Raw genomic sequence first — 138268 nt, 5'->3', positions numbered from 1 at the left:
CAGTCAGGACACTTGTACTCTGATCCCTGTGGAGCCTTGTGTGTGGCAGCACAGGATGGCTGAAGAGATCTCCCAGGGTTCAGGGAAGAACTGGAATATGGCGGTCAGAGCTCCATCGCACCAACAAGGTGTTTAACTCAGGGTGTTAGAAAGCAGAAGGCACCAAACAGCAGGTTTTGGCTCCTGGTGTGGGGTATGTCCCTGCCAATGCTGATGGAGCCCCAGGCAGGTCTTCCTGCAGTGAGAAAGGAGTTGGGCAATGGGGATACCTAGACTTGGACAGCAGATTGGACAGCCTTCTGGGTCGCTGTCCCAAGAGCATGGAGCAGGGAATGGCTTGTGTTGATGTGGAGGCTTCATTGCATGCAAAGCTCTGTTGATCTCCTGATGGAAGGAGGGGTCTTTGTAGGCTGGCTTGTGTACGGGGCTGTTGGATCTGCTCCACTCAGACCCTGCCTCATTTTCTGGTTTTGTGAATTTAAGAAGACAGTTTAAGAGGCCTGAAGCTGCATGTCTCCTTATCCAAGCCTTTCTGATGTGGGAATTCATCTCGTCACAGCAATCAAGCATTTTTCATGCTTTATTCTGCTGGGTGGGAGCTGGGGGAATGATGTCCTGCTGGATGCGTTCCATGTACCTCCTGCATCCTGACGTAGCACTGAAGAAATCCAGCTGCAAAGCTTCTCCTCTAGGGAGCCTGCTCTTTTCCATGGATGATCTCAGAGCAGAGCCTCAGGGCACCTGGATATAGAAATGATCCTGTCCTCGGTTGGTCCTCATCTTCCAGCAGTTCCTACGTGCTCCACCTCTTGCTCTTGATAAGGATTAGCCTGTCTGAGCTCTCAGGTTTCCAGGAGAAGACCAGGAGCAGCCACACCGGTGGGGTGATGGCACTAACCTGCCGCAGCATCTCAAATGGCTTTGGATTAGTGAGACCTGAGTCTGTGCCAGGAGAACTGGCTCCTAACGTGCTGCAGCCAGAGAGCAACACGTGAAAAAAGGTTTTCATTCCCTGGGGGAATAGTGCTCACGCCTGTAATTTAGCAACCCAGTAAATCCTCCGGATTACATAGAGGTAGGGTAGGGTGATGCGTGGGTGGAGTTCAATTCAAAGATCCTTATGGGTCCCTTCCAACTTGAGATCTCACTGCAGTGTGGAGGGATGGGAGTGGGATCAACCCCAAGTGGGGTCTTCCCACGGTGAAGGTGAGCACAGAGACCTTGAGAAAGTCCCATGCTGTTGCTCTTGGTCTGTATTGTCCATGTCCTTGGGTCACTGGTGATGCCCACTGAGGCTGGGGGTGCTTTCCCACGCCCTGGGGACAGGACTTCTGTGCCCACAGGTCCCCTCCCAGCTGTAGCTGAATCTCGGTCTCCTGGCAGCCAGGCTGTGAGGGAAGAGCCATGTTTGCCAGAGCTGGAAAAATCTCTCTCCCTGTTTGCTGGTGCATGAGGTCACCTCTGCTCTTGGCAGAGGCTGGGCTTAGTGCCTCTGTCTGGAATGTGGGTGCCGATGGGTGTGTGGGAGGGAGGGAGGGCGGCGCCCAGCTGTGAGCACAGGGCGCAGGAGCCTGTGCCTGGTGCTGGGAATCACAGATGCAGAGGGACAGGGACCTTGTATCCTGGGGCTGAGCTGTGCCAGAAGAGCACTGGGAAGGAGGAGCCTCTGTGTGTGTCGAGTACAGGATGCTGTCTGCATCCATGCTGCAGGTTTCTGCTTGCTTTTGGACTTCCTCCACCTCTCCGTGCTCTCAGAGGTGACCTGAGCGGGAGGTGGGCAGCTGGGGACCACCTTTCTTATCCCAAGGAGACCAGCAGTGAGCAGAGTTCCTCAGAGGGAGGTCGAGGCTCCCATGGCAGCATCAGGGTGGTTCAGAGCACCTTCTCAGCAGGTTCTGCATCCCTGAGGGGTCCCTGAGGCTTTTTCCCTTGGCATGTTTCATTCTCCTGCCTGTCTTTGCCAACCATCCTCTCAGCTGTGCTTGCTTTCCTCTGTGGCACTGAGAGATGCATCTGGAATAAAGGTCCTCAGGCTTAAACACTTGAGTACTGGCTGCTGAGGCCTTAGATGAGAGGTGCCTTCAAGGGAATACCTGGACAAGCAAGGGAGTGCTGGAGCAGGCATGTCTGGGGAGGTACCTGCCCGTCTGCTCTCCAGAGGGATCGCCTGTCCTGGCTCTAGTGGGAGGCAGAGTCTCATGCCTGTTCTTCCTGGCATCCATCATGCAGTGATGTGGGCAGCTGCAGCTTTTCTTCACAGGGAGGTTGAGGTAGGTGACCTGTGCCAAAACCTTTATTGCCGATCTCCCTCTTGGCTGGCATACTTCTGCCGAGTGCCTCGGATCACAGGCCACTCCCTGCATGGAAGAACTGGCTGGGGAGACCTGGTTGAAGTTGGTTGAGTTTTTCCTCCTGAACTCACGCCTGGTCAGAGGCTGGGTGAAACAAAACATAACCTCAGGGATCTTTCCCTTCTCCCTGAAGTTTCCAGTAAGGTTCCCCATGCTTTCCTCAGGACAAGATCTGGGGGGCTGTTTAATCATCTTTGGTTACTCAAAATCCTCATTGGAAGTCGCGTGAAAGACTGAAGGACATCCCTGGCCATGCCATGCTTGGCTTGAGGGGTTTGTCCGTCCTGAACCATGTTGGCAGTGAAATGGGACATCGCTCCACAGTGTGAGGATGCAGAGCACCCTGTGGGCACTGGTGGCACAGGGGTGGCTGATGGACACAGACACATGGGGACAAGAGCAGAGACATGGGGACAGAGCTTGTTATTAGCAGAGCGAGAAGGGGACATTTGCACCGCCTGGGCTTATTCCTTGGCCTTCAGGGTGGTACTTACAACTGGTACCCTCATCTCTAAGCATTGTTTGAGATGTCTCTCTGCTCTCTTCTCCCCAGTCTGCGACTGCAACGGGATGTCCAGGCAGTGTGCCTTCGACTGGCAGCTCCTGCGGGAGACGGGGAACGGGTACCGCTGCCTTGGCTGCCGGGGCAACACAGAGGGCGCGCGCTGCGAGCGCTGCAAGGAGGGGTTCTTCCGACGGCAAGAGCGGGAGTGCTGTCTGCCCTGCCACTGCCACCCCTGGGGTACGTGCACGACAGCCCCGAGGGCACAGGGTCTGCTCAGGGCTGTAGGGGAGCCTGAAGCACCTGCTGAGCACCTGGGCAGGTAAGGCTCTGGTCCCTACACACCGGACCAGAGGCTACAAGACCCACCTGCCCTCTGAAATAATCACAGACTCACAGACAGGTTTGGGTCAGAAGGGACCTTAAAGATCATCTCCTTCCATGGAGGAAGGACAACCTTCCACGGACACCTTCCACTATCCCAGGTTGTTCCAAGCCACGTCCAACCTGGCCTTGAACACTTGCAGGGATGGGGCAGCCACAGCTTCTCAGGGCAACCTGTGCCAGTGTCCAACCACTTTCATTATAAAACGTTTCTTCCTTATGTCCAATCTAAACCTCCTCTCTTTGAGTTTACAACCTTTGCACTTGAAATGCCTGTTGGTCTCTTGGTGCAGGAGGACCACTAGAAGTATTACCTGCACATCAAAAACAACTGGCAAGAGGACAGAGCAATAGGCTTTAAGGGGTTGGAATGGCACATATCCCCTTGGCTGCCCTGGCACAAGGATGGCCTGGCAGCAGGACAGCTGCCTGTAGGTTGGAAACCAAAGATCCTGCCATGGCCCTCAGCCCCATGGGTTCCTTGTAAAGGCACCAAAATCAAGTTCCAGTGATGTCTAACTAGCAGAGAGTCTGGCAAAGAAGAAAAAATTCCCTAGACTCCATCTTTTTCTTCTTGCTGACCTTTAGAGTAGGGAAGAGGATCCTTGTCCTGGGCATCTGGTCAATACCTGCTGGGATTTACCTCCTCCAAGTCTCACAGGGAGACTGGAACAACTTTTAACATCCAGACCTGGTGTCTCAGCCCTGTGTGGGGATCTCAGGTGGGGACCTGTCCCTGGGGCTGGATTGCTGATGCAGTGATGGTGTGGTGCTTTGCCCCCTGGCCCATTGGGCCCATCCCAACCTCTCCTTCCCCTCTCTCCGCAGGCTCCCTCAGCACACAGTGTGACAGCTACGGCCGGTGCAGCTGCAAGCCTGGCGTGATGGGGGACAAGTGTGACCGCTGCCAGCCGGGCTTTGAGCCCCTGTCCGAGGCCGGGTGCCGGAGGAGCGGGCAGTGAGTGCTGACCTCCCTCAGTGGCATGGGGACAGCAGGAGGGCCGGCCCCCAGAGCTCTCCCAGCACCCGAGCTGGCTGAAAACACCCTGTGCAAGGGCAGAGTTTGTTTTGTGGCAGCACAACGACGGCCTTGAGCCAACCTTGCTGGGAGAGAATGGGCTCCAGTGGGGCTGGACCTCCATGCAAGAGCTCACTGTCCTGCAACAGCACCAAAATCTGAGCTTAACCACACACTGAGGCCATTGTTTTATTACCCAGATAATGCCAAACAGGTGACAGCCAGGCTTGGCCATGTAAAACAGAACCTGCCCACTGTGGGCCTGCCTGGTGTCGGTGCCACTCACAAGGAGATGTGCCTGCAAAAATAAACCCCTTCCTTTGCACGATGCCCTGTTTAAATACCTTTAGTAGCATTTCTTCTCTGACTTCCTCAGTGCTGTGTCCTCTTCTTCCTGACCTCACCTCACTGTTGCTCCTCTGGGGCCGCAGGCAGGCAAAGGGTGTAGGTGAGGGGGACTGCCTGCAGCTGTGCTGCTGTGCCTGGCCTTCTGCAGCTTCCCTGGGGTGCTGCTGCCTGTTGGAGCTCAGCCGGGATCTGTTAAACTCAGCCAGGGTTTATTAAGCTCAGCAGAGCTTCATGTTGCTCTTGTGAGCGGGTCAGGTGCTCTGGGGTGTGCTGGGGTGGTAGCGCTGGGCAGTCTCAGCCTGGTACCCACAGCGCTGCAGGTTTTCCTTACAGAGATGGCTCTGCTGGTTATTTTTCCCCTTCCAGCATGGAAATGGTATCTGGGGGTGTTTCTCTGCTCTCTTCTATGATAGCAGGGGGCACTGAGCTCCCAGACTGAGCTGGAAATCCAGGTCGAGGTTGCTGCTGTCCCTGTTGCAGGAACCTGCAGTGCGAGTGTGACCCTGCCGGTAGCTCCGGGAACTGTCGCTCCGGCCGCTGCGTCTGCAAGGCGAGCGCTGCTGGGGAGCGCTGTGAGAGGTGGGTGTCAGGGGACTGCCGCACCACTGCATGGCATGACCTCCATCTCCCTGGCAGTGCACAGAATCGTAGAATCCTGGAATGGTTTGGGCTGGGAGGGACCTTGAAGATCACCCAATTCCAAGTCCCCTGCCATGGCCAGGGACACCTCCCACTAGCCCAGGTTGCTCCAAGCGCCGTCCAACCTGGCCTTGGACACTTCCAGGGACGGGGCAGCCACAGCTTCTCTGGGCAACCTGTGCCAGGTCCTCAGCACACTCAGAGGGAAGAAATCCTTCCCAGTATCCCTTCTAACCCTGCCCTCTGGCAGTGGGAAGCCATTTGCACATGCCTGTCTTGCCATCTCAGCCTGGCGATGACCTCGAACCCTGGCAATGGCTGTGTTGCACAGTTGTCATTAAAAGAATGCTTATGTTGACCAGTAAAAAGAGAAAATGAACTCTACCTTTGTCACCTTCTTGCATTTTCCCAGGTGCAAGCGACACTTCTACAACCTGGATGCCAGAAACCCCATGGGATGCTCCCCCTGCTTCTGCTATGGGCACTCGGCTACGTGTGTCAGCGCGGACAACCACAGCGTCCACAACATCACCTCCACCTTCCAGCAAGGTGAAGCCCAAGCGGGACATCCCCACGACTCCTGGGGGTGTTTGCCAGCCCTTCTTTTTGATGGGCTGGAGGAGCTCCCTTGTTCACAGCCCTGCTGGGAGTCAGCCCCAGGCTACGCATGCTCCTTGGGTCCTCATCCAACCTGCCCATGGCTGCAGCACCCCTGCTTTGATGGGTGGCATGAATTGATTGTAGGCAGAAGTAGGGTGTAAGGTTTGGGGGAGCATAGGCTTCATTCAGCATGTCTTCCCTGCCACTTGGAGGAAGCCTCTGTGCCCATCCGGGCAGTTGTACAGATGTGTGGGCACAGGGGTACCTGTGCTACCCCCTCAGAAGCTGGGGGTAGGAAGCTAGAGGGCTTTGATAATATACAGCTGAAGAAAGTTGCTGGAGTCCTGGAAACACTTTCCCTGTTGCCGCTGATGGCTCCTTGTTGGTGCTCCAGGTGCTGAGGGCTGGCGAGGTGTCCATGCAAGCAGCTCCCCAGCCCAGCTCCAGTGGTCCCCACGCCATTGGGATGCCTTCATAGCGGCGAGGAGATCGGAGCCCATATACTTCGTGGCACCTGGTAGGTGTGGCATCGCCGGGGGCAGAGGTGGCAATGAACCCTTTTCTTGGTCTGATCCCATGAACTGAGCCTTTAGGAGGAAGGCAAGATTTTAAGCCTTTAGTTTTCCTTTCCTTTGCTTTGCAGCGAAATTCCTTGGGAACCAGCAACTGAGCTATGGCCAGACGCTCTCCTTCGATTACCGCCTGGACCGAGGGGGACTCCAGCCATCTCCACATGATGTGATCCTGGAAGGAGATGGCCTGAGGGTCACTGCCCCCTTCTTACCCCAGGGGGAGGTCCTACCCTGCGGTGTCAGCCATACATACACGTTCAGGTAAAGGGCGAGGCTGGGGTGTTTGGGGTAGGGAGGAGCAAGAACGGCTCCTGGATTCAGCTGTGATCCCTTGGAGGTGGCAGATGGTGGCCTGGTTTGGGCTGGATCCACCTCAGGGGCATCTCTCCTGGATAAAGGGGTTACTTTGTGAGAGGGGCAGTAGAAAATCTGGCTTGAGATTGGGCTGGGTACTTGGCTTGGGGTCGCTTGCATGGGGTCAGTTCCTCAAAGCCCTGAGCTCAGGATGGGCGAGGGCTGCCACGTTTTTGTGGAGGCATCTTGTTTTCCTGAAACTGGTTCCACTTCTCCCCTCTCCCACGGCAGGTTGGATGAACACCCGAGCAGCAAGTGGAGCCCGAGGCTGAATCACTTGGAATTTCGCAGGCTGCTGGGAAACCTGACAGCCCTCTGGATTCGAGCCACATTTGGGGAGTACAGTAAGTGTGAGGAGAGCTTGCAAGCGCTAGGTTGGCATCTCCTCACTGCTGGAGACACCAGCTCTCCAGATAGAGACACCTTTGGTAGAAGGTATTGTAAAAGTAATAATAATGATATTAAGTGCCCTACAGTGGCAAAGTTAAATTATGAAGAGATTGAGCAAGGTGGCAACAGATTTGGCTGTTCCATTTGCCTTTGGACATTGCAATAGGATGTGTAACCTGAGCAGGTCCTGGGTGTGGGGGTCTTGCAGGTGGAGCTACTGTCCTCCACGGGTGACTGGCTGTACCTCTCTCCAGGCACTGGCTACATCGACAATGTCACCCTGGTGTCGGCACAGCCCATCCCTGGAGTCCCTGCTCCGTGGGTGGAGCGCTGCGAGTGCCCGGCAGCGTACGGGGGGCAGTTCTGTGAGAGATGTGCCCCTGGCTACCGCAGAGACAGCCCTGGCCAAGGGCCCTTCAGCATCTGCGTGCCCTGCAGTTGCCAGGGGGGAGGAATCTGTGACCCTGACACTGGTAAGAGGAGCCACCGCCACCACGCAGTGCTTGTAGGGTGTGTGGGAATGCAGGACAGCTGCCTGTGTCCCAAGAACTTAGCTGGGGGGGTCAGGAGCACTGACTTCGCAGAAATTTCTTCACAGAAAGAGTGGTCAGACATTGGAATGGGCTGCCCAGAGAGGTGGTGGAGGTCCTGGAGGCGTTTAAGGAAAGACTGTACATGGCACTTGGTGCTCTGGTCTAGTTGATGTCGTGGTGTTGGGTCACAGGTTGGACTCGATGATTTCAGAGGTCTTTTCCAACCTAATTGATTCTGTGATTCTGTGACTCAGGGGGCTGGAATGTGGGGGATCATCCTAGAAAAACTCCCCAGAGCCTAGAAGCACTGCACCCAAATGCATTTGGATCAAATTGGGTGTAGATGTTGCATACTGGAGAGAGAAAAAAAGCATCTCCTGCTGCCCTGATAGCAGTAAACTCTTCTGACTTTTTGTTTTAAAGTTAAGCCTGACAGTGCCTCAGGTTGGATGGGGCTCTGAGCAACCTGGTGTAGTTGAAAATGTCCCTGCTTATCGCAGGGGCAGTAGGACTGGGTGACCTTTAAAGGTCCCTTCCAACCCAAACCATTCCATGATTTTATGTGGTGCATGGTATGGGCAGGTGTGGGAATCTTAAGATATCTCGTGGAGGACGCTGGAGTGTGCTGCGGTGGGTGGAGTGGTGGAGGGTGTCCCACCAGGGCTGTGAGTAAACTTCCCTAAGCCCTTTCCTTCCTCCTCCAGGCGAATGCTACTCTGGAGATGAAAACGTGGGCAGCAGTGTCAGCTGCCCCTTCGGCTCCTACCACGACCCCCGGCAGCCACACGGTTGCAGGACTTGCCCCTGCGGCCACGGCCAGGGCTGCTCCATGGTGCCAGGCAGTGAGGAGGTCACCTGTGACCACTGCCCTCCTGGAGCTGCTGGTAATGCCCTTCTCCTTGCTTCCGCTCTGCCTTTTCCCAGAGCTTCTACCCTCTGTGCAGGGATGCTTGGAGCTGGGTGGATCCATCCCATCCTCTCTGCCCAGCTTGCCTGAGGCACTGCCACTCCTTCCTGTGACAGGGTGCTTCAGCCCCAAGGGCTGTGAAGACACATTGCCCCGCCCCAGGAGAGGTTCTCATCTAAACACAACATGGATGGAAAAAGGATGGGTGGGAGAGGGAGGGGAATAAAAAATAGGGAAAAAAAACAAATAGGAAATTACTTAGCCAATGTCAGCTGTTGCACCCAGCTTTTGAGAGCCTGCCTGTTGTGTTGGCTGTGGTGCTGTGGTAGTGATGAGGGCAGAGATGCTGTCGTGCCAACTCTGATGAGTTTCTGTGAGGCAGAAGCAGCGAGGCAGCCTCTGCCTTGCAGGCACGAGCATGAGTGTCTCATCTCTCCTTTCCCAGGGGACAACTGCGAGTACTGTGCTGATGGTTATTTTGGGGACCCAGTGGCTTCCCAGCCCTGCCAGCTGTGCCAGTGCAACGGCAACGTGGAGCCCAACGCTGTGGGGAACTGCGACCGCCAGACCGGGGAGTGCCTCAAGTGCATCCACAACACTGCCGGCTTCTACTGTGACCGCTGCAAGGACGGCTTCTTCGGGAACCCGCTGGCCCCCGACCCCGCCGACAAGTGCAGAGGTCAGAGCTGGGCACTGTTTGAGTAGGAAAATCCGTGCCTGAGTGCTTGGTGAGAAGGGGGATGCCACAAAAGCCAAGGCTAGAAAGTGGGAGTAGAGAGCAGGAACCAAAGCACAAGGCTAAATGGTGGGAGGAAAGCAGGGAGAGAGGGTTGATGAAAAGATGTGCTGAGGCTTGAGATGGGGACAGACTCCTTTGAACCTGTGTTGCTCCAACCTGCAGCCTGCACCTGCAACTCAGTTGGTGCTGAGCCCCTGAAATGCAGGAGTGATGGGAGCTGCATCTGCAAACCCGGCTTTGAGGGTCCCAACTGTGAAGAGAGTGAGTGCCCGGCTTGCTACAGCCAGGTGAAAGCCCAGGTGAGCATCCATGCCAGTCCCAGGGCCCCTGAGCAGCAAGGGGTGCAGCGATTCGTTCACCCTCAGTGTCTCCTCATGTCCTCCTCAAGTGAGGAGTGATTTTGAGCTTTGGCTTTGTACCCCACTGAAGTGATCCCTTGTGCCCCATCCAAAAACGGGCCCTCATGTTGCTCTTCGTTCTCTGACTGGACTGTGGACCTGGTTCCCACCCTGGTCTTTCCCTGTGGGTTTGGTGTGCTGCTCACTGATGGCCTGGTCTATGGTTGCAGGTGGATCTGTACCTGCAGCAGCTGGCGGAGCTGGAGCTGCTTTCCTCGGGGCTGCAAGCTGGTGGTGGGGCCCAGAGCCAGGAGCTGGAGAGGAGAATGCAGGTGGTTGAGGAGATGCTGCGGACCATCCTCAGGGAAGCCCTGAGCCTGCAAGGTACCACCCACCCACTGCCCTGGAATGGGGCCATCTGGGCTGTGTTGGGGAGAGTTTTGCTGCCTGTGCCCTTCTGCTCAGCAACGAGTTTCTCTTCAGCCTTCCTCTTTCTGTCTCACCAGCTTCTGACAGGTCTCTGGAAGGCCGTGTGACCAGGATGAATGGGCAGGGTCCCAGCTCCCAGAGCCGCTTGGGCGAGATCAAGGCAACGGTGGAGAGGCTGAGGTCTCTCGGGAGCCAGTACGAGAGGCAGGTGCAGGAGACCCGGCAGCTGCTGGAGAGAGCGAGGCTGGACCTGGAGAGCAGTGGAGCCGCCCTCCACCGGGTGGTGAGAGCATCTGCATGTGACACACTCCTAGTCTAGCTCAGGGCTGGAAAAAAAATGCATGGGGAGAGCAAGGATTTAAGGAATTCCAGATATTATGTTTGTTTTGTGAGTGTAGATGTTCTGGTGGCCCTTTCCATGCAGCCTGGACATGGAGAGCTGCTGGCAGGGGTCTTTGGGGCTGGTGGAGGTTTAACGCACTGCGGTTGCCTCTTTCACTGCTGAGCTGAATGGAGAGCAGAGAAAAGCACTCACAGCTCTTTGCCTCCCTCTCTCCTCAGAACATTCCTGTTTCAAGCCTTCCCGGGGGCTCAAATCAGTTCTTGATGCTGGCCCAGGAGGCTCTGAGACTGGCCAACAGGTGAGTTCCTCCCGCCATCAGCTGAGAAAGAGAGGGCAGTGGGACTGAGATCCCACTGGGTGCCCAGAAGGTAATATTTGGGGGGTCCTTGTGAACCCACTGGGCTGCAGCTGCCAAAACCTCTGTGCTGGCCCTGGAACAGAGGAAGATGCAGCTGCTGGGCTGACTTCGCTGCCCTATAGAGTTGTCCTCAGCTGCCTTTGAGGGTGGAGTTGGGTGTGATTTAGAAGCATCTTTGTGATAAGTGACCCATGTGTGTCCAGTTGGAACTGGCAGCATCTACCTCCCCTCTGGTGCTTCTCTACTCTTGAGAGACACAGGAGGGACAAGGAAAATACGGATCTCTTTTGCAAACACTCTGCATTTCCTGAGAGGGTGCAGTCCAGCATCCCTGGATACAACAGTAAAGGAAGTTGGTGGAGAAAACCTAGGTGGGAAATGTTTCTCACGAGCCCCGCTCTGTCCTTCGCAGCCATGCACAAGCAGCCAGCACCATCGAGCAAGCGGTGCGGGCCGGGCGGGAGGACGCGGGGCAGGCGCTGGAGCTGCTGCGCGCGGCGGCCGGCGGAGAGGTGGCTGCCTCCGGCTCCCTGCTCGGGCTGCTCGGGAGGTGAGTGGGGGCTGTGCTGGCCTGTGTGTCACGGGGGGATGTGGGAGGGAGGAGAGGGGTGGCCAAGCACCTGTGTCCCCTTCGCTGCCTCTCCATCTGAGCTGCAGAAATGTGTGTGTTCGGAGGCGGGACTTGCTGGAACTTCAGTCACTGGCACATCTGAGTGGTGGAGATGGAGATTTGACAGGTCTGTGGAGCGTCTGCTTCCCACTACACAGACCACGGTGCTCCCATGGAACTGCCAGCAGCTAAGGGAAGCTGGCATGTCTGTGAAGAGACTCCTGACGGGGGGAGTCTGTTCCACATGTGGTTGCAAATCTGGGCTGGGTTTAGCCCCAGGGTGGCTTTAGCCCCATGATTCCTGTGTAGTGGGCTGGTGCCACTCCAGAGCCCACCACGGTGGGGCTGGGATTTCGCACATCACTAGTGGGGTGCAAGCAACAGCCCTAAGGGAAGTTAAGAAGCTGAACTGGGATGTGCAGGAAGAAACATCCAGTTGTAGGGCAGAGATTAGCAGAGCCACTGTGGAGCCCATGAGGGTTCAGATGTGTTAAACACCTTTGGTTCCTGGAGCAGGAGTAAGGAGCCAGTGGATGCCCTGTTTGGCTGAGGGACTGGGATGCAGGGGGTGTTTGCAATTGGGTTTTCCTGCATGATAAATGGAGAGCGTGAACAAGTCCATGTAGAAGGCAGCATTAATGCTGGGGTGGGGAGTTGGCAGCCTGGCTGGTACCAGGCTCTCCAGTCCCGCATCCCTGCAGGTACGAGAAGCTGCAGTCGCTGGCTGGAGGCCTGAAGGCTGATGCCGACGGAATGGCCTCTGAGGCAGACAAGGCTTACCAGGGCAGCCTAGTGCTCCTCAGCTCCCTGTCCCGCCTGACAGAGACCGACATCGGCTCCTTTGAGGTGAGGGCTTTGTGTCTGTGGGACCTTTTGCTCTCCCTGCCAGCAGCTCAGCCCTTCCCAGTGCTCTGTCCCCATTGGAGAGCCATCGGATATGCATCTTCTCACCCTTTTGCCCGTGGTTCCCGGGGAGCACTGGGGAGATGCTGGGACCCCATCATGTCTCTGTTTCAGGGGGAGGCATCCCGGCTGAAGCAGGATGCCAGTGCTCTGCTGAGCCTGGTGGACACCTACATGGCCCAGTACAAGCAGCTGCAGAGCCGCACGGGGCACTGGGAGGAGGAAACCAAGGAGCTGCTGCGAAGGCAAGAGGGCGAGAGAGCGGTAAGAGATTGGCCGAGGGGCTGTGTTGTCCTCCAGGAGCTGGAGCTTTGGTGGGATGCCCTTGGCACCACCACTATCCCAGTCTGGTTGTCAAAGGTAGCTCTGCCTGCCTGGAGCAGGATTGTACCCTTTCTTGGAAACGCGGCCTTGGGGTTGGTCTTCTGAAGCCCGTGGGAGACCTCCCTGTGAGCATGGAACTGCTGATGCAGGGTCTTACCTGCACACCTTCTCCATGTGAGGCAGGTTGAAGACCTACTCCTGGAAAGATTAGAGCCAAGATGACTCAGGATGGCTGGAGCTGGTTGAGGAGCCCCAGCACAAGGCTGTGCCAGCAGGTTGTGGTAGCCTTGATTCAGGGGCAAGAGCAGGCATTTGGAAAAAGGCTGATGGGTCTTCTCCTCCAGCCCAACTCCTCCCAGACTGCTCTGGGTATGTCCAGTCCTCCCATACTCTGTCCTTCATCCACCTGTTGTGTCCCTTTGACCTGTTGCAGAAGCTGACACAGCTGCTGTCCCGAGCCAACCTCGCCAAGAGCACAGCCCTGCAAGCCATGAGCGCTGGCAATGCCACCTTCTACCAGGTGGAACAAATCCTGAAGAGCCTCAGGGGTAACATCCTAGAAACCCTTCCCTTGCGTTTCCACGTGGGATCTCACAAAGGTAGTGCAGCTTCATTCCCACATGTGTTTCTTCCAGAGTTCAACCTGCAAGCAGGTGACAAGAGGAGGGAAGCTGAAGATGCCATGAGGAGGCTGCCCATTATCAGCAGCATGGTCACCAGTGCCAGGGAGAAGACAGACCGAGCCGAAGCAATCCTGGGCAGCGCTGCTTCCGAATCCAAGGCAGCCAGCAGTGCTGCAGGGGAAGCGAAGGAGATCACCACAGGGATCCAGGAGGTGAGGGTAGGCTCCAGTACTAGTGCTGGCAGAAAAGAGTTTGGAAGGAAAAACAGTGGAAGAAGAGGAGATGGTTAGCACTTCATGGTGGGGCTGATGGGTTAACTTTTGGACCTGCTACATTGATTTCTGGGCTAAAGTTTCTCTACAGTGGGTCCTGCAGATACCCAAGTTTGGCTGTAGATCAGTGGGTGTGCAGATCAGATCTCTGCAGGCACGTTTCTTCCATGAGGATCTTTGTGGCATCTCACTGTAGCTGCCTTTCAGTGACCAAGGGGATTTTTCCCCTCCCACAGCCTGAGCCACTGGCAGGCTTGTGAGGTCCCAAAATTGCTGCTTGAGGGTTCATCTCCCAGATGTGTGTTGTAATTTCCCAGAGATTTGCTGATGTGTGCAGGAGGGGTTGAGCCATTGCCATGGGAACAGCTCTCTGAAACAACTGGTGGGAGAACATGAAGGATACAGGCCAATGTGTGGTCATTTTGGGTCCCCATAGAAGGAATTTCCATCAGCTCTGCATTCCAGTGCACCTTTTGGCCATGCTCTGCCCCTCTGAAAGTGCCTTTGTCTTCCCCAGGAGATTGCCCAGCTGAAGGTGGAAGCCAACCAGACGGCCGATGGTGTCCTCGCCCTGGAGAAGGCAGTGGCTGCCCTGCGGCGCGAGGCCAAGGAAGCAGATGATGAATTCGAGAGGAAGCTCTCGGAGGTTGAGGCGGATGCTGCTGTGATACAGGAGGTGGGTCCCTGTCTCCCTTGCCTTGTCCCCATCCCTGTTGCCTTTTGGGCTCAGTTGCACCTTACAGCTGCTGTCTTTCCTCCTTCAGACAGCTCAGGAGGCTCAGAGAGTCCATGACAAGGCTGGTCAGGCAGGGGTGGCCGTGCAGGAGACACTGAGTGCCCTGGAAGAGCTGCTGCGCCTGATGAGTAGGTTTTGTGATGCCACTGTGGGATGTGGATGGAGACAGGTCCCCACTGGGGTCTAGGGAGTTTAGTGGGAAGCTGGCCTCAGGTGATGCCTGTGGACAGGCATCAGGGTGGAGATGAAGTATCTAGAAAGATGTAGTCCTCAGCCTCCATCCATGCTTTCTTATTCCTTGTTTTCCTTCTGTTCCACAGACCAGCCTGGCGCTGTGGATGAGGATGGCCTGAAGCAGCTCGAGATGAATTTTAGCAAAGCCAAAACCAGAAGCAACCAGCTGAAGGCTGAGATGTCTGAGCTGGAGCAGACAGCCATGCTGCAGAAGGCCCGGGTGCGGACACTGGAGAGCAACATCGATGAGATCCTGGCCGATATAAAGAACCTGGAGGATATCCAGAGGAGTCTTCCTCCAGGCTGCTACAACACAAAAGCCATTGAATTGCCATGAGTAAGCTCTGGAAAGGCTGCAGCACCTGCCAGGCTGAAGGCAGGAGAGCCTCCCCAAATCTGGCAGGACTGGCTGTGTTTGATTGTCTTGAACTGATCCTTACCTTCAATTTCAGCATGGCAGATGAAGCTCAGTGTCATGCTGGCCCTGGAGAGTCCCTAATTTTTCAAAGTGCTCCGTCCCTCGCTCATGGGAGGAAGAAGATGCCTGGTTTGTGAAGGTGCTACTGGCTGAAGAACAGCCCATTCCTACAACATTTCTCTGAGGTGCAAGTCAGCGTTGCTTGGTGTCAGCCTTGGGAGTTGGCATGGTTAGGAGCCTGAAGTTCATGACTGAGAGGTTTTCCACCCTCTACCCTCTGTGGATCCCTTCTCCTGGTCTGGCACACACAGCCTCTGTCCTTACTTTGGACACTGCCACCACCACCACCTCCTCCTCATGTTCTCAGTGAGGTTTTCCTCACCATCAGTAGCTCAGCGAGCGGCATGAAGAGACAGATGGGAGAGATGAGTTTTGAGCTGTGGCACTGGTGATGCTTCCTGTGGCGTTCTCCTCCCAGCCTGCCCATTCCTCACCGTCCTGGGAGTGGTGCTGATGTGGTTTTGCTGTGGCTTAGAGCTCTGGCACTGATGACCATTTTCACACAGCTGCAGGTCTTCCACGGTGCTTCTCAGTGAGGTGGTTACTGTTCACTAAAGAGGAGGGAAAAAGAGCTTCCAGGTGCCTTTGAGCTCACAGTGACATGCTGGATGGAGGACAAGGAGATCCCAGGCTAGCAGGGGCTCCTGAGATGAAAAGTCTTTCCTGATTTACCTGCTCCCTTCAGCCAGGAGGAGTATCCCTATTCTTTCTCCCACACTTCGCAAGTCCCAAAGCCCCTGAGGGGTGGCTTTCCTGTCAAAGCTCCTCCTGGGCAAACGCAGGTCTCCTTACCACCTCCTTACATGCTCAAGCACAACCTTTCCTTACAAGACTGGTCCCTGTGGTACCAGGCAGCTTCCTGGGTGTCCCAGAGGCCAGGAGAAGGAGGGTGATGTCTCCAGGACTCTGCAGGAATGGGGGCTTTCTCTAGGGGTCTGCAGCCGTGAGCTCTTGTGTCTGAGAGCCCTGTCCCATCCCACTGCAGTGTCTGCACCCCGATTTGATTGGTGTAAAAATATTGAGGATGTCTTGAATGTGTTTCAGCCTCTGTTTTGGTGCTGCCTATCCCCCCCTCCTCCCTCCTGTGTTGGATGTGCTGGATGTTTCTCAGAGGCTCAGGTAGTTCTCCACAGGGGTTTCCCGTTGTACATCTGAGCAGAGCTCAGTGGGGCCAAAGACCCCAGTGCTCCCTTCACCACCCGTGGCTTTCCTGCGGGTCCAGATCCATTTTGACACCACTCCCATCTTCCTTTAGATGTCATGCAGGGGAAAAAAATTGCTGCCACATGCTGTAAGTCAGCTCTGCTGAAGCCCCTGGCCTGTGTGGTGGTAAAAGAGGAGGTCCTGAATGATGGAGGAGGACTCTATGGGGACTCAGCCCTCCTTATTTCTGATTCTCTGATAAAGCAGCATCTGTGCTTTTGCTTAATGATATACCAAGTATTATGTGTTCCTTACACTTTTATTTAAGTGAGATATACTCTAGCCCCTGGCATGTCTTCCTTCTTCTGTTGTACTGCATAGGGACAGGTATTATGGACCTGGCTATTTTTCCATGAGTTGGGTTTTTTGAAAGGGAGGAGGTCAATAAATGATGAATACTTTTGGCTGGATCTTGCCTCTTGGTTTATTTTCTCAGGCTTCCTGATTTAGGTGGGTTTGGCCATGGGTTATCCCAGCCATTTGCTCTCCTTGTCCTGATTGTCTTGGGGCTGTTTTAAAATTACACCAGTAACATCTTTGTTTTGTTTTGTTTATTACATAATTTAAACATTTTGCTGATAAATTTTTTTTTAATGACTGTTTTTTTTCATATAGCAACAGAAAAAAAAGAAAAAAAAGGCTCCAAAACTTTTGACAAAGGTGAAATCGGTGGCATGACAACTTCAACCCCTTTCCCTCCCCCCTTTATTTATTTTTTCCCCCAAAGGGTGTTTGAAGTTCATTTCTCTTTCAGCAAATTGCACTGTTTAAAAGTGGAGGTTCAAAGACCAAGACCCGCAAGCTTCTTCCCACCCCTCCCCTGCACTCTGCAAACCCCAATCCTCACCTCCCTGGCAGTCACATGGATCATCACAGATGATTATTTTTTTCCCATACCCACCCAAATACATTTTTCCAAATGGGTCCCAGAGCTGAAGGACCTGTTACAAACCCCCCATCCCACCCCCCATCAGTGAGTTTTGCTGAGCTGATACACGAAGGCGCAGGTAAGACTAGTCAGACAGAATATACTCATCATCTGTACCACAACACTACGTCTCTAAGCCATGCCATCCTAACCATGATGGGGTGGGAAGCACTGGCGTTCCCACGTCCCATCCCACGTACCTAGGGAGGGAGGGAGGATCAGAGGTGGCTCTCGGACATGACACCTTCCTTCCTTCTCCATCTCCTTTGTTTTACTTCCCCGTGTCTTTTCCTCAGTGGGAACCCACTGTCTTTCATACCCCTTCCAAGAGGCGCTGCCCCCCCAGGAGGTTCAGCCCCTCTGGGTGTGTTTTGGAGGCTGGTTGCCACCACTGCTGCTTCTCCTCCAGCTGGGAGCTGAGAAACACGGTGAGGTCTGGCAAGGAGGGGAGGCTGCTGTGTGGAATACCTTCTGTGTTGGGGTGGAGAGGGAGAGGAGACTGACAACCTGAATGTGTGACAACAATGGGTGGAGTCCAGCACCTGGTTACTCGTTACCTCATGGATGAGGTGTCCCACCACAGGCACCCGCCCAGCACGTCAGCTGAGGGAGCTCAGTGGGGTGGTGCTGACCAGCTCGAGCTGGCTGAAAACCTCCCTGGAAAAGAGGCATTCCTGTTCTCTGAGTCCCCCACACACTCGCCACCCTCTCTGCTTTGGCATCTCCAGTCTCCTCATCCCATGGAATACGTACGCAACCACCTGGAGACACCGGAGCTGCTGCTGAGGGACTCAGCTGCCGAATTTAGAACAGTTCCCGAACAAACCTCACCGTGCAGAGGGAAATCCCTGGTAAGGAAAGACCTCTTCTGGGGCCTTTGGGTGAGTCACATCACCTCTGTCCCTCATGATTTCCCTTCTGGGAAGGGCTATGTCGTCCTGAGAAGTTGTCAGCTACTGTTCCTAAAATGCTGCCTGCTGCAAGGACCCTGTGACCATGGCCTGCCTTGTTTTGTCCAAAGCTGTTTGCTGTTCCAGGGATGCCAGCAGCACCCAGCAGGCCAAATTTAGTGCCAAGTCTCACCAATTGAAGCTTCAATGAGAGCTACTTTGTGGACTTTTAAGGGATGAAGTAGAGGAAATTTCACGTCTTTCCTTGAAACACCGTGGAGGACTCTCAGCTACAGGCAACTGTACGGCTCCACCTAAAGCAATATAAGGTTAGATGGAGCAAAGGGAGAACAGAAGGTGAGGGGTAAACCTTCCTCCTTGTGGCTGTGACCTTCCCCAGGAGCTGTGCAGGGTCCTTGCACCCTAGAGATGCTCAGCAGGTCACGAGCCTGCTCCAGCAACCCTCCGCTCCACAAGGCTTCAGTAATTGCTCCCTGTTACCTGCCCTGGCACGTCTCCACCAGGCTCCATCCCCGGCATCTGGAGGCACCTCACAGGTGGGAGAGCAGGAGCCTGGCATGTCCCAAGGGATGTGCGAAGTAGCCACAGCTGGTTTGGGAGGGGGAAAGTATCATGCATTTAATGAACTCTTCAAGAAGAGGAAGAGAGTCGGAGAGGTGGGAGAAGGGGGAAGTTTACAGACAGAAATAGTGATCTGAAGGCCAGAGGATGGTGATGGACCCAACCAGCTTTGGGGAAAATTGTCAACAGAGGTTTTGGCTCACTACCTGCTTCTTTCTACCTCATTTCTCGGCTCCATAAGTGGCAGATCCCTTTCTAGGTGCTATGGGTTGGAGTAGAACATCACCCCAACTCAAGTCACCCAGGGAGTGACTTGAGTTCTTGCAGCCAAGGGAAGGTGAGACATGACATTTTCCCTGCAATGCTTTGGCAGCGATGATTGCCAAGGCCTCTGCTCCCTTCTCCATGATTTTTCAGGACCAGGAGGAGGATTTGGTTAGCTGGGCTGTCCTATTGCCAGTCTGGGAGGCTCACGTGCCATGAGGCACCAAGCCGGTGCCAACCAGGGTTTGGTTGGTCACTGGGTCGAGAGGCTCAAAGGGCTCGCACTAAAACTACTGAATAAAAAAAATGCACCTAGATTTATTGAGCTTAAGTTCTGTAAGATGATGCAGAAGAGGTAGCCCCTGCTCTGAGCATGCTGGGAGGACGGACCAGGGGGCCTTTTCCCAGGGACATGCTGGGAGGGGGTGCCGGGGCAGCCTCCCCTTGAGCACACCGAGCACATCGCTCTCGTACCGGTTCCTCCTCCCTCCCCACGTGTGCAGGGCAGGGCAGTACCCCCAAAAAGAGACCAAACTGTTCCCTGGACATTGCTGCACGATGGAGTGTTGGTGCCGGGGGTGAGAGGCAGACACAGGCAGGAGGCCATGGGATGGGGAGAGAGATGGAGACACGGACTGAGAGAGAGAAGAAAGAGTGATGGAGAGCTGCAGGTAGGCGGGACACGAGGGCTGTCTCGCTGCAAGGCCTCTGGCTCCTAGCCAGAGGCGTTGATGTACAGCTGGCTCTTGAGGATGTAGTCGATGACAGGCTGGCAGAGGTAATCCACAACGTGTCCATCCCCGTGCTGCAGGGCCAGTCTGGGGGCACGGGGGGAGAGAAAGGGATCAGAGCCCACTTGGATGGGTCAGGTGTCCATGTGAGGACAATGGAGGGGCTGGCTGGGGGCACCCTGCTCTTCCCCCAATCCCCCTGCATCACCCACCTGCTTTTGGTGGAGCTGACGACCGACATGGGGTGGTTTGAGTCATCCTTCACCACCAGGATGTTGTTCTGCAGGGGAAGGAGGGAAAGAGGAGTGAAGGGATGGCTTAAAAGCAGGTGTCTGCCCCACCAGCCTCCCCACCCTGCTGGCCTTGGGAGGTGGCTGCATGGTGGCTCATCCCACCCAGCCGCTGAGAGCATTTGACCCCGAGACATTTTGTGCCCTGTGGCAGAAGTGCTCTCCTGGGTAGAGAGAGGCTGTGGGTCCTCTCACAGCCTTCCCTGGCCATGTGTGCATCCACTCACTTTGTACTTGCGGAGGATGGAGGAGTGGTTCATGATCCGGTCGGGATCTGCTCCATCCCGGGGCACCACCACGATCCCGAACTCCCCGACGATCACCTCCATCTAGGAACAACCCAAAGTGTGGAGAGCTTTATAATCACCCCCCACAAAACCTGCCACTGTCTGCCAACCTCCCCTACTCTGTGAAAGCTGGGCCATGGTCTGGATGGAGATGGAAAGTGAGTTTGGGGATATGTCAGCAGCCTTTCGCAGAAAAACAGAATTATCAAGGCAAGTGGTCTGCAGTGGATGAAATAAAAGGCACGGGGTTAAATCCTATTACTGGGTGATGAATTCAGACTTTGAGGAGAACTCACGGTAGAAGGAGGTGGCAGCAGAAGAGGTTGCCTAAGGAGGACATTTTTGCATCCTTTGTGCTGGGCTTCAGGACTTGCCTCATCTCAGCTTTTTAAGCCTTTCAGAGGAGATGCCTGCCACCTAATTGCTTTACAAAACTTAGGACTGAAGATGTGGTAACTGAATTTAGAAATGGTTGAGAGGTTCAAGGAGGGAGGTTTGTGCTGACTGCCTGATCTCAGTGAAGAGCTGGGGGAGACCCCATAGCCAGCACTGCTCTGGAGCAGCATGTGGGTCATTAACCCATCCTCTCTCCAGGGCTGGTGTTCTCCCATGAAAATGTGGCTTCTTCAGGCAAGGACCAACAGTAAAAGCTGTTGATTTGGCTCTAATTGTGTTTAATTTCTAATGTCTGGGCAACTTCTGTAAAGATCTTACTTCCTACCTGTGCACCTCACTCTGCTGGGATTGGCATCTACTTGATTCTGCCTCCTTCTGAGGGACAAGGAGTGGAAGCACAGCCTTGGGATGGGCTCACCCTGCATCCCAGATTACATCCTCTGCATGGGCAGTGAGTGGGAGCAGGGCTTGAGTCTGTGGAAGCCCTGTGGAAGTGTGTAGGGGAGGTGAGGGTCAGGGTTGGGAAGGAGGAGGCAGTGGGGCCGGTGGGCACAGTTCCTGTCATCCCAAGAGACCTGAGTGGCTCCCAAGAGCATGGGGTGTGGGAAGCAGAGGAGGAGGAGGAAGGGAGCCTGGGGAAGAGGAGCATGGAGGGATGCCCAGCAGTGGTGACTCACATCCGCCTCGTTCCAGAGACCGGGGATGCAGAAGGACTCCAGCAGGTCGCTGCCACAGAGCAGTAAGATGCGAAGCTCTGAAGAAAAGGAGAGAAGCTCACAGGTGTGAGCACATGGGGCTGAACAGGCACCAGCCCCATAACTTCAGGGTTGGCTTCGCAGCTCAGCAAGAAAGTTGTGGCATGGGAAGGAGCTTTCTGCTCTGACAGGCCCCTAAAGATTTATTTATTTGCACAGCTGCCAGAGAAAAGCCATAAACCCACTCAGAGGAGTGGGAAGAGGTGGCTACATGGGAGGGTGCCTCCCTGTTCGGCATTTCCAGGTAGCCAAAGCCTCTGGGCTCTGTGTGGTGTAGGTGCTGGGATGGCTGTAGTGCCAGGCTGTGTGTGAGCTTGCCCATGAAAAGGGTGTCAGAGCCACCAGCACTCTCTCCACACAGACCTCTGGGTGATGTATGGTGGGGCCACATCTGGGGCAGCCTGGTGGGCCTGAAACCCTTACAGGGCTTTAGAGGAAAGGGCAGCTGAAATCCCTCCTGCTGCCGTTCAAGGCTTTGCAGGGCTGCAGGCATTGCCAGGATGGGATGACACCACCATGGGAGGGCACTTGGGGTGATTGTCAAGGCATGGTGCCATGGCAGGTCTGTGTCTGCACGGGGGACGTATCCCCACTGCTCACTCCCTTATTTCAGCTGCTGTCTGCCAACAGGGCCAGGCTCAGCACAGTTAAGCACTGCTCCTGTTTCACCCCTGAGCCCCAGTAGCTGGCACCGGGGTGAGATGATCCTATATCCTTCACTTGCCCCTGGATCTTTTTCCAGTAGCTCGCGAGCCACATGGCGCTGGCCCAGGGGAGCTGGGGGGCTGTGCACTCACCGATCTCCTCATATCGCATCACTGTCCCCAGGTTGGCATTTTCATCTGAGAAAGGGAAGAAAAAGAGAGGTGCTGGTGCCTGGCCTAGCACAGGGGGCTGGGAGGAGGGCTGGGGGCTGGACTGACACTGGACCTTTCCTCTACGTACCCACAAATGTGAAGCGTTCCATGGGTGGGCGAACACAGCAAATTCGGCTCAGACTTTCTCCCACCTTCCCCAGGATTTTTGCTAAAAGTGAAGGAAAATTAATGGGAGAGAGGTGGTGCAATTAACCCGTACAAGCTCTTCAGCCACCCTGGTCCTGCAAGATGCTCCTGTGCAGGAACTGCTCCCAGCACCTCCCTGCCACCTCCTTTCTTGGTCTTAACTCCCCAGAGTGCTACCCTGTGCCTTGAAGAGACCAGCTGGACAGCTAAAATCACTAAGAAAACCACAAGATGTCCATTTTTATGGGATTTAAGTAATGCTCCCACTTCTCCCTAGCTAATACTTTCATGTCCCGTATCCCACTGGTTCATAGGGGATCCAGCTCCATCATCTCTCCTGCCAGTTCTTCCCTTGCATGCACCCTGTGAGCATCAGGTACCTTTTCCTTTAGCTGCTCTCCCTGCCTGGACATCATCCAGCTGAAGCCCAGTGAGATTTTACAGCCATTTTATGCTGTTCTTGGCTCCCCTTGCTGTGCTGGATGGTAACTTCTCCACTGCACCCCCACCCCACCCTGGGCTTGGTGCATGAAGCCAGATGAGCCATCTGTCCAAAGACAAGGTGATGGAGCACTGTTCCTAATGCTTGGCAGCCCTGGCTGGGAGGTAAGGGGTCAGTAGTAATCCCCCTCTTCCCTACCCTGATGCCACCTACCTGCAGTGGGCTTGTTGGAGACATTGTTGTTGTTCTGGTAGATGTTCTGCGAGGACTCATTCTGGGGCTGGCCAATCACAGGGGTGATGGAGGGCGTGTTGACATTGGAGAGGATGCATCCAGTCACTCTCTGCAATGAGGGAGAAGTGTAGCTGGAAGAGCGTCTTCACCCCAGCAACCTCCCAAAACATTTTTGTCCCCATATCAAGCCTCCCCACCCTTGGCTCAAGGTCATCTTCAGTGACAAGTATGTCCAAGCTCACTTTAGGATCCCCAGTCCCATGAGCCTGAGGCCAGCAGGACCCTGTGGATAATGACTTGTGATTAAGGTAGTGCTAACTTTTTGTGTGGAGCCATGAGGCTGGCAAGGAGCAAACATGTTCTCTTCTCCCTCCCAGTCCCTGCAGGAGAAGTAAAGCATGGCCGGCGACTCCTCAGCTTCAGCATCATAGTCCTTGGATGCACCACACATTCTGCTGGGCTAGTTAATGCTGTGTCTCCTGTCTGGGCTGCCTGTAACTTTGTGTGATGCTCTTTCATCCATTTCCCATCTTTGGTTTTCTTGCTGTATCCAAGTGTGCCAGCACCCCTGCTTCCCTGCAGTCACCAGAGGGCAGCCACCTTTTCCCATGGCTCTCAGACCTGCCTGGGTTTTGGAGGGACTTTTCCTGCTGGGGTTTGTGCTCCCAGAGACTTCCCAGGTGCTGAATTTTCCCACTGAGTTTCTCCATCAAGTTCATACAGCAGTTTTGGCTCAGCTGGTGAGTGGGAAGGCCCATCCACCTCGCCTTCTCCTCTGGGAGGAACCAGTAGGCAGCAATAATGATTTGGCTTGTGCCCATCCCTGCCTTCTCTCTGCCTTCACCCCTGCTCCCCTCCTGGTGTTCCTGGGTCCAGGATGGCTGCTGGCTCCAGCTGGAGGGCCCAATTTCCTTCCAACATCAGAGCAAGGAGCTCAAAGTGGCTGTGACAAGGAATCTTGCGCCTCTTCCAGGTCAGGATCTCACAGATGTTCCTGCAAGTCTTCTCTCATCCTGTCTCAGACATGTTTTAGTTGTTCCCACACTGGGGGAAGAGCAACCCCATTCCTGCACCCTCCCCATGCCCTCACCTCTGGGTGCACCCCCGGTGCGGGGACTGCCTCACCTTCATCAGGTCACGGTGGTGCTCCAGCACACTGCAGGTGGTCTGCCAGGTGTCCTGGTAGCACTCCCAGGGGTCCACCCTGCAGGAACACAGCAAGGCAACAGCGTTGGCCGATGGCCACTGGACCTCCTGACCGTGCCACATCCTTCCCACCGGGCTGGCCAGCAGTGCCACAAGCAGCTACCATCACTCCACAAGTGTGCCATGGACCATGTCCTTCCTCCAGCCCTTCCACCCAGCCCTTCCTAACAGCTCTGGAGACCTGAACACATGCCAGGGTACCTTTCCGCTCTTGGTACCCAACTAACCAGCTTTCATTTGGATTGGATGTGACTACACATGTCACAACCCTGTTTCTGAGGGCAGCCCAAGGTGTTTCTGGTCCCACCTCAGCCACCAGATGCCATGTGGTGATGCTGGGAAGGTGAGAGTCTGTGGGCTGGTGCTGCAGGTGTGGAAAGGGAAGGTGCCACAGCACAAAGCTGGGGTGGGCTGAGTGACTTTGAGCCTTGCCCAGACACCACAGGCTGAGCAGGGGGCTTGCAAGACCTCCTGAATCCCCAGAGCTCCCTTGAAGGGTGATCTAACCATCTGCATCTGTTCTCTGCTGGACTGGGAGAGGAAGGTCTTTGGTTTTTAATCAAGCTTGGGCTTGGAGAGGAGAAAGTCTGTCCTGGAGCTCTACCAGCTGGTGGCATCTCTGCTTTGCACACAGGCCTTTGCCACCGCGGGGCGGGGAAGGGGCAGGGGCTGCCAGGCCGCTGATGCCACAACAGGGTGGGCTCTGCCACTCACCTGATCCAGTCAGAGGACTGGACAGCCAGCTGGCACATGGTCAGGCGGTGCCGGCTCGAGACCAGACCCTGCAAAAGAGGGTGAAGGAGGAATGGTTACATCATACCCTGGCCAGCCTGAGCTTGCAAACTTTCCTGGGGCAGAACATCAGGCTCACTCAGGTGAGACAGGCCAGAAGGATTCGTTCCTGCCCATAAACATTTATTTAAGCTCCTGTTTGCTGGAAGGGAGGAGTTCCTGCTGGGCGTCAGCCCTGACTACGCACCAGGAGGTGAGATTTGCTCAGCACCACCACTCCCAGCTCCGTGCTGCAGCAGAGCCAGAGCTGGGGTGGTGGTTTCTTGGTTAAATTTCTCCAGCTTTCAGGAGAGGAGGAAACTCTCCACTCCTAATTTGGAAAGTGCTTCTAAAGGCTACCGTTTTCATAGTTTCCATCCCCGCAAAAAAAAAAAAAAAAAAAAAAAAATTGACTTTGAAATAATTAAAACAAACCCAAAAAACTACCCAGCAAGATGGCCACCACTGTTTTGGGTGAGAACATTTCTCTTTGCTGTCTAGTACTTTGGTTGGTTATAGGGCCTTGCTGTGGCTTTTATCCAAAGAGTGAGTGGTTTCATCCTTTCCCTCCTCTCCGAGACTTTCCCATGGTCAGGAGCTGCCCCAGGCAGAAGATGAACAGGAAGGGACCATGGGTCAGGCAGTGCTGCCCAGTGCTCATCCCTGGTTTCAGAGATACCATTGCACACAGGAGGCAGAGAGGGAAAATGGGGACAACCCACCGTCTTCCCATAGGAGTCATGCACGGGCGAGACGATGCCACCGATGACGATGAAGCGTCCGGTCTTGTGCAGGTAATCCCGGGCTCGCTCTGTGGGGGGAGGACAAGGAAAAAGGTGCAGGGGGGTTTAGCTGGACCCACTGAGCGCTGCAACACCATGGCACCCACCAGCCATGGCCCAGTTGATCCCTCAGCAGCCTCACGGCTCTTACACCGCTCCTGGCCTGTGCCAACACCACGTGCTGCCCACGTCTGACAGACTTGCCAGAGTCCCTCCAGCCTGATGCCCATTCTCAGGCTGGTATTTCCAAATGGTGACATTTGAGGATAAAAATACTGGGGAAGGGTTGCTAAATTCACATGATCTCCTATGTGCCCACCCCAGCTATTGAGACGGTAGCAAGAAAAAAGAAGATAGGAAAGGTAAAAGCAAAAAGGGAGATAAGATTGATGAGTCATTAGAAAGTCATTACAAAGAGCTTTTTTTTTTTCCCCAAGCAAAGGAGCTGTAAATTATTTTGCATTTGCAACAAAAAAGAACATTTCTGAAACTGAGGTGTTTTTGGGATCTGTCAGCCATCCCAAGATGTCACTGTGCATCATATCCTTCAGCCACCCTGCTCAGGGGCTGGCACTTCCCCAGGGGATGCGGAGAAGTCCTGCCTGAAGGTGCAGCAACAGTGGGGACACAGTTTCAGGGAGCCTTCCTCCCCCTCTCCACTTGCACCCAGCCCCAGTGGTGCCTCTCTTCAGCTCCCATGCCCTCCCTTCTGCTCTGCTTCAGGGCAAAAATTCAGCTCTGAAATTATTTTAGAGCTCCCTTGCAACAGCTTGGGATGGATGAGGAGCACTCATACATGGAGGGAAGTGAGGGGGGCTAAGCAGGGCTGGAAGGTTGGGTTGTCTTGGGGACAAACTTTTTATTAGGGCCTGTAGCAATAGAGCAAGGAGAGATGGTTTTAAATCTAAAGAGAGTCAGTTTAGATTAGATACGCAGAAGTTTTTTACTCAGAGGGTGGTGAGGCCCTGGCACAGGTTGCCCAGAGAAGCTGTGGCTGCCCCTGGATCCCTGGAAGTGTCCAAGGCCAGGTTGGACGGGGCTTGGAGCAACCTGGGCTAGTGGAAGGTGTCCCTGCCCATGGCAGGAGGTGGAACGAGATGGGCTTTAAGATTCCTTTCAACCCAAACCTTTCCAGGATTCTATGTCACTTGGGCAAAATGATTATTTTTTTCTGAATTTTGACATTTCTACTAAGGAATATTGTTCAGCTATTGTGTCAGCTAAAAGTCAATTTAGGAAATATAATTGCCATGGACCTTTTTCCCCCCTCGAGGGCATTGAGTAGCCCCAGGCCTCTGTGACAGCCTGTGGATGATTTACCAGCCTCAATAAAACCTCTTCCTCAGACTCACCCGAAATCCTCACCCTGGCTGCCTTCCCAGCTCTTGTGCCCTGGGTGCACCAGCGTCCAGGGAGGGAAAGCAAGCTTAAATCATTTGATGGGTGCAGGGAGTAAAATTCGATTGCCTGAATTAGATGTACCGAAATTATCCCTCCCCGTCCTCAAAATCCTTGGGGAGTACATGCAGAAAAACACAACATTCAGGTTTTTTTCAGGGGCAGGGAGGACCCAAGATTGATAGATCAGCATTTACCTTTCTATCACAATGCAATTTAAAATGCAAATTAAAAGAAAAAGTAAATTCCCTAACAAAAAAGATGCCATTGAGTTTTAAATAAACACAAACACATCCTTTGATTTCTCCCTGCTTCACTCTGACTTGATTTTATTTCCAAAAGACAATTAAAAACACTGATCTGTTCATCTTCACGTATGGCATCTTTATAAAGTTCTCTCTTAAGACAAGCTGAACAACTTATGTGTGAGCTGTGCTTCATGTTCTCAGGGTTGGCTGATGGTATTAGTTTGCCTTGAGTTTTTGGTGGCTGTTCCTCAAAAACATATACAACTAAAACTTGGGATCTGCATTTTTAAGAGTTTGTTGTCTACCTCAGAAACAACAAACAGAATTTGAATAGGTATGGAAAATATATAAATGTATGGACCAGTAAATCCTTGCAAGGGAAGTATTTGGGCAGACATGGGCTATGAAGCAGCAGTCTCTTGTAGGGAATGAAGGGCTGAGCAGGAAAGGGAAGACCTGCTTTCTGGTCCTGCCTTGCAGAGCACGTTTTCACATCCCAGACTGGTCCATTCTCACTTGTTTTTGGGGCAGAGCATGTCCCTTTGCTTGCAGGGCTGTGTCCATCAGGCGACTGTGCTGTCTCGCCTGTTTGTGTAGCTGTCAGCTAAGTCAGACCTTCACAGCATCCACTTCAAAACTAAAGCCTTTAAAAAGATTGCATTTTCTTAAATGACATGTCAAATCTTGTTTGGAGAGGAGCTGTGCCACTAGTGGGGCTGGCATAGCGACGGGAGCAGCCACCCTCACTGCTGGGATGGTGGCAGAGGATTTGGGGCAGGTGGCACTGTGGCTTCAGCGTGGCACAAGTAAGACACTGAGGTGCTGCAGCATGTCCAGAGAAGGGAACGGAGCCAGGGAAGGGTCTGGAGCACAAGTCTGACAAGGAGCAGCTGGGGGAGATCAGTCTGGAGAAAAGGAGGGACCTTCTCACTCCCTACAGCTCCCTGGTGGGAGGGTGGAGTCAAGTGGGGGTCAGGCTCTGCTCCCAGGGAACAAGGGACAGGACGAGAGAAAGTGGGTTTAAATTGAATATTAGGAGAAATTTCTTCACAGAAAGGCTTGTCAAGCCCTGGCACAGCTGCCCAGGGCAGTGGTGGAGTCCCCATCCCTGGAGGGATTTAAAAGCTGTGCAGATGTGGTGCTTGGGGTCATGGGTTAGTGGTGGACTTGGCAGCGCTGGGGGAATGGCTGGACTGAATCTAAAGGGTACTTTCCAACCCAAATGATTCTGTGGTTCTATGATTCTAAAATTGCCGTGTTAGTTTGCAGCATCTAGGTGTGTCCTCACTGCAATCATGATGTTGTGCTTAAAGCTTATTTTTATTTCTTTTACAGTTTGAATCTTCTTAGGCTGATGTACTCTTCAGTGGCTAAATGGAGAGGACAACAGGCCTCCATAGCCAAGCCTGTCTAAACATGTTACCTCATCGATCCTTGAGCCCTACCCTCTGCACAATGCAAGACCAAACTGCTTTAGCTCTTGTAAGAGACCTCGGGGGTGTTGGTTCATTCCCCACCCTGGGAGGAGGTCACAGTGTCTCCTGGCACGGCATGTGCTCCTGGCAGTGCAGAAGGGGGTTTGGGTCTCAGCATCTTGAAATGGTGGGTGATCAGTGCTGTGGCTCCGTGTGAGGAGTAACTAGGGGTTGGGCAGCAAGGGCAGGGAGACGGGATGGAGGTCACTGCTGACACAGAAAGGGTAGAGTGGGTGAGTCTCCTGCTGTCCCTGGGTCTCTCATCCTGAAAGGGGGGTTGTGCATGGTGTGAGGCTGAGCTGAGGAGCTTCACACCCAAGCACAGCACTGGTCATTCTTCTGGGTTTCTGGAAACAGGACTCTGGGCTTGGTGGGTTATCGCTTTGAACCACCGTGGCTGCTTTGATTTTGCAGTGCTTTCTCCAAGCCCCCAGGTCCATGTTATCAGAAAAGACTTCTTTTCACAAAATTTGCTGTGTCTTTTACACAAAATATGCACATAACTGGTCTACTCTGGCCTCCAATCGGGAGGTCTGGAGACACACTACCTTTAACTCTGCTGCTTCTTTTGAGAACACACGCAGGATCACCCTTGAGGAGAAAAGACAATGCAGAAAGAATCATGTCTTGCAGAATATACCACCTAAGGAGTCCTTCTGCTGTGCCTTTTGCAACCGGACTTGTCTATCTCGCATTGGCCTTTTCAGCCACCACTGTGCTTGCAACAAACGTGGATAGAGCCCTCCCCAAATCTTCGCTCATGAAGCTCAGCCATGAAAAAAAAAAAAGGATATCAGGTTCGTGGTCTCCCTGCAGGCACTGAAGACACTGCAATAGCTTTGTATTCTGGCCTATTCATTGTTCTTGAGCTCAGCCTTCTGTCACGGCTTCCTAGCCCTTTCCCAGCCCATTTCTTGCCTGTCGAATGCTTATGATGTCCACAGACCATGCCAGACCCCAGAAACCCCCCTCCGGTATTTTCATTTTCTATGAGCACTTTATCTCCTGCCACACCAATGCAAGGATGTCGGCTTTGGAAGAGAAAAGCTCATTCCTCTTCCAGTGTAAATTGTCTGTAATGCTCCAGGCGCCCTTGATGGCTTTTAAACCTTGTTGACATAAATAAACTCCCGGTGATGGACCCTGCCAAGGCGTGCATTAGCCCACCAGCAGCATCACTTGTGTGATGGGAAGCTCTCAGCGCCCTGGCTCCACGCCTGGTGGCTGGTGGATGACCTTAGCCTGGCTTTGTTGGGGAAGGAAGGGACAGGGGTGACACCTGGACTCATCCCAAGCACTGGTGACACCTCCCCGCTGCCCCAGCCCAGCTTTGCTCGCCCGCCCTGCAAAGGCACTTCAAATATTTTTGGCTCTGCTGCTTTCCTGTGGGATGACGGTGGGGAAACACCAATCACTGGATGCACTCCAGGGCTACAAAAATGGTAAGTGGTGATGTTGTCCAGACTGAATGAAAAAATAGCATCCTGCTTCCCCAATAGGAAATCAGGCCTTATTTAGGAGATGTTTCTTTTGGAGGTTCTCACTGAGTATATTCAATCGCAACATCTCAACTCCTCTGGCGCTGCTCCATCACCTAAATTGACGTTAACGAAATCAAATATTCTTCATGTTCAATTTTTCAAGGTGTAATTTCAAATTTTATTTGCTTTGCCTTTACACCGGGGTCATCTGCACACCCAAGATTCCTTTTTTGCTTTTTTTTTGTTTGTTTGTTTGTTTTTACAGAATAAAGCCACCAGCCAGCTCTGATTTATGCCCCTTTCCCCATGAGGGTTGAAGCTGCAGCTCACTCACACTCTGTGCCAGCTCTCCAAAAACACACACAAGGGTGGCAGGGAGGCAAGTTTTGCACAGCCTTAATTGCTCTTCCCCAAGAGCTGGGGAAGAGAAGGTGCACAGCCATAGGTGATGGAGAAGGCAAAACCACTGGCCAGGTGTCTCATTTTTGTTTCAAGGAATTTGGCCTCTGACATCCTTGGAGGGGAGGTGGGATGTGGCCATGAGGTGCCGAGGGCAAGGCAGGCGCTTCCCCACTCTCCTGCAGGGGAGAGTGACCCAGATACGCCAGCACACTGTGTTTTATTCTCAACCTAGCAGCACTTGCAGGACCTAAATGGTGCTTCCAGAGCCCATCTTGGGCACAGAGCCAGCAGTTACTCTCAGACTAATTGAATGATGTCTCTGTGTATATATATATAGAGTATATATATATAGATGTCTCTGTGTATATATATATATATATATATACATATATATGTATGTATGCATGTCTATATAAATCCTCTGAATCAGGGATGTATTCATCAGAAGTGTCCACCTCTCAAAGCCCAGCTCTCCTGCCTGGCAGTTCTCTTCCCCAGTCAGTGTCTTCACACACCCATCACCCACAACCACACCTTGGTTAGAGCTGGGAAAACCATTGGTACCTCCCTTCCCTGAGCTTCCCAAAGGGACATTTCTACTAGAGCAAGCCCTGACTGCTCTTCAAGGGAGGTTTCTCCTGTAGGCAGAAGCAGGAGAGTGGTTCTTCACCTTGAGATTGACCCCTTCCAAGGCAAGCCTGGGGAGATCCCAGTGTCCCACTGACCCACATAGCTTGTCCTGCCTTGAGCTCAGTGTATCTTAGACAATCTCAGTCAGATTCCCAGGAGACTTTTGGTTGGTGGAAAAATCCCATTAAACCCCCTAATGCTTAATGATTTTTATCTCCAAGCTAATTACTCTGTTACACACTTTCCCCCAACCCCTTAATCCATAGCTGCATCCAAGCACTGTAGAAATAACAAATTTGGGAAGGATTTCCATGCTAAATGTCTTCAGCTGTTGGTGCACATTTGTTTTATTGGCTTTTCATAAGCACAAAATACCAAATACCTCGACTCATGGTGGAAGTGGAGGCTGGGAAAGGCCTCAGGAAATGACACTGCAGCATCTGACCCTTCCATCTCCCAGCCCACCCAGGTCCCCACCAGTGTCCAACTCAGAGCCACCTGAGTGATGACTAATGAGAGTCATGCTATCACCATCTGTTGACCACTCATGGCTTCACAGCAGAAGAGTGAAATTAGATGTTTAAACAAACTAAAAATAATAAAAGTAGGAGACTTGAGTCACAGTGAGCTGACCTAGAAATAGCAGAGCATTTGCTGGAGACCCAACTAGACGGGGCCTGGGCAGGGGACCTGGCTGGTCCCAGGTCATCTGGGTTTCTTAAATTAAGCCATAGAGGAACAGCCTATTTGATCTCATTGAAATTGAAACTGGAGGCATCCTATTTTTCCTCTCTTTTTTTCAGAACTGGGGTATTGCAAGGGCCATTGTGTGTGTGAGAAGTTACACAGGAGCCTGGTAAGAGATCCTGCAGGTCCCAGAACTTGAGAAGAAGCATCTGAGGAAGAGCCTGGCAAAACAACCTCCTGGAGCAGCCAACCCCGCTGCAGTGGAGCAGGTTAGAGCAGGCATTATCCATCAGGTGAGCAACATGAGGAGAGGTACAGGCGTGTTGAGATGAAGCTGCCGCCAGCTCCTCCAGGTAGGGACTGGACCTCCTTTTCTGTCAGGCAGGTAGGTGATCACCCCAGTGCTGTAACTCACACCACTTCTACAGAGAAGCAACATAACTTATTGCTCAGAGATCTCCATCCTGGCATCATGGGGAGAGCAGGAATATCCTCAGCACCTTGCTGGATCTCACCTGAAGGATAGGCAGCTCAGTCCTGACAAGGTGCCCTTGTTAAATACCTCCACATGGTATTTAATGCCCAGAGCTGCTTCCTGGGCATCTTGGAGGTTTTGGGGCTAACAAGGTGAGGGGAAGCATCTAATAAGGTAAAAGCAACTCTTGGTAGGTAAAAGGCTGGGCTGGATGGGGCTTGGAGCAAGCTGGTCTAGGGGGAGGCGTCTCTGCCCACAGCAGTGAGGTTGTAACAAGATGCTCTTTAAGGTCTCTTCCAAACTATTCTGTGATTCTAAAAATGGATGATGAAGGCGACTTCACCTGAAGAAGGAGTTTTTTTGAGCTCTCTGCTGCAGGGCAGCACCAAAGCACCTTGCTTAGAAACCCTCAGAGAAGGATTAAGCATCTCTAGGTAAGATGAGTGTATGGATGGTATTGAAGAGTGAAAGGCTGTGTACCTTTCTCTGTCTGGTGCAGTAGCTGCCACCCCACAAGTCAGCAAGGGCTGGGCATGCTGTAGTGTGGTGCAGGGCGGAATGAGTTTCCCTCTTCCAGTGTAGTATTTTCCTTGTTTTTTAGAGAGAAATGTGCTAAAATGTGGATTTGCCAGTGCTTGGTGTAAAACGCCACTCTGAGCACCAGGGTTTATTTAAGTACAAACCAGGGGAATGAACATCACTTGAGGCTGGGCTGGGAGAAAGCGGTCAGAGGGATTTTGGTTGAAGCCTGTCTCTTCTATGGGGTTTTTGAGGCTAACAGCTTCCAGCTGGTATAAAGAGACATAACATGCCACCCACAGTAAAGCAACATCAATTTGTGGCACAAATCTGGCCTAGAGCTGGTATTCTGTGGTTGTGTCTCAGCTTCAATAACAGTCTAAATATCAGGAGCAAAAATAAACTGTTTGGCAAGCAAAGGGGAGGGTATTCCAGATAGTCCTGAGTGCTCCATTTGAACCAATTTTTGTAACCCTGGGCCCATGGAGAGTCACACAGGACAAGGGTAGCAGCAAAAGGCAATATTTTCATTATCCTGCCATGGTTTTGTATTTCGCTTTCATCAGAATGTGGGTGGAACATCCAAAATAGGACAGGCACCTCAGTGTACATCCCTGGAGAGGTCCTGGTCCACATCTCAGCCAGGGAAATCGGTATCACTCAGTCCCTTAAAAAAAAAAAAAGGGAAATAAAACCCCAGCGGATTTCCACACTTGTTTTCCAGTGCCCTAATTTCCCTGTGGAAGCGCTCCGTTTGTTTTCATTTCCGAGCCGTTGTAGCACATCAAAGGCAGTGCTTCGTAACCCTGGCGTGTGTCGTGCTGCTCCTTCAGGCTGACGCACAGCAGGGTCACAACCCCACCAGGAGCAGGGGATTGATGGCTCTCAGTTCCCCGTGGAGCACAGATGGGTGGCATTTGCGCTGCAGCTCTTTGCTGGTCTTGGGCTGCCTCCACGAGGGCTGACCCCCGTGTGTGGGCCTGACCCTTGTTTTGTCTTTGCCGGCAAAGCATTCGGAGATGCTGACCTCGCCTGGGATCAGTGTTGGCTGAACGAGGCAGGCAGAAAATATCCCACCTACAGAGATGCAGAAAGGCCAGGGGATTGGTGGTGACAGTGTGGGGTGGCAGAGGCAGCCATGGTAGGACTTCAGCCTTTTGGTGACACCAGCGGGATGTCACATTCCCGTTTTGTACTAGTGAAACCCTCTCTCTTTGTAGATCTATTCCTAAGACCTCACTTACCCCAAGAGAAGCATCAACAATATCTTTGCACAAAGCACAAGTTCCAGAAGCAAAGCTACACCTTTCAGCACCCCAATTCAGCTTGTGCTGGGAAAACTGGATTTTCTTCTTCCCCTTGCCAATAAACCCTAGTGAAATGTCATCTCCTCAGGGAAGGCTTAAGCTCAATTAGGGGCTGTTGGGTTATCAATGAAAATAGAAACCTTTGTGGAGCAGAGGCTGAGCAAATCCTTCCTTGCCTGGCTCAGAGAAGGACTCTCCACCCATCCCATGGGGAGCTTCTCTGCCTTTGCTTCCTATTCCAGATCCAAAACAGACTTATCTCAGTTCATCATCTTCTCCTGGGGCAAGCCCTACAGCGGCTTTTGAAAATACATATTTCTATAGACTCTAGGTTTCTCTGTTCCCAAATATTAATTTAGCATTTTTCTGCTGGTATGACCAAGCTACATCCAGCAGCTCAGGCTTACTGAAGGAAACCACTTGATGCTGGAAAGGGACAGGCAAAAATGAGCTCCTGACCTGGGTTGTCTTCTCTGGACGTGACTGCACACTATCAACATGTGTAAGCAATGCTGCTTTGAGGGGATAAGACCTGTGTCCTGTCCCTGGTTTGTTTGCAGGGCTGTGATGGACACTATAGGCTTTGTCTGGCTTTCTCTATGCAGGGCACTCTGAAAATTGAGTCCTGCTTAGCTGGACACTGGCGGCACCATGGGACTGCTTAGATTGAGGGGTTATAAATGCCAGAGAGGGCATGCTCATCTCAAAATCCAGAGGTGACCTGACCCTGTCTCTATCTTGGGCTGATTTTTCTGTCTTAGAGGTTGTTGAGTCCTTCTGTGGCTGTCTTGGGTTCCCTGGTCCCAGGTGGAGATTGAGGTTAGGGTTAAGGTTAGGGTAAAGTTTGGGGTTACCTGTGCTGCACACTCAACACAGCTGAACTATTTCTGCTTGGCCTTCGACCGCAAGTGGTGGGATGTGGTCTTGACCCCAGCTCTGATGCCTCTCTGTGCCTCCTTCCTTGACTCGGGGGATCCCTTGCAGCCCCCCAGCCTTGCTGCCAGAAGGCATTTTGCAAGCCTGGAGGGTGCAGGGGTGAGGATGCCTATTTTGGGCCAGCTACTGCTCAGATGCACAAAGATCAGCCTGCTCACAACCCACTCCTACCCCAACCTACAGTGGTACCCGACTCACAGCAGCCTGGCAGGGAAAGGAGGGATGTGACTCCTCCTTGGTGCACCAGTCAGGAGAGGTTTAGTGAGGTCACACTGGAGATGTGGGCTGCCACTGGTGGGGTTTAGCATGCAGCTAATCAATATGGCATCGGACAGGCTGCTATTAAAAAACATCAGAGAAGATGGTAAGGGAGGTGAGAGAATTGTAGTGAGTGCAAATGGCTCTTAAATAGAAGCAGAGCCCCTGTTTCTCTCTTGAATGAGGTTGTAGCACTGGATTTCTCACTGCCAAGTTTGTTTATAGTCGATGGAAGTAAAAGATGGTACATGGCACATTTTGGGAGGTGGCATTGTCATAGAAACAATGTGATGTCTCACAGACCGTAATAAATACTGCTAAATATTTAAGAGCTTATAAATGTTTTAAAAGAATCCCTGAGTAGTTATTGATGGAGTTTAATCTCGTGCTTGGGAAAACTCCTCCTCACTTTGGGTCATAAAGAGGAGAGGAAACGCTTGAGATGCAGGAAGCCGGTGATAAAGGCCATGAAAAAAGGAGCCTGTATGGGGTACAGTGATGGGAATGGGACATTAACTGATCTATAATGGCACACAAAAGAGCCATGGGTGCTGCAGTCCTGCCTGTGCTGCTCTGTTCTCCCAGCACAGCACCCAAGAATCTGTAGTTTCAGCATGTTTTGGGCAAGTGCTGGGTGTGGAGTCATGTCAGCGACTCACCCACCGTGGCATAAGGCTGGGCTGAGGGGTTTCACTGTCTGCCATCACGTTGAGCCAGGAGCACCTGGGGATGGGCACAATCTGCCCTCCCAGACCCCTTTCACTGATGAAATGTTTCAGCTGTTTTCTGTGATTTCAGCTGCTTGGATGGCAGTGGAAGCTCCTTGCCTGCGTTGCAGAGAGGTGAGCACGGATGCTGCAGCTCCCCTGGGCCGACAAATCAACCTGAGTGTTGTGAGATCTGTCCTGGCTCTGTCTTGGTCAGGTCCTTGCTGGTGCTGCTGAGCCCCACCACTGCCATGCAGAGCCAAGCCAGGGCTCAGTCAGGCTCTCGCTGTCCATCCAGTCCTCTCAGAACCCCCTCACCCCTCCCGCTCCATCGATCGCTCCCGCTAATTACGCATTCTGACTCCAGCCCAGAGATGAAATGGAACCAGGAGGCAGCCTCGCAGGGGCCCAGACTTCTTACTCATGTTGCAGACAGCAGAGCAAAACCTCTCTTGAGCTCCTGATGAGCTTTTGTTGGATGTAGGCAGAGAATTTTGCTTCTGGACATTGGTAGATGTATTCCCATTTGAGCAAAAGGGGAAAGGGTGAGCTGTCATTCTGCTCAGGCATTTCTCCCAGCTCCATCCCAGGCAGCGACGCTCTCATTAAACTGCTCTGCAGTTCAGTCATCTCAATCAAATAGGAAAAAGTGATTTTTGAAATTCGGGATGTTAAACAACACATCTTAAACAAAAGCCTCAGCTCCTGCCTCTTCATCCCTCTTTACTTATGGAACTCTATCCCTTCATCTCAAACCAGCCTTTGTGGGATGCAGCAGCTCTCAGTGCTGCTCCTCTACAAGGACTGCAATGGATAATCAAGGAGCAGCCTGCTGGGGTTTTTAATTGCTCACATTTTCTTAAGAAGCCAAGTGGAGAGTTTTACTTCTGATCGCAGTCTTTCGTTTTTTTCTGTCAGAAATGGTTTTTACCCAGCTGTTGGTTGGGATATAAACTCTCCTCAACAACAGATGCACATAGGATCTAGGGAAAATTTAATTCTAAGTAGACAAAAAGGGAAGAATAGTGGTGATTTGCTGAGTTTCAGGATTCAGCTTATCTACAAGCAATGTTCTTCTGTGCAAGTCCAGGTCCTGGCACTGTTTGAAATGAAGTAGATGGGAAACTCTATGGCCAAACGTTTAAAAACAGCTGAGGTACCAAGACTCCCTACAAGAAGGTGACATCTGAACAACATCTCACAAACCCCTTCCTCCTACAGGAACATACCTGGAGCAACCCATCACCCCATGAACCAACACAAAGGAGATGAGAGTCAGGATACAGGCAGATGATACAGATATAATTAAATTGCCTATTTGCTATTGAATGTTTGATAGTGCCCAAAAAATAGCAGTAAAAAAATCCTCTGACGGAGTCAAACAGTAATATCCCAACCATTTTTTGGGGGGTGTTACCCAACCTGCTGCCTCTGAGTGCAGCTCTGAGCATCCCCATGGATCCCAGAGTCCACACGGCTGGACCTCATGGGCAGCTGGAGGGGGGAAGGACAGCTCAAACCTTCCCCTGCACGGGCAGGCATGTCCCCAGTGAAGTTCTGCTACTCAAAGGTTGATGAGAAAAGGTGGAAAAGGGGATGGAGAGGTGATCCAAACCCTGGAGATGAAGATGTGTCAGGCTGCTCTTACAACTGGGCAGAAATAAAACCCTGTTTGATGAGCAAGGCTGTTTGATTGAAGCCAGAAGTTCGCACATAAAAGGATGGATTGTGAGGAATTTCAGAACTCTAAAAAGGCAAGAAAAAAATGTTTAATGTGCTAAAAGGGGGAATGTGGGCAATTACAGAGAAGCCTTTTCTTCTATGGTTTAAGGAAAATGAATTTAAAAAAATATTGAGACGCTGCATCTTGATTGACCTGATAGCATCTCTCCCCACCAAATCCTTCATTTCAGTCTGCAGAAATCGTCAGAACAACCCTCTGATTCTCACATATCCATGGGACAGTACAAGCCTTTTCCCTTGCAGAACTACGAAGAAACTCATCTCGGCGTCTTCCTTCCAGCTCCAGCAGTTTATTGGCTCCCTCTCCAGTCCTGGAACACACAAACCCTGGAGCCTCTGACCTTGCCTGGTGATGCCTTTAATCCCAGTATTTTACCCAAGGCCACCTTCAAACCGAACCATGGGGTTGTTTTGATTGAAAAAACGTGCTTTCTACCTTGCTCTGCAGAGCTGCCCTTTGATTTTCAAGCTCTTGAACACACTTGTATTGGGGCTCCCTGAGCTGGGCCAAGGTGGGGAAATGATTTAATTGTCAAAGCAAGCACAGGCTCTTTGTCTGGCAGGGCGCCGGCACAGGCTTCAGTGCATTAGCAGGGCTGCACAGATTAGGTTTTGCTTTTGACGTTGGTCCCTTGGCTTTTGTCCTTTGGGTGGCATTGTTTGCACGGGAAGGAAGCAGGAGGCAAACTATGAGGAGGCCAAGATGGAGGGAGATGTCCTTTAGGCAGCAAATTCCACTCTGCGTGTCCCCAGCGGTTCGGCACCGAGATACCAAAGCCAGCGTGGGGATGTCTCAGAGAAGGATCCTCTCCTGAGCTGGCTGCAGGGGAGGAGGGCTGAGCTTCAACGCATGCTCAGAGTTCCTCTGAGTGTCAGCAGGAAATTAAGGTGAATTGGTTGGAGCTTGGTGTGTGCTGGCCGAGGTGAGCAGCAGTGGCGGGGTTTTCATGTGGCTTTAACACAGAGATTTTTCTGAATCTTATTTTTCTCCAATTTTTGCATGGGCTGCTCTGCTTTTTCTTCTCTGTATCTCTTTAGGGTATAAATGGAGTTTCATTTCAGGTGAAAGGCCATCAATGTTCATGTCAAGCTTTAGAAAGAACCTCTAGCCTCTCTATTCTCCTGCTTTATCTCCCTGCCACAGTGGCATCCCAAACTTTTTCTCATAGCCACCTAAAGCTAGGAAATACAACTCAAATTTGTGACTCAGAACATACATATATCTCAAAGCACAGCAGATACCACAAATAACTCTGAGAGTTTTCAGGACTGTGTGGGTGTTTCTGTCAACCCCTTGGTAAGGATGGCTGTACAGCACCGTATCTCACCTACTTTTTTTGTTATGTGTTATGTATCTTATGCTAAGTATTAATTGATATGTATGATATATATTTTATACACACAGATGTGGATCAACTTCATCTGGGGGGCCCCAGTGATCCAGAGTTGTTACTGGCAGAGGATGGAGGGAGCCCTGTTGTGGGAAGTTCAGTTCCACACACAAGGGTCAGTGGTGTGTTGCACTTGCAGATTTGGGGTTGTAAGAAGAATCCCAGCTTTCTGGAAACCCAAGGCTAATGATGAGTCTTAAATTCACATGACTGGTGGAAAGAATAGCCCTGTGGGAACCTTTCCCCCACTAGAAGAGAATTCCACATAATTAGCCCATCTCCTATTCAGACAAAAATCCTATGGGAAAAGGTTGGCTTTTGGCCTGAATAAAAAATGGTAAAATCCATACTGAGAAAAATGATGGTTGGCATATAATGGTATGTCTGCAGTGACATACCCATGCAAATACTGTTCTTTCTTCTGGTTTAATTAGTGCCATGTGTTAAAGAGATAAATTTTCTCTCTCTACGTTAAGCAAAAAGTTCTCCTATCAGGCTCTCAAAGCCCAGGTATTTGTCTGAATGATAAAGACCATATTTTTGCACAAATTCAGCTGTTTAAAATGCAACACTTACAGGATGGAGCACTGTTTTGGTTGAACTGTACAGCACAGAGCAGAATAACACAGATTTTGGTTGAGATTCCCATGGCTTCATGTAATTATTATTTTAGACTTGGGGGGAAGCATTCCTCAAATAAAAATGATCAGGGATCAGGTAAATTCTGTCTTTTCCCTGTGGAAGTCTCACTTGTCCTATCAGGTATCTCAAGACTTATATTCCAGGATTTCTACAGGATACATGCATAGAAAATTTCCACATCAAGCCATCCTCTGAGCTAAAACATGTCTTCCTGAAAGATGTCTGAGTGTTCATTTACAGCCTTCAGGTGATAGAGAATCCATCAGGTACCAGGTGCTTTCTCCTACTACATGATTACCTTCACTCAAACCCACACACCACATCTGTAGCTTGAAGTTGTGCAGGATCCAAAGCTGCTCTTGGCATGTCACCAGTCCTAATTCTACTGAATAAAGGAGCCCCCTTCCACCAGATATCACATATCCCTCCACCAAGCAGATCAAGTTGCCCCTTAACATCTTAAAGAATGGATCCAGACTGAGCCTCTCTAGTCTCTTGCCACAAAGCCCGGCTTCTGGAGCTAACATAATTCTTGTCACTGGTCCTCTGAGAAGGGCTTTGCTAATGCTGTACATGAAAATAATACAACCTTTCTTCTTCTGCTTGATATTCCCCCCCTTGTATCTGCAAGGATCACATTTGCTGCTGTATTTACAGCACCACACAGAGTTTGCATTCAGTGGGCTGTGTACAATCCCTCCTCAGTCCCCGACACCGTTACTGTTTGGCAGAAGACATTTGCCTGTTGTTTATATTGGATGTGCGTTCTTCCTCGCTGGACATATGACTTTGCATTTGACTTCACTGTTTGAACAAGCCCTTTTTACCAAACACCCCAAGTCATGCAGCACAACTGTCTCATTACCAGCATGAATTGCTATTCTGACCTCTTTGGGGTCATTGGCACTTTTTAGCGGCAGGGATTATATATTTTCTTTCACATCTTTGATAAACATACTCAACAGTACTGAGCAAAAAAAAAAAAAAATCTCATTTTGAGTCTATAAGAACACCCACTGCATACTAATATCTCACCAATCTTTATTTTCGAAAATATCTTCTTACTGGTTTTTAGTCCACTGAATATGGGCTGCGTTGATATTTGCAGTATTACTTAATCAAAATAGGGCTAAATGTGAATTATAGAAATCTGTTTCATCAGTGGTTGCTTCTATCAACCACATCCCTGTAGTTTCATGTAATTATTATTTTTATTTTGAAATAGTTCCTCTTGATCCTTGTTAGCAATTTCTTTTAGCTTAAGCAATAAGATTTTTTTGAAATTTCAGGTATGTTGTTGCCCAGGACCACATTTTTCTGGCACTTATGAAATGGAATAGCCATGTGATCATTTGCATCTAGAAAGCCATAATTTTCTAGCCTGCTGCCCAACTCGTTATGGTCTACAAAAACAAGGTCTGACATAGAAATAACCTAAGCTGATTTCAATTATTTTTGCACTTAAAAACTTCTGTACAGCTTTTAGAAACCCCAGGGATGCTTCTCCAGCAGTAGCACAAGACCTTCGGCATCTGCTCCCCAGCCTCAAATCTCCTATCAGACATAAAGGATGGATCCTGCCTCTGCACTCCAAGAAGGGATATTAGAGGAGCTGATCTTTCTATTCTCCTTTTTTCAGTGGTCTGCAGTGGACACTTCACCTTCACACGACTCCTCCCCACCCCAAGTGAGTTGCTGTTTTCATAAGGGATCTTCAGGCATTTCGAGCTTTACCCAAACCGTCAGTATTTATGGCATGTCAGACTGCCTTTGATGGAGATTGCCCTTCCTCCCTTTCTCTCTCCCTCCCTCCTTCCCTCTTGTCTTGCCTGAGCAGGCTGTAGCAGTGATTTTAGCATCCCCATCATCTGTATCATAGCATGGATGCTTGGTAATATCCATCATCTCACAGGAACATTTCCCATTCCTCAGACCTGGTATCAATCTAAACGTCGGGTACTCTAATATCTTGATTAACTGCCTGTATTTTTGTTGACTTCTGTGCCTGGCTGTGGCTGCCTGGCTGTCTCTCCTCCCTGGCCAGAGGAGATGGAAGCGCTGCAGCGGCCGCAGGCTCGCAGACCCCGGGGCTGAGCGGCAGCGGACAAACACGGCCAGGACCGACACCGGGGGACTGCGGGGCGGGAGCGTGACAAGGGAAGTCCAGAGGGGAGAACCCCGCTGTCCGAGGGGGACAGTCCCCAGGGATGAGGGCCAGGTCGGGGAGGCCCGGGCGGTCCCCTCCCGCGGCGCGTTCAGCACCACCGGCCGCGGACAGCGCCCGGCCCCGCCGCGGACTCCGGAGCGGGGCTGCACCCCGAGCACACCCCGAGCACACCCCGAGCACACCCCGAGCACACCCTGAGCACAGCCCGACCCCCCTTCAGCCCCCCCATCCCCAACGCGGGGTGCAGCCCCTCGCCTCCCCCCCCCGCCCCGCCGCCGTGGGCACTGACCGAACATCTGGATGTGGCCCTTGGTGATGGGGTTGAAGCTGCCGCAGGCCAGAAGGATAACGTGGGTCTTGGTGGTCTCGGTCATGGTGCGGCCCTGCTCGGCCCCGCCGCGGTCCGTGGCTCGGTGCGGCTGCGGGAAGGAGGAGGGAGGAGGGATGGAGCGGGGCCGGGCGGGAGCGGGGGCGGCGCCGCGGCTGCGGGAGCGGGGACGGGGCCGCCCCTCGCCACGCACGGCCCGGGGCGCGCCCCCCGCGGAGTCCTGAGCACACGGGTGGGCGTGTAAACACACGTATGTGCGTGTGCACACATGTGCGCACCCCCGCGGGCACACATCCAGCCCCGAGGGCGCAGACAGGGGCACCCGCCCTGGCACAGATGTGCCAACGCTCACATCCACATGTGGGCACACATCCACGTATGGGCACACATCCACGTATGGGCACACATCCACATCCCCTCTGTACGCACACGCGCACACATGTGCACACACACTCACACAGAGAGGCAGCAGTGACACACTGGCATCCCCAGGACTGAGACATAACCGGAGGCTTAACCTGGAGAAGAAGAGGCTCAGGAGTGACCTTGTTGCTCTCTACAGCTCCCTGAAAGGGTGGGGGCCGGGCTCTGCTCACAGGAAACCAGCAATAGGACAAGAGGACATCGTCTTAAGCTGCAACAGGGGAGGTTTAGGTTGGACATCAGGAAAAATTTCTTCACAGAAAAGTTGATTAGACATTGGAATGAGCTGCCCAGGGAGGTGGTGGAGTCATTGTCCCTGCAGGTGTTTAAGGAAAGAATTAATGTGGCACTCAGTGCTCTGTTCTAGTGACAAGGTGGTGATTGGTCACAAGTTGGACTCGATGATATCAGGATTCTTTTCCAACCTAAATGATTCTGCGATATGCAGGACTCAGCGTTCATGAGCAGCTGTGCTCTGTGTGTTCCCCCACTCCCGCTCAGGAGACCCCAATCCCAGCCCAGGATCCACACGGGCCTCCCAGCTGCCCCAGTGCAGCATTGCTGCAACACCCTTTTCTGAGGCCCCATGGGGAAACTGGCTTGGGGGGCTTTGGCTGCACCCAACACCTCCATTTCACTGTCTGAAGGAAGCCAATATGAAACAGGTGCAGTGTGTCTACCAAAAAACATTCTTTATGGTAAGGTAAAACCAGTACCAGACTGCCTGACTAATTCTCTTCATTTCTTACTTGTAGGACTGCAGCATTGCTGTTCTCTGCTGAAGAAGCTCCTCATCCCAAGCAAGGGCCAACAGAGCCCTCTCTGCTCACAGCCACTGAAGGAGAGCTGGTAGGCAGCTGCCTTCAACCCCTCCCAAAGGCTGTCCTGGCCAGTTGCTTCTCTGACTCCTACACATCACAGCCTTTCCTTCCAGCAAGTGAAACCACCAATAGGTTCCCTTTTCTTTTTTCATCTCTCTTCCTCCTTCTGTCCTGAAGAGGTACAGACTCCATAGGCACTGTTCCCTCATCTCTGCCTTCCCTTGGCAGTGTCTTAGCCCTGCCTGCAGGATCAGGCTGTATTTCTCCCTGTCCTGGTAAGATTAATTATTTCCAGTCCTTTGCTTGAAAACTTTTGCCCTGCCAACTCAGCCAGGTGTTGGGATGCTCGTTGGTCCTATCCTTGAGCGATCCATTACTTGCTCCCTGTCTTGCCCCCTCAGATCCATCCAGATCCCCAGGGAGGTGTAGGATATATTAACAGAGTGATCCTCTTTGGTATCAAGCTGGCTTGAAACCCACTGGTGTTTCATAAAATCCTAGAAGGGTTTGTAGTTCAAGGGACCTTAAAGATCATCTAGTTCCATCCCCTGCCATGGGCAAGAACACCTTCCACTGGACCAGGTTACTCCAAGCCCCATCCAACCTGGCCCTGAACATTGCCAGGGAGAGTTTGAGAGCTCATAGCCCCCTTTGAATAGGCTTTGCAAGTTGGGGATCAGGAGGGAAGGAGGCAGAGCTGCCAGAATTTAAACAAACCATTAAAAACTCCAAGCATACAGCCCTTTCAGTGTGAAAAGAAGAAAATAGTTTACATGCATTAGCCAGAGGTTCTTACATCCAGGGAAAAAAACAAACACAAACTAAAATTACCCGGAGAATATTCTAAAATAGGAGAAAAAAGGTGTTAAGTGTGTAAATGTCTGTCTACAGACAAAAGTCCTTCAAGGAATCTTGTTCTCTCACCAGCAGAAAACCAGGTGAAGAATTTGCTGCTGCAAACACAAAATTATTTGGGTTCTCAGAGGTTCACTCTCAGTGCTAGTCTCAAAGCCCATGACAACGGGCAGGTAGGTGACACAGATGAGGCAGATCAGCTGGAAGACAGGCTGGACTGGGGTGTGTGATGTCCTAAAAACATTAGTGTCACCTTTGCTTGCTGGGCTGAGCTGCGAGAAAGGCCGGGGTGGCAGATCCATCTCTTTCCATCAGTTGCATGGGGAAAGGGCAATAAATAAATGTATAAACAACACCAAGTCAGTAAAGGTACAGTACTCTACCTTCTTACTTGCTCTGTGCAGACATCTATTGATTCAGTTGGATTAGACTTTGGGATTGTGTTGATTTTCTTCCTGTGCTGCTTCTACAAGCTTACCCCGAAAGGGGTAAGGTAAGGGTAAGCCACTGCCTTAGTGGCTCTCTGCAGTTTATTATGAGTGCTCTGCCTTTTAAACACAGGTCTTCTCAGCAGGGAACACGGTGCTTCTCTTCTGCACTTTCCTACTCAAGCTGGTGTTCTACCCCCTTCCCTCGGGATGAAATGTGGGGGGTTGCCCTTTACAAGAAGACTCTTCACTGAGTCCTTTTATACAGAAGAGGCTGAAGTTCAGGTGAGAAAGTTGAATTTTTTGTTAGTCCCACCCCCACTCCTTGTTAATTTTGCATAGGAAATTTTGCAGGGTGGCATCTTTTCCCTTCAGCCTTCCCCAAGTTGCACCACTTGCAGCCATAGGAGCATTAGGTGCTGCAGGAAAAGGCACAAATGGAGAAAATTGCCCATGGCTGAGTTCTCCCACTGCCTGGTGATCTGAAGCACAACCCACCGGGCCCACCAGCTCCTGCCATGCAGCTGAATCTCTGCCTGCTCCGTTTCACGCTGGAGTTTGATCTTAAGCGCCAGTGAAAGGTCAGGGTGGCCTGTGCAGGTGTGGGATATGCGCTGCCCACGAGGTCTGGCCAGCACTGTCTGTACCTCTTCCTTGGCTTTCCTGCTGCTGCCGGATGGGTGAGTGATGTAGTAAATCAGCTGTCACTTAGCAACGTACCAGCTGGGGAGCCGCGGTGGGGTTTGGTGCGGGAGTGATGCCTGCAAGGCTGTGCAGTGGAGGTTATTTCACCTTTTTTCCCCTCAATATTTTCCAACCTGGCCTTTATTTTCTTTTCCTTGCTGCTTTCCCTGATACGTGGGTGCAAATTTCCTATGGGTGAAGGCAACTACCCCAGCTGCAGGATCCAGGTGTTCCCTGCCAGCCCTCCCTGGGATTGCTGTGCAGCATCAGAGCACCCCAAGAGCTCCAGCCAATCTGGGCTCCAACCCAGCCCATGGTGGCAAGCAGCCATCTGCCATCTGCAGAGCTGTTACAGCGGGACAGAGAGAGGGCAGAAGGATGATTAGCTTGGGTTTATTCTCTCAGGAAGAAAAATGGAGAAACACAGTGACTTGCTTACCCTGACACAGGGAGCTCACATCAGCACTGCAAAATCCTTGCCTGTAGGACTTGAGAAGTGAGGCTAGACCTGTTAAGCACACCTGAAACATCACCTGTGATTCACACCAATGGTATTTCTGCACATGGATCTGTCTGGTTCTTCCACCTCTGGACAGTTGGGCCCCACAAGCAGTGGGGCTGTCCAGCAGTGGGTCATGGCTGTGTTTGCTGGGGTGAGGAATGGAGATGACTCGGTTCTCCTGCCACTGCCCCTCACCTTGTCCATCCTCTTGGGCTTGGGAAGAGGAAGGGAAACGTTCCAGCTTAATGCTTTTTAAACTGGCAGTCTACAAACTCTTTAAAAGAACCCAAAGATGTTAGAGAAAAGGGCAATTAGAGGGGCTTAAATGATTTGTGAATCTGCCCTGGCACATTTCAGAGCCTTTTCTGTACAGGGCTAAGAAGTGGGTTCAGTTCTACTCCCCACATGCCAGTCACGTATCTCTAAGAAATATTTGTAATGCAACAATGCACTTAAAACAAACAAATAAACAACAAAAAAAAAAAAACCCAAAAAAACCCAACCCAAACCCAACAAAAAACCTCCATACCCAAAAAAACCAAAGGCCTTTCCTTGAGAACTAAGGAGCAAAAGATCTTGAATTAGGGAACTGCTCACTTGGTGGCCCAGTTGGAATAAAACCCCTGGTTCCCACAAAAGCAGATTTTTAATTTACACCCATTTTTGAGATGTAACCTGAATGTATCTAACCAAAACTCAGGGCTGTAAATTCAGCCCCTGGGAGGTAAAGGAAGTCAGCCTGAACTGGCAGATTGGGCCAGGCTGAACTGGCCCAGCTGAACCAGTTTGCTCATGGAGGAATGGCACAGGACAGTAACTGGAAGCACTGGAGGCAGCTGCTGTGGTGTGAGCCTGGTTGAGCTGGAGGGAGCTGCCAAACCCTGAGGCCACATGGGATGAGACAGCCTGTCCCAAAGGGAGAAATCTTCTATTTTTGATGACCCAAGGCAGGAGCAGACACTCAAACAAGGAAGAAGTAAGCAAGGCTGAGGAGCAGCTGAAAGAGGTGGCCTATAACCAGGGTCTGAAAATTCCTGATTAGCCTGGAGAGTTTTTCTCAGGGCTTCATCACATCCTGGAAGAAGATGCCAAAGGGTGCCATGGGATAAAGCTCCTGGAGATGTGTTGAGGTTGTGGACCCAACACCCTGGTGTTGTGGCCTCTGCAAACTGATCCCAAGTTCTGTGCAGTGCTTCTGGGATGCTGGACTGACATTTCAAGGTGCTTCCTGGGGAAGGGCAGCTTGGTAGCAGATTTCTCTCTTGCCCCTATTCAGCAGCTGAATGCTGGCCACAGACACAATTAGCTCTGCAGACCTTTTAGTGTCTGTGATCCTGAGGTTACAGCTCAGCCGTGCAGGACGGATCGATCTGCACAGTTGGGATCTGAGCTGGGCTGTGCACGATAAGGGTGTGAGGCAGAGGCACTTGGCGTGGATCCCCAGGAACAGCTCCTTGCTCTCTCCCTTCCGCAAGGGGTTTAGCTTACTTAGGGTGAAAGGGTACTTCTTTTCAGATTGTGCAGCACTTATTCTCACAGAATTAAAAGGAAATCCATTAGATACTTTATGAATTATAAGAATTAAAAGGGATTTCTTTAAGAAGTGAGGCCTATTTTATTATTTTTCTTTGTTCTGAGTGATATTTACAAGGGAATAATGAAACCTCTACACAGTTGAAATTCTGGAAGTTTTGCATATGGGCTATATTTGGGGAAAGGAGGTTATAATTAGGGTAAGATGAGGCTTTTGTCACTAACAATTAAAAATCTAAGTAGTATAATCTAGGATGACAACAAATACACTTTAATCATGATAACATAATTACTGATCAGGATAAATAGAGGGCAAAATTAAGATTGTTTAGGTATATTCATACTTTGTTTCTTTCTTCACATTCTTCAATTACTTTTGAGTGCTAATTTCCCACATTCACAACATTTGGATTGAAATAATCACCGAACCTGCAGAGAATCTTGTGTTTCATCATTCAGCTATCGTGCTGTTCTCTCTTCTTTCCTTGATCCCAGGTTTTCACCCTCAGCAGCAGGAAAATGGAATGCCTCAAAGACACAAAAGCCAGGGTTTGGCACAGAGACAGAGGGATGTCCAGTAGCCACATCTGTACGTGAAAACAAGGGGAGAATTTATGCACACAAAAAGGAGACCTCTGTGAGCTTCACAGGATATTCCTGGACAATTAAAGGTGTCAGTGTTAATGAAGAAAGATGGGAGCAGGCTCTGATGAGGTCCACCCCTCCATTCTTGTCTTAAACGACCTTGAGGAAATCTCTTCTGCTCCTCTGACTATCTGTTAGGAGGGAGTGGTCCTTGCTTTCCTCTCAGAGCAGGCTAAATCAGTGTTTTGAGGATAAACACATCCAAGGTCTGTGAAATGCTGAGTTTGTATGGTGACAGAGGCTATCAAATGATGTAAAAACAGATTTGGGATTATGAGGCTTTCCCTCTGGAGACCAGGGCAGCTTCACTCCTTGGAATTTTGGCTGCATTGCTGGCTGAGGGCTGGGGTTTATTTACTGGGTTAACAATGTCTCTGGTCTACCCACCTCCTCTGGGGACCAAATCCTTCCAGATGCTGTGTAATTAATAAAATGGTAGGTTGCAGTTCATAACCTATTAATGACAAAAAAGATACTATGAGCTGATCTCTATGAGAAATCTACTTCTTTGAAGAGAAGACTTATTACAAACAGGGGTTGGGAATGAGGGGTTGGTGAAGGGGAAGTGGCAATGGCTTAAGGTGCTTCTGCTTTCAAAACTTGGGTTATTCAAGTCCTCTGTAAGGAACGAATGGATTGAAAACTATAGGAAGAATAGAGATAAGTTTGAGGTGTATGTGCAGTTATATGCTGCTTGATGGGTCTCCTCAGAGATCATTGAATCATCATAGGATCCTGGAATGCTTGGAGTTGGAAGGGACTTTAAAGCTCATCTTGTTCCACCCCCTGCCATGGCAGGGACACCTTCCACTAGCCCAGGTTGCTCCAAGCCCCGTCCAACCTGGCCTTGGACACTTCCAGGGATCCAGGGACAGCCACAGCTTCTCTGGGCAACCTGTGCCAGGGCCTCCCCACCCTCATAGGGAAGAATTTCTTCTTAATATCCAATCTAGCTCTGCCCTGTGTCAGCAGGAAGCCATTCCCCCTTGTCCTATCACTCCAGGCCCTTGAAAATAATCTCCATCTTTCTTGTAGTACCTTTCCTTCAGATACTGGAAGGCCACAATTAAGTGCAGGGTGCCCTAAGCTATATCAGGAGCAGAAGGACAAGGCTCCCAGTCACACAGACAATGTGAAGGGCCTGGGGAGAGTCCTGGACAACATACCCTGAGAGATGCAGCTTCTAAGAGCTGCGTTTGTGCACTGATCCAGGAGACACAATCTTAGAGTGCAAACTCAGCCTGTTTTAACTCGGGACAGGCACCAGGCAGGCAGGAGCAGCCCTAGTTTGTCCACTTCTGAACCAGTTTGCTCTTGCTCTGCAGCTGAGAGCCTGGAGGGATGGAGCTGAGCTCTGGGCCCTGCTGCAGTGCCTGCCTGAGGTGCTGCACAGGATTCCACCAGAGGTTTGGCCATGGCTTCCTGCCCAGCTCTGATTGCACTGAAACCAGGAAATCCATTCTGCAGCCTTGAGAGGCTTCTGTTTGAACACGTGGGGCCCTGAAAATTGTTTCCTTGAACAGGTTCTCGTTTCAACCTGAGAAAATGCAGGGGATTTATTTATGAAACATGATCTTTCATTTTGTCCTCGGGGTCACTTTCAGACTCAAATGACACAACTTGCACTAGCCAGCCTCCTCTGCTTCATTCCTTCAGGCTGGCCCATGTGGTCAAATGGACACTGAACTCGGTCCAAAAGAGACAAGCTGAAGCAAAAAACAAGTCACCAAGTCGGCACGACAGGCAGCACCACATGGTGTAAATGATGGGAAAAGTATAAATATTGAGCAGTGATAGAATGATGTATTCAGATGCAAGGTTACTGCTCTGTCCCAGCTCCGTGCTGAGATGACCCCACCCAGAGCACTGTGTCCAGCTCCAGGTTCCCAACACAGGATAGACCTGTTGGAGCGAGCCCAAACAAGACCACCAAAATTATTTCCTCTGCTGTGAGGAAAGGCTATGGGAATTGGGACTGTTTAGCCTGGAAGAAAGAAGCTTCAGGGTGACTTAATTGTGGCCTTCCAGTACCTGAAAGGAGTTGACAAGAAAGATGGAGAGAGACTATTTACAAGGGCCAGGACAAGGGGGAATTGCTTCACACTGACAGAGAGTAGGTTCATGTATTTATTCCTTACTGACGTATTTTTTCCCACATTCTTTCCAGTGTTAATTTCAGCTTGCAGATTATGGAGAATAGAAGTCGGTGTGCGATAATGGCCTTATCAAAGATAAGTTTATTTTCTTTCCTTCCCCCCCTCATTTGTTGTGTGCTTCAGCAACACTGTTGACAGCTGGACTTGATGACCTTAAAGGTCTCTTCTAACACTGATGATTCTGTGAGTCTCTGTGGGAAGTTCAGGCCTACAAGTGTTGTTTCAGCTAAAACATTTTAGGTCAGAAGAGTGTGAGGCCACTGCTGCCCTTGTGCTGAGGGACTGAGCTGGCAGCATGCTCGGGGGCCAAGAAGGCCAACAGAACCCTGGGGTGCATCAGGAAGAGCACTGTCAGCAGGTCAGGAAGGGGATCCTGCCCCTCTGCTGCCATGGTGAGGCAGATCTGCATTGCTGGGGCCACCTCTGGGCTCCTCAGGACAGGAGGGACAAGAGCTCCTGGAGTGGGTCCAGCAGAGGCTGTGAGGATGCTGAAGGGATGGAGCATCTCTGGGTGCAGGAAAGGCTGAGGGAGCTGGGGCTGCTCAGCCTCGAAAAGAGACACTGAGAGGGGACCTCATCCACGTCTGTCGGGGTCTGCAGGGAGGGGCAGAGGATGGCCCAGGCCCTGCTCAGTGCGCCCAGCAATGGGACAAGAGGCAGTGGGCAGGAACTGATGCCCAGGAAGTTCCATCTGGACATGAGGAAGAACTTTGCTGTGCAGTGACCCAACACTGGAACAGAGACAGAGAGGGTGTGGAGTCTCCCTCACCGGAGATATTCCAGTACTGTCTGAACACAAGCCTGTGCCGTGTGCTCTGGGATGACCCTGCTGGAGCAGGGAGGTGGGACCAGATGAGCCTTTGCGGTCCCTTCCAGCCTGACCCATTCTGGGGTTCTGTGACTGGGGCTCCCCGCCATCCCCGTGGGCAGCCGCCTCTCGGCAAGGCGCCCTTCCGAGGGCCGTGACAGGGATGTGACAAAGCGGGGCGTCGCTGCGCGGGGCCCGGGGCGGGACGGGCTGCGGACGCAGGGATGCAGGCCTCGGGATGCGCCGCAATTGCCATGGCTACGCCGCACCGCCCCCTCGGTTGCCATGGCAGCGGGCGGGGGACGGGTTTGCCGGTGGCGCCGCCGGAAGTGCCGGCGGGGGTGGGGTCCGGCCCGGAAGCGCGGCCGGCGCGGCGGGAGGGCCGCGGCGCCTCAGCAGGGCGGGAGAGCGGCCGGCGGAGGCTGCTGGAGCCGCGGCGGAGCCGGAGCGGCGGGGCCGGGGCTGCCCGGGCCGCTGAGGGGCCGGAGCGGCGGGGCCGGCGCGGCGCGGGCCGTCCTGCCCGGCCGGAGCGCAGAGCGGGGACACCCCGCCCCTTCCTCCCCGCGGGCCCTGCACGGGAAGATGGCGGCGGCGGGAGGCGGCGGCGGCGGCGGCGCGGGGGCGGCGGGCCGGCCCGGGCTGTGAGAGCCGCGGCGGGACGGGCGGCGAGCGGCGGAGGATGAGCCTGCTGTGCGCGCAGTATCTCCGGTGAGTGTCTCCGCGGCGCGGCGGCGGCGAGGCCGCGACAGGGGGGCCCCGGGGGCGGCGGCGAGCGGACGGACGTGGAGTCCTGAGGCCTCGCAGCGGCGGCGGCGAGCGCGGGGCGAGCGGGACGTGTCCGGGGCGGGGAGCGGGGCCCGGCCGCCGCGTTCCCCAGCCCCGCGGGCGGGCGGACTCGGCTGCCGCATGGCCGAGGGCTCCCCAGCAAGGTCACGCCGGGGCCGCAGGGAGGGCAAGAGAGCCCCCCGGCTTCCCTGCCTGGATTCTCCAGCCCTTCCCCAGGAGGTGCCGGGATGAGCCGCCGCTGCGGAGCGACCGCGCGGTTTGACCCCGGCGGTGGAGCGGGACCGGCGCTCGCAGCCCCGGGAGTGCTGTGGGAGAGCGGGAGCAGCAGGAGCCGTGTCTGAGCCCTCGCCATCAACTGCGAACCCTCAGTCACGGCTGGCACAGTCTCCGATGCTGGGGACTGGCGGCTGAGGGCTTGGGAGAGGAGCGAGTCTGGCAGGGCTGTGCTTGGGAACAGAACCGTGCCCAAGTCCCCGAAGCTAGAGCACTGGGCACCTCACGTTGGTATGAGCAGGACTTTGATAGGCTTTGGCATGAACTTACCTTTTGGGTGCATTCGTATCCAAATGCTCTTCCTCTGGTGGTTTTGGAAAGCGGCATCATGAGCTACAAATGGCTTTTCAGCAGCTGTAAAATACCAAATATCCAAGTTGGTGGTGGTGTGTCAGCCCTGACCCTTCCGGAACACCTCATGGAAAAGGAGTAGGAATGCCAAAAGGGTGTGAGTGTTCCTTCTGAAGAGTTCAGGGCTTGGGAAGGATTTAGAAGGAGTGAATTCAAAGCAGTTTTTACATTTTGAAAGTGCTTTCTATCCAGAGTTCTGAAACACTTCAAATGTTTCTCCTCACTGGTTCTCCAGATCCTTCCCTTCCTCCTGGTCTTGTCTTGTATCTCTGTCTCCTTTGGCTAGTCCAGATCCTGCCTCAAGTATATCTTTTCAAAAAAGGGCAAAAAAGGTAATATTTTTCTCCAATAGCAAGTTTATGAGCTTTTTTCTGTTCCAGGTGAGTACACCTCTGCTGTCATAGAAGCTTCTTCATTCTCTCTTTCCCCTTATATTACAGAAAAAGCTTTTAAATGCCTCATTATTAGCAATCCTCTACCAGTAGAAGACTTGCTTCTATATTGTACTGTTTGTCTTAATAATATTGTAACATCTGGCTCCCCATGGCTGTGAGTCTTTGGCTGCTTTGAGTCATGGCAAGGCTGTACCTCTGAACTCACACATGTCCCTGCCCCTGTCACCTCCCTGCACCACCAGACTCTTTCTTAGTGTTCTATATTCCACTACACCAAGCTGGAGATCCTCCCTACCTGCAAACACGTGGGCAATAATCCCCTGTTTCTCCTTGCTTTGTGCTTCCAATACTTCAGCTTGTCCTGGGCCTTTCTTGCTTTTTCTTTACTCCTTTGCTTGTATTGTGCCAAACCAGCAGGATTGAAGCATGTGGCCACTAATGTATTACAATCAGTGACTCTTGCTCTTGTCACCAAGAATCTTACCTCCTAAAAAACCAGGACACACCCCCTCCCAAACTTTTCAAGCGCTTTGTAGTCCATCATTTTCACCTTCTGCCTATTAAAGACCATTTGGGCTTGTTGTTCCCTGTAGAAGGTAAGCATGGGGAAGGTTTCCTTAAAAGCTGCTTTTTATACCCACAGAGTGTAGATTTAAATTGTTTGATTTGCATAGGGCAGAAGTAGAACTGCAAATTTGCTGCAGCCCAAGCTCATAAAAGGAACTGGGAACAGAGCCTCAGAGCCAGTTCTGTTAGTCCTTTGCCTTAAGGAGGAGGACATCCTCCTTTTTAGTCTGGCATGACAAGCTGAATCTGAGTGTAATGAGGAAGGAATACACAGACAAAAGTACAACGATGGGACAGGGCAGTTTAACAAAACATTGTGCCAAACAGAGACATGGAGCAATTAGTCTCGGCTGTCTTTGTCCTCTTAAAACTAAGAAGGGACAGAAAAGTTTTTGTGAGAAATTTTTCTCCATGTATTTGAGGTTTAGGCAGGAGAGAGCTGGGTTTCTAAGGTGAGCATGTAATGGTTGAATAACTAGTGAAATAATGACTCTGCAAGAATCGAGCTGCTGAAAAATGAGCAGGGAAGAAGGGACTTTTAGCTGGACTGCCTTAACTCCTCCACTACCAGTCTCTTGCTTCCTGTATATATGTGTGTGAATCAACTGTTTTAAAATGCTGTCCTTAAAGGATTTTGGCCCTTCAATCAATGTGTGAGAACTGAGAAACACCTGAGACTCCTACAGAAGTCTTCCAGGAAGAACAAAGAAGATCAGGCTTCATGTAATGAGTCTTTGCAAAGTTGCAGGAGAGTCTGTTTTTAAGTCATTTTCTTATGTAATAAAGTGTTGGGATTTTTGCTTTCCCAGTCTTATTATCCTTTTCAAGGTGACCTGTCAAGAGTACTGGAGGGTATTCTCTCCCATCTAGTTTCCTAGATACTTCTCTCGAGTCATTGTTGAGTCAATGCTCAAAGATTTGCACTGCAGCTGGTCAGGTGAGTAGGCCTTTCAGAAGGTTCTTTCAAAGAGATTTTAGGAAAAAGAGGCACAGTTTAAGTCTCTCTGTTCAGGGGGATGTGCTCATCACAGTTGGCTAAAAATTTATATCCATGCCATTTGTGCTGGTTTGGGAATCTACAAGTACTCCCCATAAATCAAACTAATCTCGTGGGGCACTTGTCTTACAGTAAATGTGTCATGTATCCTGCTAGGTATAAAAGAAGTCATTTTTAGGCAAAATATCACTGATAGGATTTTTACCACAGTACCACAGAAATTTCCAAGCACATCCTTTTTATAAGACATTATTGAACTTTAGTCCATATTTGTTCACTTTAGGGAAATGGTCCTCATTGCAAATTTTATATGTTAATGTTCAAAGTGTAGCTAACTAGGATTCAAAAGTTTAGCAGTTTGAGATATGACTGTCTCAATTGCATTTCACAAAGATGTGAGCTCAGTTATCAGTTAAATGTGGCATTACCCTGGTAAATTGTGGCTTTTAGCACTCTGCAAACATAGAATAAAATGTGCTTGAATTAGAGGGCTTGAGCACCGCTTAGAAATCCTAGCGCTGACAAACCAGTAGGTAGTTTCCTGTAGCCTTATGATGAGGCTATAACCAACTTCATTAAAGGTTTGACTGCTTTAATAATTCAAATTGTGGCTCTCTTTTCAAAGACTCGTCAGTGGCTCCATTAACTTCTGCATCTGCCGTGTCTCTTCACGGTTGCTCCTTTGCTGTCTGCCAGTCTGTGACACACCTCTTGCGGTGTTTAGTGGAGGAGGGTAGAGCAGAGGTGATTTAGTGTTGCAGTCTGTGTGTGTGAGCATGTTCTGGTACTGATTCCTGGTCAGGATGTAGAGGTGATACTTGTCTGTGCTGGAAAGGCACAAATCTTTTTGAAACACAGAATGAGTCTCAGCAAGACTGAGTCAGTTATTTAATTAACTTGAGAGCATAGGAAGGAAAAAGTTAGTAAATGTAACCTCCTAATAGAGAACTTTATGTGACTGTAGCATGTTTCCTGGAGTTCACAGGATCACAAGGTAACTGAGGCTGGAGGGGAGGGACCTCAGGTCCCTGTCCAACCTCCTGCTCAAAGGGGCAGCTCAAAGGACCAGGTGCTCAGGGCTTGGTCCACTTGGGTCTTGAGAACCTCCAGGGGTGGAGGCAGCTCAGCCTTTTGGGGCAGCCTGTGCTACTCTTTGGCTGTCCTTGTGGTGGAATAGATTTTCTGTAGATCCAGTCTGAACTTCTCATATTTTAATGCCCGTAATTATGCCCATTGTCTGTTGTTCTCCTGCCACATGGAGAGCCTGGATCCATCTTCTCCATCCCCTCCCTGTGGGCATGTGGCAGCTGTGGGTGCCCTGGAGCCTTCCCTGCCCCAGGCTGACCAAGCCTGGCTCCCACGGCCTCTCTTCCAGTCCCAAATCCAAGTGCTCCAGCCCTGACTGCTCCGGAGGCCTCTGCTGGCCTGTCTCCAGTTGATCCACAGCTTTCTTGATTTGTCTTGATATCTGAACAAGTCTTGGAAAGTATTCCCTCCAGCTTTTTTATATTCTGAAATGATTAATGCTACTTTCATATGGTCTTCACTCTTGAATTTTAAACAGGGGAGGAGTAGTGGGCAAATCACATATAGCCTTGGCCTTCCGGGAGGCACCTCACAGTACTGTGTTTTCTTTGAGGGAACATAAAGGGAAAGTCTCCCTTCTAATTTTATCTCTTTTTCTTTTTTTTCTCTTTACAAGTTATTTCTAGCATTTGTTAACTAGAATTTCTGCCAATACTTAGTATGAGCAACACTTTGTATTCTTCTTTGAGGGCGAGGGTAATGATTTCAAAAGACAAATAAGATTGATGATGGCTACTACTTACTACTGATCAACAAGCTTTTTGTGGGGACCTGTGAAGTAAAAAGAATTAAAATAAAAAAGTGTTAAGCAATTCCCCTCTGAGCTTTCTGCTGAAGAAAATACATCTTGCTGAGAGCCCTAGGATACACACCATACTCCACAGGTCTCTGGGCAGCTACTACTTGCTCCCTTCTTCCTGTCATGGGGATTTGAATTATTAAGCATCCTGCTGCCATGCAGGGACAACTTGTTCTAAAGTCTAGGTGTACTATCAGAGCTCTGATACTTTCTGTTTTTCAACTCTAGATCCCTAAGGAAACAAGGCTTGTACATGTGCTGCTTATAATTTTTTTTCTTCTTTCTCAAGTGGCTTTAACAAATTTTAGTAGACTTCTACAGAGGGATAGATGTTTCAAAGTTGGTTGTTGCCATTATAACTTTATGGAAGTTAACTGGTTAAGGTGATCACATTTAGGTGAGCCAAATGAGTGTGCCTGTTGGGAGAAGCAGGCAGAGCCCAGCTGGGGTAAATCAGCACTTCCAGAGCTTCTCTTAGCTGCGATGCAGGGTTTGAGTGTGCTCTGCTGTACAGAGTTAACAGCAAGGGCTCGAGTGCCTGTGCAGTTTAGCAGGTGCTGGGCACATTTTCCTGCTGGAATGAACTGGCAGGAAGGTGACTCTGTGAATGTGTGCTAGAGGGAAGAGGGCTGCAGTAACCAGAGAACTTGACCCTACTTGTACTTGGCAAAAACTTGGCCATACAAACAAAGGGTGTATTTTAAACTTGAACAGCTCCCAACAGAAGTTTCTCACTCTCCCTTTTGCCCTCAGCCCTGATTTGATGGCGTAGATTTACGGCCAGTCTAAAGTGAACTGGACTGGGGAACCGCAGTAGGTTAGAACCGCTTTTGTTTTGTTTTGTACCCGCGGAGCTCAGTCTGAGCTGGTTTCCTGATCCCATCCATCACGTTACCACAGATGTGCTGACAAAAAGGGTGCGGCTGTGTGCAACAGGAATGAAGCTCTAATGGTGAGGGCAGGGTGGGACTGCTGCTTGGAGTGATAGTGCTCCTTATCATGGAAGTGCTCGCTGACCCGTAACACTAATAAATAATGCCCCCTTTCCTAGAATATGGCTGTAGCTATATATAGAGTTATATATACATAAAAAATTAGAATGTAGCTGGTATCACTGTCACCCTCTTTTCAATCTGGACTGAGAGTCTCCTCCTTTTTCCTTTGCTGCAGAACACAGTTTATTGTGGATGCTGTTACTTTGTGCTCTGCTATGAGGTTACTTGCACAACAGTGTTCCAGTGACCTAGAAGTGCAGGTTAGTGTAAGTAAAGTTACGGCTGTATTTATTTATTTATTTTTGATGGCAGGGATGATTCCTGTAGCAATTAACTCTTGTTCTAACCTGCATATCCCTATGTAGTTTGATCCTTACTGGAAAGGAGAAAATTCTGTTGTGGCAGTAAAACCAGGTGATGTTTATCTGAAGTTTTGGTGGGGGACTGAAGCTGCACTAAAGCATTTTGAGAAGGCTTTCCCCAGCCCTGAATAGAGGGGGTTGGAGGTTTTTTTTGCTAAGGTTCTTCATTTCGGTGCATAGTGAGAAGACACATTTGCTTGGTGAATTAGCTGTTTTATATCTCAGTATAAGGTATGCTGTGATGTTCACACTCCTTATAAAATCTTTTCTTTTGTCATAAGAAGTCATAACAAGTAAACCTAGCCTGTTCCAGTGAGATAATTTTTGTCTCTAAGTAAGATCTGGGCACTGAATTGTAGCACAAACCTTTATGTCAAGCATCTTAAAGCTCTATTTAAATCTATATGGAACCTGAAGCTGCCCTGCTTTTCAGTTTGCTGCACTGGCTATTGTGTGCATTTTCAGATGTCTTGGTGCTTCCCACTGGAGAAGGAAAGGCTAGGTTGTTGGGAGAAGACTGACTTGATTGATGCATAGATGCCTTGGCATCTCCCCTGCCCTGCTCAGCCAGCAAAAATGAGTATGGAAGAGGAGTAATTACGGTTCAAGTGTGTGGTGGCTGGTAGAGGGAGGAAAGGATAGTTTGCTGTAGGGTCTGATTTTATTGGATGAGTAGCTGCTGGCGGTTGTAGAATTTTAAGGATCCTTCATCACTGCTATTGGATCTTCACAACAGCAGAAGAGACTCACTAGGAGGAACAGACTGGTGGAAGAGCAGTTAAGGAATGCAGCTATAATTTGTAAGGAGTATATATGGGAGGACATTAGTTAGTGCTTTCCTTATTTTGAGGCTTGACCTCATCTCACTGGGAAACTGCACAGCTGCTGGGGAATAAACCCACAGATTTTTTTCTTAAAATCATGAGCAGAATTGCATGCACTGCTCCTGTACTTCTTAATGTATTATGAGGGAGGTCACAGATTTCAGTGGTGTTCGGTAGAACCTGGGGGTTTTCCTGTGCTGAGGGAGGAGTATGGCTTCTCCACTCCATCTTACTGCAGTGAGCAGAATAGAGGACTAACTTAATGTTTGTTGTGGAGTGACATGAGGACTCATGGGCCATAGTTGCTCCCTGTTTCATACAGGGTGGAGGACTGGTGGCTTTTTTCTATGTGCGTCTGGAGCACTGATGTTGTCACATTTAACAAGATGTTGCATGAAGCAGAACAGTTATACTGGTGTCATCACCAGCTTCCACTGGTGCAGCCCTGCTCCCAGTCCTGCCTTTAGGCCCTGTTTCTAGAATTGTCTGACCACTGCTGCTCCTCCCATTTGAATTTAAGAAGAACTTCTTTTCGTAAACTTGGGGACTTCCCAGATGACCAAATGAAGGGGAGGTGGCTTAAGCAGTGTTCTGATGCTGAGTATTTCAATTCCTCTGAGTTAAATCAGCAGGTACTTGTTTGATCAGTGTAATGCTGTAAGTTGGGGTGGAATAAGCTTTTTTGAGTAACATTAGGCCTGCTTTCTCCTTTTTCTGTGTTCCAGTAGGACTTTTCTCAGATTATTCACACTGGCTTCTGCACTCAAGGGATTATCATAAGGAATCAGAAGGCTGAGGAGTCTCTTGGGATTTTTACAGAGCCGTGGGTGACAGACTGAATTTCACTGATGGGACTCAAATCAGAGATACCCTTGAGGTACTTAGGAGTCCTGTTCTCTTCCACCTTTAGGGAAAATAAATGACATTTTTCTCAAAGAACTTATGATATCCCCGATACATCAGTCTGTTTCTCATATTTTAGTTTCATTGTCTGTGGTGTTGAAAGTGTCCTCTAGTGCTTGGCCTGATTGAACAGTTTTCCGCTTCATCTAATATTGGTATGTGTGAAGCTGATTTTTATTTTATTTCTTTCTCCCTTTCCCCCCACCCCCTGAAGCATTGTCTGTTTTGAGTCTGCAGGCCCCACTTGTCACACAGCTAAATTATCTCAGAGCTGCTCTCTAGCTGCTAGAAAATGAGAAATTAATTCTGAGTGGGAAACCTTTAAGACTGATTCAGCCAAACCAACATGGGAAAAATTTCTTCGATTACTTTAAGGAACCTCAGGCAGGGATTAGACTTTTTTGTTTGGAAGTGGTAAAACAGACCTTTTGGGCATCAAGAGACTTTATTCAATACTTTGGTGTTTCATGGTGCCTTGATTTAATGAGGCCTTGATAGTTGTTCCTATTTGATCAGGCCACAGCTGAGGGCATTTTGTTTGGAGCCAGCCTGTTCTGGGGCCCCCTGGACTCCTCAGTGGTCTGTACTGTGTTATTTACCACAGTTAACTTTCCCTACATGTGAGGAAGAAATGAATTTTTGATGAATCCGTTGGGAAGACCATTTTTTCCCCTTTGTTCTATGATAATCCCATAAATTGTGCTACTGTCTGTCGCAGTGAAATTCTCCTGGTATTTGTTTTGCCATGTCCTATTTTGGTCTCACCGTGATTTGAAGAAAGCACCTGGATATTACTGTGTGTCAAACAGCTGCAACTGTGTGATAATCTTTTTTTAAACCAGGGTTTCCTTATTTTAAACCAAGGAACCTTTGACAGGCTCCAGCTTCAGTTCCTTCTGCAAAGGCAGGGCCTTTGTGCATTCTTAGCTCTTAATTTGAAGTACACTTGAGCCATTGAGAGAGGACTTTAGGGTAGTTTTTCCAAATTAGCTTAATAATATCTGAAAATAGAAATGCTAATCATCTGTACCGATGGAGAAGGGGAGAAAGAAGGATGGGACAAGACTTTTGGCTGTTGAAGCTGTCTGTTTTGAGGTAGTGTAAATACTTGTTGATGACAATGCTATGACCAGGCTTCTGAGCATAGAGACTTGATGCAGCCAGATATTCCCTGGAAAAAATCTACCAGTTGGTCTGTTTTTTGTGAATGGCATTAAACCACATTTTCTGATATTAAAGAAAAACCCCAAGAGTGTATAAAAACCTGAAAACTGGAGCAGCTCTTAAAACTCCAACATGTGGCTTCAGTTACTAGTAAAATGGAAAAAATATTATTTCAGTTTGAAGAAAAAGGTGAGATTTCTATCTTGGTTAATGGATATAAATTAAATTATTAAAAGATGCAGAGTAAACTCGCAGTAAAAATCTAGAAGGTGTTCGGTTTGTCTTATACCATCAATGGCATAAAGTTCAGCATAGATGTGAAATCTTTAACTAGAAAGAATTGATAAACTGCCTAATAAGCATTGTCAACATTAATTTGAATTAATACAGAAGGCCTTAATTTAAGAGCATATCACATAGATTATGTTGGGGCATGAACGTCTGGCAGATTTTCCACCCAGTTTGAACATACCCTGACTGTTTAATTTAGAGATTTATTTTGTTTTGAGGTAAATGGTTGAAAACACAGGGCCTGGGGCAAAGACAGCTGTAGGGAATTGTGGCTTTCTAGGTGTCCGGCTTCAGCTTAAGTACTAGCCTTCTCCTGGTTTTGATATCAAAGACTAAAATAACCTCTAAAGCTTGAAACTATCCAGAAAGATATTTCCAGTGTCTTTCTTATGAAGATGTCAAGTGCTTGCTTGTGCAACTACAGACTATTTGGTAGCTTCCATCATAGACAACCAAGCAGAAGTCAGCACTAAAAAAGGTGGTGTGTCTGTCTGTGTAGTCAGAATTTGGGGATACTAATTTAAAACCAGGTAAAATTCTCAAGAGAGTCTTATCTTTAGGAATAACAGGTCTGAAACACATGAAAATCTTTTGGCCCTTAGCTGCAGGAAGTTTTATGTGTGTGGTTGAAAATGCTGTTGAACATACGGATTTCAGATTTTGGTGTTAGAGCAGCGTGATTCACCTGGTTTCCCTGCTTTATTGTTAAATGCTGAGGTACAGGGCCAAAATTACTCTCTTTTCAAACTTCTTTTGGACATGCTGGCATACTATACAAAAGAAGTTTGACAATGAGATCCAGCCTTTAGTGGTTGCAAAGTGAAATGCCAAGGTTGAGTTGGCTTGTGCAGGGTGAGTTAACAACTTGTAACTGTGTAGTCAACTGGTGAAATCTTTTGCCGGCGTTGTCCCTTCTTGCTTAATGTGCATGAAAGATTCAGAGAATATCTCCTCTGAGTGAGGACAGTCCCTGTCCCTTTCCTACCTTCCAAAGGTAGCAGTGGGTTGAGCAAGGCTGGTGATGTTTGCTGAGGAAATTGGTGGGAGGAAGGAGCCTGAGTGGGTGAACCCAAGCCATACAATGATTTTTGAAGGCAAGATCTGGAAATGGTTTGACAGAGTGGCCAGAATAGGCTGCTTTGGGGTATGGAAGTGACTCCGTAGGACTTCAAAACCAAGCAACAAAATGTTTGCAATGTTGTTTGCAACAACAAAATGTTTGTCAGGGATAACATAGGGAATGGGCTATGAAATCTTTTGAAGTCCTTTCCAGCCTTAAGATTTGATCTTTAGGTGGGATGTGTTAGTCCATTGCTCTGGAGCCTTTTCATCAGCCCTTGCAGAAGATAAAATGAGTGTAATGAACAGGTTTGGTCTGACTGTTGAAAGAGAGAGTGCGATCTGGGAAACCGCATTCAGTTTTGTTTTCTGCAGAGTTTATGTTCAGAAGAGATCTGCTAACCCCCAAATTTCTCTCTACGTCATCGTAAATGAGGTACCCATTTGTAGCTGGCTGAGCATCCTGTGACCTTTTCTAGACACAGAACTAGAAAAGACTCTACCTTAAGGTCTTGAGGTTCACATTTGAAATCAAATGGCTTTTATAAAAACACTTAGTCCTCACAAGCAGGTTTAACCTTGGAAGTTATAAATTTGCTCAGATGCCTGCTCCTAACCAATCCATTAGTTTTTGAAAGAGCGAAGGAGGTTACTGGTTAACTGGGAGTACCTGGGAGTGCTTGGTGGGGCAGTGGCAGCGGTGGCTCCATCGGAGGCGGTTTGGACCTGCTGGAGCAGAGCTGCACAGCTCAGATGGACTTGGCCCAGGGAGCTGTACCTCTTCAGCCAGGCTGGTTTTCCTCCAGACCTGTTTGTGTTTGACAGAGCTCAAAAGCCTCAGGCTGCACCTTTTCTGGGGAGGGACAGTTCTTTTAGTAGTGTCTCCATTTGCTTCCCTCCTCCCAGGCTAATAACATTCATTAGATATGAGCTGGTTGGATTGGTCATATGTTTCTCCTTCAGGTGAACACAGACCAGAGTAACTTTCCATATTGCAGGAGTACATGTGTTTTGGTGGTGGACTTGGGTATTGTACCTCACAGCCCTTCTAGATGAGCCATTCCTGAACTGAGGGAGAACCAACAGCAGAGGACTGTGGGAGAGTTGTGTGCTGCTAAACTAGAAATTAAATCTAAGGCTCAGTAAGAATCCCTCTTTTCCCTTAGCTCCATGTAGGAGCTCAGTGAGGTATCCATGGTACTTTGTGCCACATTTTGTTAACACAAATAGTAAATATTGCTGGTTGTATTGTTTGAGGTGGTATTTTATGATCATGCCTCTTCTAGTTTATTGTAAGTCATGGTATGTGATAGAACTGCATTAAACTTGTGATGGTAGAGGATTCCACCTCTTTTTCATTTCCATATTTAATTGGGGAAAATGATTATTCAGATATTCTCTGGTTAAAAAGTATTTATTTCAGAACAGCATTGCTTGTGTGTTTCTGGTAGAGAATGGGGAGCAGCTAATGAGACTCCTGTAAATGATTGACAGTGATATACTGAGTACCCATTTAATTACCAGAAATGGAGGATATAATTCTCCCTGACTGGTGTTCAGCCTTCTGCTGCTGTTGTGCTTTTCAGAGTGTGGTTTGCATTTAGTTTCAAGATGGAGAATTGAAAATAGTTTCTAAGATGCAGCTTGCAATTAGGATGATACTTGGATGTAACCTGAGTGTTATTTGTCAAGGCTTGTCTGAACCATGCAGTGTCCTTTCACACTGCAAAATCCCTTAATTATGAAAAATTGTTTAAAACTTTTAGGTATGTCACGTTTGTGCATAGATGTGTGTTTTGTGTCATGTTGACATGATTGGGAGTTAATAAAATGAATGGGATTGGGCAAAAACCAGTTTACAATTGCTGAATGACTGCAACTAGTAGTTTAGATATCAGTAATTTTGCTTTAGGCCTTATGTTTTTGGAGGCCGTGACTGTCTGGGCATAGATCTTGCAGTGTTAGTTGCTGGGAGAGCACGTGTTGAAAACACTGAACTCCACTGTATCTGGTGTAGGTAATGCTACAAACACAGTAAGAAGGATTACTTATGCTTTATTCCTGCCACCTCTGGTTGTCATATTTAATGCGTTTGCTTTTTGTCCATCTGCTCCTTAGCAAGGAAGACAATGTCTTGAACTCCCAGCAACTGCCTCCTCTTTACTGGTCATTGCCTCCCGTGGCGATGTGAGTCATTCCAACGTTACTGAGCATAAGGCTCAGCGTTTGCCACTGGGCAAGGAGCAATTTGAGGCAGGGATTGAGAGGCAGGGGGTCTATAAAAAACACCAAAAATCAGTAAGATATCTGGAGTTTGTATCCTGAGCTGTTAGTGGAGGCTGGAGGCAGCAGGAAGCTTGTAGAGCTGAAACCAGGACTGAAAGGGCTGCAGGTATTGCCCTCCTGATGCCGAGTGGGGCGGACTTTCCAGGGGAAATGCATGTCACTGCTCTGCAACTCCCTGCAGGAGAGAGGGCACGTTTTATCTTCATTGCAAATGTGGCACTAAACTGACTGTGTAATTTCCTTCCTTTGAGCTGGATTCTCTACACTTGTCTGGGAGATCCTGTGCAGTGTTTGGGGAGGGCTGGCATCTGCCACCCAACCGGAGCTGATCTGGCTTCTGCAAGGCTGGCTTCAAGGGCAGAACTTTCTGAAACTCATTTGGTGATACCCAGCTGAAGCTGATCTCAGTGATCAGGTTTCTGCATTTTCCATAATTCTGGACGTGGCTTTCATACTGCAAAAGCTGTTAAAAGAAGTTAAATAATACGTATTTTAATATCTGCTCTCTGCAGTTTCCAGCTCTTAACACAAGTGAAGGTTTTACCAAGTCAGAAACTGCAATATAACAAATTATTGCTGGTGTTACTTTATATTTGTCACAATTGAGACCTGGTATTGTCTGCACTCTAATCAGGGTGGATTTGAAAGAGAAAAAAATAGTGATATTACAAGGGTATAATTTTGTTTGTTTGTTTGTTTTGTTTGTGCAGTGTGTTTTTGGTTTTGGTGGGGGTTTTTTGTTTGTTTGTTGGGGTTTTTGTTGTTGTTCAGAAAGTAATTCTATTGCTTCTCCTTGCTCAATCACAAAACCTTGTGGGAATTACCATGGGAAGTAAGGTAGTTTAGATGCAAACCTCTTACATCCCTCTTAGCACCGGAGTCCTAAGAACTAATAACCCTCCTGAGTGCTTCCCAAAAGTTCCATATTGTGGCTAGTGAGGGAGCAGGGCTTTATGGGTTTTGGTCCCTTTTTTAAGGAAGAGGGCTGTTTATGGCTGAGTGGATTGGAAGGCAATCTTGAAGTTTTTGTGCCCTTTTTGTGTACCTTAAAGATTGCTTTAGTTTTGAAAAATGAGCTTGTCCAGTGGGTTGCGTAAAGATTAAGGAGATACAAACATGGATTATGTATTCCATTTTAAATGTTTTGCCTTTCACTTATTCTCAGGTCAGCTGCAAAGCTGACATGGTGTCAGCCAGTGCAGTAAATATGTTACTTTATGGATGCTGGTAAACAGAGTATTCCATAAAAATATTATTTGTTGACTGTTTGCTATTAGAAATTTTTGTTTGAAGGTATTCCTTAATATATGAAAAGGTATCCCTGTCTTGAAGCACCACACATATTAAGCATCCATTTTTTATTTATTGAGTGTCCTTTTTATGGTTATTAAATTGTTATTACTGTTATTAAATCTGAATTTTTCTATACTGAAAACACTGTCAGGGATACCTGTGGAGCTAAACCATCAGCTCCTGGAAGGTAAACGAGGTAAAGGTGAGTGGAGTTTTTGTGCTTTTCTTTCTTGGGCAACATCCATTCAGAGGTTATTTTTCTCCCTGTTGGCTTTACTAAAATTCCAGATAACTAGTGGTCAAGATGGAGAGTGAAAGAACAGCATAATCAGTATTTAAAAAATATCTTTACAAACCACTGACTGTGGAAAATGCAGCTGAGGAGAGGGAGAGCAGAGACTTAGGTGGAGGCAGTGGAATGCTCAAAGCCTGAGCAGAGCAGGAGACTTGTACTTCCCTTTGTACAGATTAAATTGGGGATTCAGCACATACGAACTTCCCTTAGGGGAGCTTTTACCTGTTGGGCACGTAGTCTTAAAATCTTGAGACAAAGGAACTGACTTCCCTGAGACTGGAGGAAAAAAATGAGTTTGAATGAAGCTGACTGTGAGGGCACTTTTACCCTTATCCAGGGAGGAGGATTGTCAGTTCTAATCAAACTTGGACAGAGTTGCTCTTGGTGATTGCATTTTGAGGATGATTATTATGACTTGCTTCTAATAGAGCCTGGACTAGGAGAAGGGCGGAAGATGGGATTAAGAAAAATCCTATTCTGTGTCCTCATTTCTCAACATCCTTCTCAGCGAAGGTGAAAACACAAAAGGAATAGCGCAGGATTCCCTGTGGAGGGGGGTTGTGTTCAGGTGGTAATTGCCTTGCTTTAGCATCTGCTTGCAGAAGTGTTGCTTTTTTTTTTTAACTCATTGTAAAATAATTGTTTCCGTGGCTTTGATCTTCTGCTATAATCTGATTAAGCTGCAGGTCAAAGAAATTAGCTGTACCCTGACTTCAGTTGCCTGTAACAGCAAAAATAATCTTTAAACTAGTTAGCGTGTAAAATTGACAATAAGGTGGTTCTGTTGAAGATGTTTTTCATTTCCATATGTGTGAGGAAGAGTTTCCTTTCAGTGTAAAAGGCACATGGAGCATTTAACTCTGTGACCCACAGCCTGAAGATCTCTTGCTACCTCAGTGAGAGCTGACATCACCCAAACCTGCCTGCTCCCAAAGCAAGTGATTCCAGCACTTCAGGAAAATTACGGTCATTTAAATTAGGTGACAACTCTTGCAAGTTGGGAATGTTAAGAACTTGTTCTATAAAGGTAAAGCTGTTAAAAAAGCTGTTAAGTAGTACATATGTGTTGCACAAGTGAGTAGGTAGAGTCTGTACACAAATAATTAAGTAAAATCTATATTGGACACCATATACCACTGCAAAATCCTCATTTCATCGAGTCACCTATTCAGGAAAAGATGTGTCAGGCTGTTAACTGGAGCTTCTGTCTGATGTCTGTTGTATTCAGGTGATGTTGAATTAGTAGGGGAAAGAAATATCAGAGATGAAGTTTATTTACGAGTTCCCTGCTACTGTTATTCAGGCATAACTGTCTAGGTTTGTACACAATCCTAAGATTGCTGTAAAAATATTTCCCTTTGATGGGTCCTAATTAGATACACAGTTGCTGTCAACAAAACAGTCCAGAGAAGTCAGAGTTCTTTGTCTTTCAGAACCCAATCTTTAGCAGTGTGCCAGCTGTAAAGGATTAGTGCCCAATGAGTCTCTAAAAACTGTAAATAAAGCTTTATATTTTAGCAAGTGTTAGTGGGAACTCTTAGGAATTGAAGGAAAAACGCTTATTTCCCATAAAACTGTCAACCACTTGTATCAGATAGCAAGTTTTCCTCAGTGCTGAACTCCAGATGTGAATGTGTCTTGGGTACAGTGTTTGGGGGCTTCTGATCAACCAAGTTCCCCTAAATGTGCTAGAATGATATGTAGAAAATGTGTGTAGAATATTCAGTACCCCTGCTGTTAGTGTTTCCTACTGCTTTCCCCTGCCCTGGATCAGCATGGGTATACTTAAATAAAGACAAATAAACAAAAAGCCCACTGAAGTATTATAAGTTTTTCTTGAAGTTAACTGTTTTGAGGAAAATCTACTGTAGTGGTTGCTGGATGTTGCTTTGAAGAAGTTCCTACTGGGTGTGAGCCTTGCCAAATATTGCAATTGCTAAAGTACAATTTTAAGTGTGTTTGACTTTTAGTATGCTAGCATAGGAAATTTACCTTTCCTACCCAAAATGAAAAGTTTTCTACATTTAATAACCCTAGTTTTCCCTCTGAAAGGGAATTTATTCTGGCAATGCCCTTGATGAGCCTTGGGATCAGTTACCTCCTGCTGAGGCAGGTTAAGGCTGCATGTGCTTTTCATTGTGGTACAATTTCTGCATACACCTCCTGGGAAGAGAAGTGCAGGGATATAAATTCCTGCTTGGAGTGAAGCTATCCTGACCATTTAGTATGATTTTTAGTTTGTAGAATCACAGAACAAGTGGTTGGATTCTGATTGCTTTCATAAGCCCAGCTGCCTGGATTCATTGCCCATTTTAGTCCTGTAAATCCTCAATTCCTTATCAGGGGAGCTGTGTTACTGAGATTTGCAGGGGGAACTGTTGCAGCTGCTGGTGCTTAGGGCTGCCAGGGGAAAACCGGGTGAAGTTCCCCTCCAGGCACGGTGGAAAGCAGAGTGTTGTGTTCAGAGCTAGCTTTATGAGGTCTGGGGTTTTCCACGTTTTTTTGGTGAACTTGTGCTGTTGTAAATCATGGCTGGCTCATGCTCACTGTGAAAATGAGAGAGGTGTGGTGCAAGTGAGGCTTGACTTTGACTTTCAGAAACAGAGTGTGTTAGCTGGGTAACACAAAACTGCTGCATTGGAAACTTGGGCTTAATTTTATTTGCTTATCTGGGCTTGATTATGAAGCTTATTAGCAAACCCCTGCTTCTGTAGAACAGATATTGGCCTGTTGGAGATGCAACGTGGTGTATGCAGAACTAACATTTTTTATTAGTTATTTAGTTATTAAAATATGCTAATTATAACAGAACTGAAGAACAGATATTGGAACAGAAACGAGCTGTTTTGGGGATGACAGTAAAATGGATCCATTTGTTTAGTGATACCCAAATGGAGGTTGAAGTGAGGTGCAACAAGAGGAAAACTTGAATAGAATAGTTAACCAGAGAGGTTGTATGATCTTTTCTTGTAGGATTTTAACATCAAATTAAGCAAACTTGTTCTGGCACTGAAGGCTGAGTGGGGCTGCATGATCTTTTGGTGTACCTTTCAGCCTCCCAATGTGATGGGTTAAACCACTTGAAAATGCGTATGGGACAAACATCCCGATATTTGTGGGATTTCCTTTCCTGCACTGTTTTGGGGAACGGCTTGTTTACTTTTTCTGCTTTGGGAAAACTTAATTGATCAAAAATGCTAAAAACTTGGAAATGGAAAGATGAAATGTGGTTTTCTTGTCTTCCTTGGCTAAATCTAGTGGTTCATTCAAGGCTAAAAGTAGTGTGTGAGTTCCAGCAAACCAGGAGTTTATATACTCCCAGGTTCTTAAGAAAAAAAAACTTGCCTTTGCCATCTGTGAGTACTTAAATTTTAATATATCTAATACCTTCAGAACTTCAAAAGAAAGTCCTGGCTACTGTGTTTTAAAGTTTTGAAGCTTTTCAAGTTCATGAATAAAATGAAAATTCCTTTAGGTGTCAGACTGTTTTACTGAGTTGAGCGGAAGGCTTTTGTATTTGAGTCTCAAGTTTGACTGAAGCACAGGACTGAGTTTATATTTGGTTAGGAAATTATAAAGAGTAGCTATCACAGTATACATGAAGATGGTATGTCATCTAATGGGAATGCTTGAAATACAATTTTTTTGAACTATGGTTTGTGCTTATTTGGCTTTGGACCAACAGACTTGGGGAAACTTGACTTGAAGACTGAACTTCTGATCCAGCTGGGCAAGGAGGTACTTGAGGATATTCTTGAAATGATGAAGTGTGTAAGCAAGCTGTACCATGTCTCCTGGCAGGCAGTGGTTTTTGACCCAGAATGAGTCATTTTAATGGAAATTCAGTATGCGGCGGTGTAAGAAAATACAAAAAAAGTTTGTTAAAATGCTTGACAATAGAAGGAACCATTGGCACTGTCAGAAACTCTTATCACTTTTCAGTGAATGCCAGTCTGTGCCTACAGGAGTCTCTGAGCACCAGCAAAGGCTCCTTGGTGCAGTCTGTTCCAGGAACAGGTAATACATCTTTTCTCTCAAGGTGCTACTGGTGCAGAACAAGTGTGGTACCCAGGCTGCCCCCTCTTATCCTGGCTTAGGATGTGTCTGTTTTAAATAAAGGTTGATTTGAGGTGGAAATGAGACACAGCATGCTAATGTTAGACCTACTTTACTAATTCTGTGGCCTCTAGGAAGTATTGAAATAATTTCCATGCATTTTATTAAAAATTACAGTAATAATGCCCTCAGTGTAGCTTGTTGCTAGCTTATAAAATATAAAAGATTGTTTGCATTATGGCTCCTGAAGAGATTGGTGCTAAAGGCTCTTGTTCTGTAAGCCCGTGAGTATTCTCCTCCAAAAAAGGAATTTTTAAAATAAGTCTTTTTGGTAGAAGTTCAGTTCCAGCATATTATTAGGGCTGTGCATTTAGAGAGCATCTGTTAGCAGTTGCAGTGATGGTTGAGGCTCTCTTTCATATGAATTTTCTAGGCAACAGTGAGGCAAAACTTTATGAAAAAAAAGCCTTTATAGTGGTGCTATTTGTATTTCCCCCTCTAAAAATTAGCACTTAACATAGTGGAAGGTAGTTCTGCACAAGTAATTTTCAGAGGAGCAGTTCTTGGCTTCTAAAGGGCAGAGTCTTAATGCCTGCAGGAGAATTTCGGGCTCGTGTTTGCTGGGGCAGTACTGTGTGTCCTTTTCGGGCTGAACCGCTCAGCAGGATCCGTGGCTTTGGCAACACAGCTCGTGTTCTCAGCTCAAAGCAGACGTTTGCACAACTGGCAGGTAGATGTTTAAAGTGTGAGCCAGACTGCAGGAACTTGGCTGGCTGTTCAAAAAAGAGTGTCCAGCACCTGAGCAAGTCAGCTTTTCCTTCTGAGCAGTGGCAGCGCAAACCTGGCTCAGCTTTGTGCTTGACTGGACTGGCAGGTCAGCGTTGGAGAGGCTCCCGAGACACCCAGAGGTGACTGCCGTCCTTCCTTGGCTCCTCTTAGCTCCCTGGGGGACAAGATCTGCTCTTTCTGGCTGCAGCGATGGGGAGACAGCTTTTGGACAAGGAAGAAATGTTTCTTGGGCTTTCTGTGTTCCCATGACACAATAGCTAAATTTTTGCTCGCTTGTCTCAATAATAGGTTATCTCTTCTTCCAGTGCTCCCTGCTGTTAGGAGTTAAAAAAGCATTAGCACCTTATTGAAATAAATAAAGAGAAGTTGTCTTAAAGATATTAAACTTGTGAAGCAGGTGATGAAGATACAGATTTCCTTCTGTCACCAGTTAACATATTCTTGACTTAATTAAATCTCTGGGAGCATCCCACTGCTTCTTGGATGATATGCAGTGGCCTTGGTGAGCTGCTATAGATATTTCTTGTATTTAATAAACAGATATTTTGTGAAGGGACTTTCTCCTAATGATGCGTATCCTATTCTGATATCTTTTTAATCCTCATGTGGATCTCAAAACCTTCCCAGTAATTTGTGGCCAGTAGGTAGAACCCAGAACAACCTGAAAAGCTGTTTTTACAGTCACCACATCATAATGGCAAGAGAAAGTACGTGCTGGTTTCTGAAGCCTCTTTAGGGATTAGGTGGTGCTTTCTCCTGGTTCCCTGTTCTTTCCCAAGCTGGCACCTGACATTGATGTTAGTCACAGGGCAGCTTTCATCTAGTTTTTTTGCTGAGGCGGGTGAAGCAAGCATTTAATGTGCCAGGAGGATTCCACATCTAGTGTGGGAAAATTGCACTCTGCACGTCTGTGCCACCATTTGAATGCAGCAAAAGCACAGGGATATGTTCCACCCAAACCCAGCCTTGTGTCCCCTCTACCAGCCCTGAGTTAATTCTGTGTCGCTCAAACAGGCCAGCAGTGCTGCTCCTTGAAATTTTATGTATTGCTGACACAGTGATTAATTGTAGCATCTCCATTGCCTGTTTCATCCAGACATTGACCATTCCTAAATACTTATTTATTGAGGATTGTATCCTAGTATTCCTTTGCTTGAGAAACTTTTTGCCAGCCTGCACCAGCAGTGGGGATTTGCAGAGGATGTTCAGTGCAGGAGTCACCTGTAGTTGCCTTTTTTTCCTGTATGTGCTGTATGTTTTTTTACTTGAAAACCTGATCAAAGCATGACTTTAGGGAAGCAGTTCAAGGAAGAGGTAACTGGGGAAGCCATAGTCTTTATCACTTCTCACTAAGGAAAACTAGTGCAGCACGGAGGCAGGAGGGCTCTACCAATGTGCTGACAGGCACTGATGGGAGTTTGCTTTACTCTCACTGTTGGCTACTGCATTTCACATTTGACAACTTAAAATTAATATCAAATTCCCAGGTCAGGTAAGTGGTATCACTGATGTTGGCAGGATGCTACTGCCACGTAAAGCTTGAAATATAAAGTATAATGTAACTGGTTTTTAGGTTGTAGTTTTTTGAAAAGAGGCTTAAGCAGGGAAAAGTGAACAGTGCTTTATGGGATGAGCTAGAAGCAGTCACACTGATGAGCAGCAGTAGCTCAAATCCATGGGATGAACCAGAGCAGTGTGGGTTGTAAAGCAGACCGCCATTGTGTGAATGTGCTTTAGCATAATTCAATTATTTTGATCAGTCAGTTTCTAATTTATTGTTTTATTGCTTTCTTACAGGCAGGCAGAAGTCCTGAAGGCTGACATGACAGGTAATTGCCTTGATTATATAATTGATCTATTTGATTCTATTTGATTCCTGGTTTTGTTTTCCTTTTGTGTTCCTTATGCTTTTCCTAAGAATTCTGTGGAAAGTGTGCGACTTTATATTAAAGACTTGTCCTCTCTATGTAAGTAAAGAGCATTTTACCAACTGTGCCCCTCTTGCCTGTGTCTAAAATGTATTTTTAAAGTTGACTTTGGATGTTCTAAACATTTGGAGATGGAGGTCATGCCTCTGCTCCTCTCTGAGATTCCTGCCTGGACTAGCACAGGGACTGCTGTACTTGGGATTAGCCAGGATCTGGGTGGTTTTGAGGAACCTTGGTGGTGGAAGTGCTGATCTGAGCATTACCCCACGTGTTGTGAAAGTGCAGCCCTACACACTACGAAATGCTACAAGCTATGATTTAAGTTGTTTATATTAAGGCATCAGCTTCACAGTACAAGCAGTTCCATTAATGAACCTCTGCTCAGGTGTGCTTTGCCATGTGTAGTGAATGTAGCAGGTTGATGTGTAGTTCCCACAGGAATATTAAAACTACCTAGATCCACCTAACACATCTGGATGGTTTCCCTGGGGTGAGGCCCATCCCTGTGCTCCTGCAGCCCCAGCCCAGGTGATTTGCCAAGGCACAGGAAATTGGACTCTGTAACTCCAGATAGCAGGGAGCAGTGTCTGCACTCACCCTCCCTGATGGAAAGCAGATGGCTACCAGAGAGTTAGGAAATGGCAGGCATGCAGGAATACTTGCCCACAGTGTTCTCCTAAATACCAACAGCATGTGTCCAGGGACTGTCCTGTTTTGCATCCCTCTATGGATTTATTTTCTGTGAATTTTTTCAGGCTATGCTGGAAGTTTTTCTAAATTCATCCAGTGGCAAGAAGTTCTGCAGCTTAATGACTCCTGTCTGTTTTGTTTTTTAACTTGCCAGCTGCTGACTTAGCTCACGTCTAGTTCTGGTGTCGTAGGAGACTGATCAGTAGTTAATCAGTGATCACTCAGCCCCCAACCCATCTGTAGTTCTTGTATTTCACTATTCTGATGAATCTCTGGTAAAAGCAGGTGTTTGGTTTTGTGTCTTACACTGAGCTCTGTTCTTGCATTTGGTAGGTGAGTGAAAAATCAGAGTAACAACATAAATTTGAGTGCTACAAAAACTGTTGTGTCTTTTTTTTTTTCTTTGTTGCTCAGATTCGAAGCTGGGTCCAGCAGAAGTCTGGACGTCCAGACAGGCTCTACAGGACTTATATCAAAAAATGCTAGTGACCGATTTGGAATATGCTTTAGATAAAAAAGTGGAGCAGGACCTGTAAGTACCTCAGTAAATTTTTGTGTATATATATGTAATCTGGGCTGATGAGCAGGAAGCCCTGAGACTTCCCAAAAAGTGAGTGTATCCTGTGAAATGGTTGTCTTATTTCCTTTAAAATGAGAGCTGTGTGAGAATGCACTGCAGAGCCAGTGAAGAGCATTCAGTAGGTTAGTATTTTACCTCTGGCAATTTAGTAGCAGCCAAGTCATGCAGAAGTGGGTTTTGAAGAGCCAGATGGAGGGGAGAGAGCTAAGGAACATCAGTCTGTGGTGCTGTCAGGGAAGGGCTGAAGGCTGCAGTTTCCAGAAAGAAGAAAGTTTGCCTGGTGTAATCACTTGAGCTTTGAGCAAGGTCTAACAGGAGTTGGGTAGCTGGTCAAGACTCTCATTTTAAGCCTTCTTAGGTATTGCTGAGCAGAGGGAGGAATATCAGGGGAAGACTTAGTGGGGTGCTCATGGCACCTTAAGAATCAGGAAAAGATCCTGCTGGGTTTCCTCCATGCCCTGAGTCCATTCCCTGTTATTTAAGATGCAGACATGGGTTGTAACAAGCTTAGTTAAGTGAAGCATGTGGTTTTTCCAGCACTGAGAGAAGTGAGATAAGTAGGCTGGCTGAGTTGTCCTGTCCATGCCTCCAGTTACTGAATGATTTTTTAATCCTCACCTCTACACCCCACATCTTGTTTTAGAGAGTAAGTTCTATGCTGCTTAAACCAGAACAATTACAAGCAAATATTATTGCTGTTACAGTGTTACTTGTATATATACACCTGTGTATATATGTTAGCGATATACACATATATCAGCATATAGATGTGAGAGGTGAGGAGAGGTGGTTATTCCATATTTAACATTGTATCTCATTTGAATGTTCCCTGAATTAGCATATTCTTCATGTCTGATGCTATGTAATTAAACACTTCTTTCCTGTTGCTTATGTCATCTACGTAAGACGCTTCCAAATTAAAAAGAAAAAATGTTTTTCTTGTTTTCAGTTGGAATCATGCCTTTAAAAATCAGATCACGACGCTACAGGGTCAGGCGAAAAACAGAGCAAATCCAAATCGGAGCGAAGTTCAGGCGAACCTTTCTCTGTTCCTAGAGGCAGCTAGTGGCTTCTACACACAGGTGAGTTGCAGTAAGTAGAGGAAGGATGGGAGGGTCAGTTTTAGGGGGGTAAGGTCTGTTCTTTTTCCTTAGCATAGAAAACTATTGCTGTACGGGATCAAGCAGTGCACCTCACTGAGCTGGTGCTCTCAGTAGGACATGGCTGCAAAGCTGGTCATGTACTTTCTTTTGATCAGCTGTAGTCTTGAACTGGAACTTCTGTGCATCTGCTAGGTGTTTTGGTACAATTCAAGTTCCCTTCTAAGAGAACCTTATTTAAAACCTAAACCCCACTGTTTTGGTAAGGTCGAAGGTCCATTTCTTACTGTACTGTGCTGTGACTGCTCAGAGTGAGCATAAAGCAGCAGGAAAGGGTAGAACAATCCTTCCTCTCTCTGGTCTCTGGCTTTCTGACTGTCCATCTATTGCCTTCTTGAGCTTCTTTATATGTGAATCCTCCAGCTATTAGGAGGTCTAGCTTTCCTTGGCTCTCCAGGCCTTCGTGAAGCCCTTTACTCTGGTCTCTGCAGTGAGTGCAGAATTTTGTCTTCTAATTGTAATGTCTGCGAGTAACAATGACACTAAAAAAAGCCCAAGCCCAACAAACATGTTAGCTGATGATTTCGTTGGTACTCTTAGTTTTTTTCTGCCACTTCTCTAAAACTTCCCATTCAGCTTCTCATTACTGTGTATGTATTTGTGGGACATTCCTTTCATTCCCTATATAGTGAAGGATAAGCAAAGGTAATCAGTTTGTTCTTGGACTGAGTTACTCAAGTACAGAACTAAGTGCAGAAAATGTAGATGCACAGGATGTGTGTGATGGCCTAATGTTTTTCTGTGTCCCTTCCTTGTAACTCCTAACACTGAGGATGAGCAGTTTTTTAAGAACGTGTCCATGCTACATACATATTTAAATTCAGCTTTATTTTCTCAATAATACCTGACTTAGTGCCCACCACAGTTGTACACTGAAGTAGGGTGGTTGTACCTAAGAGTATTATGTAGCATTTACAATACGTAATGTCTTGCTGTTTTTTTGATCAAGACTCCCAAGTTTACAAGCCTTCAGTCTTAATTCTATGTTTTTGTTAACATTTACTTAGAATTTTATACTTTGGCTCTAGAAACTTTTCTTCCCCTTAAGCAAAACGATTGTTGAGTGCTCTTGTGATAAGTATATTTTGTGAAAATTTCAGTTAATCGCAAAAGGGATACAATTCCTGTTCCTTACGTATTTTTGCCCACACTCTTTCCAGTGTTAGATTACAGCTTGTAGATTATGGAGAATAAGAGTCAGTGTGTGATAAGGGCCTTAATAAAGATAATTTGCCTTTCTTTCCCTTTCCCCCCTCATTTGGTGTGTGCTTCAGCAACATTGTGGTTGCTGAATCCTCTCTCTCAGGTAGTGGTCTGGCTAAACTTTCTGTCATGGCTGGTTTGCACTGCCTTCAGGTTACAGCACTCACAATAGGTCATTCTTACTGTACCAATTCCCAGTTTGATTCCAGACATCTGCAAGGCCACCCCACGTGTTTTTACAGAATCCTCGTGGTTACCCTTTTTCCCCTTCAGTATTGTTTCTTGAAAGCTGCTTATTTGACAGCCTGTGGCATGTTTGCTAAGGGTTTTCTACCATCTCCACCATTTGTCTTGCAAAAGCCTTATTCTTCCCAGCAGTGGATCAGGGAATTTTGCTCTTCTTAAGTTTGTCACCATAGACTGGCTTTTTTTTCTCTGTTTGCTGTGATGTTCATCATCCCATTTTTAGTCTGAAGACTCAGCTCAGCCGAGATACCTGCTCTCCAGCTGAGAGACCTGCGTAAACGACATCTTTGAAAGAGAGCATGAGTTCTCTTAATTCAGCATGTTGGAAGATGTCAAGTTTCTCTTTTTTATCCAGCTTTCATCTATGAGATCCCTCTTTGTCAGGGATTTTTGTCTACTGTGTAAAAGACAGAGCAAAAGAGGGAGGGAGGTGTAACACAAACCTCTCTCTGCAGCAAGCAAAAGCATCGCATAGTGTGTTTAGCTGTTGACAGAGTGTGCATCTCTGGGCTTTCTCTGTGCCTTTATCTGGAAGTGGAACCCTGCTGCAGGGCTGTTTTATTTGGAGACTGAGCATGTTCCCAGCTGGGAGAAAGTCTGTCACTTCTTACCTGCATTTTTAACCCTATAACTCAGCAGAACAAACACTTTTCATCACTCCCTCATTACTGTTTCTTTCCAGAGTATTTGCTGGAGTCCATTAAAAAAAAATTCAAAAGCACTGATTGGAAGGGCAGAGTTCAGGTTTTCATTCAGTCAGCTTTTGAGATACTTGATCAAGTAGCTGGTATCTTGTTCCTTGAAAGAGTCTCACTATTGACTTAGCACAAATATTTACTGACAGCTCAGCCACTGAACTGTTCCTATTGCCTCATTGCTTACAAATTTGGTATTGTTCTAGCTCCTCTCTAAAGTTTAAGTTGGGATAGTGCTGTTTCTTACATTGGAACAAGCTGATTTGGGGGTTGAGGGACATTCTTTTCTATTATTTTCAAAGAATAGTGTCACTTCGTCAAGGTATAAAGCCCACGGTGTTCCTCTTGAGTGCCCAACTTAAAAACAATCAAAACAAAAAAAATGATAAAACCACAAAACCCAACAAGATTTGTAGACCTCTCATAGCCCATCTCCATCCTTGGTGGTTTAAATATCACGAGGACTGAGTTGCTTACTGGTTTGGGATGGACAACTCTTTCTTCTCTTCCCAGTTCTGGGCAGACTACTGTACTATGGAGCTTGATGATTTCCATATGGAAAATGTAATTTGAAGTCTCACTTGTTTGCACTGTTTAGCTAATCTGTGCCTCCAAGTGATGCTCTGTTAGTTTTGTTACTTGCTTCTATGTTTTTCTGGTGACTGTCTCTAGTTGCTACTAAACTCGACCTGTTTTTGTAGTTATTACAGGAATTGTGCACAGTTTTTAATGTAGACTTGCCGTGTCGTGTAAAGTCTTCCCAGCTGGGAATCATTAGCAATAAACAGACGCACACCAGCGCCATAGTGAAGCCACAATCCAGCTCCTGCTCTTACATCTGCCAGCACTGCCTTGTTCACCTTGGAGATATTGGTGAGTTGGGGAGGGAAAAAGAGGTGGGATGTTGAGTTCTACCTGTGTTCAGTTCTCCTGAGAGGGATCTTCACATAGCATGGCCAACTGCTGGAGCAAGTGTGCTCCAAATTAGTAGCCACTTGATGATTGTGCTTTTGGTGGTTGCTGAAAGGGGAAAGAGCTGGAAAGAAATGCTGTTAGAGTTTTCTAATGTGTGTTAACACATTAACACATGGCCACAGTTAACCACTGGCTTTCTAGTGATCTGCTAGAATCTCTCTTGTAGTGTTCTAGTCATGTTCTGGCTGGTAGACACAGGGAAATGTTGAAAGCAGTAATTATTATAAAAACTTGTTGCAGCAGGCTAGCACACTTCTCCATTCCAGAACATCAACATCTTAGATACAAGGGCAACAGTTAGAAATCCAGACTCTCATAAACCAGGTTTCTTTTTTAGATTAAGTACAACAGGTTTATTTTTTTTCTTGATTTGAGTAGAACTGTGTGTTGCAGAAAGTTCTCTTTTCACAGGAATCCGCAGCTGCTTTTGGAACAACCTAAAAGCAGATCTAGTTGGTGATTGTGCAAATGGGGATGAAAAACATTTGTAGCTCTCTGGCTGTGGTGCTGTCACACCTTTGTAGTTAAGAACTGCTAAGCTGTAACACTGGGTCTGAGGCAAAACAACTACCTCAAAATTCAACAACCACCTCAAGATTCAAATCCTGGTGCTGTTTGGTGTCATTGTATGTTCCTCTGACATTTATTCCTAAAATAATAGTAAAATGCTCTTCAGGTGAACTGGGTTATATCAGAGTAAGTGCGGGAGAGTTTGATTTTATGCCTCAACTTGGTTTTTTTGCTGTTTTCTTAGCTCGCTATAGGAATCAGACCAGCCAGGCAGAGTCGTACTATAGACATGCAGCTCAGCTTGTCCCTTCCAATGGTGAGTCTGGGATACCTTTACAGTTCATAATTCCAAAGAAGGGTTTGGGGTATAGCTTTTCCTGTGTGGCAGTTGGAAACCCGGACTTTTATATAAATCTCCTTCCCCAAATTCTCCAAACAACCATGCAACAAAGCCTGACCCACCAGTAAATCATTTAGGTAATGGTTATTTGCATGGTCTGTGTCACTCGTCTCCTTTTTGGGAATATTTAGAAACAAAGAAGGTAATACACAGCTTTGCTGCTGCTGTTCTGTGTTACATGCATACATTATAAAGGACAATTAATGAAAACTTGCCTACCACCGTCATTGCTTTTTTTTTCTTTTATTGTTTATTCCCATGCCCATTTTATAAAGTTTAGTAGCTAAAATAGCATTTTTCAAGTTGCTCATGTAAGTTAATGAATTCTTTAGTTCAGGGATCTAGCTTTTCAGCTATTGGCTTAGTGACCCAAAATGTAGGGATGGTGAGAGAAGGATAAATCATTTTTGAGCCAGGCTGATGAAACCAATAATTGAATTTTTTAGCCAGTTGTGTTGTAACTGCAAAATTCTCTGTATTCTAACTATAGAAATCTTTTATTCTCTAGGCAACAAAGTGTGAACTGTTGACAGTTAGATTTGCCTCATGAGGTAAAACCGGGCAAGATTTTGTCCAAATAGATGGAGATGAATAAATAAGCTGGGTTTCAACAGTATTTTCTTATTTAGACAAAAACCCCAAACAAACTCAAATCACAAAAACAAACAAACAAACAAACAAAACCAAACAGAAACTTCCACAACCAATCTTTCTCCCTCCAAAAAAACCCAAACAAACCAGGAAAACCAAACAGCTACTGCACCACAAATTTAGAAGCTTTTTCATTTACGGATTTTTCATTGCAGATACAAGGCTGCAGTAGAAGCATCCTTAGATGGATCTGAGCCTTGTCTCTTGGAGAACTGAGGACTATGCTCCCTTTTCAAGTGGCCACACTTACTCTGACATCAAGCACGCTTCACTCCATGACAACTTGTCTCTTTCTCCCTCAGGTCAGCCTTATAATCAGTTGGCTATCCTAGCTTCCTCCAAAGGAGACCACTTGACCACAATTTTCTACTACTGCAGAAGCATTGCTGTGAAGTTTCCTTTCCCAGCTGCCTCCACTAACCTACAAAAAGCACTTTCTAAAGCACTGGAAAGGTGAGACTAAGGATGAATTCCTTCCACTCAGATAAGATGGAAGAGACTTTTTCCAGCTGTACCTCCCTTGCCAGAAGTTATTAACTTTTGGTAGTAGACACAGAAGTTCTCCATCCCTTGTCCAATCAGAGCATCCTCACACAAGTGTGGAACAAAGAATAGTTCGTGATGCTCCTGGCTGTGATTAGTGAATGCAGGAAATAAGCATATTGTGCCAGCACGACAAAGTAGCTTTTCATGGACTTTCCTCCTTTATTTTGAAATAATTCTGTAATGTTATGTGCAGCTGTGTGTAACTCCAAAGACTGAAGTTGGGTATTTATGTTCTAAATGTAGTCGTGATGAGGTGAAGACTCGATGGAGCGTGTCTGACTTCATCAAGGCATTTATTAAATTCCATGGCCATGTGTATCTGAGTAAGAGCTTGGAGAAGCTGAGCCCTCTTCGAGAAAAGCTGGAAGAACAGTTCAAGGTTAGTTTTAACAACATATTAATTAGTATATTGAGGAGAATATTTTTAGCAGCTGAGTTCTGAATTTACAGTCCAATAATAACTCTTTCACATGCTAAAATACAGGAAGCTCAAGTAGCCAGTTAGGGAAAGTTTGCATTGCAGCTACCACTGGGTAGTTCTGATAACTTATGCCAAGAGCAGGGATTTTTCCCATTTGATGTGTGGTCTTTTATTGGTGGAGATACAGGAGAAATCAGTGACCACTGTTGTTTCTCTGCTCTTTAACCTGGGTGATTCATGGATACCTGTGAAAGCACTTGATTCATCTGGGAAGTCTTGGCTCAGTCTTGGCCTGAGGAATTTCGAGAGCTTCGTTTTTTGGATGGCATTCATTCACTTCCCCTAGTTAATAGTGCTGCTTTTAATCTGTCTCAGGCAACTTGTCTCTCCTGTTTGCCTCTAAAAAGTGTCTCAGTGAGACCTTAATTTGTGTGTAGATGTGAACTATTCAGAACACGTTTCCTCTGGAAGCTCCATGAGTTCCAGCTCATTAGGTTGGACAATACAGCCAAGACTGAAACAACAAGTATTTTGTAAGGTATTTGTACAAGGTAATACATTTTCAAAGAGGGTGTTGTAGTGTTAGGTGCCTTTTGGAGACTGCTCTGCTTCAGCTTCTTAATTGGTGGAAAAGGAGCAGGGAGTGTGGATTTGTTCAACACAGCAGTGGCTGCTTTTCAAAATTAAGGAGAAGATGGTCTTAGCAATAGAAAAACTTACAAATGTTCTTTAGAGTGTCTTTTTACATTTTTTGCCTTGAATTGGGCTGCAACAGCTAGGTCCAAACTGTCTTTAAAATAAATTTAAAAAACCACAGAACTAGCTGTGAATTGTATTAGCTTTGAATGTGGGCTGTTAATGTTGTTTCAAAATTAAATAATTGTGTATTTCTGTGTGTGATGTTGGCTGTTGAACAAGTACTGCTTTTTCCACAGTGCTTATGATCAATAAATATGAGCATTGCTCAGGCATGTGGAACAGTCTTAGTTTTCTGGACTGAGTTAGGGTGTTAAAACAGAACTAATTGAGCCCTGGTTTGTGCTTAGATTACTTTTTTGTTTATATTATGCAATATAAGGCTTAATTTCCTAGAGGTTCAGTGGGTTGAATGTGGATGTGAAGTTGACTGTATGGTGAGAGATCAGTTTAACTTTGTGGCTGATTTTAACTCTGAGGAGAGCAGTTACAGATAAGTTGGTTGGGTTTTAGGATATCTCCGTTTTTTTCCCCAAAAAGCATTAAAGTTTCTTTTCCTGTCCTGAGAAAGGTGACTTTCCAGCACAGTTACAGAAAGGGATTTGTAAATAGCTCGTGCTGTTTTAGTCCGCCAAGGCATTCCATGACCCATGAAGTCAGATGTGGAATTAGTTTTTTAATACATAACCACCCAGTAGTTAAATTTTCCTGGGGTGTTTTTTTTAAATGTCATCTTCTCTGTGCTGTTTCTTTGAAAGGCTGACAAATCCAGTGGATCTGCTGCAGTGCTGTCACTGCATGTTCAAGTTGCACTTGCTCTGAAAGAGAACAGTAACCAAGGGGATGTTGATTTGTTGAGCATCTGAGCTGGTGTACAAGCAAAATCCTTGGGCTTAACAATAGGCACCTTCCCAAGTCCTGCTGGGAAGCCCAGTGCTGTGCCAGTAGGGAAGACCTGAAAATAAAATCCAGAATGAGTGTTGCCTTAAGGCAGAAGCATTAGTCAAGCAGTGAAGTAACAACTACTAATCCTTTCAAGTGTGTGTGCTTTGCCAGCTAAAAATACACCCCCTGTGTGTCTTTGCTGCAGAGGTTGTTGTTCCAGAAGGCCTTCAATTCTCAGCAGTTAGTCCACATCACTGTTATCAACCTGTTCCAACTGCATCACCTGCGAGACTTCAGCAACGAAACGGAGCAGCACAGCTACAGCCAGGATGAGCAGCTCTGCTGGACACAGCTCCTGGCTCTCTTCAGTGAGTGTGCAGGCTAATTGATTTTTGTAGTTCTCTTTGGTTTTTACATGGAATCCATTAGTAATTTCCTGTCAGTATCCAGCTTAATGGTTATGTGAGGTAAGTGCTGAGAATAAACATTAGGGAGAAAGTTTAGAGAGAAGATGGTTGCACGGGGTCATTTATGTCAGCAGTGCTGACTAGCACTGGATTTCTGAGCCCTAGATGTACTCTGAAGTTTTACAGAACTCTGCATCGTTTCCCTTGTTCTGAAAGAACATTTTAACTTGGGTGCAAAGCTGGATCCAGCTTGGCAGTGGATAGTACCACTCCTGGGGGGCTGCTCCCCAGTTGGCTGCAATGCAGTTGAAGTTGGAATGGAGCTGGTCCTGATTCCACAGGGCTGAACTAGAAGCTGAGTCAACTAAGACTTCAGCTGCTTTTGTGCCTATGATAATATTGACTAGGAGATAAGTGGGAGTGCGGAGCATTTTAGACTCTAAGAAAATAAGCATTATGTGGCTAATCTGATCCAATCCATGATCAGCTTGGCCTTGTTTGTCAACACCTAAATTTCTGAAGAGCTGGATTTCTTCAGATTCCAGCCTAGAGTTGATTCTGAAAACACCAGGGTCACACTGGTGTGGTTACTGTTTCTCAGCTCTTATGCCCTAAGGGGTCTGGGCTGGGTGCCTGCCTGCAGAGACTGCTCCAGTGCATTTGTGTGCCTGCTAACTTGGGAAAGTGGATAAAATGCAGGTAGATAGTTGAGTTGATAATTTCTAATAAATAGGTGAGTGAATAATTGTGCACTGGGCTCATCTCACCCTATTTTTTTAACTTAGCAAAATGGTTTGCCATGACACTTAAAGGGACAAAAACCACCAAGGTTCTGTTTCATGGTAGAAAAGTATTTAAAAAAATATCTTCTGATTTGTTGGTGAATTGTTTGAGATGAAGTAATTGAGGTTTTTTTGTTCTAAATAACTAGCTCTTAAAAACAGGGGGATATGTTTTATTAGATGATGTTCAACTTTAGCATGTCATTCCCACATTGTGGAATTTGTTTGTTCTGTTTTTTCCCTTTACTCTGTTTGTAGTGTCCTTTCTTGGAGTTCTGTGCAAGTGTCCTTTACAAAATGACTACCAGGAGGACTCTGGGGCTGCATATCCTCTTCCAGCTGTGAAGGTTTCCATGGACTGGCTGAAACTTAGGCCCAGTGTTTTCCAGGAGGCAGTGGTTGATGAAAGACGGTAGTGAGTGTTAATCTTTCTTTTGATACCTTTGATTGCATGAATTCATAATTACTGGTGATCCACAGATTAGTCACAGTAAAAGTGACCATATGACTCATTATTACAGACATTAAAATCATAGAAAGTATATGTGCTAAAGAGTTCATAAAGCAAAACATGAGACTTGTGGGTTAAAGGAGCAAATTCAGTGCTTTAATTTGCTTTAGGTTTGCACATAACTTTTGTCTTTTTTTTAAATCAGTCTAGCTTATAATGTCTGATTTGAGCATAACTACTGAGTGTTCCTGTAGTCTAATCTATTGTAATGGTTTCTCCGATTATTGAGGGAAGTGGCAGCAGAATACTTAGCTTAATTTCATGTACTAAGCCATCTCTTGGGCAGTGCTGGAATCCAGTTTTTCTGGTTCATCACCCAGAAATTAAATTGAATTTAGTAGAGAGGGTCCTTAAATGTCAGTGCAGGCATTTCTGTTCTGGACTGTTGCTCTGATTTTTCACTTCTGACACTAATCTCATAAATTTAGGCTTAAATAGTTCAAAACATCCTAAAATAGTTCTTTGTTGCCTCCATGGTGCCCATCACTAAAGCAGAAGGATGCTTGGGTTTTCGGGTGGCATCTTCTGAAAAACTGGAGCAAGCAGCCTGTTGGTGGCAGTTAAATGTTAACCACCTATGCAGTGATCAGTGTGATTTGAAAATTATTTGCTTCAGGGCCTTTGGGAAGAATTTCCAGTCATTTCTTGTACTGGTATTGCAGGACAAGGCAGGGGACTGCCAGTTCACCTCTAGGTTAATGGTCTTACTCAGTGCAACCCTTATCTAGAGTGTCTTGCCTTTGTGGTAACTGCTCCAGTGCTTCAGTATCACAGAGCACTTGGGAACTTAGATTGGCTTTTAAAAAATAGTAATTTTTTCAAGAAGGTGGTGTTTTTCCTGCCACTTGAGAGAAACTTTACCTTTTCTTGGGAATCAGAGGATTAATGGAAGCTGTGTCTGTGTAATGGAGTTCAGTGTTTCCTTGGTAAAGTGAACACATCCCATGTTTTACCATTTTCACTTATGGTTTGTCTGGTTTCTAATTTACAGCATATGGCCCTGGCTGATCTCTCTTCTAAACAGCTTCCAGCCTCATGAAGAAGATCTATCCAGTAATAATGGTAAGGACACTTCTAGTCTGTGCTGGAAAGAACTGAGAACGATGCAGGTTTTTCGTGATGGTGGGGAGAATTGCAGTTGAAGAGCAAATAAGGAAGGAAGTAGTCTTCTAGTATTAGTGCATGTGAATACTTTGCAAATGCTGCTTTCTTGTGCTGAGCAGACTTGCTCTGCTTTATCATTCCTGAGCTCCTCAGGTCACAGGGTGGACCAGTTAATAGAAGGCTTTAGGATGTGTAGTGACCATGCTGAGGTATCTGCTTATAATACTGTGCTCAGTGCTTTCATGCTTTCCTTACGTTATTTAATGTCTGTTTGCTAGCAACCCCCCTTCCAGAAGAATTTGAGTTGCAAGGATTCCTGGCTCTGAGGCCTTCATTCAGGTGGGTAACAGCTGAAGGATCCTGTACTCTTGCTGATGTCATGACTTTGACAGACATTGACCTGTTCCCTGCAATATCTTATTTATGAATATTTACTGCTGTATGGATTGATGTAGGTCTCTTCAAAATGAATGTAATGGACAATGTAGCAAAACTCTATGAAAATCTTGAGTTTATAGTAATGCTTATGACTTTTTTTTGGTTTTACTGTGTAGTCTTCAGACTTATAATTGGAAAGAGAAAAATTTAAGAAGTGAGAAAAGAAATGCTTTTGCATGAAACCTGCTTGATGTGATTTTCTTTTGCTGGTTTTTACTCTGTTTTTAACTGCATTCCTGTACTTAACATCATCCACAAATGCTGACTAAATATTAGATATATTCACTCAACTATTATTTTTCTGATTTTGATTATCACACAGATGAGCTTTTGGCCTTTTGTTATTTAAAAGATCCCAACAAACCTTCTTAATATGTAGATGGATCTTTCCAGAAGAAAATTACATCTGTAAATCAGACGTCTCTTAACAGTCATGTTTTGAATAACTCCTTATGAAAGTTTACAGCTTTTAATAGAGTAATGCTGGCATGTTGTATTTCTAAAGAAATACGATGTTGCAGAGGGTAATCGTGTAATTAATATTCCCTCTCCTGTGTCAATACTAGGAACTTGGATTTTTCCAAAGGCCACCAGGCAATTACAGGAGATAAAGAAGGGCAGCAACGTCGGATACGGCAGCAGCGCCTGATCTTCACAGGCAAATGGATCGCTGATAATCAGCCAAGGTAAGTGAAATACCTGCTGTATTTCCCTGCTGCCATGAGCTGAGGTAACACAGGTGCCAGAGCTCAATGTTATTTTTCTTTCTGTTCAACACAACAATTACCTGTACTGTGAGTACAAGATGCTGACAGCGCTAACAGCATGTTCTGTGGGTCTGCGTGCCATTGCTTCATAGACTGGTTGTGATAAGTTATGTAGTTAATTGTACTTGCTTTTCAATTGCATTCTTCTTCAGGTTGATTCAGTGTGAAAACGAGGTAGGAAAGCTGTTGTTCGTGACAGAAATCCCAGAGCTGTTACTGGAGGACCCTAGTGAAGCCAAAGAGAGTCTCGCCTTGCAGGAGACATCCATGGCAGAGACACTGTGTGCCGATGGGAGCCCTGGACTCAAGTCAGTTCTGGCCTCTGGCAGAAGCCTGAGCAACAACTGTGATGCAGGAGAAAAGCCAATGGTCACGTTCAAAGAGAACATCAAGCCCCGGGAGCTGAACAGGGAGCAAGGGCGCATCTATCCCCCGAAAGACGTAGCGAGGGAAAGGCGGGACTTTAGCAAAGGGATAGTGGCCACTAAGAACGATGGGAAGAAGGACAACAATAAAAGGAAGAATGAGACCAAGAAATGCGGCTTGGATAAGATGCAGGAAGCGGGAAAGCAGAACGTGGCAGTTCAGGTAAGCCTTTAGCTCAAAGGGATACTGTGTCTGAGGAGGTACCACGAGTGTGTCAGGGAAGGCACTGCTTGTGGTAGAGCTGTGCCTCTGTATGCTAGAGCTGAGATCTCACTGTGGGCACTGCTAATGAAGCTAATGCACAAAAATATAAAGCACTTCTACCTCAAAGACCAGGTGTTGGTGATCTTTGGGTCTCTGCCCTTTCCCTGTCTCAGTTTTGGGGGAGAAAAGGATAGGGAGCAATGTTGCTGTGTTAACTGTCTTAAAAGAAAAAACCAGACTTCTACCCATTCCACCAGTTATTCAGGCCACCAAGACTGTTCACATGGCCAGGCTGCAGTCATGCCTCACCCATGCTGTGGTCTGTTGAGAAGGAACTGGGTACTCCGCATTTTCAGTTCAGTTGACTTGTGCACTTCCAACAAACTGAACACGTCACAAAAGCACCGAATAGGATATGAGGAGTAAGATCCTCTGTACTGTGGGTGCAGTCAGGTGTCTCTGTGGAAGTAAGGAGAGCCATGCTGCTCTTAAATTGTAAATCTGTGCTCAAGAACTTGCTCAAAAATGTTGATTTTCACATCAGCTGTTCTTTTATCAGCTATATTTTTTTAGGGGCATGCTTTTTTCTCTATTTCTGTGAGCATTATGTGCAAAATCTGTCAAGTAAACAATGAATTTACTGATCTGACTTCCACTGAGTTGTAGTAAATAAGAGTGGAGAGTCTCAGGCTGATCTGATCTGTACCTGGACAATCTCAGTCATTCCCCCAGTGATGACTGGAACCATTTAATGATAGTAATGGAGACTCTAATATCTCCCTAGAGAAACTGTGTCAGTTCTTCAGTGTTCTTGCAAGTGGAAATTATTTCCTAATGCACTTTATCTCCCTTGCCTGTGTGTAAGCCCATTACTACTGCCCGGGACAGGTCTGCAGAATAACTCTTTGCAACTTCTCTGAAGTCCTGTGTAACTGAGGTCTTGTTTTCCCTAGGCTAGACAGACCATCTCTTTTAGTCTTTCTAGCTTGTGGTGTTAGGACTCTTGGATCATTCTTCTTGTTCTCCTCCTGATTATTTGCTGTTAAACATCATGGATATGAAATGGAAGGTCTGAACTGGCAGCATTATTCAGTTGGTTTTGCAGAGGGTCCTATCAGGGAGGGCAAAGTGTTACTGTAAAGGCTACAGAAACCGTGTGGGAATTGTTTGTGACTCGCTGAATGCGACTCTGGTATCTGAAAACCAACACAGGTGAGTTAGAGTAGCAGGTTTCTTATTTATTTGTCAAACATGTCTGTAATGTGGTTGCAGGCCTGAGCATAACTCCCAGTTTTAGTTTTTGTGTCCCTGTCTTGCTAAATAAGGACTTGAGGCTGATAAAAACCCACCAGATCTGAGAAATATATGTAGCTTTTTAGATAGGAAAGATAACTTATTTATCAGAAATTTGCTTGTCTTAGTCTTAAGAGACAACAAACCCAGGAAGAACTTATTTGAAACCCAGCAGTAGCAGAATCTGCTCTGATGTGGTTGGTCATCCTTCTCTTCTTCAGTTGAAATTAATTTTGACTTTTTAGTTCCATCAGCTGTATTTATGAAAACTAATCCAAGTAAGTGCCTTTTATTTTATGTAGCTTGTGGACTTATTTCTCCAGTCCTTCCCCCCACCCTGAGAAACAAGTGTAGGTTTTTGTACCAGTTAGTGGACTCTTAGTGCTCTGCTTTGGCCTTCCTGGAAATACCAGGCTTTATCTCCTCCCTAGTTCATTGCATTCAAAAGCTTAATTGCTGAAAATGCTGCAGCTCCTACTTAGCAAAAATGTGAAGAATGTTACACAGAACAAATCAGTTCTGCTTTGCAGATAAGTGGAAAACTTGCACGCTCAGGCGGGATGTGACATAGGTTGAATCTGTGCTCTGTAGGGAAAATGTTGGGTGCCAAGGAAGATTTAATGCAGGCTCACTTAGGATGTAACATACTCTTCAGAGGTCACTGTGATGAAATGGTACCTCTCAAGCACTGTGTAGGAACACTTAGGACCACTGTGGACTTAAATATTTGGTAGTATTGACACTTTTGAGGTGAGATCAAGTAGAAGCAAGGAAGCATCTGGAGTTTGTCTGTCTTGATTAATCAATTTTAGGTATTTAGATTTATGAAGTTAACTCTAAATCGGAGAGCCTTTTGGAAGCCATCCCTTGGAAATTTGTTATAGCACCTTTGAGTTTCTGATGGACTAAAACTCCCTGTTTTGAAATCCCGTGGCAGTAAGAGCATCTTTGAATTCTCCAATGTTCTGTAAAAGAATACAAAGCTCTTGGTGTGATTATAAAAATGTTTCACTTATTGTGGAGAAAAAAGGGGCAGCACAATGTAAGTTGAATGTACAGAATGTGATGGACAGTGAAGGTGTCAGAATGTGGCACGAGCAAGGGCTGCATTGTTTGTGATGTTTAGCATCAGCCAGAACCTTGACATGGAGTTCCCTCTGGACTTTTTCTAGTGGGAGATCAAAAATTCACCCAGACCTCCGAGTTTTACAAGCACAGAAAGAACCCTGCGCTCCCACAATTTCTAAAGGGGGAGATTCAATTTGAAAAAGAATTTAAGAAAACATTTGAATGCATCTACCCCTTTACTATTGTATTTTGGCAGAAAAAAAATACCCTGTAACTCCTCTCCATTCAGTAGCACTAAATGTTGAAATAAACCCTACAGTTTTGGTTTGTTTGGTTTGGATTTTTTTAATTTGGCCCCTGATACAGCCCTTTTTTTCACTCACCTTTGAGGCTTGGTATCAGGTCTGTTCCTGGGCCCTTTCTGTATTGCCCGGGTTCCTTGCTTGCTGTCTTTTTCCTGCCTGCTCCATCTTGCATTCCAGGCAGTTCTGCTGAGCTGAACAGAAAGGGAAAGTAGTCTTCCCCTCTGTCTTCCTCTCCAGGAAGACCCAGACTGCAGCAGACTCAGAATCAGGTAAACATTACATTACATTCTTCTCTCTGCCTTTAACTGGTGCAGCTCTTTCAACAGAACACCCAGCAGTTACGCAGTTAACTGAACACTTCTGCTGTTTGTCTTGTATGCTCTGGGTCAAAATAATTTCATTAGGCTGAGAGAATTCCCTAGGAAGAACGTGGCAGTGTTTGTTTTTTAAGGTGCTGCAGGTAAGTGGCATGAGTTAGGCTGAAGCAGTGCCCTAGGAGAAGCATAATATCTGCACTTTTGTTTTTAAACACTGCAGGTGAGCAGCATGGTAGGTTCTTTGGATGATTTGAGGATTATTATGTCTGCTTCCCGTTCTCTTGCTAGAGAAAGAACCTGTTGCATCTTCTGAGTAGATACCTTTAGAGTGCTTTTGTGAGGCAAGGAGTGCCTGAGGACACGCAGGGTAACCTGCCTGGGGTCAGTAAGGAGGGTTCCTGTGTTCCAAACCCCTCCCAGTTACTTAGGGAAAAGATGATCCCTCAGACAATCTGAGAGTTTATTTTTTGGCTTGACATAATATGGGTAATTACAGGAAAAGTGATCTAATTTCTTCATACTTTCTTTTGCATCAGGTAAAATCCCAGACGGAGATGAGGAAGACTCCGGTGTCCGAAGCCAGGAAAACACCTGTAACTCAGACTCCAAGTCAGGCCAGCAGTTCCCAGTTCATCCCCATTCATCACCCAGGAGCCTTCCCTCCCCTTCCTAGCCGGCCAGGTAATTTGCATTGTTCTTTTGGAGTGTGATTTATTGACTGCAAAGAAAATTCCTGCAATAGTGGTTGTTAGAGCCTCTGAAGGTAGGGGCTCTGTTAATGATGTGGATTTTTATGTTGGGAATCTTAACAAGTAGTAAGAAATGAGCATATCAGAATTGAAACAAGATAAATAAGATTGTTTATGCTTTGGAATCGAGGTCTGTCATGAAATCTGCCATGTCCTTTCTTGGTTAGTGGATGTGAGATCAAGAAAGTTCACAGAAGGCTTTTCCTGTCAAAACATGACAAAGGCTTCTGCTCAGGAGGAAGCATTCCCTGTGCTCAGGACTCCATTACAAAAGATCAATTACACAGCTTTCTTTATAGCTCAGTTTCTTTTGTACTGATGCTCATGTTTCAAGCTGTAATTTGTGTGGTCTTATTTGCTGCTGTTGCTGCAGTGCATGTTCCCATTTTGTTGTGGAGTGTTCCTGTCATACCTTGCTGTCCATGTTTGCTTGTGGAATAGCTGGAAACTGCATCTTCCCTGCAAGCTGTTGTGTGGAGTTCCTAAATATAAGATAGAGGGACATCTTCCCTGTCCCAAAGTCAGCATAAAGTCTGGCTTGTGAGACACAGAATTAAAGCTTGCCTTCCAAACCTGGCTTTTCAGTGTGAACTACAGGGAAGGAATTGATCTTGCGGATCTGAGGATTTGTTTGCTTACCATCTGTCTCTATCTAAATTAATCCAGAGACTGGTGATCCTCTGGGAGGAGGCAGTAGACTTATTTTATTGATTGCTTCTATTTATTCCTGCAGAAGTTTAGTCCCTGAAAATGTGTTTGATGGTGAGGGAACTTTATAGATAACGCATCAAAAACCCCAGACTGGTGAAGAAAAAGGTAGTGGGGGGAAAAGAAAGAGCTGGGAGATGGAGGCAAGGGAGGAGGGGAAACATGATTCTCTGAGGCACTTCCCTGGCTGACTGTTATCAGTGCCTGGAATATTGCAAGAAAACTCCAGAACTCTGAATCCCTGTGTGATCACAGCCATGTACATGCAAAAGTGAGGAAGGACATTACAGTGCATGTCTGCAGACTGGTGCCTCCTTTCCTCATAGTCTAAATGAACAGCACAGGAAGAAAAACCCCACTAAATGTTTTCTGGAGGGAGCTCTCTGCTCTGCCAAATTGCAATTAAAGGTGTATTTTCATCTCTTGCAGGATTTCCACCTCCAACCTATGTCGTCCCCCCTCCTGTGGCTTTCTCCATGAGCACGGGGTACACCTTCCCGGGTGGCGTTTCTGTCCCAGGAACCTTCCTCCAGCCCACAGCTCACTCACCTGCAGGAAACCAGGTGCAAGGTGGGAAACAGTCCCACATTCCTTACAGCCAGCAACGGCCCTCTGGACCAGGGCCAATGACCCAGGGACCTCAGCAAACACCACCTCCTTCCCAGCAACCCCTCTCATCTTTACCAGCTCAGGCAACAGCACAGTCCACAAGCCAGTTACAGGTCCAAGCTCTGGCCCAGCAGCAGCAGCAGCAACAGTCCCCCACAAAAGCTGTGCAGGGCCTGGGGAAGAGCCCACCTCACCACTCCGGATTCCAGCAGGTAAACTTGACCTGTGCTACGTGCTAAGCTTTGTTTAAAAACAAATGACAGCTTTCAAGACTTGTGTTCCTGGATTACCTTTCAAAATTGTGGTTAAAGAATTTTTTGATTGTGAACTTCTGGGGAAATTTGAAAAGGAGCGGAAGTTTGGTGGGTATGACTGTGTGATGCTGGAGCTGAGAGGAAGGTACGTACTGGAATGGGAATGTATTTTCTGTCACCCTTTTTCTGTGTGTTTATAGGCAAGGGATGAAGGTGATCTTTCTGATCAGGTATTTCTGTCCCAGGCCTTTCTAGTTTTCTCGTGTGTGAACTTTCACTCATACTCTTCTTTTGGCTAATGGTGCACTGCCAGTTCCCTCACAGCTGTTAGATTTATACTTACTTTGTGCTGGAGAAAAATCTCCCTTCTGGCGTGTCTGGACTCGATGGTGAGACCCTCCTGGTGTTCTGGGCAACTCATACCTCAATAAAGGTTTACTTTATAGGTTTTAGTTTATCAGGGACTGGATTGGAGTAAGGATGGTACTTGGCTGTTGGTTTAAAGCTGGACTAGAGAATATTAGATGCTGTCAAGACTGAGCCTTTTGTGCAGACATTGCACAATCATTCTGATTTGCTGTCACACATGAGCCAGGCTGACAGTTTGGATGGAGTTAGGCATTCAGGTAACATTAATTGTTCTTCCCTGCTGGTGAAATCCTGTGTCTCTGCCTCAGTATCCGCAGACAGACTCATCGAAGCAGCTCTGGAATCCCCCCCAAGTCCAAGGCTCCCTGGGGAAGATCATGCCTGTAAAGCAGCCCTATTACCTGCAGGCCCAGGACCCTCTCAAATTATTTGAACAGTCATTGCAGCCTCCTGTGATGCAACAGCAACCTCTGGAGAAAAAAATGAAGCCTTTCCCAATGGAGCCATATAACCAGAACCCCTCAGAAGTCAAGGTGCCAGAATATTACTGGGACTCTTCCTATGGCATGGCTGACAACAGGGTGGTGGCCCAGCAGTCAAACATGGACCGCAGGGGAAAGCGGCAAGGAGTCTTCCGCTCAGAGCAGGATGCTGTCTCCAGGATGACCTTTGAGGTAAGATCCAGGCTGCAAGTGGTGAAAACCAATGAGGCTCTGGGATTCCTGACAACTCTGGGCTTTCCCTGTTTCAGGAATGCCCAGTGGCCCCAAATAGGTCAATGTGAGCTTATTTAGAAGAGACCTGGGTATCATGGGGTACGTGGGGTTCCAGAAAATAGTGATGAATTTTCAATTTGAGTTGGCTATGTGTGGGATCAGTCTCTTGAAGATCTGGTTTCAAGTAGGTGTAAATCTTGTTCAGTGTGGATGTGACATTGATCTCTGCACTGTGTCTGACAGGTTTAGAAACATGGCAGCTGTTAGTTTTGGGGAAAATTCTTGTCTGGCAACTGATGAAAACTGTAAAAGCCACCCAGATAATTGCAGTTGAATTATTACTCTTTAGATGAACTCTTAACACCCCTCTAGTGAATTGAACAGCTGAGGCTGCAGCAGTCCAATTGAGGCCGGAAATCGAGGCTGGTAGCAGCAGTCTCATGTTAGATTTTTTGTTTGTTTGTTTTTCCTGAAAATCCCACCACTGAGAGCTGAATTACTTCCTTAGCTGTTAGTTGCACTAATGGAATACTTTGCTTCTGTTCATGCAGTTGTGCTTCATGTTGCTGTTTCTAAAACCAGTAGTGTCTGTTATTTATTATTGGAGTTATCTGTGAGTGCTCCTGGTGGTGTTTATAAGGAAACCTAAACAGAGGCCTCTTTAAACCTTTTGTCGTGGTGTGCCTCTGTAAATGCTCTCAGGACTTGGAGAAGGTCAGCTGGGATCACTTGGCTCATCCTTCCAAGAGAAAAGCCAGACAATATACAGGACTCTACCCCTACTCTGATACCACATTGTGGTTTTTAGATGGAAACAGGGTCAAAGCCTTATTCTTGTTCCTAAAAAGGAAATCTTGCCAGCATAGTGCAGTGTGGAGAGAAGCTGTGCCCGTGATGTTTGTGCTCTAAGCATCCTTCCCAAAAGCCAAGATGTCCAATTTGAGCAGCGCTTGGCAGGTTTTTTGGCCCAGTGGTCTGGTCAGCTGTATACTGGTGTAGCAGCCGTCACCAGTGGAAATAAGTCTTGTGGGATTTAAACTCCACTCATAGGGGAAAGAAGATGCAAACATAATTTTACTTGAAACCTAAATTACTCACAGGTCAGCTGTAGAATAATTGTAAGATTTCATGTTCCTTGTCCTGTGGACCCAGGTTCAGTGTGTGGCATGGATGCAGTGGGAAGCACATGCTGCACTAATTCGGACTTGCTGCCCATCACTTTGGTGACGTGACACTGCTCCCCATGCACATGAGGCCACATGTCTGGGGGTGTTTTCTGCTCAGACTTCTCTCTCTGTGTGCCTCAGTACACTTCTGCAATGCCACTCCCTCACTTCACTCTCTGCATGCTGCCTTCTGCCTTCCTCTTGCTGTTCTGTCTCCTGCTCTGGCTTAAGCTTCCCCTTGCTGTCTCTGGCTGTTCTTTCTGCCTTCTGTTGTCTCACTGTGCTCATTTCTGTCACTAGGACCCCAAGAGCTCCCCTCTGCTTCCTCCGGACCTGTTAAAGAGTCTGGCTGCCTTGGAGGAGGAGGAAGAGCTGATTTTCTCTAATCCTCCTGATCTTTACCCAGCTCTGCTGGGACCTCTCGCCTCTCTTCCTGGACGAAGCCTCTTTGTATGTATTTGATGTAATACTGCTGCTTCTCATTCTTAACTGGCATCTCTTTCTTCTGAGAAATGATAAGAAATGTGAAATTCCTTTCTCTCCCCCATCCCTCCTATCCAATTCCCTGCCTCAACCTTGAGCTAATTTTCCTGGAGGCCCATGATATGGCTCCTGGGCCAAATCCAGGCCTGCTGATTTCTTCAGAAATCAGAATAACTGGGGTTTTTTTAAGTACAATCCACAGGAGAGATGCTGATGCTTCATTTAATGCACTCACTCTTTTGCAGTTGTATGGGCTTAGTAATGAAGGGGAAGGGGGGGGCACAGGTTGAACTGTGGGGAGTCACCAAAACAAGGGTGTAGTGACAAGACAAGGGGGGGTGGTTTCAAACTGAAAGAGAGCAGGGTTAGATGAGATATTAGAAAGAAATTCTTGGCTGTGGGGGTGCTGAGGCCCTGGCACAGGTTGCCCAGAGAAGCTGTGGCTGCCCCATCCCTGGGAGTGTCCAAGGCCAGGTTGGACGGGGCTTGGAGCAACCTGGGCTAGTGGAAGGTGTCCCTGCCCATGGCAGGGATGGGCTTTAAGGTCCCTTCCAACACAGGCCATACTATGATTCTGTGATTATAATCTGCATATAATAATTCCATAGAGGCAGGGGATGCTGCCCCACTAAATACAGAAAAGATTTCTTCCAAAACAAGATAGCTTTGGAAGAAAATAGCAAGCAACAGGCTAAATAATCAGTAACTCTTATATAAATACAGTAATTTTTGACAGATTGAAAGGCTTTTTTTCCTACATTTCTGTGTTAAAACGTTCCTAGTTCACTAGCTGGAGGGTCTTACAGCTGCTGAATTTATAAATTGCCTCTGAAATTGCAGTGTGCCTTTCCAGTATGGCTACAAGCATGTTCATGAAATCCTACTAACTCAGATTAGTGGCAGTAACAAAGAATTACTTGTGACTCAAAATCTCTGATTAAGTCTATTCCTCAGTTATTTTACCTGCCATCCCAAGGAGCCAGTAGCAAAATAGACACTCATTTCTGTCTCATTAGGTAACTTCACTAGGAAACTAATGGCTGCTTCATCAGCAGCTTCCTTTGAAGCTCCTACTGTTGTGGCTGCTGACAAATGGAAGGAAATCCTTCACTGTGCAAGCCGTGTGGATATACAGAGTGGGAATTTTGTCTGCCTTTTAAAACGTGCTTTCAAAGTAATGAGTTGTCACGTTTAAAATCTTAACAAGCTGGGAGCTGCTTGCCAAGAAAATGAGGCTGTTTATCTTAAGTTTACGGGATAAAAGCAAAGATATTCCAGATATTGCGACTGTGTTAAGGACAGAGGGACGCTAGGTCAGGTTTCTGTGGTTTGAATAATAAATTTAAAAACATCTGACATGCTGAGCTGGAGCAAGTGCAAGAGGGCTTTTATTTGGAACGAGACTACAGCTCTTTATTTAGTTCACACACAGTTTTACTTATGGCTTTATTAATTCCATGGCTTGGTAATCCTAAATTTGGAGATGTTCATTGTCCACCAGCCAAGCTTGATAAGTTTTCATTGGTTTCTGTGTCAGTGATAACCGATTCCATTTCTTCCTTAAATACACTTGTTTCAGAGACATTGTTTTTCACTCCTTAATCATAGTTAAAACCAAACAGAAAGCTGAGAAATATGCTGGAAATGACAGCTGTATGAGGGGGGCTGGCATAGATAACGGAAAAGGTCATGGCCCATAATATCTTTACATGGAACCCCAGGGGAGTTTTGGAACCTCTCTTTTAAACGCCTGGGTTGCATTTTTTTTTTCTTCCTCTCTACAGTAATTTATAATGGAAATGAGACAGTGCTAAATGACACTTGGACTCTTAAACCTAATTAAAGAAATCACAGCACTTGGCAGGTCTCGCTGTCTAAGAATGTCTGTACAGCAGGGCTGCTCTCAGAACTGGAAAATACTCTGTCAGTAGCCACGTACAAGGGTCTGATCACGTCTGAAGGAGTCCTCTGATCGCTGGGAAGAATCCTGTCCTATTTGTGCAAGTTTTCACACAACCATAAGGGATTTTTGGCAGGAATCTCCCCTCCAGATGTATCAGGCAGAGTATTAGACTTGGGATTTGAAAAGTTCTGGCAGTGGGGTTTGCCCGAGACTCTCAGCTGTCTTGATTGTTGATTTTTAGGTATTAATTACAGTTAGGAGAAAAACTACTGACTCTCTGCACTTGGTAGTTTGCTTCCCCTGTCCTCCAAGGTGCTGGAGCCAAAGTGCATGGGAGGTTTTATATGTGACCAAACCCACTGTGGCAGTTTCTGACAACACACCTTGCTCCTGCTTAGTACACTGATCACTAACTGCTCTCTTCCCCTTTTTGGTTTCTGAAGAAGTCCCTGCTGGAAAAACCATCAGAATTGATGTCTCAGTCATCGTCTTTCCTGTCCCTCAGTGGCTTTTCTCTTAATCAGGTAAGTGAGAGTCAAAGTCTGCTGCCATTTACTGTTTGACCTTGCTGTCAAACTAGTGGAAAACCTGAAAGAAATCCTTATGGAGGCCTAATTTCAGTCTGTATCAACCTTAATCTTTGCCTTTATCGGTTGTCTTCCCAAATTCATTAGCTGTAATGGTGCAGATGTACTGTTGAATCTTGCTGAGTTCATGAGCCCCTTGCTTTTAGTAGAATCATGGAATAGACTGAAAAGGTGCATCTCAAGAGTTTTTATTTCCTGAGCAGAGAATGACTTGTTTTCTTCCAGAGAATTGAGCAGGGTCTCAATACAACGTCTCTGAGTACTGGGAATTTAAAGATTTTGTGAAGGCTTTGCAGCCCAGTCAGGAAAAATCAGTCTTGGTTCAGAGTGTGATGGATTTAATGTGATAGATTAAATAAAATAGAGAAGATGGGGCTGTGCAGTGAAAAAGGAGTTAGGAAATATTTTAATCTGGAATTGTTTCCTTTATACATTCTCAGTGTTTGAAATAAATCCAACACCTAAACATTTTGTTTGGGTTTTTTTCAGGAAAGATATCCAAACAATAGCATGTTCAATGAGGTGTATGGGAAAAACATGAATACCAGCACAAAAACAGAAGTTACCCCCTCAGTTGCCCACCAGGAGACTTCACTCTATTCTCTCTTTGAAGGGACTCCATGGTCTCCATCCCTTCCAGCCAGCTCAGGTAATACTGGTGTGGTATTTCTTGTCTAGTGATTTAAGAGGATTTGAGTTAATTCTAAACCGACTGCAAGTTATATGTAACTGGAAATTTAAAAAAAGCAACAAAACCCCAAACCTGCTTGACAAGGTCTCTGAAGGTTTCTGTTTTTCTTTATATATTCTCAGATATGAGGGGATTCTCTAATTAATATCATAGAAGAACCTGGATTTTAATTTAAGTAATTGAGCAGGATAAATGTTGTAGGAGGTGTTAAATCCTGAAATCTCTTAAACTTGGTTTCCTGACAGCCCTTTGGGAGTAGGGCTTTAACTCAGACATCCATATACTTTCAGCGTTGCTTTTTCTGGAAAAAGCAGGAAGAACTGGATTTCATAATATAGAGATTTAAAAGGGACAAAACTGTGTGACTGAAGAGTATGGAGGAAAATAAGACAGTTGTGGGTTTTGTTAGGTTTTTTTTTTACTGTTAAGCAGCCTACAAAGCACACCAGTTTCTTCATTATTAATTATCTTAAAGGCATAAACCATAACTTTTTTATTATGATTTTATTCTCACTAAAAATCCAGAAGAGTATGAGAGGAGGAATTAGTTGAATCTAAGACATGAGTAGATTTTAGATAACATCTGCATTGGATGAGATGTTTGATTGCACTGAAACTTTTGCAACCAACCAGGAAAAGCCACTGTAGGTGAAATGGAGGGAGCTGCATAGTGCTTTTATTCTAACAGGTTTTTGGCTCACGTGACTTCAGCTTTCTCTCCCTTCTCCTCTTCATTCATTCTGCTCTGCCTGCAGACAGGCTTCATGCTCACTCTCCTCTTTTGCTCAGTTTTGGGTTCTGGTCTTTTTAAGACTCACAGAAGTGTAAAACATTCTCAAACTTGGGAGTTTGAGTTGTAAACTTGTGAACTCCTCAAGGCCAGCTCTCAAGGCTTCCTGGGTTTTGTGTTCTTGTAAATTTTTCACTCAGAACTTCAGAATTTGCATTACACTCATGTAATGGAGGGAATAAAAACTGCCCTTCAGCATTGGAGCAAAGTGGATGATGGCAAAATTTGCAGCAGCACTAAGAAATTCAAAATTGGGAGGCTCCTGCTGTCTCTGCTGACTGTTTTCCTCTCGCCTTGTAATCACCAGATCATTCGACACCAGCCAGCCAATCTCCTCACTCCTCCAACCCCAGCAGCTTGCCAAGCTCCCCTCCTACCCATAACCACAATTCTGTTCCCTTCTCCAACTTCGGACCCATTGGGACTCCAGACAGCAGAGACCGGAGAGTCGCAGACCGGTGGAAAACAGATAAGCCAGGCAAGTGCTGGGTTCCAGGCTCCTGCAGAGCCATCAGACACCAGCAGCTGATGGTGTTTGCTTTGCAGTGTTTTTGCCATGTCCGTCTGAACTTGTATTTCTCCCATTTTAGCAATGGGAGGGTTTGGTCTGGACTATCTCCCAGCAACATCGTCCTCTTCGGAGAGCAGCTGGCACCAGTCCAGTGCTCCCGGTGGCACCTGGGCAGCCCAAGGCCCTCCCGCCATGGAGGACTCCTCAGCTGTGCTCATGGAGAGCCTGAAGGTAGGTTTGGCTGAAACTGTGCTCAGGAATGGGTCTGTGGGGCCTGAGGATCCAGTGATGGGCATTAGGCTGTTGCAAGTGTCAGAGTTCAGTGTCAGAAGCCGAGGGTTTTTCCTGTAGATTTGCTTATGCAGGCAGTGTGGGAGGTGTCGCCAGCGCTGGAAGACATCACAGTTTTGCAGTTCCTGCTGGTTTTGAGTGTTTTGTGGATCAAGCCCAGGCTGGCAGAACTGGAAGGAATTATAAGATTTACTTTGACTAGTCTAAAATTAGTAATAGTTAGCATGGGATGAATTTTTATGGTAATGAGGATTCTGTAGGAGTTGAAGGTTCTTCCAGGGAGCCTCTTTTTAGAAGGCCTACTTTGAAACCTGGATAACTTTCATGATAAGCCAGGTATGAGTGACAAAGAAGGAGAATATAGGACTCTGTCTCTGCTTTCCTATCTGTCAGAGGGGGGCTGTCTAATGCAGGAGGTGCTAGTGTTGGCTCTTTGTTTTTAGTCCATCTGGTCCAGTTCCATGATGCACCCTGGCCCCTCAGCCCTGGAGCAGCTGTTGATGCAGCAGAAGCAGAAGCAGCAACGTGGACAAGGCGCCATGAACCCGCCGCATTGAGACAGAGGAGGCAACCCTTGCAAACGACGGCTCCATAAACCATGGCATGTTGGGTCTGCGGGACTGGCCCACACAGTCCTGTGCAGGTGGCAGCCCTCTCTTCTGTTCCTTGCTGTCAGGAGGGCGTAAGTGCTCCACCGACCCACTGAGTGTGCACAAAACGTCTGCAGTGCAAGCAAACAACATCAGGAACTCTCCCATCCCTGGGCCCTTTGGAGGGAGAGAGGAACTGCTGTTTGGCTCACTCAGTAACCCGATATCACCGCCTCTCACCTTCTCCATCGTGCATGTCCCCAGCCACATGGGAAGTAAAAGCTGAGAACGAAGGGCAGATGGGAGAAGCCAATGAGAACTTCTCAATCTTTATCCCCTCTTTGGGGAGATACAATAGGAATCCATTAACGATTGCTTTGCTGACTGAGAATGTAGTTGAAATTACTCCTAAACATCTTTATTACTATCTCAGTAGAAAGATCACACTGAATTCTTCCGTACACAGACGTGCTTCATAGTCAGTGTGTAGCAATGAAAGCCCCAGTTGCTGCTGTGGTCAGAGGTGGTTGGTGGCAAGGTGGGGCTCTGTCTCCTGGGCTAGCGAAGGAGTTTCATGAAGGAGAGTCTGGCACTTGGCACTGCTTCATCCAGAGGCTTTTGGCCAGCCCACAGGTGGGTTAGAGACTCCAGCATGAAATGCCCTCCTCTCAGTAGGTGTTTGAGCTATAATGGGTGATGTGGGGCATCGCAGCACTCTGCTGAACAAGCAAGTTAACTGCTATGGGGTTTTAAATTAATGTGTGATTCCTGTACATCTTACTGTAGCATAGTGGCTAGCCCCACAAAGGGCAGGCTAGTCTGTGCATTCACGGCCTGACTCATTTTAATAGGTAGGTAGAAAGCTTTCAATGGTTTTCTTTTTTTGTTTTCGGTTTTGTTTGGGTTTTTTTTTGTTTGTTTTTGGTTTTTTCTCTCCATCCTCCCATCTTCGCTGAACGCTCGTAGTTTCATTACCACGTGCAACATCTTGCAGAAAATAATCAGGGGTCCAGCAGGGCTGGGTAAATCCGACAGTCAGCCTGGACAGTGTGGAGTGTCCACACCCCCAGCAAGGCACAGGTCAGCTCTGCAGAAACCTGTCCCCCCCCTGCCCCAGCTGCAGCCCCAAGCTTTCAGTTCCAGAAACAAATCCAAGGCACCCATGGACACACGTGTGTCAACCGCACATGGAAACGGCATAGTGCTGTTCATAGCTGAAAAGGTGCAGAAGGGAAAAGGAAAAATGTTTTATTTGCTATTTATTAGGGGGAAGGAAGACTGGAAGCTTCGTTAAAGGACAGCGTTTTTGTTAGGTTTCCCAGGGAAGTTACGGAAACAATCTCAATGTCCATTTGCTGTGTTTAGCAGTAGGGGTTTGTGTGATGATTCAGGATCTCTGGACTGGAATTCAGATGCAGAGCAAAGCACATGCAGGAGCTGAAGTGAGACTGGAGTCTGGGCAGCTCCAGAGAACACGAAAAGGGAAGGCGGAGGAGACCGATACCCCTCAGGGGTAGGAGCAGCTCCCCCACGAGCTCCACCTTAGCAACATCACTGTTCTGTGTTGCATTTCGAAGCTGTATTTCCTTTAACAAGTCCAAAAAGTGAAGTTCCCACCCGGTGGTAATACAGCCCACCCCTGTGTGCTTCCCTCCGGCTCTCCCGGTGTGTGTCCGAGCTGTGCACCCCGGCAGCTGCGACATTCCAGTGTTTGATCCGTCACTGACTCTTGCACCCCAGACGAGCTAACCAGGTTCTCCATCTCACTCCCGGCAGTGCCTGGTCCAGCCGCACCGTTCCACTTGTGCATGAGCGTCCGGCCTCGGGAATGCTCCGACTGCCCTCCCGCCCTCCAGCACCTGGGGGAGCAAGGCGAGGGGCCCCCAACACAAACTGGTTTGTGTCGTAAGCTTTTTTTTTGTGTTTTTTGTCTGTCTGTGCAAGAACTGCAGCTGCTGAAATCAGCTTTGCCTTTAATTAAACCATGTTCTCTCCATCCAGGTCTGTGTGTAGCATTTATTTCCCATGTGACTTGGCTGCAGGCCTTTAAAAACACGTTATTTTTCTGGAGGAGCCAGAAGGTTTGAAGTTGATTTTTTTTTTAATTATTTTTTTTCCCCCCTCATATTTGAAAGAGACCTAAATAAATCACAGTGGTTCTGGCTTGGCTTGGTGCAGATAATTGGATTGTGGTTTTGTGCTGCCCGTGTAGCGTGTTTTACATACCAAACCAAAAATCTGGGATGGGGGACTAGCTTGCAAAGCTCCTCTTCAGTTGCAGTCTGAACTTGGTAGGGCACAGATCCTTCTGCCATTGACCTGCCTGCAGATCAGGATGTTGGCTGTTTTCATACTTCCAAATGTGTCAACAGAAAACATCAGAGATGTTCTTGGTTTGAAATGACAGGTGTTTGTTGTATCCAGGCAGCTCTTCAGAAATAAATATGATATTTAGGTTATTGGCTCATTGGGGTTGTCCAGGACCTGTGTGATGGAATCTAAAGTGGAGAAACTGCTGCCTTTGCTTTGGAGCAAAGCTCTGAGATTGCAGGCAGTGTGTTTTTAAGTTATGGTCTCTTCTGACTGATCAGAAAAAGCTTTAAGAAACAATGGTGAAAAAAGTGTCCGCTTTTATTGGTGGGGGTTGTAAAGTCCCTGCGAATTTGAATTGTGAGTTGGAGCAGGGTGAGGCTGTGTGGTGCCTCCTAAGCTCTTGGGGTTGGCAGTAATGTTTTAAGGAAGCAAATGCTGTTCAGCCTTTCCTGGTCTGTAGCTTCCTGAATGTCACTTCCCTTTTTGGATCTGCTGACAGGGGCTGTAACTGCGGATGGCACCGCCCTCTCGTGGGTTTTCCCAGCTCCTGGCATGTCTGTGTAAAAGCTTTGTTAAGGATAGGGCAGGTGGGACAGGGCAAGTCCAAGGGGCTTGGCAAGCACAGGATTTAGGAATTCCTAACAGGAAGACAATTAGCAACTTCTTAACAAGTACCTGTTTTAGAGAACAACACAAAAGGTAAAAGAAAATATAAAGCTTTTAATACAAGTAGCAATAATATAACTTCATAATGAAGTTCATTTTCAGATGCAGGGATTAATATGGAAACTTCTTAATGGCAACAGTTGAATTTTTTTCCACGACTTTAAGCTCTTCTGAAGTCACTTCTCTGGGTCTTCAGCTTTAGGCTGCTGAACAAACGCGGATGGGAAGATGCCAGTCTTCCCCTTGCACTGGCCTTCTAACCAGTCTTCATTCACTGGACAAGAAAATTGACATAGTTTTTGTCACCCCAGGGATGTAGAGGAACATAATCGCCTCCATGTGCTCCAGACAGGCCTGAGATCACCATTTTAAGGTGCTTCTGCTGATAAGCCTTTGAGCCATGCTAGAGCCTGGTAGAGAGGGGATTGTGGAGGAAAGGGGATGAGAAGGAGCTAGGAAGAGAGCAAAGCTACAAGATAAGAAGGAATGCCAAATGGAGGTGGGAAATCAGATCAAAACATGGACCAAGGGCCTTGGAAACTGCCTTGAGTGGAAACAAGGTGAGTGTGGAGAGCAAGGAAATGATCTGATAACTTGGGCTGTCCTCTTCAAAATAAAACTAAATTGTATTTTCACCTGTTTTCCAAGTTCACATAAAAACGCCAAAACAAACCCCCAAAGCCTCTGCTACCCTTGGTTTGAGTAAAGCCTAGGAGCTCTGAAAATCTTGCTGTGGGGGAACCAAATGAGGTGAGAACTACCTTTCAATGGGAAATATTTAGCTCAGCAGTGAAGGGGAGAGTAGGATTTTGGGGTTGGGGAGTCATCAGTGCTGTATGGTGCAAATACTAACCTGTAAAATCATAGAGGGGGGGACTGTGATTACTTGTGTACTGCTGCCAAAGCCTGCCAGCCACCACAATTACTGACAGAGCTACAGCTAGCAAGGTATCACAATTTTTTTGCCTTCAAACCTTATTCCTGATGTTTTGATTTCACTCAGAGGCCCCATTAAGGAGGGAAACATGCCCTGTGTATATCATTCTTCAGCTGATGGGGACTTACCAGCAGTTTTTGCTGAAGCAGTTTTTGCTGAAGCAGTGGCTTTGTCCCCTCTGCTGTGTGTTCTGCACAGGCTTGAAAGGATTCAGCTCAAACATATGTACTAGATCTTGCTGAGATTGTCTCTGTTTAAGCCTCAGTTCTCATAGAAGCACTAAAGACTAATATTTAACAGGATTCAGGCTAATGGAAGATTGTACCCTTAAAAAGAAAAGCAGACAGGAAAAGGTGCCATGTGAGAGGAATGGGAGCAAGAGCTGCAGTCAAAATGAGGCATCTCCTTGGAAAAATCCACTGTGAACAGTAAGCTTAAACACAGCTCAGGTGGAACTCCTCCTGTCTTAAATGCTTAGGGAAGAGGGTGGCAGAAACAGGACTGGGATGAAAATGTGTTGGAAGTGTGCGTGACACAGATGTGTGGATGGGAAGCTCCACTAGAGCTGGAGGTGCTCATGCTGGAGCTGGAGGTGCTCTGCTGCTGCCACACTAGCCTTGCTCTCAGCAGAGCTAACAGGTCCCTCCCCTGCCCTGTCACAGGAGGAGCACAATTACCTCTGGATAAAACCAGGATCACATCTCCTGCCTGAAATTCCAGGTCTTCAGGTTGGGTGGCTTCATAGTTGTACTGTGCTACAACTTGGGTTGGTCCCATCTCCTCCGGCATTGCCTCCTGTGGAGACTCCTCTGGCTTGCTGTCTGGTAAAAACCCCTCTCCCTAGGGCAGGGAACAAGCTGGTAAGGACACACACCCTTTGGCTTCTCCTTTTTCTTTGTACTAGAACAAGAGAGACAAGCTCTGCTTCTCCTCCTCGCCCCCTCTTTGCTCCTCTGCCTTTCAGGAGGGTGCTGGCTTGCGCTGGAAGCCACAAGCCTGCACTCGTGGCAAGGAAAGCAAAGGCAGGAGGGGGAAGAAAAGGTGGCTGCCACCTGTAGTTGTCACTGACCTCTGTGAGGTCACACCAGACTGTGAGGCAGTTGCCCTTGCTCTGGGTCCAAGCTGTATCCAGGTTCTTTGCAGTCAGAGTCACCAGCTCTTTGCTCTCCACAGGCTTGTACCTGGTGTGCAGGGATGTGGGTGAGGGTGGGAGCCCTGGGAACACGGCTCTGGCTCCCTGCAGTGGGCAGGGCCTCACCTCAGCTCCGTGTGCTTGGGCTGCAGCTCTAGCTTCTTGCAAACCAGGTCCAGGAGCTCCGTGTAGGAGAGGCCCGGCTCGACCCTCAGGGCAACCGTGTACTTGTAATGCACCTTGAGGACACAGGGGCTGGAAGTGGGTGGTTCGGCCTCCTGCGGGCAATAAAGGAGTTGTCACCTTGTGTGGCTTGGCAAGGGAAGGGAGAGGGATTGGGATGTTGAAACTGTGGTTGCCATGGTTGTGGTTGGTCAGATTGTGCCACCTAAGCTATGGCTGGACATTGGCTGGTTGGCAGCCCCTGGAGAGAGCCCAGTAACAGATGAGACACTTGGCACCGAATTGTGGCTTTGGGATGACCAAATTCAAGTTCTGTCCACCCTCCAACCCCCTCATTCTTTTTTTCGAGTTGGGAATGTTTTGTTTTCCCATCTCTCTCCCCAGCACGATGCGCTGACCCTGCCCAGGAGTGTGTGCATTCCAGCCAAACTCCTATTTCTCCCTTCTCAAGTGCCTCAGGTCAACTAAGATGTTGCAACTGCACCAGGTTAACTAAGATGAGAGTCCCAAAAAGCAGCTCTAGTTGTCTGGTAAATGCAAGTTTGTGGCACCAACAGGACCTTGGGGTCTGCATTCACAGGATGTTACCTTTGCTGTGTCTCTTGGCTGCATCACAGTATCAGGAATGTGGTCTGTGGAGGAGGAAAGAGGTGGCTCAGCAGGTGGAATGGGATAAGCATTGCTGCTCTGTGCCTAAATACATGGTCAGATCTCCTGCAGCAACACCAACCAACCCTGGGGCCAGCAGTGGTCCCTTGAAGGGATCTGCATCTGCCACAATGGGCTTCATCCATAAGATCTAGATACAACCACTGAGCAGAGGTTTGGGCTCTGTGCCTTCCCTCTTGCAGGGATGGGAGCTTTAGGGGTGAGATGTCTTTCCTGGGTGGATTTTTAAAAGATAAACACGAGCTGCTGGTTTTAGTGTCTTTTCTCTTAAAATTTCCCTAGATCCACTGTGAAAACTGAAGGCAGTCCCTGTCCTTCACTGGGGCTGTAAAGCTAAATTTAGACCTCCAGGCAAGGTGCTTTCATGCAGGTTTGTTGAAGCCTCTTCACGAGGATCTGGTCTGCATTTTGGAAGTGCTGTGACATGACTGTGCTCCTTACGGGAAGAGACAGCTACGCTGTTGAATGTGGTCCACTAATTGATCTGAGATGGCTTTTGATGGCCTAAAGGTGGTCTTTGGGGTTGTTGGATCTATGAGCTTTTTGTTCTTAGCTCTATGAGCCACAGGCACCTTCTGTGTCAGCTTTACCCCTGGACAGCCTTGTGAGGCTGCTCTGCTTGGGACACAAGCCCTGTCGTGTCGATAGTCATCCTTTGATCCACCTTTTTCCATGACCAACTGGCTCAGGCCTACCTCAGAACATGGGGCTGGCAATTGGTTCTTCACATATTCCTGTTTTTTTTGGCAGGTTGGCCAGACTGAACTGCACCAAGTTAACACCTGGGTGGTACAGTCTCTGCACAGTGGTATTTTCTACCCCAAAAGGGTTTTTCCTGCAGCAGTGTGGAGCTCAGCCACATACCTGTGACACTGTGTGATTTTTCAAGAGAGGGCAATTCGCAGTGCATCCTCTCAGCTCTTGGCTCTGAACACCCATTTCAGACTGCAGCAGTGACATTCAGCTTCCCAGCATGCTGAACCAACTGTGCTGGGGGCAATGTGGTGACCCTGGTGCCGCCATCTCTGCCCCAGGCCTGGAATGTGGGACCACTGGGTCATATTGCCCAGGAATCCCCTTCCCAGGGCAACCAGAGCTCCTTCAAGCCCAGCCCTGCTCAGGGCAGCAAGAAAACCATCATGGGTGCCCTGCTTGAAGGAGATGCCTGTAAGGAGCCTTCTATTCCAGCTGCTTTCTTGCCCCATTCCTACCCCCAGGCCCTTCTTCTCATTAGTCATTGTGCTAATTAAGAGCATAGAGGGACTTGCTTTTCTCAGATATTCACGGGCACTGTTTTACTCCATCCTCAGCACTGCAGTTGCTGTCTTTGCCTCCTGCTCTAATGTGTCCTAATCCTTGACTGCAAATGGGGCTGGGAGCAAGATGGAGATGAGCCTTAGCCTTGGTCTCAAAGGGTCAGGACATGGCACAGAGGAAACCACCTCAAACCTGTTGCTGGGGTCCCCCATCCCTTCAGCTCCCCCCCTCTGACCTGGCACTGGCCGCCGTGGCTTCTCTGGCACTGTGGAGGTGGGTGACTCGGGCATCTCGTCCTCCACAGGGGTTTCTTCCTGTGCCAGTGGAAAGAAGGTAGTGCTGTCAATCCCACTCCTCCTGGGGTGCTGCTGCCTTGTGCAGCCCCCCCTCCAACCAGCTGTTTTCCCAAAGTCTGTTTGGGGTCTTGAACTGTGGTGGGGTGACTTCGCTACCCTTTAACTCTCCAGCATTGCCAACTGCTACCCAGGGTGCCACCAACACGATTTTGCAGATCTCTTGAGCTCAAGTTAAGGTGACCATGAGCCAGAAGAACCAACCCCACCATCGTGAGGGGGAGAGAATCGCAGATATGGATCCTACTGGGAGGTGGGTGGTGGGTGAATGTGTGGGGATCTGCCCTTCCAGGACATCGTCTCCTCCTGGGCCTCCTCACCTGGATATACAGCTTGTTCTGGAGCTCCACAGGCTCAAGGAAGTTGCAGGGGACGATCCCTTTCTGCAGGGGGAGGAGAAATGAGTGGTGACTGCCGAGCAACTCACCGCTGGAGGACACAACCAATTGTATCCTCACCCTCCCCTGCATCCAGGAGAGTTCCTGGAGCTTGAATTTTAGTTTCTGCAGGTTGGATGGGTTTCACTGAGCCCTGTGGCCCAAGCCAGGGAGGGCATAAGGGACCTAAATCAGAAACCCATTTAGTTGCTCTGGGCAAGGCTTTGCCTCTGCAGAACCTCACCACATCCACCCCACTGCCTGCCCTGCTGCCAGCACACTCCTGGTACCTTTCCATTGAACATCACTGTAGCCCAGTTGTCCTTCTCTTTCTTCAGGACAAAGACAATGTTTCCTGGCAGGACCTGCAGCTCCTCAGCAGTCTCAGGGATGAACTCGTACATGACACGGTGTGGCTGCCCTTGGAGGGCCCTGGGTGTGGGAGCAGTGGATGGGTCAGGAATGCTGGCAATGCTGTTATTTTCCTCTGTAGGGATAATCCAGACTTCTGCCTCCTTGTTTCTACCATCCATTCCTCATCCCCCTTGAATTTCGGGTGCCAGCTGGATGCTCAGCCACGATGGTGCAGGATGGGGTTGTGCCTGGCTGCACGGGTTAAACAGCATTGACCATCCTTTATCCAACTTACCTGAGGATTTCTGGGGTCTTGGGCCTGGGTGGAGGACCAGAGGTCTGCCAACAGGAAGAAGAAAAGGAAAATCAGCAGTAATCTGGAAGATTTTGATTGCTTTGCAGGAATATTCTGCAGCCTTCTACCACGCCATCACCCCAACACCTTCCTCCCTGTGCTGGTGCCTTAAGTGCCGTGAGGAATATCACTGGCTTTGTTCCTTCTAAGGAGTTGTTTTCAAATTCTCCCACCCGCAGTTGGTTTTCAGAGGCACAATCCTCTTTCCAACTCGTGACTGTAGTTTCAGCTCAGAGAGGGTTGAGATGTCAACCCCTGACTGCATTGAGAAGGGTGACGTTTATCTTGCACAACGGTGCAGCAGTGGCTGTGCTTCCCCATGTTCTCTCAAAAAGCTCCTGTAAAAATTCTCAGACACCTTTAGAGATGGGAAGATGCTGCTACACCATCTGGAGAATGGCACAAGAAATGAGAAGGGCTTTGGGAACAGGGAGAAGGATGGAAAGGGAGAGCAGAACTGCCCACTCAAGCTTAGGCAGAGGATCCCTAGTGAATCCTTCGTGGAGGCTCAGAGACTGCTCCCTGCTGAAAGCTGTCACCCCACAGCGATGGTGGGGGCAGAGGATGTGCCACCAGGCCACCACTTCCCCATTCAGGGAACCAGTTAACCTCAGCCATGGAGGTGGGTGAGCTTCCTGATGATGGAGGCAGCAGCTGATCCGTGGAGGCAGTGCCTGCCTCCTCCCTGTGGCAGTGGCAGAGAGTTCATGGTGGTTGCTGATGGTGCTGTTTGCTCCCCACCACAGGCCAGAGCCCTTGGAAGCTGCGGGGTGACATCCACCCCCACATCCTCCTGGACTGTTCACTGATTCATAGCCTTACCTGTGGCTGGAGGGGAGCAAATCCTGAGAAATCGTCCTTGTCCACCACAGATGCCACCACCTAGAGCCAAAGACAGACAAATAACGACTTGGTGCTTGTAGACCTCTGATGTCCACCCTCTTCCTTTGTTGTTGGCCAAGCCAAGCTCCTCAGGATGCTTCAGGCTCAAGAGGGACTGTGATTTTAGGCTAAGCATCTTGGACTACAGGCTGAATGCTTCTGGCAGCAAAGCTCCCCTCAGTGAGGCAAGTTCTCCACTCAGCCTTGCTGACACTGTGCTTTGAGACCTGAGCCCAAGGGTGATATCCCAGTGACTGGGTTTTGCACACTCACAGGAGAAAAGCTTGCTTGCTTATGTGAGATTGAAAAGCCCATCTCAAACAGAGCAGGGGAAGAACTGGAGATTGTTTGTGGGTGTCAGATGCAAAATAGCTTCTTTCCCCCACCCCTGAAAATATCGTGGCTCAAGTCAAAGTTCCAGTGGGTTCTTTCCAGCTCATTTTTGGCTGTCCCTCATGTCTCACTAAGGAGACAGAATGGAAATAGGCCATGCTCTGCAGGAACATGCTTTTAGCTCCTCTGTTCTTGCAGAGTCCCTGTTCCCCATGTGTGCCATCCCTCTCTCCACGCCTGGGGGGATCCCAGAGGCACGGACCAGCTCCATATCTCTGGCTGCCCACCAGGCAGCAGATGGCAGCTCAGAGGGGTGGTAGGAGGGCAGACAGCAGCTCTCCTCAGCCCACAGGCTTGGTCTAGATAAATATATTTCTTTCTTACCATTGCCTTCCCCAGGTAGTCCTTCTTCTCCAGCTGAGCCACTTGCTTTTCATTTGGCCTGAACAGCTTCCCCGCAGGAATGGCCACCAGCTCACAGAGCTTCTGCTTCTGTAGCACAGGGGAGACATGGAGTCTTTGGCAGTGAGAGCAGGGACTGCTGAATGCCCCCTTTTGCCTCTGGGGTTTGGGTCTCGCTCCGTAAAGTCAAACCACTCTGTGACAGCCTGACCCCAGCCCTGACATGGTCCATTGAACCCAATCTTCCTATGTCTGCCTTCCCAGTGACCCAAAGGTTTTCCCATGGACTCGTGTCTCACTCTGATGCCCATTCCCACTGTGCTTTTCTCCTGCTAAAAGGTGACTGGGATTTTCCTGCCTGAGGGGCTGCTGGGAGAGAACACAGCTGTAAGACCTGCTCCTCCCTACCAGGATGGCTTCCATTGCCCTGTCAATCTTGTTGTGCTGGGGCTCACTCTTCATGCTCATGGCCAGAGTCAGGTGCTCCTCAGCCTTCCCCCAGTTCTCCACCGTGGCGAACACCAGCGCGATGTTGCAGAGAATCTGCCGGAGGGATGGGGGCAAGGAAACGAGCTATGGGAGCAGCCAGACCAGGAGGGCAGCACAGGAGAGGACAAGCAGGGTGGTGGCATTGCACCAGCTTGCTTGTTTTTTGCAAAGCACAAAGAGAGCCTGGCTGTCTTCTTAGATTTCTTGTGCTGGAGAACAGACTTTTGGGATCAAAACTCACCTCACAAGCAAAGAGCCTGTAGCGCAACCCCAGGATCTTGTAGTCAATGAGCTGGTTGCCTCGCAGCTGGGCCAGCGCCTCTTTGAAATCTTCAATGGCCTTTTCATTGCTGTGGAGGAGAGGACAAGGGTGTCACCAGGTTGTGGTGGCAACCTGCCTGCCTCCAAGCCTATGCCTAAACTTGTGGGAGTTCAGTTGGCTCTCTCCTTGCAGTGTTTCAGACACCCCAGGGAAGGAGAGATGATCCAAGGCTGGTGTTAATCCCAGGACTGCAGTGCTGAAGAACAGGAGCCTGTTTGACTTCAAGGGGTTCCAGTTTGGTCCTTGAGGTACCAATCTGCCTGGGGGCATCCTGAGCTGAAGGCAACTGTCTCCACAAGCAGCAAAAGTTAAACTTTAAACCCTTCCACTCACTTCTGCCTCCGGTAAAACACGGTCCCCCGCTGGAAATAAGCCACTGCCAGGTGCTTGTCACAGCCGATGCTCCGGGTGAATGCCTGCACGGGAGAAGGAGTGGGGCAAAAAGGGGGTAAAAGGGGACACCTTTAGAAAACTGGGGGCATAGAGCAGTTGTACCTGTCCTGCTTTAGCTGAGTGGCCTAGGCTGGGCTCTGTGGGTTGTCTCCCTGCAGTCTTGGGCATTGGGTGGGGGAGCCCGTGTCAGGCTCCTGGGTTTTTCTGAGCAGTGAGCCATGGGCTGCCGCTGCTGCCTCCCCTCTGATTCACGGGGAAAACAGGTTCAGCAGGAACAGCCCAGGGTTGTCTCCCTTCCTCACAGATTTAAAAGTCCCCACATCCTTCCCTTAGGCCATGACCCTCAATTCCTCCCTTCCCCACAGCGTCCATGTGTCTGGCAGGTCCAACAAGTGAAGGATTAGCAGCGCTTTGGGCTGTACTTTACCTCCTCTGCCTCCGCCAGCCTCCCCAGGACAAGGTGGATGCAGCCGATGTTAAAGCAGATTTTGGCAGGGGGGTTCTGGACGGCTGTGAAGGCGTCCAGGGCAGCACTCCACTCCTTCCTATCTGCTGCACACACCCCTTCTTGCCACAGCCGGATCGTCTCCACCAGGGACATGGCGTGGTGGGAGCAGGGTGTGGGATCCCCGGCTGGGTCGTGGGTCTCGTCGCTCTCCTCGTCCTTCCTCGTGACGCTGCTCAGCTTCTCTGTCTCCCTTCTGCCTGTACTTCTGCCTTCCCCCTGCCCGTGTCGCAAACCTGGCAGGAAGTGGCTTCACTGCATCACAGCCCCGGGATGGGGAAGTGGGGCAGAGGCTGCCCCTGATGCAGTGGACTTTTCGTGGGGCGCACCCCTGGTCCTCTCTGGCAGCTGCTCCTCATCTCCCCGGATTTGGCTTCTCTGGCTTTTCCATGAATTCTACTGCCGGGGGGACACGGAGCTGCCCACGGATGGGGTTTCTTGTGTCAGGGCCATGCTGTGGTGTGTCCTGACAGTAGTGGGAACTCCTGGTCAGCCCAACATCACTTCTGTCCAGGTATTTTATGGCCAATGGAGCATAACCTGGCTCTGGAGTGCTGCTTGGAGCACAGGGACACACAGAGCATGTGGCCAGCGGGGATGACAGGAGTCTGACCTGCTGCTGACTCAGAGGTTTGGAGCTGAGTGCTCCACACGTGGCTTTTAAGTATTTTTGGAAGTACTTTGCCACTGCCACATCTATTAGCGATGAGATGTGATGTGTATTTTGCAAGAGCTTAAAATATGTCGGCAAGACTCTACCTTTGTGCCTTTACCCAAACTTCCTCAGCAAATTACAGAACTCCAGCAGTGGGAGGGAGGCTGAGGAGGAGACTTCCGAGTCCTGAGAAACCTGAGGCCATGAGCAAGGAGTTGGGTTTTAGTCCAAAGTAGGACTGAGCACAGCCCTGAGCCTGGGGCTCTCTCATTCTCCAGCTGTATGTGCACCCTCAGCATCCCACCATACCCAAGTGGTTCCCACAGGCTTCCCATGGGAGCATGGAGGAGGCTCTGTGACCTCCGGAAAAGCAGAGGGAAATGCAAACACTTCATGCAGGAGAGGTGTGTGAATAGCAACACGGTGAGTGTGCAAACACCCCTCTGATGTGCCTTATCTCACTCCTGTGAGGAATGGAAGACTCCATGGAGCAGGAAAGGGATAATTCTTGCAGGGATAATTTTCTGCTCTTTTAATTGTCTGAACTGGTACACTGCTGGGTCAGGTTCACCCCAAAACAGGTACAAGGGGAGCTGGAGGAGGATGTGAGATCACCCCTGTGACAATGTTGGCTTTTTTTTTCCTTGTATTTCAGAGAAAGATGGGAGCACATGGAATGCTCACCCTTCTGTTTGGGTATTTGTCATGTAACGTTCAACTGATTTCAGAGCCGTGATAAACACAGCCCTTCTAGCAAGTCTCTCGTTCCCCTTTCTCTGACCAAGCTGAGTTAGTAGGCAAACAGTTTCTTCTATGATAACATCCGAGAGGAAGTGAGTATCGGAGATGGTGACATCTCCTGTGGAAGATTCTTGGAATCCAGCAGATGCAGATCACCAAGAGACAGGTCAGAAATACATAGAAATGCCCAAAATCCAGCTGGGGTGCAGTGCTTGTGTTTGAGTTTGTACAATTTGCACAAGGTTATCATCATCTCTGGAGAGGAGATTAAAAAATAGACTGATCTGGGCACTGAAAAAAACATTTTGAATGAGGGAAGACCTTTTTACAAGGAGTTTTATTGGGCTGGAGGAGGCAGAGCATGTCCAGCTCCTTCCCAGGAAGGCACGTCAGGGCTCTCTGTGCAGGACTCAAAGTTTTATGGCTCTTTTCCCAAACGGTGACAGGGAGTGACACGGGAGGCCATGGGAACTCTGGCCAAGAGTGATGACCAGAGCCCAGGGCCTTGTGTGGGCTGCAGCTCCATGGTGGGAGGGAGGAAGGACAGCAGTGTCTCCTGGCTGTGACAAAGGCAGGATGTGACTGATGAGGTGCTGTTGCCACACGCTCCAGCCCAAGCTGAAGGCAGCAGAGCTCTGCAAACCCTGTCCCCCTTCTGGCAGGTCTGACCTACACCAAGTTTTCCACGCAAGGCTTCCTTCTCCTAATAGGAATCTCACCCCCTGTTGTGGTGATCATTTGATCCACCAATATGAGCCAGGCAGGATCTGGAGGAAAGAGGTACAAGTTTGCTTTTTCCCTTCCTGTCACTCATTACCAACAGAGGTGCTTCCCTGCAAGTCCTGCACTATCCCCACATCAGCATGTGTTTTAGCACATCCCTGAGCACAAATACAGATGTACACATTTTGGAAATATTCCTAAATCCATCACAGCCTCACCTGAGGGGATCTGGAGAACCTTAAAATCACTCTTTTTGTTCCCTTCATTTATCTAATGCTATCTAGAGCATCAATGACCTGCTTTGGCACCAATTGCTTTGGAAAATATTTTTAACTTCTCTGAGATTGCAGGTTTTAACATTTTAAATAAGGATTGATTGGTGTCTTAACCAAATTTGGACAAGTGGAATGAACCAGAGAAGCCAACCACAGACCCTGGGAGAGCTGTACAGATGGAGCCATGGCTGCATGGGCTCAGGGGAGGCTCCTGTACATGTGTATGGGTGAAACCTGGACTTTCTGTGGCCTCTGCAGCAAGGCTGGGGTTTCCACTTGGTGTGCTCAGTGCTCTTGTGGTGGTACGTAGGAAAAGCATCCTAGGAAGACAACTAGACAATCTGTGTTGTCCACCCTGGAGGAGGAGCCTGCTGAAACTTGAAGGTATGTCAGACATGGGAGTAAATATTCAGTGAAGATTTGTTGTCTGGTCTTTATTATTATTACAAAAAAAAAAAAAGCAGATATCAAAAAACAGCAAGGATTTCAGAAGGTCCCCAACAGTTTTACAGAAATGAACTGCAGTAAAATAGTGAAAGTAAAATATGCATTTTTCAGTCCTGGCCCTAAACCTTCTACGGTGATCTGTGGCCTGGGATGCCCTGGGCTTTCCTAATTCTTTTTAAAATACTCCCCTTTATTTGGGAACCCAACTGGCCCACTAGCTAACATAATGAGGCACAATGCAACAGGAATGTGAGCTGTTTGGTATCCTACAGACTCTACACATCCAGAAGCAAAGTATGGGAACTCTGCAAGGATGGTGTGGATACCAGGATGTGTCTCTGCCTACCCCAAGCAGCCACTTAGTTGTGCTTGACAAAATCAAATCACTTTCCAGTTGCTGAAAGATGATTTGTTGTGTAAAAGCTGCTTTTTCTTCTTCTCATCAGGATCTTTGCTCCCCAAAATAAAGAGTTCACTGGGCTGAGCTCCAGTGTAAATGGACCATCAACCTTTTAAGTTCCATCATCCAAACTGCATGATGGACAACTTCATCCCATTGTGACCTTCCCACTACAGACCCAGCGTTGGACTGGTCACAAGAAACAGGGAAACTCAGCTCTCTGGAATGATATTTGGGCTTGGGAAGGAGCTTTTACTTTCTGTCCTATTCACGGGTGTAGGTTCAGAGGTTGACCAAAGGCAACGTGGTCCAGTTACCTGTGTTAATAATAGCTGCCCCACTTCTCAAATACAGATTTTAGCTCAAAACACTGCTTGGCTAGAGAAAAGAATTAAGACATTGCCCTGCGTCCCTCAGCATTTGCTCAGAGAGTCAGGTCCAAATCTGCCACGATTACACACAAATGCACATCACCCTAAACACCAAGTTGTTCACGTCACTGTACGAGTCACTGAAATGTTGGCCAGTATCAAATATTCCTGTTAGAAGTAAAATTGCACCTTCATAATTTTCCAGAACTTAACCACGAAAGAGATCACGACACGCATTACTTGTCAGGTATGAAAGAAGCAGAGAGAAGGCAAGCTGAGAGACAAGGGCTGCCCCCGGGGCAGCCGTGGCGGAGGGTTGGTCGGGCTTTGCACCAGCAGTTCCCACTCGCTGCTGGATCTAAACCGTCTTCCTGGCAGTCAGAACGCGGACAATGGACCCAACTCCTCCAGCAGCCAGGGCCTGGGAGAGGAAACACAATAATTAACACCAGACCAGGGGAGCTACAGGCTACCAGGACCTGAAGGAGCCAACAAGAAAGAGGGAGAGGGACTTTCTAAAAGAGCATGAAGTGACAGGACAAGGGGCAACAGCTTCACACTGACAGAGGGCGTTATAGATTATTAGGAAGAAATCCTGCCCTGTGAGGGTGGGGAGGCCCTGGCACAGGTTGCCCAGAGAAGCTGTGGCTGCCCCTGGATCCCTGGAAGTGTCCCAGGCCAGGCTGGACAGGACTTGGAGCAACCTGGGCTAGTGGGAGGTGTCCCTGCCCATGGCAGGGGGTGGAATGGGATGGGCTTTAAGGCCCCTTCCAACCCAAACCAGTCTGGGATTCTATGAAATGACTCAGATCCCAACTATATTTCAAATGAGCATCTCCCTGCCCTCCACAAAACACCAGCACCCAGGGTGCCAGGGCAGGATAACCATACTCACTTTAAACACAGCTATTTAACTTAGAGTAAGCTTTGATTTCTCTGCATAACCAAGCTGAAAATTATGCTTCCATATGCTTGAACCACCAAATCCAACCATTTTGTTTGCCTCGGTGTAAGGAAAAACCAAATTTTGTCTGTAGAATCTTTACCCAAGGAACCAGGAGAAGGCACAGGATGTAACTCAGCTGTGAGGTTGTGGGATCATGCCCTCCTCACAGCCTGAAATACGGCTCTGGAGTTTCACCAGACAGGAAGGGGGCTCTTACCATGGCCGGGACCTGCCACCAGGGATAACCCAGCAGGAGCTCGCCCCACCCACACACCTTCTCGTGCCACTGGAGCAGCACAGCACTGCTGTTGTCAGAGGGGCTCTCAAAGCCCTTGTAGATGTACTTCATGAGCAGGTCCACACTGTTCTTGTCCAGTGACTGCACCGCCTTCTCGATATCGTTGGCTTTGAAGGAGATGAGGACCTTCAGCACAATGCTCTCAGCACGATCCTGTTAACAGGCAGGCACAGACACATCCATTCTCGTGTAAGATGCATCCAAATACTGCTCCTCTCTCAAAAAAGTGAATGAGAATGTTTTCCTCTTTAACAGTTCTGAACAGGACAGTGTGTGATGCTAACATGTAACAGACAAGGATAAACAGTGTAAAGAGTTTGCCCTGCTCTAGTTTTTTGGTCTCTCTGCTCATGTTTGCAATTCTTGGCTATAGTAATAAATAATGCAGTTATTTTAGACAATTATATCTAAATATTTTAATTAAATAATACTTAATGTTCATATCAAAGCTCAAGGTCTAGCAAGCTCCAAAAGAATTATGACAGTTAAGTGCTTGTCTGACCTCCCTTTCCACCAGAGCCTTTTCCATGCCTCTGTACTCTTCAATGTGACACAACTATTATATTCCATGGAAATGCCATGGCCAGCCTGGAAGAGGTGACTGCTGGAAGCCACGTGTTTTCCAAACAGTCAGCTGCTGTCCCAGGCACACTGGCTGCAGACTGGCAGCATTAATATTGTGCATTAATAAGCATTTGCAAGTTGATCTGCATGTCATTTTGTGGAGGCCCAGGAATGTGTGTGGCATGTTCATGGTGGCACTTAGCCATGTAATCAGCAAAGAACAGCTCTTCTTCTCTTCCTGTTCATCCATCACTAACTGAGGATAAAAAAAAAGGTCTTGGGTTTATTGGACTTTACACAAACACTTCAAGCAGCTTCCCCCTACATAAACTGTGGATGTCAGTGTTCTTGCCCAATTTAATATCCCATAACCACTTGGCTAAGCAAGACTTCTCACAGGAAGAACTGCAAGTAAAAATACAGAAGTTCTAAAGATCAACTAAAAATGAAAGCAGACATTAATATTAATTCACTCTGCCCTCTTCAATTCCACTACCAAGTGTGTTCTTAAATCCATCAATACAGGGCTAATGGAAACAAGTTATTAATGTCAGGGCCATCTGTAACAGCTGGTTCTCAGAGCCCCGTGAAATCCCTCAGGAATCATGGCTGGGGCTAAAGGGAAAAAACTCTGCCACATGAGCAGCACGGAGGTGTGCCTGTGGACAGGGAGAACTGACTGCAGGCACTCACTACCTGGGCAGTGCCACATCTTATCAGTTCGTTCCTCCCACCACCCAATCATGAGCCATTCAGGGGTTATTCTGGGGACACTCAGAAATGCACACACCCACTCTCTGTCACAGGGGGAGGGCTGGCCTCTTCTGAGGTTTTAACAGCTTCACTCTGATTGGATGTGATAAGCACCAATTCTTCCTTTTTTGTAGGCTCACTGCTAATGGTTTCATTTGTCAGAGGTGACAACTGCAACTCTGGTTCTCAGATCACTCAGCACCAACTACATCCCTGTGCTGCCATGTCCGGGTCACACACAGGCACCCGGTGACACCTGGGCACATAAAACACAACCAACACAGGTAGGAGAACACACCACACCTCATCCAGCACCAAGCTGAAGTTACCATGACAGATGACACTTGAACTACAGTACTTCCAACAAGATTAAAACACTAGTGGTCATGGATGTTTCGATATCAGGGAATACCCTAAAACCTGCTTCCTCAAAGTACACCTGGCAGGACAGGGGCAACAGAGACAGGAAAGGATTTTTAGGGAGTAACCCATGAGTGAGTTAGTTACTATTTCACCTTCACTGCCTGGTTCTTTGTGTTGATGGGAGGGTTCTTCAGAGCCGCCTGCAGGGCAGCCATCATGTTCCCTGTGCCAGATGGTTAAGGACCAGACACCAAATGCACGGAAATCAAGTACCAAGTACTAGGACAGCCATACTCTGCATGACTGAAAACACTCCAAGCTCAGTGGATGCAATGATTCCCTCACCAGCTAGCACAGATTACAGCCTAAGGCAGCAATTTTTAGGCCACCTAAGACAGGAGGAGCACCAACAAGCAGCTGTACAGCTCCAGGACTGGAGAATAGCTCCTAGGCCCTTCAGTGAATGAGGATCCAAGTAAAAGAAATCATTCTCCATCGCTTCTGCAATTTGCAGCCCTGGAGAACAGGCCTCAGCCGGGCACACCCACCTCCAGCAGCCGCTGGGACAGCAACCGAGCCCCGCCGGGACAGCAGCCCAGCGAACCCAGCGCGGGCGGGTGGGGAGCGCTGCTCCAGGGGCGGCCAGCCGGGCACGGTGGCAGCAAGCACAGGGAGCGATCCCCGTTGTCCCTCCAGCCGTGAGACCTCCCCGTGCCAGCGCAGCCCCGGGCACCGCTGCGGGGGGGGAAGCGGGGCTGCCTCCCTCCTCCCCCTGCAGCCCCCTCCCCATCCTCCGCCAGACCCCTCCCCTGCCAGCCTCTTTCCCTGCCCACTACAAGCCCCTTTCCCTTCAGCCCTTTCTCCTTTCACCCTCTGCGGCTTCTCCCCGCTCGCCGCTTCCCCTCTGGCCCCGCTCAGTCCCTTCCCTCCCTCCCCGCTCGCCCATGTTCCCACACAAGGCCGCCCGGCCGCGCCCGCTCCCCCCGCCCGCCGCTCCCACCAGGATATTGCCGCAGGCACGAGTCCACCTCGCCCTCGTCGGGCCCCGCTTGCCCGTCGCCCCCGTCCTCCTCATCCACGAACTTGTTCTCGTCGTACTCGTCCACATCCACCCGGCGGAACCGCGCCGAGGACACCGTGTGCTTCGCCATCGCCGCGCCCGCCGCGCGCAGCCGCCGCCCCGCCCCGGCCTCGCGCACACACGGGCTGCGCGCCGGCGCAGCGGGACAGCGGAGACAGCGGGGACAGGGGGGACAGGGGGGACAGCGGGGACAGAGGGACAGCGGGGACAGCGGGGACAGGGGGACAGCGGGGACAGCGGGGACAGAGGGACAGCGGGGACAGCGGGGACAACGGGGACAGCGGGGACAGCGGGGACAGGGGGGACAGGGGGGACAGCGGGACAGCGGGGACAGGGGGGACAGCGGGGACAGGGGGACAGCGGGGACAGGGGGGACAGCGGGGACAGGGGGGACAGGGGGACAGCGGGGACAGCGGGACAGCGGGGACAGGGGGGACAGGGGGACAGCGGGGACAGGGGGGACAGGGGGACAGCGGGGACAGCGGGGACAGCGGGGACAGGGGGACAGGGCTGCGGGACAGCGGGACAGCGGGGACAGGGGGGACAGGGGGACAGGGGGGACAGCGGGACAGCGGGGACAGGGCTGCGGGACAGCGGGACAGCGGGGACAGCGGGACAGGGGGAACAGCGGGACACAGCACTGGGACACAGCACTGGGACACAGCGGGGACAGCAGGACAGGGCTCCGGGGACAGCGGGCACGGCCCGGGACACAGCGGGGACAGCGGGGTGCGGCACTGGGACACAGCGGGGACAGCGGGGGGATGGCACCGGGACAGTGCCGGGACACCGGGACAGTGCCGGGATACCGCGGGGACGGGAGGGACCGGCCCCCGTGTCGTAGAATCACACAGCGGTTTGGGTTGGAAGGGACCTTAAAGCTCATCCCGTCCCACCCCCCGCCCCGGGCAGGGACACCTTCCACCAGCCCAGGTTGCTCCAAGCCCCGTCCAGCCTGGCCTTGGACACTTCCAGGGATCCAGGGGCAGCCACAGCTTCTCTGGGCAACCTGTACCAGGGCCTCCCCACCCTCACAGGGGAGAATTTCTTCCTAATATCTAATCTAAACCTACTCTCTTTCAGTTTGAACTCATTCCCCCTTGTCCCGTCACTCAGGCCCTTGTAAACAGTCTCTCTCCATCTTTCCTATAAGTTCACTTCAGGCCCTGCAAGGCCACAGTCAGGTCACCCCAAAGCTTCTCTCCTCCAGGCTGAACAATCCCAGTTCTCTCAACCTTTCCTCCCAGCAGAACTGCTCCATCCTCTGCTCATCTTGGTGCCTCCTCTGGACTCTCTCCAGCAGCTCCATGTCCTTGCTGTGCTGTTCCCCAGGGCTGGAGCAGCTCTGCAGGGGGGTCTCAGCTGAGTGGGAGAGAGGGGTAGAATCCCCCCCTGCCCTGCTGCCCACGCTGGGGGATCAGCCCAGGGCATGGGGGGGATTCTGGGTCCCTGCACCCGTGGCTGGGTCATGTCCAGCCTCTCACCCACCAGCACCCTCAGGGCCTTCTCCCCAGGGCTGCTCTGCATCTGTTCATCCCCAGCCTGGATTGATTCCGGGAGTTGCCACAACCCAGGTGCAGCACCAGCAATTGTTCCTGTTAAACTGCATGAGATTCCCATGCTCCCATTTCCCAAGCCTGCCTGGGTCCCTCTGTCCACCACCCCTTGCCCCATTCTCTAAGACCTTTAGTATGTTAACAAAGATACTGAATCACAAAGACAAAACACTGCTCTAAAGTGTAGAATTATTTTTTTAAAGTTACACTTGGACTGTGCAGGTAATTGTTACCCTATTATTAATTAGGAAATTACACAGCTTTGTGAGAATCCTCTTAATGGAAGGCAGCAGCCCTAGAAATAAATATATACACACACATATATATGCATATATAACCCTCCCTATTATTAAGGGAACAGCTTGTGGGAAAATTTATTCCTGCATCAGCTCTACCTGCAGGACCACCTTGTTGATGGAGGAGGAATTTAGGATGTGTCATGTGTTCCACCAAAGCTGCCTCAGCTGGGAAGCTGCAATCCAGCTGTAAATGAAGTTGTAGCTTGGGGACTGTAGCTGACATTTTTCTGGTAGAAATTGGCTTAAAGGCAATAAATTAATTGCAGGAGGTAATTAAAATATCGCAGAATCAGAGTGTTTGGGTTGAAAGGACCTTAAAGGTCATCTAGTTCCAGCCCTCTGCTGTGGGCAGGGAACATGGAGGTTTGGGGTTTACTACTCTGGATTTATGTTTGAAAGGTAGAGGATTAAAACGAAAGTATGTTCACAGTCAGTTATTTGAGACCCACAATTATACTGTGGGTAAGAGGGGACTTTAGTGGTGCTTTTTGCCATCTATGATCTAATTTTCACACTCAAAAGTGGAGGGATGTGTGTCATCCTCAGAAGAGGTACGTGCCACGGGAAAACATGTCAGAATGAGGAGTTCCACTGAGTCATTCCTTTGGCATTTTTAAATGCCTTACAATATTTATGGGTCTGAGGTATAGCTGTTTCCTCTGAGAGGGCAGAAACACACTTGGGAAAAGCACATGGCTTGGAGACATTGGAAGGAGCAGAGTACCTTTCATGGCTGGGAAAGGCTGTCGGGAGGCCGGGCTGGGAGAGGGAAAGGCCTTTAAATTCTGCTGTACAGCCAGGTTCCCCTCCATTCCCTGGGGAAAGGCTTCCCTAAAATACGGTTTCACTCCTGTTAAGTTAATTTGATGTGGGTTTTGTCGACCTGCTGAGGCTCCCGATGGCAGCACTCGGTGACGAGGGCTCGCCCCTGTGATGCCACACACGAAGTGGCGAAGCAGGTACTGCTGTGCCCCCTCTGGCAGCCTCTGCAGGGTCACCCGAGGCCAGAGGCTGCGGAGGCTCTGCAGAGCCCTGGCATTCCCCCCGGCACGGGGAGAACCGCTCCCGGTGTGACAGAGCTGGGAGAAATAGATGCAGAGCGTGATGTGTGGGTGTCTCAGCAGGAAGTTGTACATTTTCCTTAAGCAGCAGTGCTGAGCCTCGTCACAGGGGGAGAGGTTCGAGTAGAGGATGATGCACCTGATGCTTTCACAGGCGGCTGTGGCTGCGTCCAGGTACCCGCCCGCCTCGAACAGCACAGCCTCGGGGTGCTTGGCTCGGGCAGTGCAGTTTGTGGCGTGGCCTTTCTGCAGGACTCTGCCTGAGAAGCTCCTCAGTTCGTAGAAGAGAAGGTGCCTGTTTTGGGGAGTCGCTGTGGGCCTGTGTGGGGAGCCAAAGAGCCCGTGAAATTCTGTGTATGGCACTCTGGCTTCTTCCCCCGTCCGGATGTGGAAGGGACACCTGGCACAGGCATGGCACTGTCTCTGCCACCAGCAGGGCTTTACCACAGTGCCCTGGTTTGTCAGAAACTCTTGGAAAATGGTTTTCTCTCCTGCATTCATGTTCTGCTGAAAAATCTCCCTGTTTATGTCAGCTACACAGCTGACAGTCCTGAGTGAAAAAGGAAAGTAATATTTTAATTCAACCCTTCGATTTGTTTTGTACTTAAAACTACAAAAATAATAGGGCACAATCTTTTCAAAAAGCTACTGAGACTTGTAGCAGCATATGGAAACTTGCTTGGTGACACACAGAACAAAACTCTCACAGCCAGGGAGCATTCTCAGTTTTCACAAACCAGCATTTTTGCTAGAAACATGAGCAAAAAACATTTCTCTGGCTTCAGCCCTCTGACCCTAGACAGGAGAATCTGTGTAATAGAAACAACCACACTTTTCAGGATTGAATACAGGTTATTCTATGATTCAATCTAGCAAAAGAAACATGCAAACATGAGAAAAAAAAATTTAAAAATGGTATAATTACCATCTCAGCAGCTCCAGCTCAGGATAATAGGAAATATTGATCTGATTCCCTTCAGTGGAATTTTAGGTTTTCACTTTAGGGCTCTTGCAAGCTTTCTCTGCAAATTCCATGGTGCATAAGAAGGAGGTTCCTCTTGCCTGGCTCCTTGATCTGGGCAGTTCAGCTGCAGAAGGATCTTTCCCAGAGCAGGAACTTGGCCCCAGTTGTTCCAAGGCAGGCAGGTTCCTTTAGGTGTTTCCAGGTGCCAGGTGCTGGGAGACAGGAACACAAACAGGATTTGCTCTTGCAGGGCCAGGCACCAGTGGGAGTTGAGATGCTGTTCTGTGCCTGTTAATACTTTTTCCATCTCTGGAGTTTTAGTAACTCACTTGGTTCTTTGTTGCTGTTTGATACAAGGTCTTATAGCTGAAATCTGGGTGTTCTGACGAACGTCCTACTGAGTTTCTTTCCAAATGATTTCTCTGTGTATCTGCCTGCTGTGCCAGCTTGGCAGAAAGCTCCTGTTGTAATTCTGCGACAGGTTGTCCCTCCTTTAGGAAGTTTGTAACCCCCCACCAAGGCTGTAATTCCCTGGGCTCAATCACGCTCTGCATGGGCGGGGTGCCAGATGAGGGAAAACACAAGTTTTGTGTGGATGAGCAGCTTTTGGCTCAAGCAGAAAATTATTTATTTGTCTTCACTGCTGCTCTCATTGAGCCCCTTGTCATCCCTGGATCTGGTTTGTTCTGTTGCTGCTTCTCTGAGTATGTACAACTTTTCCATCTGCATGTTTTATCCCAGCTTGCTTCTGCATTCCACCTCGATTTGCCCTCTGTCACTGCTTCATTTTCTTCTTAAATTCCTGACTTGATTAATTAGCTTTGTTTTCCACTCCTGACTCTACACTAACTTCCATGTATTTTCCTGTGCTGGAGTTCCTTCCTGATCCAGGCCATTGTGCTGTTCTCATTCAGATTATTCCTGAAGATTGGCTTCCTGACATCAGGAATGTTCCATTTGTCATTTCTGATGTTTCTGTATGTTTTTGATGTTCAGTTGTGCTCTATTCTCAGCAGTGCAGTGTCACCCTGGCAGCGCTGGGCCTCAGGAAAGGGAAAATGCCTTTTTCTCCCTGACACAGAGTAGAGCAGATCTGGAGAAGAGACTTTTTCTTCGGAGTGGGATGTCAGGAGAGGCATCACCACTTGCAGGTTGCAAATACAAAGGCAGTTGAAAAAGCTGCAAATCTGGGGTGAAGTTCCGATTCCCTCTGCTGGTGTTTCTGCAGAGCTGGGATGGCCACATGATGGCAATGTCGCACCTCGGCGATGTGTCCCGTTCCCTGCTGGAAGGGGCCTATGGCTTGAGCTCTGTTTCAGTGTTGCTAAATGTTTTCCACCAGAGGCACCGGAAATTTTCTCTCTCCCCCTAAAACCTGCCTTTTTTTGTTTGTTCGTTTGGTGTTTTGCCCTGATCTAAACCCATCACATTTTCAGTCTCCTCAGTTAATAGTGTCACATCCTTACGGGATGGGAGTCAAATCCCAAGCTACCCAGTTGGATGGATTCATTGGAAGAGTGTTCCAAGTGTGTTTCTGTGTGTACAGCATCAGCCTTTGGCCCCTTTGCCAGTGTTGTCCCTCCCCAGGAGCCACCATCCTGATACAGATCATGGCTGATGGATCACTGGAAACTCAAAACGTGGGTTAACAACTTCACATCTCCTGTACAATTATGTTTAAAATTATAATTATATCCCTGCCTATCCCAACTATACTTGGAGGGGACCTGGACATAATTATAACTTTAGGGAATTTTTTCACTTATTACTAAAATGCAGCCCTCTCTGGGGCAGAGGGCAGGAGGTGTTGATTAGTGCCCCACAACAAGGTACAAACATTCACAGGAGGAACTGGAGAGGAATGCTTTATCCAGTGAAAACCACAGGGAAAACTTACATGGTCAGTCCATAATGACTCAGGTTGGAAGGGAGCCAGGATCCAAGCCAGGTGTTCTGCTCCTAGGGAAAAAAACCCATAATGATCAGGGCTGGGATTTTTTTTTAAAAATCCAAATATTAGCTAAAACCTGGTATGTCTCCAGACTAAAAAGCACACAGAAATTCTGATCCATCCCAACGTGTCCAGTCTGGACCTGATTTTACTGATTTCAACGTAGGATATTGGGATTTCTGAAGACGTCTTTTGGAAATGAAGTTGTGTGCATTGATTAGGCAAAAGCTGATGCATGATTATATGGAATCAGGATGATTCTATTCTCCAAGCTAAACCACGATCTGGTTCCACAGCCTGGTCCAAGTGTCCTCTGTGTGTGTGAGGGGCTCTGGCACTTCCCTCGATAACGCTGCACTTAGGACAAGGACGGGTCCTTTGTTTTGCCTCTGAAATGTGTTGAAATTCTGTTGCATTTCTTAGTACAGCCTGGTGCAAAATAATCTCTATTGGAAGCATTTTACAGATGATTTCATTCAGTAAGGAGTTTATCTGAGTTCAAAGTCCAGAGCAGTCACATGGTCTCTTAACAGCCAGAGACTTGATGCTCCTGCGCAGCCCCAAGATTTTAAAAATAAGGAATAAAGGACGCGAAGGAAGAAGCAGCATCTGTCCACAGCTCCTTATAACCACAGCCAGACAACTTAAACCCAAGCTGTTGTGGCATAACCTGCCTCCACACTCCACAGTCTCCAGCTCATTGGACAGAGTGTGGGATATCTTGTGCCGCAGGAACTCTGGCTCCCGGCTCTGGAGTGGAGCCCTGGTGCTCTGCATTCTGCCACCAGGCCATAAAGATTAGCCAGGATTTAGGTCCTGAGTTGGGAACGTTTCCTGCTCAAGCTCCTGTTAAAGTCAGACCTTCACAAAACCGTTCCACCAAACTTTCCTTACCTGGCTTGTCCAGTCTCAAAGTGATTGGAATTATCACGTTGCTTCCTGAGATTTTTCCAGAGCTCCATTATCTTTTTGTTTCCCTTTAAGCCTAAAAATAAGTATTTTTCCCTTTTCTGTCTATTAAAGATAGAATTGAAAACGACAGAGCAGCAAACAGTCTGTAAGGGGAATGACAAACAAGGACATTTAAATGCCACAGGCAGGGCAACCAGGTTAAATTTTAGGACAGCAAAAATCTTAGGGAAAAATTAGAGAAATAACCCAGCATTTTGATTATTTAAAAAAAAATTCCCATTCTACTGGGTGTGGTCACACTAGAGATGCTAGGTGGAGAATTTCTTCCATATTAATTATAAAGTGTTGTTAGGATGCTTTGTTTGTCAAACAATTGGACAGATTTCCTCTTGCCCTAAGAAAGAGCCAAGGACCTTGCCAAGAGCCTGTGTTTGTAGATAGAAAATATAAAAGACCAAAATGAAAGTTTAGAGATGGAAAGAGACTTTATATATATATATTGCATATAACATATATATTGTATGTTTTACACATATATATCTCAAATAAATTATATATATATATAAAAAATATTCTGCTTCATCTTCTTCCCATTTAAAGTGAAGATGATTCTTGGGAGTCAAAGCAACATATTTAATTCTTAGAAAATATCAGCTCAGGAAATAATTTAAGATTCAGGGTCAAATGATTCATGAGCACACAGATTTGCTTCCATGAAGATCAGCGGAGCTTGGATGGTTTCCAGAATCACAGGGCCAGGGAAAATTTTACCAGTTACTGGCATAAGTGTTATGAGACAGGCAGAAATGTTCCTTTTAATTTTGGTATGAACTATGAGCCACATACATGTAGAATATTGCACCAATGTTCAGTCCAAGTGTGAGCTCGTTTCTACTTGTCTCTTTTCAAGGCCTTCTTTAGGAATGAATGGAGTTGTGCTGGCAGAAAACCCGTTGGAGTTGTGACTCCACTCTGTTCACGGGGTAAACCAGGCAAATCCTAATTAGTAGTGCAGTAATTACACCTATCATCCCCTCCTTCCAAAGTAGCTGCCTGGTGATTGCAATCAAACTGACAAACGCTGGCTGTATGTCAAGGAAAAAGAGGAGGCAGAATTTGGTGTTCTTTGGGAACAGATGCCAGGGATGCTTTAACTGTGGGCTGTGAGCCTGGGCATCCCAAACAACTCATATTTCTCCATTTAGGTGCCCTGTGTTCTTTTACCATGCAGGGATGAACATTGGCTAAATAACACAATTTAAGATTTGCTGCTCTGAACCCAATTATCAGCCTTGCCTGACTTCCCTGGAGATTTAACTCTTGAGTCTCTTCCAGAACTCAGCTATGACCTCAGATGCTTTGTATTTTGGGATTTAAATGTAAGGAAGTTAGCAAGTAGTATACGGATTTTCAAATTAAAGCCCAAGGAGCAGTCTGAGCATAGCAGGACTTCTTGGCTGTAATCCTTGGATTAAGCATTGGCTTTCCTTGCACTTGTAAATAGACATTGTGTTTCTCAGGAAAAAAAGTAATGTCCATCAAAATAATCTTGAATCCTGGGGAGATACAGTGATAGCTACATTGTTAGAATTGCATGTGGAAAGAGATTTACAGTAAATTTCTTGGTGTTCAGATTAAACTGGACAATATCCTTATGTGTCGATGGCAGCTGCTAGGATTGCAGCCACAGAACTATCCAACCCCATCTGACAACTCTTCCCTCCCCACAACAAGTATGACATAACTACAGGACTTAAAAATGTAAAATACTTAAATAAAAGTAGAAATAAAAACTTAGTAATGTTTGCACTGCTGCTTGACACAGAAGCTTTTCCACGGCTTTGGTGGTGTTCAGATCAGGTTGTTAATGAGTCCTGTGTTGTTGTGAGAGAGCTGGAAATAACATCTCCCCAGATCTTACCAAATCTTATCAAAGGCATCGTGCACTTCTTTGCCAGTTTGCCCTTCTGGTTTCAGCCCCTCTTTCTTTTTGTAAGGATTTGTTCCTAGGCTGCCAGGCCTGAATGGAGAATGGGAAGTCACTCCAGCTGTTTTCCTCGTGTTGGCACTCTGTGCTGAACAGGAATTGCTGAGCAAAGAACATAATTTCCCCAGAGATGTTTGCTGGGGTAGCACAGTCTGGATTTTTTTTTTTTTAATTAGAAGTTCCTGCCAAATACTATCATCAAGGGTTGGGGGAGGAGGGGAGGCAGGGAGAGAAAGAAATACATAAAGTCTGAAATCCACTTGGAAGAGCAAGAAACCTGCCTGGGAAAGCAAGAGCAGTGTTTTTCTCAACAGAACTCTTGCTTTTTAACATATAACAGTTTATACAGAAAAGAGGACTAGGACTTTTTTTTTCCTTTCCCTCTTCCATGAATCTTGGTTCTGACTGTTGCTTCTCCAACAAAGTTGGAGGGATTGTGCAACTTTGCACTTGGTTTTGGACTAGCCAGTGGAACAAAAAATAAGCAGAATTCCTTCTCTTAAGAGGGTGCCAAATTACCAAGTGCCATCATTCCACATTGTGGTGATAAATGCACGGCTGGTCATGGCTTGCAGTGAGCCTAAATTCTCTATTTTTTCCTTAAAAAAAGATATAAGGCTGTGGCTTCCTTGCTTTCATTTTGCTTTACAAAAGAAAGGTTAAAGAAACAAGCTGTAAAGAAGAATTAAGATGTATTTGGGGGAAGAGGAAGATAAAGAGCCATTTGACTTCTTGCTTGCAGGTTTAATTCAGGATAAATCTGTAGTGATAGAAATATACTGGGACCTGATGCTGGATGTGGAATGCATTGGGTGCTTTATTCCAGTCCTCAGTGCACTGGTGACCACTTTATTTGTACTTCTGTATTATTTTGCATTAATTGACACTGTCTGGTGTTCTTGCTGGCAGCATTACTCAACTTATTGCCTTGCAGTCTGAATAGGCCTACCTAGTAAGGTGATTTCAGGTAAGAACTGATTTGTGGATGAAAGATGGAATGTTTTAGCTCCTTGTTTTGAGGATGCTGCTAAATCCCTGTAATGCAGAAGGCAGCTGTGGCCATACCAAGAGTGACCAACTGCCTGTATAGTCCTGACAGTTCAGTTGTGGACAAGTATGGAATAACTTTTTACAGGAAATTTTCCTCCATGGATCCTCTCAGTGTTCAGCTTATAACCCCAAGTGAAAGAATTTAATATTCCTTTGACTTTCTGGGGTGTGCTTTAGTACAACTGCATAATTATTAATTATCTGCTCTAGGTTTTGATTTCCAATCCAGCTCATCTCCCCGAGCACAGTAACATATGGCACAATTAACATGCTGTTTATACTACGCCCTTGAAAAGAGGATCTTTCATCCTGGTTGTTGGTGTGTTTCCAGCTGATCTCCAGAGAACAAAACAGTTGCTTCTGCACCAACTTTTTTTACAACTTTGTGTAACGTTGTTCAACTTTGGCCAGTTTTGAAGTTCTTGGTTTTTACTGAGGAAATCTTCAGGTGAAAATGTGGAAATATGTCTTTAGTAATGTCATCCTGATACAGTGGATGGGGTTTGAGTTTGTGTCTGTTGCCAATAGTCTAGGTGACAGATGTGAATTTTTTCTAAAATTTTCCACTCTGTTACTACCAATACAGGAGGATTTCCCCTTCACAGGCTTTGGTTTACGTTTTTTATTTTGCTTTTTGGGTTTTGTGTAATTCCTCTGTGAAGATCATCTGGAGGAGAACTGGGGGAACTGTCAAAACACAGGTTGTTTCCTGGCATTGTCTAGAGCATTGCGGGTTTTCCACCTCCTTCCTGTCTTTTGTTTCTGGGTTGATAATGTTGTCTTTAAATAACCTCAAATAAAAATATTTAAGCCTGTAGCCTCGGCGTCTCAGGTGCAGATTTATGGGCAGCCCAGGGCATTCCACGGGCAGCAACACCTTTTCTGTCCCGGCACCTTTTTTCTGGGAGGAATCTTCATTCATATTCAATTTTGGGGGGCAGAATAGAAATTTCAGCACTAGGCTTAAGATTCCTCCCAGACAAAAGATACAAAAGGGGCCAGCACAGAAAGGTCTTGCTGTCCATGGAGTGCCCTGGGCTGCCCATAAATCTGTACCTGAGAGCCTGAGAATATGGCATTTCTTTCCTGGGGAAAAGGGCTGTCTTTTGCTTTCAGGAGCCCAGCGTGGAAACTTTGGGATTCTGTCTCTCAAAAGTGAATAAAAATTTAAAAAAATAAAATAAAAATAAAATAAAAATAATAATAAAAAATAAAATAAAATTAAAACAAAACAAAATAAAATAAAATAGAAGCATTCTGTGGGGCAGAACACAGCAGTCATTCCTCTCCAGGGCAGGGAGGGAATGTTTTGAGGGCCCACATGCAGCTGCTCCAGATTACTGGAGTTAACAAGGAAAAAGAGTCATTTCCTGACCCACCTATTATCATTTGGGTCTTGGGAGCCTCCTTTAGTGGCTCCCGGGTGGAGCCGTGGCTATTAAAGGGGTAGGTGGGGACACCCTGGGCATTTGCTTCTGGCAACAGCCACCGATTTCCTGATGGGAGTCCTGGAAATAGAGCCGAGCAACAGAACTGCCTGGTCAGTGTCCTGATGTCTCTGATCTAACGCTGTGCTGCCCCCAAGTCGCCTCGCTCTGACTGAAACTGTCTCTGAATGTGCTGGAAGTACAACTTGGAGAGGAGCAGAAAAGGCATCTGGGGAGCTTCATCTTCCCAGGGGACGACGCTTTAGGGATATCCACTTTCTGAACTGCACAGATAGTTCAGGTTCCCACAGAAACCTGCTGGGCCGTGGCCCTGGGGCGGGAGTGTCAGGAAAGTGGCATTTTCAGTGCAACCATAGTTATTTTCCTTGGAGCTCTCAAGATTGGAAGACAATAGTGTCCACGGGCCCCTTGCAAACCATGGGGCAGGATAAACGGTGTAATTATGTCTTTTCCAGCTCTCTGCACTCTCTTCCTTACCTGTCCACTCCTGATCGCCTCCCTTTCCATGCAAAGGGTTCATTCTCTCCGCTAGAGATGAGCTCCAGTGTTCCCGCTCTCCCCTCCCTGCCCGTTCCCGTTCCCCGGGGAGCGAGCGCCGGCCCTGCCCCGCACCCCTGTCCCGGCTCCCTGCGCATCCAGAGGCGCTGCAGGCGGCGGGTCGGGAAGGGAGCCCCCGGTCCCACCGGGGCAGTTTCACATTCCTTCCTCCCTGCCAGAGGGGCCCCGCTGCTCCCCCGGCCGGCACAGAGCCCGGGCGCGTCCTGGGACATCGGAGCAGGGCTAAGGCTCGCTGGAGCTGTGGGTACCAGTGCACCTCAGCACCGCCCGGGGTCCGAAGCTGGGAATTAAAAATCGGCAATTCTGCTTGCTGGAGCCTCTCCCAACTCTGCATTTCTTCTCTCCAGAGCACAGCTGGACTCTGTGAGCCCTGGAGACCTCGGGGAGTCCCCTGCTCTGTACAGCCCGGTGGCCCCTGCTCCGGTCTTTCCATCGACTGGGGGTCACCCAGGTGGTCTTTACCAGCATAAAATGTAAATTACATCACGGTCCAAGGCATTAGGGTTGGACATGATGATCTCGGAGGTCTTTTCCAACCCTGCTGATTCTATGATTCATTCACACTAGGATTGGACACTCCTGGCTGAGGTGAGCAGTCCATGGAAGTCAGACCGGTGACAATCTGGGGGGCGTTTTAAGTTGGATACTTGCAGATTTTGTTGTCCAGAAACTCCATTCTTTTCAGTATCTCTTGCACAAATGTTTCCCTGTAGTAAGAGATCAATTTTTCATTAGTACAAAAGCATGGTGCCTGCCTGTGTCCAGGGGGGGAAAAGCCTCACTGCTTTGGTGTTGCGGTGGTCGCTGTCATCATTGTTGTCATCGTCCACGTCATCAGCAGCGGCGGCAACATGAACATCATTGTCATCGTCATTCACGTTTACCTCAAAGAAGGAAAAAGAGATCAGAGCCAGAGAAAAATAGTTATCACCATGGTCACCACATGGTGACGAGTGGGGAAGAAAGAGAAAGCACTATGCTGCTTCGAATGAGAAAGTCTCAGTGCTGCATTTTGACTGATTTGGAGGATGGGGATATGGGCTTTGGAAACCTCAGTCTGCAATAGGTGGAAGACAAGAGTCATGATATCATAAGGGAAAATGTTAGAGCTTACTTATGCTGGTAAAAGCATTTCACCTCCCCTACCAAAATAGGTCCCTTCCAGAACATGTTTAGCACTCCTTTTATTGATCCAGAGTGGATGTAACAATCCCCTGGGTTATGACTGGCTGGTGCTGCATCTGAGGAACATGACTGAGCATCTTCCTTATCTGTGTCGTGATCATCTTATTAAAGTGTGTTTCACAAGAGAGAGAGAAACATAATGGACATTAAAAGTAAATGTACTGCTGTCTGCATTTCAAAACTGTCTTTGCCTTGTTTTTAAACAGTTATGGATTTTCTTCTCCAAGGGTGGATTTTGCTGGAGAATTTTTAGATAATGAAAGAGCAACTCCCCTGAGGAAGATTCAAGGAAGCTGAAGAAGGCAAGTCGCTGGTGTACAGATTGTTGTATGTGACTACAGAATATTTTAGAGATGGAAGAGGTAAAACGAGTCAAACAGAAAAATAACTCAAACTCCCCAAGCCCCAGCCTCCACAAACCTGGATTTCATTGCACTGCTCTCAAAAGATATCCTTTCTAATTTAGAGATTCCTGTGTTCAAGGCTGTTGTAGTTAGTAAAGCCCTGAAATTTTAATTGTTTGAGGTGTATGTACAATTAAAAAAACATTACGTGGTTGCAGAGGGACCAGTATATCTGTTGCTAAAGTTAATTGTTACATCTTTGTTTACAATTCTCTTGTTCGTGGCTCCTCCCTGCAAATCTAAACAGTGCTCAAAAGAAAGCTCAAAAAAAGAGTTCTGTAGCAGGGCTATAAAATCTTTGTAGGATTTGGTGAAATCAGATAGGATGAATGTAGCATTAAAGGAAACAAGAGACCTGTAGATAAGCTGAATTGTTGCTTCTCTTCAAATATTTCCCTTTTAACCCAAGGAAGAGGAGAAAAAACCCATGATAACTCTGTACTTACTGTTGCTTGAGTGCTGGAAAAAAGATAGGGTTAGCAGAAAGCTTCCAGGAATTTGTTTTAGAACTCAGAAGTCTGTGGTGTGCAACCATCTTCAGCCTCCAGAAGATCTCTCTTATATGACTGACATTCAGTAGGCTTTCTTAAAACAGCATCTAGGAACTTCTGAGTATCTTGAAATATGTCCCACAAGTAAGAGGGAACATAGTTTTAAAGTTTAAAATGGGTCATTTATAATAAGAAATCCAAATAAGATAAATTGTTATGGTAATACAAGGATTCGTGATCAATTTATACCTGTTACTTTGATCTTAGAGGTCAAGAAAATGTGAGTACTGGGATTTGTTCTAGAAACAGCATTTAAATTCAAACTCTTAATTTATTCTTTCCGGAAACTAAGTATGCATGAAGGGAATGAGTCAAACTTAAGACATGCCATCTTATTATAACCCAAGGGGTGGGAGGGACAAAGTCCTTGGGCTTTGAACTAGTTAGATATAAATACAGAGCTCACTGGCAAAGGTCTGCTCAGAGGAATGGGAGGCCCAGATAGAGTGGGGAGTACTCCCAGTATCCTAAATAATAGAGACTCCAATACAATTATTAAGCCCAGAGTCCTCTGGGGAGTGCTTGGATTAAAGGATACCAGAGTGATACAGGCTTCTGGGGAGGAGATATTTCTTTTTTTAAGAGGAAAAATGAAAAATACTCTAGTGCCAGAATTAAGGAGATGAAAATCCTCACAGCCAACAGAGATTTATCCTGTTTAAGCATACTGTAACAGGGCCATAAAAGTGCAGTGTATCTGTAACCAAGGCAAAATGAAGCAAGGCAGAAGGGAAACAGCAATGTTTGTAAATGGCAAGTTTTGAGAGCTCATTTAATCAAATAGTTAAATTTCTTGTTCTGGAAACCTGAAGCTTGCTGGAAAAGAACAGGAACCATGGCAAGCAATTTGGAAATGAGGGGGAGGATTGAGTACCAACTAGCCAATGATATAAGTAACAAGTCTGTCAATGTGCTGAAAGTAAGAAGCTTCTTATGGAGAATCAACGTGTTTATGGAGACAAGAGAGTAATTAGGGAAAACCAGAATTTTTTGTGCTGAATCAACCCAATACGTGTTTGTGGCACGATTAATTTAATTATTAAACCTTACTTAGGTGCAAAACCAGAGATCTAAATCACAGTGAAGGCAATCTTTTGAGTGACACTTGAATATGAGAGCCATTTGATTTATATATGACATGAAGATTTTGGTATGAAGATGAAATTGGTCTGTTCCCTTATGGTGCTGTTGTTTGTGTCGCTGTTCTTGTAGGGATATAAAGCTTGCTGGATATATTAGCCTTCTCTTTTCACTCTTTCATAACTTTTTGTTGGAGAAGGAAGTAATAATTTTTATTAGTTCTGCGTAGGCACCGAGGTTGGTTTTGATCCCATGACAATGGAATTGATGTCAGGAGAATTAGCCACAGTCACATTCGTAACTGAGCAATGCCTTTTCATACTATTAAAGTATTTATTCTTTGCAGAAAGCTTTAAAATTGTTCAAATGAGGCTCTTGGCCCCCACTCAAAGGTGAATTTTTTGGAAAGTTTGAGCGAAAACATTTCATCCATGTGTGAGTATGAGCAGAGTGGAAAACTATTTTTCCCCTCCATAAAGACTTTTTGCTGCCTTCTTTTGAACAGCTCTGCGGCATGAGTAGCTGAGGCCTGTGGGCTAAAATTTGGCATTGAAATAGCCATAACTATGAAGTGTCTTAGTTTTGGCTTTGATTTGACTGAGTTATGAGCCTTAGAAAACTGTGTTCTCAGCATGTACTCCAGGGTGTTTTTTCTTCCTTCAAAGCTGCTGAAGGGTGCAATGGAGAGGATTTGCTGTGAGCAACTGAGGAGCTCTGCAGCATGAAACTGGAGAAAGATATTGCTCTGAAACTGCAGGGACACGTGGGGATGGAAAGAGATCAGGAGACCTCACAAAGCACTTATAGCCTAGGAAAAGTTTCTGGGTGTTTTGTGATATGTGCAACTGAAACTCAAGTTCTACGACCTGCAGTCTCTGCTCCTACAGGTCATTTCCAAAGAGCCAAGAGAGGCTCCTGCAGAGTGAGCAGGGATAAGGTGTAAGTAGGGATAGGGATAAGAGCAGATTCTGAGGCACACTGGCACTGCTTAAACCCCTCTTGAGTCAAAGGCTCGGGGAGTACAATACCCTGTTGTTTCTCCACATGTTGTAGCAGGTGGTGCAGTTTCCCAGCTATGTGCCTGTGCAGTGCTGTTTTGAAGGCTTTCCCAATGGGAGTCCAGGGACTCGCTGTTCCTGGAGGAGATATGCCCCTCAGATTGAGATTATGTCCCTCTGGACAGCACAGCCTGTGAAACAGTGCATGCCTATCTAATTGCAATCACATGTGAAATGAGAGGGCCAGGGAAGGCTGGATGTACTTCTTTAACTACATAATTTTTTGACTTAGCATTGTTAATTATGCAGCCTTATGAATCATTAATTTAGTTTTATGTATGGGAGCTCTGGTGCATTTCCTCTGGCATTTTACAATGAATCTGGTTAATATTTGCAATTACTTGGAGGCTTCTGTTTAGTTCTGGTGTCAACAAAGATAGATTATGATGAACTTGTGTGTCTGGTTCTTTACTGAGCTGTTACTGCATTGTCACATCTTTCAACAGTGTTCAGAGTGAGTGGAGAGTAGTGTTTTCCCTTTTGCACAGGAGCAAGGATTGCAAAGGTTGCAGGCAGTGGAAGCCCAGATATAGTGTATAATGTAACAGGTTTTTTTGCTCTGATTAGTTAGTGGTTTGTAATTGACATTGAAAGTTTGATTACAAGAACTTTTCTTACTGGCTGAGATGTAATGATACTGCACCTCAGTCATTTAAAGAATATAAATATCCATGTTATTTTATCTCCAGATGAGGCAGATGGAGGACCTGGCTCACCTCTGTTACCCTCTACAGCAGCATGTGCAAAGACTGCCCGTGCGGATGAAAACGCCTGCAGGAGGTATGTGCCATTAAGGACCTTCAGCACAGGTGAGATAGCAGTGCACTGAATGTTAAGCAGCTCTAAAGCACTCCCTGACAAACTAACTGTGTAATTGAGTGAGAAGCTGGAACTCAGGTGTTCACAACGGAAAGGAACAGGCCCAGGACAACCTTGTATAGTCTCAGTGGTAAAGAGCTCTCTGCAGCCAAGCTACAGTTCAGAGTCTGCTGCCAAACACAATATAAAACTGATTTGTGTTTGGGTTTCTATAGTGTCTGCATTCTGTAGCTTTTGTGGTTCATCTGCATATGATTTTTTTTCAGTTTTCTCCAGAACTGTAGCCCACAGCACCTGTTAATTATCAAATTGAGGGCATGTGACATAAAGAAAAGCAAGAACTAAATGTGGTTTATAGAAAACAGATGAATAACTACTAATGAGATAGTCTTAATAGAAACAGTATTTATTTCCTTTTGTAGCAGTGCACTTGTAATGTATCATCCATTGCAGGTGTGTCTCTTTGGACAGGCTTTATTCTAAATGATAGATTCTTATATTTCCTATGGGATGAACAGACAGAGTGTGTCATGGAACTTTTTTTCTCGATTAACATTTAGGTAGTGCCCTTGAGGTGGCATTGCTTCAGAAAGAAAGGTAATACTGTAAAAATGTTGACTGCAAAGGCACGGTTACTAGGAAATGTCTCACGTAACCAACACACAAACAGTTCTGGCTCCTGGCCCAATCAAGCACCAAGGAGTGGAAATGGCTTGAGCTGGCACTGCCATTGAAAGGACCATTGAAACCATGGCTGAACTTACAGCTTTTTGTGTTTTTCCTATTTTTTTTCTTTTTCAATAAATTTTTTTTAAAAAAAGGAGAGAGTGGTGTGTTTTTCTTTCCCATCTCCCAGGGAGCATCCCTTCCCAGTGAAGGTACGTTGCGTGCAGCCCTCAGGTACACGGCTTCTTTCCTTTCAGGCTGCATGACCTCTTCCTCTCCTGGAGAAGCTTGGGACCATTCTTACATCACCTGGTTGCTTTGTCCTTTTCTTTTGCTCTCCCAAGTATTTTCCATATTTGGGTATCTCTTACTTGTGCTTCCTTCTCCCCTCCTGCCAGGCCCCAAGCAGAGGCAGTCAGATGAGCTTTTCTTCCAGCTGCTTTATAGGTCTTTTGCTTTGTCTCCTCATGAAAGCATCTGCGTGCCAGCTGTAGCAACAGCTGAAAACAAGGAAAAATCATCACTCTGCAAGTGACTTATTTCTCTGTGGACAGTCGGCCCGTTCTTGTTGGGCTGTAAGTGGTC

General features: G+C 47.7%; 6 protein-coding genes and 1 long non-coding RNA gene across 12 annotated transcripts in view; 3 read left to right on the top strand and 4 right to left on the bottom strand.

The window, feature by feature from the left end:
- LAMC2 (laminin subunit gamma 2) overlaps positions 1 to 16598 on the top strand; it is a 17966-nt gene extending 1368 nt beyond the window's left edge. The window contains exons 2-23 of the mRNA XM_064664098.1: positions 2905 to 3093; positions 4066 to 4195; positions 5084 to 5182; positions 5655 to 5791; positions 6237 to 6359; positions 6486 to 6675; positions 7000 to 7112; positions 7413 to 7631; positions 8396 to 8575; positions 9044 to 9277; positions 9500 to 9636; positions 9906 to 10059; positions 10182 to 10387; positions 10666 to 10745; positions 11218 to 11355; positions 12117 to 12261; positions 12433 to 12582; positions 13076 to 13190; positions 13278 to 13477; positions 14055 to 14213; positions 14302 to 14401; positions 14594 to 16598. Of these exons, the coding sequence (XP_064520168.1) occupies positions 2905 to 3093; positions 4066 to 4195; positions 5084 to 5182; positions 5655 to 5791; positions 6237 to 6359; positions 6486 to 6675; positions 7000 to 7112; positions 7413 to 7631; positions 8396 to 8575; positions 9044 to 9277; positions 9500 to 9636; positions 9906 to 10059; positions 10182 to 10387; positions 10666 to 10745; positions 11218 to 11355; positions 12117 to 12261; positions 12433 to 12582; positions 13076 to 13190; positions 13278 to 13477; positions 14055 to 14213; positions 14302 to 14401; positions 14594 to 14844 (3449 nt within the window). The 3' untranslated portion in view covers positions 14845 to 16598. The remainder of the gene's footprint in view (positions 1 to 2904; positions 3094 to 4065; positions 4196 to 5083; positions 5183 to 5654; positions 5792 to 6236; positions 6360 to 6485; positions 6676 to 6999; positions 7113 to 7412; positions 7632 to 8395; positions 8576 to 9043; positions 9278 to 9499; positions 9637 to 9905; positions 10060 to 10181; positions 10388 to 10665; positions 10746 to 11217; positions 11356 to 12116; positions 12262 to 12432; positions 12583 to 13075; positions 13191 to 13277; positions 13478 to 14054; positions 14214 to 14301; positions 14402 to 14593) is intronic.
- Positions 16599 to 16724: 126 nt separating this feature from the next.
- NMNAT2 (nicotinamide nucleotide adenylyltransferase 2) lies at positions 16725 to 42707 on the bottom strand. The gene is made up of 11 exons (XM_064664099.1): positions 42506 to 42707; positions 25691 to 25779; positions 24912 to 24979; positions 24117 to 24195; positions 22971 to 23100; positions 22257 to 22337; positions 22109 to 22153; positions 21234 to 21310; positions 20101 to 20202; positions 19796 to 19863; positions 16725 to 19670 (listed from the first exon to the last, which is right to left on the bottom strand). Exons 1-11 carry the CDS (start codon positions 42588 to 42590, stop codon positions 19568 to 19570), a joined length of 927 nt encoding a protein of 308 aa, XP_064520169.1. The 5' UTR covers positions 42591 to 42707; the 3' UTR covers positions 16725 to 19567.
- A 2447-nt stretch (positions 42708 to 45154) lies between these two features.
- Positions 45155 to 48960, top strand: LOC135418634 (uncharacterized). The gene is made up of 3 exons (XR_010432583.1): positions 45155 to 45356; positions 45447 to 45751; positions 48286 to 48960. It is a non-coding gene; the product is annotated as an uncharacterized LOC135418634 (long non-coding RNA).
- Positions 48961 to 51904: 2944 nt separating this feature from the next.
- SMG7 (SMG7 nonsense mediated mRNA decay factor) lies at positions 51905 to 102591 on the top strand. Of its 4 annotated transcripts, XM_064664088.1 has the most exons (24): positions 51905 to 52107; positions 72768 to 72799; positions 74003 to 74120; positions 75118 to 75250; positions 78174 to 78345; positions 79202 to 79273; positions 80311 to 80461; positions 80798 to 80933; positions 82762 to 82924; positions 84004 to 84160; positions 85248 to 85318; positions 85639 to 85699; positions 86365 to 86484; positions 86718 to 87153; positions 90715 to 90859; positions 92065 to 92205; positions 92323 to 92456; positions 93176 to 93541; positions 95050 to 95199; positions 97579 to 97659; positions 98212 to 98371; positions 99511 to 99681; positions 99794 to 99945; positions 100449 to 102591. In XM_064664088.1, the coding sequence occupies exons 1-24, from the start codon at positions 52079 to 52081 to the stop codon at positions 100560 to 100562; spliced, it is 3465 nt and encodes a 1154-aa protein (XP_064520158.1). In that variant the 5' UTR covers positions 51905 to 52078; the 3' UTR covers positions 100563 to 102591. The 4 variants fall into 4 exon arrangements, with proteins under 4 accessions (XP_064520158.1, XP_064520156.1, XP_064520159.1 ...); XM_064664086.1 differs by having other exon boundaries at positions 92065 to 92456; XM_064664087.1 differs by lacking the exon at positions 51905 to 52107 and adding an exon at positions 57852 to 57908 and having other exon boundaries at positions 92065 to 92456.
- A 1017-nt stretch (positions 102592 to 103608) lies between these two features.
- Positions 103609 to 112748, bottom strand: NCF2 (neutrophil cytosolic factor 2). Its single transcript, XM_064664090.1, has 15 exons — positions 112440 to 112748; positions 111953 to 112035; positions 111539 to 111647; positions 111217 to 111351; positions 110791 to 110898; positions 110014 to 110073; positions 109132 to 109175; positions 108773 to 108914; positions 108426 to 108488; positions 107988 to 108066; positions 106415 to 106458; positions 105770 to 105921; positions 105581 to 105692; positions 105189 to 105351; positions 103609 to 103848 (listed from the first exon to the last, which is right to left on the bottom strand). The coding sequence occupies exons 1-15, from the start codon at positions 112611 to 112613 to the stop codon at positions 103751 to 103753; spliced, it is 1566 nt and encodes a 521-aa protein (XP_064520160.1). The 5' UTR covers positions 112614 to 112748; the 3' UTR covers positions 103609 to 103750.
- Positions 112749 to 115319: 2571 nt separating this feature from the next.
- Positions 115320 to 120239, bottom strand: ARPC5 (actin related protein 2/3 complex subunit 5). The gene is made up of 4 exons (XM_064664091.1): positions 120062 to 120239; positions 119206 to 119278; positions 117350 to 117526; positions 115320 to 116550 (listed from the first exon to the last, which is right to left on the bottom strand). The coding sequence occupies exons 1-4, from the start codon at positions 120202 to 120204 to the stop codon at positions 116488 to 116490; spliced, it is 456 nt and encodes a 151-aa protein (XP_064520161.1). The 5' UTR covers positions 120205 to 120239; the 3' UTR covers positions 115320 to 116487.
- A 1352-nt stretch (positions 120240 to 121591) lies between these two features.
- Positions 121592 to 132113, bottom strand: APOBEC4 (apolipoprotein B mRNA editing enzyme catalytic polypeptide like 4). 3 transcript variants are annotated; one of them, XM_064664083.1, is made up of 3 exons: positions 131840 to 132113; positions 125912 to 125973; positions 121592 to 123600 (listed from the first exon to the last, which is right to left on the bottom strand). In XM_064664083.1, the coding sequence occupies exons 1-3, from the start codon at positions 131867 to 131869 to the stop codon at positions 122586 to 122588; spliced, it is 1107 nt and encodes a 368-aa protein (XP_064520153.1). In that variant the 5' UTR covers positions 131870 to 132113; the 3' UTR covers positions 121592 to 122585. The 3 variants fall into 3 exon arrangements, with proteins under 3 accessions (XP_064520153.1, XP_064520154.1, XP_064520155.1); XM_064664084.1 differs by lacking the exon at positions 131840 to 132113 and having other exon boundaries at positions 123976 to 127718; XM_064664085.1 differs by lacking the exon at positions 131840 to 132113 and having other exon boundaries at positions 121592 to 124226; positions 125912 to 127718.
- Positions 132114 to 138268: the final 6155 nt, after the last annotated feature.

Source organism: Pseudopipra pipra, chromosome 9, assembly GCF_036250125.1.
Source record: "Pseudopipra pipra isolate bDixPip1 chromosome 9, bDixPip1.hap1, whole genome shotgun sequence".
Taxonomy (NCBI): Eukaryota; Metazoa; Chordata; class Aves; order Passeriformes; family Pipridae; genus Pseudopipra; species Pseudopipra pipra.
The sequence above is the reverse complement of the archived record's forward strand: the minus strand, read 5'-3'. Positions and strand labels throughout refer to the sequence as shown.

Excerpts from the sequence above, each read along its gene's own strand:
- ARPC5 (XM_064664091.1), bottom strand. The coding sequence starts at position 120,204 with ATGGCGAAGCACACGGTGTCCTCGGCGCGGTTCCGCCGGGTGGATGTG. Across the intron at positions 119,279-120,061 it reads GTGGACTCGTGCCTGCGGCA|AGGGAACATGATGGCTGCCC; the intron begins ATATCCTGGTGG and ends ACCATCTGGCAC. Across the intron at positions 117,527-119,205 it reads CAAAGAACCAGGCAGTGAAG|GATCGTGCTGAGAGCATTGT; the intron begins GTGAAATAGTAA and ends GCCTGTTAACAG.
- NMNAT2 (XM_064664099.1), bottom strand. The coding sequence starts at position 42,590 with ATGACCGAGACCACCAAGACCCACGTTATCCTTCTGGCCTGCGGCAGC. Across the intron at positions 25,780-42,505 it reads GGGCCACATCCAGATGTTCG|AGCGAGCCCGGGATTACCTG; the intron begins GTCAGTGCCCAC and ends CTCCCCCCACAG. Across the intron at positions 23,101-24,116 it reads ACCACCGTGACCTGATGAAG|AGAGTGACTGGATGCATCCT; the intron begins GTGAGGCAGTCC and ends CCCTCATTGCAG.
- NCF2 (XM_064664090.1), bottom strand. The coding sequence starts at position 112,613 with ATGTCCCTGGTGGAGACGATCCGGCTGTGGCAAGAAGGGGTGTGTGCA. Across the intron at positions 109,176-110,013 it reads TTGCTCCCCTCCAGCCACAG|ACCTCTGGTCCTCCACCCAG; the intron begins GTAAGGCTATGA and ends TCCTGTTGGCAG. Across the intron at positions 105,693-105,769 it reads CCCAAGCACACGGAGCTGAG|GTACAAGCCTGTGGAGAGCA; the intron begins GTGAGGCCCTGC and ends CCTGCACACCAG.
- SMG7 (XM_064664086.1), top strand. The coding sequence starts at position 52,079 with ATGAGCCTGCTGTGCGCGCAGTATCTCCG. Across the intron at positions 74,121-75,117 it reads AAAAAAGTGGAGCAGGACCT|TTGGAATCATGCCTTTAAAA; the intron begins GTAAGTACCTCA and ends TCTTGTTTTCAG. Across the intron at positions 92,457-93,175 it reads ACCACTCCGGATTCCAGCAG|TATCCGCAGACAGACTCATC; the intron begins GTAAACTTGACC and ends TCTCTGCCTCAG.
- APOBEC4 (XM_064664083.1), bottom strand. The coding sequence starts at position 131,869 with ATGGAAAGGGAGGCGATCAGGAGTGGACAG. Across the intron at positions 125,974-131,839 it reads AGGCGATCAGGAGTGGACAG|GAGCAGAACACCTGGCTTGG; the intron begins GTAAGGAAGAGA and ends TTTTTTCCCTAG. Across the intron at positions 123,601-125,911 it reads AGTCATTATGGACTGACCAT|GACTGTCAGCTGTGTAGCTG; the intron begins GTAAGTTTTCCC and ends TTTTTCACTCAG.